Here is a 129,091-nt window from a genome sequence, read left to right as displayed (position 1 = left end):
TCCATTATTGGGGTTTCGTGTGAATCAAAAAAGGCGGGGAGCCGAGATTTTGACAGTTACATGGAGGTAAGCTATTTAGGCCTGAATCAATGAATGGTTAGTGTAGAGTACGCAGGAGATGGAGACAGACGCATGGTGACAAGAACCTCAAGGGGTGTAAACCTGTCTGCCTCACCTTTGTCCATGATGAAATGGTCTATTTAAGCAATTTTGTGTACATTGTATTTTCAGTTATTACTATTTGATATTTTTACAATTTATTGTACTGGCCTTTAAGTATTTAAATTTGTGTAACTGTATTTCTAAACATTTGTTTGATTACATAATTGTTATACAGTATTCTACTTTAAAATTGTTGCATGCAGTATTTATAAATATATTGCCAGTACTATTCATTTGCATTTAGCAGTAAATATAAAACCACAGGTGCAATGCAATTCTAAATTTAATTTTGTATGTTTTTGCATCATGCATCCAGACCAAGGGCAAGCTTCTCCTGCGTGCAAGCAATGGGGGGTACTTCTCGCTATATCAACCTGTCATCTAGAAATGATAGTACCCTTCGTTACAATGGCTGGAAGTACAAAATTTGGACCGTTTCACACAGAAAAGTTCACATTTTGTACTTCAGTTTTGTATTGTGCCTGATAAAGAAACCCAATCCTAATGTTTCCTGGCTCAAGTATAGTGCATATATATACTAAGGGTGCACAAGTTTGACCTAGGACAGGGTAGGTCAAGTTTATAGTTATTGGTTTATACTCGATAGTTCGGTCGATAGAGCTTTGGCCTGACATGCGTGGGGACTGCGGTTCGAGTCTCCTAAACCCCAGGTGAATGGAATATAGTTACTGTGTTTACATTTATTATGACATTTAGAATTCAAATAGTACAAAGCATGACTTTTTTGGGGGTACAACAGTCTATGGTTGATCAGTTCTATCCATAATAACTAAAGGTTCAATTTTTCGGGGAAAATGGGTTGCATTATTCATGGATTTTCATGCATTTTTCATTATTTGTGAACAGGCAAAAATATCTGCAGGCAGTAGTAGTGAGGCTAGATCAGTTAGGAAGAAGTTGAAGAGTTAATATGGACAAAATAGCTAAATTGGCCTAGAAAAGTGATAAAGGGTGAGAAGCAAGGAGGCCAGCACAGGAGTGTGGTACAGTACTGTTTATTAAGTCAAACATATATTTAGAGGTTTTAGAGTTCTTTACCAGGAGAGAGCGAGAGAGAGTTCTGGTGGTAAGAAATGCTGTGTACGAGGAAAATGTTCAGAGGCTGAAACTTCAGTCAGTTACATTACGTGGATAAATCAGTTCTAATAGAAGTTACTGCAAGTACAATATTTAAATTTTTATTATACAGTATTTTGTATACAGTAATTTTGCATTTGAAAAATCCTTGTTTATATATCATTTTGAGTGTACACATGCAAAAATATGTGTTATCTTTTTTAGTAAAGAAAACAACAACAACAACAAATACAGCAAAGTTTTTAAATGTTCCGAATTTCTGAGAGTCAGATGCAAAATGGTCAGTGTTTTTGAGGACGCTACAGTATTGGTGCACCTCCAGGTCTATGGTTTTTCAAAGTGCTCAGATACATATATTTGTTTTTATTGGATTGTAGAATATGTAATTGGACAAAGTAATTATGAAAGTAAAATTATCTATAATTTCATCATTAAAGCACCCTGTACTTTATGAATAATTGATGGTTAGTGCTTCTGCATGTTAAAGCATTACACATGAACATATTTTAATATAAAATTTAAACAAATTTAGTTAAAAATAGCCTCTCTGATATTGAAATTTTCCTGCCGCCACCTTCTTGGGCCCCGGCACCACCACCTGGCGAACATTTTTACTTGAACTGTAATGAAAAAAAATAAAACTGACATTTCATTACTGACTTTGAGGTTGATGGCACGCTTTAACAGCCAGCCAATCAGCGAGTCTTCCTCTTGTTGGAAGTCTGACTGCTGAGGCTGCAAAGCTAATGGTGCTGTTTGCTCAAGTTTATAATTTTCAATATCATGATTTTTGTATCTGATTGGCTCTCCTCTGTTTTGTGAGCTGACAATGATGTTCTTTAGCTCTGCTGTTATCTCTCCTTTATGTCTGGGTGTATGGGGGAGTATGTGGTTGGGGTAAATGCTGCTGGTGTCCAAGTCACGTCATATAAACAATTTATATGATATGGGCGTGGATCACTAATTCCTCTGGGCTTCAGTAATAATCAGTGAAAGTCAAAAATTGAAGTTTGGCAGCAGGATGCTGCTTCAGGAAACTTTCCTTATTAAGACTACTCAGTAGCTTGGTTGATAAGAGCTTCGGCCTCACACGCATGGGGTCGACGGTTCGATTCTCCTAGAGCCCAGGTGGACGGAATGTTTATTTCCACGGAAGTGTGGATGACATTTTTTTTTGTGATTGTCATAATATTTATCAACTTTGTGTTTTTTGTATTGTGGAAAATTCAATACTGGGAATTCCTCATAGTTGTGGAGAATTTTTCGGCTATCGTGCAAAGACCTGGCCTACCTTTTCCACGACCTCCACATGTGGTATCACGAACGCGTTTTGCGTGGGCATCCAAATCGTCCTAACTGCGTGTATATTTGTTTGGTCAACAACCATAACTCCTTCTCCGACGAGCTCTTGGAGGACCATCTTCATTACGTATTTCATAGCCATGTATAACAGTTAACTCATCCTGGGGCTTGGGAGATTGGTCAGATTTGTTAAACTTGTCATCGTTCCACTTATCATTTTTTTCAAACTTTCTTCTTGCCAACTTCCTTTTTAGCTACCTGTACAGGTTCTTTAACCGGTTTCTCTACACCGTCTTCAGCAACAGTCTGGTCATCGTGCTCATAGAAAGTACTTTTCATGGGGATATACTAAAGGTTTTCCCAAATCTTCATCGCCATTTTGTTGTCAGTACGGGGCTTCCGTGGTCCTGTCTCCTCATCCTCGAACTCATCAGAATCCTCATCTAAAGCCCTATATTTAAAGAACAGTTAAAATATCCAGGGATAATGCTGTAAATTTTTTTATGACACCATCTTTGGAATAGATGTGATATTAAGTGGCCTTGACTGCAATTCAGAACCAAATTAAAGTTTTTGTATAAATACAAGGGAATGACATGTTTGAAAGGAGTCTCCTTTCTTTATTAATGGTTTGTTCTTCATCAAGTAACACGAGTCATTGATATTTTCAGCTGAAGCTCATCTCTGTATTTTCTTTCAAGGACTTCATTTTTATATACATTGTTATATTTTTGTTTCCCTGTATGAATTTGTATTTTCTCTCTGGTGAAGAATGAAAATGTTGCTCATCAGTTTTATCCATTATTGTGATAGCTGCTGGCTTTTGTTTATCGTAATTGAACACGGACCTGCGCCTTACTGCCAGAACTGCACGGTTCTCTCTCTCTAGTCACTCACTCCAAGGTGGACTCTCCTGAGTTTCAGGATGAATGGCAATTTTGCTTTCCCACTGTGCCTACATTGTATTTGTCTCTAGATGAAATCTTCGCTGAATCTGGCTCCTTAGATATCATCTTGCATCTTTCTACTCTAGTATCGGCATCCTGAATGATATCTAGAAACTTTAATTTTCTGTAACAGTACTGTACTGTAATTACTGGGCTTAGCATTTGCTGTTGATAATTACTTCCCAGCAATTGGTATAGTTTCCATACCGTTTATCACCTTAAGGTTTGAACGTAATTTCAAGTGAAATACACAAGACCTAAATATGCAAATTTTTTCAGATAATTGTAGTGATTGTATAATACAACGCAATGCCGATGTTGCTGTTGTCATAATTCAGTAATTTGTGTTTCTTCCTTCATAGATTATATCACTATATATCTGTATATTTGTATGTATAGTCTATATAATCAATCTCCATAATAATCATTTCTTAAATATTCTCTGTTTGCATGTAGAAGGTATAAATATCTGGACACGTGTGAATGTCTAAACGCAATTAAATTATTATATTATACTGGTTATATTAATTAATACTGTAATTATTTGGCATAGTTTTACCCTGTTAGGAAGTATTAAGGAATTATCAGTAAGGGATATTTAGGTATGGTCTGGCTGCTTAGTTTTGGCTCAGATTAAAAAATGTGCATATTTATTAGAGGGGACATCTTAGCTTTAGGAGACAAAGTAAATATTTTGGCAAGTCTTGTTTTTCATGGCACAAAGTTTAGATCTTTAGCTAAATTTTAATCTTTATTTGAAATTGGAAATTATGCTTTTCCACAGTTTTTTATATTTTTTTATTGTTATGTCCCTTGATGAAATCCTCAGAGAATTGATTCCTTTGATGACCAAACCACATACTAGAAGATGAAGAAACGACGACGTTTCGGTCCGTCCTGGACCTGGATCAAGTCGATTTTGGGATTTCTTTGGTGTCGCTCATCTTATGTCTATGCTCTTGTTCTGGCATCCTGAGTGATGTGTAGAAACTTGTGACAGTTCCGTGACACAGACGGTGCTGTGAATTGTTCCATGTTTGACACCCTCATCTGGTAATTACTTAAAAAGAAATTCGATTTGTTAGGTAGCTATTTGGTAGACCATACGATATATACGTTTGTAGTCTGAGCGTGATTTTATATGTACAGGTACATGAATTTTCAAGATAAAATAGGCAATTCAATAAATGGTTTTATTTAATGTATGTATGTATTGGAATGACCTCGAGTCATTTCTACATTGCATATTATAGTTCTCTTTCTCAAACTAAAAATTTGTTTATGGGAAATGTTTAATATATTTTGAATTGCAAAACAAGTCTCCAGAAAATGTGCCAATAGTTCAGTCAGTTAAATAATAAATTTTAAATAGATGTCAATCAAAATTCATTGCTGCAAAAAGATTCAAATTGATCAACTTCAATAAAATTAGATTTGCAAAAAATGAGTTAATGATTGTGATATTAGCACTGAATTTCAAGGAAAGTTAAGAGACTTGTTGGAGTACTGTGCATGAACTGAGACAATGGTGCTTGAAGAGAAGCAGTGAGAAGTCACAAGGTGTGTGCGTGTGTGTAACAAGACTCCACCCGGTCCTTGGTTGCTTAACCCAATATTATCCTTCACAAAGTGAAGTAGATGCTGAATACTGGTTTGTGCAAAATAGATGCAAATTTTCTGTGCACATCACACGTTATATAAAGTGTTTAAATCGTTCATATTATTTAAGGCTTATCACAAAAAAAAATTGAATTTCTATAACAAAAATGTGCAACTTAAACATTATCCAGTGTGTATTTGAAAAAAAAAACATGCAGATGGATCATATATATGCATTTCTGTAAATTCCTACTTACATATAGGGTGATGACATTGTGTCTGCATTTACAATATGAAACGGCTCTGCAATGTATGCTGGATGGAATCATTAGTGATTTCTCAATAATCAGTAACTATAATTAAGTTTAATTACTACAATTAAGATTTGTTACATTGAAAACATAGTCATTATTTTTTGTACATTATTGCCTTAAGATTGTGATTTAATGTATTGCAAGATGCTTTGTACAATATAACACATATATCTTTGAATATTTATACTGTATATGCCCTGTACATAAATTTAACATCAAAGGCTCGAATTTCAAGATGACATAATTAGTTATTCTGAGCCCAATTGTGCTTCTGTATGGACTGTTAATCCTTTTCTGGTAGCTTAATGCTGGTAAGATGCCTGAAAGGAAGCCGCAGAAGGCTCACAATTACTATTGATGTTGCAGTAAATGTGTATCCTAGATATCTCTCAAGTGTGAACTACTCTGGTATATGATAGTTAAAGAGCAAGTTCATTCATAAACATTGTGTATTGTGCTCACTCGTTTAGCATTCAGTAGTTTAACCCTTTTGCTGTAACGGTAAATTGCTCGAAGATATTAATTATAAAACCAGGATTTTGTTAGCTCTGAGAATTTGTTCTAAATTTATTTAGCAGATTGTGGGAAAAAGAAAGAAAGGGTTTCAGTAATTCAGGAATATCTCCAAAGCAATATCTTCTCACATGTACTGTTATTCATCCCAGAATAGAGCACCCTGCTATTTTTTGTTCTACAGCCCTTGTATAGAGCAAAGTGACATCCTTTGTCTTTCCCTACACCTTCCACCTTCATTCTTTTACAAAGACCTTTTGAGACATCCTTTAAGGATCACCTGTCGAGATATTCTTTACAGAGCCCCTGTTGATATATATATATATATTATGGAGCATTTGTGAAGATATCTTTTGTATAGCATGTGTGGCTTAGATTTCTTATAAAGCATTTTTGTTAACCTATATTGTTCTATATTTTCTTCTGTTCTTGTAACACATTCTGTAAACAGTAGTTACACTAATTAAGATATTAATATAAGTGGATAGTCTATTTACTAACAAAGTTTTCAGTGATGTTTATTTTTGACCTGAAGGAAATTGTATATTAAATAGAATCTCATAAAAGTTTAGAAACTTTGAAAGTAAGAGCAGCACGGTGGTAATTTCGTTGTTGAACATTTTATCTCTTTGATAATTCACTTATTTAATAAATGATTACTGTATTACTGACTGGTGTTTGTGTCACTAGCTGCTAGGACAAGTATTACCAACAGTCTCTAAAGATCAACAATGACCACTTTTGTTTGATTTCAGATCGAGTATGTTGAAGTCTCATAATACAGTACTGTACACGATCAACCATTTATGATTTTTTGTCTGTGGGAAGATAGAGCATTGTATGCAAATTTCAGAATGAAAGTAGAGCCCTTAATAGAAATCCTGCTGTACTGCACTGTAATTTATTCACATTGTTTATGTAGGGTGCGTGATAAACATACTCGTGCCGATTTATTATTAAATATTTAACAGTAAAAGGGTTAAATATTTGAAAGCACATGTCCCCCCTGTATCAATATTCCTTTCAGGTTGCTTTAATTATGGTGATATAATGCTAGTATCTTTTTTATGATAGTAATTAAGATACAGCTTTTGTTCATTTGCCAGGTCTTCATGAACTTTTGAGTTAGTCATGTGTGTCTTCTGTGTTACTCTGCTGTACTTGGATATTACATGAAAGATACTGTATTCCTCAATATTTGCTAGTTTAGATTCCTGTATATATTCCATCCATCATCTTAATTTAATTTATTACATTACTTCTAAGTGGAAGTGTGTGTGCATATATATATATATATTATTTACCTCATATCCAGAATCTATTTACTGTATGCAACTTGTGTGGATGAAGTTGCCTTAAGCTTATAGCTGCTCTTGGGATCATTAACACCATGGTAAATATTAAAAAATGCCATGCAGTGAACCATCACTTGAATAGACTAATTGGGAGGGACCCATTCAAATCACCAAGGACCTTGCATTTTATTCCATTCCAAATGACACAACACGGCTTTGCACATACATACACAACAAAATAATATGTATGTATATAAACAATATATTTTAATGATAAAACAGGAAGGAAGAAAAACAAGTTTAAATATTTTTTTTTTTTTTTTTTAATGCCTAGATTGCCTTGTTACCATTTCTAGGTTTGGTGCCTTCTTTTGATAATTACTTGCTTACTTGCCTGTCCATGTGTCAGTAAGGGTTTATGGTGTTCCTTGTCTGCAGTTACTGCTGTCATTCTATTTGTGTTGATGTAGGTCAGTCTTCTTCCCACCTGTATTATTTGGACTGCTCAACAAGCTATGACTCCCTTGTTTGTGTTATCCAGGCATTCTGGTCCTTGCCTGCTGAAGGAAGTTGGCTTTTGCATATGTAGTCTGCTGGTGCTACTACTTTGGCTGCTGTTTAGCATTCTTCTCCAGCTTCCTGGCTTTATCCCATCGGTTGGAGCTCCATACAGTTTCAGTTAATGTGCCCTTGAGTGTGGGTAGTGTCAGCATCAGTTGGGACCGTTTTCTTTAGGGTTTTTACAACAGCTGCATGGTTTCGAGGTGTGTTTTCAGGAGATTGCTCGCTTTTGGAACAGTGAGTTTAGGGTCTAGCTATGGCCCCCCCCTTCTCTTGCAGCAGGATTGAGTTTTAGGTTTTTGTATGGGGAGATTCAGAGTTTGCCCTACCTCTTTACAGCCTTGTTATAAGTTGATGGGTTGTTTCTCTCATGAGGCTTCTTTTGTCTTCCCTCCCTGTAAGTTTTTTGTACTACCCCTTGTGCGTGCATTTCCAAGTTATGAGTTCGTCTTGCCGCATTTTGCTTCATAGATAAAAAGAGTATAATTTGCTGTTTCACTACATTCAACACTCATTCTGGGTTTTCCCAGTTGTACTACTATCACTCAGTCACATCAATCTACAATACTGTACAGTACTAAGACAGCTTGGTGAAGCAGACACCTTATTCCAATCCACCAAGGTTTTGTTCACGGGAAAATTTTGATCGGTGGTCTATCAGTAAGAGTAGGCTGGCTAGAAAAGGAGCAAGGAGAGAGGCATCATTACAGTAAGTACAGGACTATATTTGAGAGCGAAAGTTATAACATGGGCAAAATTGTTAATCATGGCATAGTGGTGGAGCTGATAGCTGACAATGACTTTGGTTTTGACATGAAAACGTAATTGGATCATAGTGATGTTAGCAAAGATGCTGTATAGATTAAAAAAAAAAATCTCTGGCTCAATTATTAACAAGTTTTGATCACACTATTGAGATCTACTGTACTAGTGTTAACCAGAAGATTGATGTACCTTCATTCAGGTAAGTAAAAACAACCAATAATTTTCTTGAGTAAACCATTGAATATATTGTTTATGCACAAGGACCTATTATGTCATTTGATATATACAAAAATTTAAAATTTAGATACATTATGTGGCACAATGTATTTATCTTGGAATGTACCTTTTATCTTTAGTTTTAAGATTTTTGGATATCAGGTAAGTAAATTTGTGTGTATATTATGTATATAATACATAATACACTAATTACTACAATGTAATATCACATACATACATACACTACTATACAGACACAGTTATCCCCTTGTACAATAGTTTTTGTGTAACTAAATATTTTAATTGTGTGCTACTGTATTACACTACTCAGGCTCTAAGAGACCATGATTTTGGACATGACCTGTATATCACAACCACCCTTTCATTATGCCATATTCTTTACATAAAACAATAGAAAACAATTTATAAGCCAGTACAGTATACTCATTGCAGGTTACGGGTAGACCCCAGCAGGGTCTGACACCCATACAATTTACTACCATCCAAGGGGTTGGAAGTCAATAAATGAAAACCATTTGTTTGGAAGGGTACGAACACTCACAATATGCTATCAAGGGATAAGCATTTAAACAGGATCTCTAACTATATCTCATGCACACACATACATGTATGTTAGAAGGAATGTTTTTCATTGTCATAGTTAAGAAATGGAATGCATTAGGAAGTGATGTTGTGGTGAAAGACAACAGTTTCAAATGCAGATATGAAAGAGCCCAATAGGCTGAGAAATCTGTACACGAAGAAATATAAGAAAATTCACTTTCACAAACAGTGGTAGACGGAACAAGTTAGGTGAGAAGGTGGAGGAGGCCAAAACTGTCAGTAATGTCAAAACGTTATATGACAAAGAGTGCTGGGTAGACGGGACACCACGAGCGTAGCTCTCATCCTGTAACTACACTTAAGTAATTACCAGTTGAGCCAAAACTCAACCCCTGCAAGCACACTTAGGTGAGTACACATTCCTGCCCTTAACACAAGTACTGTTCTGTTTTAAATCAGGGTTTGCCCATACAAATGATGTATAACTTTTATCATCTAGCCCAATTTTTCTATTGTTCAGTTTAATGAATTTCCAATTTACCAAGAGTGTTGATTGTAAAATCAGTTGAAATTAAAGAAATAACTGAAGCATTTTGGTGGAACAAATCACTTATTTTCTTGACCAAAATGTGTTGCCAAACAAATTAAAAAACAAAATGCATACAGGACACTACTTTTTCTGTATGATTTTGGTATTGAAAAATTCTTTAAAATAAGAATATTTTTTTTATAAGTGGCGAAAAAGAGCAATGATAAGGATGCAAGTGATTCAATTTGGGTGGATTTCTACTGTGTACACATAATATATATTATATATATATATATACAGTATATATACACATACACAGTACGTATATTATAAATTAGCTTGAGTTTAAGATGTATACAACCTTAGTTCTTATTCATTTGTTACTGTAATATTTATATAAATTTCTGTAATATAAGTGAAGGTAGAAGTCATTACTGTAGTAATATCTCATCGTTTATGGAGTAGGCTGGATGACACCTGCATTGGTCATAATGTCAAGATATATATATAAAACAGCTTCATTCCAGACACAGTAATGTATAATAATAGAGACCTTAATGCAAGACAAATGATGTAAAAAACAAAAAAAAACAAAAAAAAAAACTTGAGAGCTTGGTTAGTGTACAGTTAAAAAAACAAAAATAAAAAAAAAAGTTCTCATGTACATCATCTTTTGAGATGACAAATCATTGATATTGTATCCAGGCAATACAGTTTGCCCTTTCAATACTCTGTGAATTTAGTTTTGATGGCTATAAATGCGTCAAGCATGAGTACTTGAATGAGGTTCTCTAGACTTTTCATACTTATTGTGGTATTTTATCTTGTCAGCCATTTTTGACAAGGGTTGAAACACTGTAAAGTACATTTCACTTCTAACACTTCTGTACATTTTGTGTTGATCATACGAGCAACATCGTAAAACTTTGCTATTGTCTGAACCATCAATATTAAATTAGTCAGATGTGGAACCTCATGTGAAACTCGACACTTTGCGACATTATATTGTCATGTTATAGATGACAGCATATTTACTGCTCTGTAGGTTCATAGCAGTTAAAATTGTCTGTCAAGCATTTTTTCCCACATCACATTTGACTTCAAGATGGCCATGAAATATAGGTTAGGGATGAGGTCAATAAAAGTTGTCTAACCAGTAAAGTAAAAGACTTATGTACTGTTAGCTTGTAATCCTGGAAATATACCCAAGACTGTTGCCTTGTTTTAAATATTGTGTTAAGCTTAATTCCTGATACCAATGTTTAATGGTAGTAACTATTATAGTCAATGTTGCATTCAGGGTTTTGGTTATGGCAAGTTGTGAATGGGTATATTTTCAGCTTGATTATGCTGCTTACTACTATAATCAATACCAGTTTTATGTTAGTGATTATGGCTCTGCCAACATTATGTACTGTGTACACAAAAACATTATTTATACCAAATGATCAACATGGAGCAAATTTATGTAAACACAATTAGAGTATAATACAATACTGTACTACCAGAATAATATGATTTATCAATATGAAATTTTGTTTTAAATACTTAATACCAGAAACTGAGACACTTAAAATATATATCTGTACTGGATTGTATTGTTAAAACAGACAAACCATTATTCAAAATGTTACTTATAGGTCTTTGATGTTTGACACCTCCAGTCATCATGTAACGTGTGTGCTTAAAGTATGCTTGCTTAAAGCCCATTATTAAATGAGGTAAGAGTAAAGATCCAAACACTTGACATAACACATGTACTCAGAGTAATAAGAATTTGATAAAGGGAGTGAATATTGTTATTCTTATAATTAAAGTAGGACAGTACGAAGTTAGAAACTTGTCTCTTGAAAGATAAGAATGAGCGATATTTGTGCCTTTAATTTTTTAAGGCCAGCAAGTCAACTAATAGTTAATGCAAAGTTTAAAACATTTTAGTTATCACATAAGATTAACAATGTTTAAAAGTAAAACATTCCAGTACAGTAGCCAACAGTAAAATGAAAAATAAAATTGGCAGGGGGGGGGGGGCAGTTTTGCAAATGGAAATACAGTACTTACTGTACTGTATATATACACCTTTCTACCGGGATGTCCAAAAAGGATCATAAAAGTGATTCAGGTTTCTCGTTTAGTATAACCTTTTAATCTGAAATCCTATTTGGGTTAAAAAGTCAAGAACTCGAACATTAATTCATTTGGATTACCGGAATTTAAATTATCAAGCTCTTGCAGTACCTTGAAAATCTGGTTCAGATGGTATGAATTACTAGTACCAAGGCAGCCTCAATAGATTAGACTTGAATTAATAAAAATATATAAATATACAGTACTGTACAGTACCAGTTACAGTATATATATTTTTAGAACTACAGTATATGCACATAAAAAGAGAGTTTATATTGAGTATAGTGTTTAAAAATGTGTGCCTCTATTGTTTGCAGTAAGACAACTCTCCAAAATTTAGTGGTAGAATAAGTAGAAAAACTAAATTAAAAATTAAAATTTGAGCAAAATTCATTCACAATTACCAATACAGGAGAGCAGATTATCAAGGTTCCATTTTATTTTCATTTGCTTTTGTTTCCATTCAATACTTGAAACATTATTTAGCTGAAGTTAAAGTATTAGAGCTTTAGAGGTTTCAGCCTACACACAATTTACATTATGTATGTATGTATATTTGTGTGCATATATAAATATATATATATATACGTATATATATAACTGCATGTACAGTATATGTAAATCACACATTAATGTGTGATGTACATATACATTACTGCAGACAAACACATGATTCCAGTTGTATAGAACATGTGTATATATTGATATACTGTATATATATATATATATTTATAAAAAGAATGCATTAAATACTATAAGTACTGTACTAATATTTGAATCTTTCCTTCAGTGCATTTATTGCATAAATTGGCAATAAACTGTTTCCAGTTTCATATACATCCCAGGCAAATACAAGGTAAAATAACATGTCAGAAAATGCTGAGTCAATACAGTACTGTACAGTAAGTAATGCATTGAGGTGGAAGCCAGTGTTTTAAAAGCATACTCTGTGATCCTTATTAAATGAGGTTAAATAGCATCATAATACCCAAGTGGCTTATTTTGTGATTGTAATGCATTGTGTATTATTCAGAATTATCTTGAAATGTTACTCTACTGACATTTGTTTTTAAAATTTAATAGCAAATGTAAAATCTTGCTCACTCAAGTAGTGTGGGTATACCTTATCAGGGATAGATGATTGTGGCATCAAAAATGAGTAGATGTTTGTGGTTAAGAGATTGGTAATAGAAAACGTAAGTTGAAACTATAGAAACATAAAAAAGTAATGTTGGTAAAGGACAGTGTTGAGTTATTGGCTGCAATACTGTAAGGAATTTTTTTCTATTGACCATTATAAAATAGTGTGAATTAAATCAAACTAATAATGCTAGATAACTATAATTAAGCCATGTTCAGTTCCTATTTTGTTAAAATTGAATGCATATTTAAAACTAAATTACATCTTTAATACTTTGTATTGGTGCATTTGAGGAATGCTTTCTTGTGTACTGGTGCATTACCATTATTGCAAATGAAATACTCATTGGTTCTGAATCTGTTAAACAGTGTGACAAATTTTAACATTTTACAAATTTGTGACCAGTTTAACAAGTTGACACACTGTCAAATTTTAACAAAGTTTTAAAATTAATTTTCTGGAAATTGTCGTTCATGAATTTTTGTAATGTCTTAAGAAAAAATGCAAGGAATCTTGTATAAACAAAATATTTTTAAGCACCATACATGTGCACAAAACCATTTCTCATAAAATTGATAAATTACTGTACTAGAGTAGCCCCAGATTTGGATATGTAAGGACATCCATGATTTACTGTTTGAAGTGAACAGTCAAAAAGAGCCTGTATATTAAGACTATTGATCTTAAATTTGCTGTGTTTCATTACACCTGGTTTATTATTACTGTACGGTACGTGTTTTGATATCCCATAATCAACACCACCCCACCCAGTACAAGTAAGTAATTATCAAAAGAAAGCACCAAACCGGGAAGGCTATGTAGCACCATCAAATGTGTGGAATAATCAAAGGGCGCTAAATATCGCCAAGGATGCCAATACGAGAACAGAAACGCGTAAGGCGAATGATATCAAAAGTATCCTATTCACCAAGAACTCTATCAAGGGACAAGTGACCGCAAGGGACGGTCGGAAAGCAAGACACACATGCTTGTCCTGGAAGTCAGGACATTCAACAAGGATATGCACGACTGTAAGAGGGACAATGCAATTTGGACAATACGGAGCAGGGCGGCGCTCCTATACCGAAGTGACCGTGAGTTAAGCGAGTATGGCCAATACGCAGCCTTGCCAGAGCTGTTTCGCACCACTGGTTACGGTGGCAGGAGGAAGGCCACTGGGACACTACGCTTAAGAGTATGCAGTTTGTTACCAATAACAGAAGACCAACAACCCTGCCAACGGGCAAGGATGGAGGAATGAATAACTGGGTAAAAGTCGGAATAAGGAATACCTTTATGGGAGATGGGACAAGTGTGGATAGCTTCCTTAGTGGCAGCATCCGCATGCTCATTTAAAAAGAGACACCAACCTTGCTGGGAACCCAGCAAAACTACCGACTTAAATTTACTGGAGTTAAGAAACGGCCAATGTTGAATCTTGATGACCACCGAGTGGATCGAATTAAAGGGACCCCAAATTCATGAGGGCACTAGGAGAGTCGACTACCACCACAAAGGAGGATTGACAACGAGAAAGCAGGAGACGAAGAGCATAGAGAATAGCATAAAGTTCTGCTGTGAAGATGCTAGCCTCTGGAGGAAGGCGACAAATATAAGTGCGGGTCAGGAAAAACAACAAAGTAGCCCACACTATCAGCAGACTTAGATCCATCGGTGAAGATGGAAACGGAGTGGAAGTGTGAAGAAAAGTGCTCAAGGAGAAGGCGTTTCAGAACTGTAGGAGGGGTTTAGTAATGTGGGTCAAGGAAGTACAAAATTTGGGAAGGGGGACCTTCCATGGGGGCAAGGATGGAACAATATGAGGAGAAACATTGGTAATACGAACTGAAAGAGAATCTTGTAAGCGAGACAAACGGACAGATTGGGGAAGGTGGTGAAGAGGAACAGGAACTACAGGAGGGGTAAAAGTCAAAGTACGACAGAGGCGAGAGTGAGGATGTTGTAAGGACCGTGCAAGATAGCAATCACGGCAGTCCTGGAGAGATAGGAAGCCAGTGTCAGCGTACAAGCTGAGGGTAGGATTTGAATGAAAGGCACCGGAGCTGAGGCGCAACCCAGTATGGTGCAAAGAATCAAGATGAAGAGTAGAAGGAGAAGCAGTATGAAGGGCAACCATAATCGAGTTTAGACAGGACGAGAGAGGAGTGCAACTAGAGGAGCGTAATAGAAGGTAATAATTTCATCCACAAATAAGCACCAATACCCATCATGACTGCCACAATTAGAGGATAGGACACCCACCAAGACGGTGCCTCGCAGGGGTACATCATGGGTATATGCTCAAGAATTGCCACCTTAAAACCAGTCAGTCCATCGAGATCGAAGTTCAGCAATGATGTCGAGGATTGACAATAAAAGTGTTCCCTCGCTTGAAACGTCGATTACCCCAGTTATATGGGTAAGAGAATGTGCCTCTCCAAACAGAAGATATCTGAAAGAATAATCAAGAATGGCAAAAACTTCAGCAGGAAATGACTTATCACAAAGAAGAATGGGGGGAAGGGGGGTTTAGAGAAATGAAACATAAGGAAGAGGAAAAGGCTTCCCAGCACAATTTGTGAAGATAGCAGCAGGAGCATAAGGCTCCAAAAGGACAGAGGACTGTCCCATGGAGTATCACACCCCAGCATCTGTCCATCAAGCAAACCCCCTCCCCCCCTCACGACGATGGGCTGGAAAGGGGGGGGGGGGGTTGGACACTGCAAATTTAAGAATAGAAAATAAATATTTTCACAAAACATAAGTTACCCCTTAATGGTGATACATAATTAGTGTTCAATTATTCAAACTTTATTTACAATCAAAAATACAATAATAATCACAATGAGCAGAAATCCTACAATGTTAGTTAACTACATAGGACTACACTCCACATTTACTATTTTACAAGATTTTTTTTTGCTATTTTTAATGATTAAGGCATTAATACATGCATAGCTTATAAAAAACTTTAATATATACATACTGTATATATTAAAAATATATGTGTGTGTGTGTGTGTGTGTGCTCATCTAATTGTGTCTGCAGGATCGAGCATTGACTCTTGGATCCCACCTTTCGAAGCATCTGTTGTTTACAGCAATGACTATGGTCCTATTTCCCTATCATACCTAGTTTTAAAATTATGAATAGTATTCGCTTCCACAAGCCTGTTCCTTAAGTGCATTCCATTTTCCCACTACTCTCACGCTAAAAGAAAACTTCCTAACATCCCTGTGACTCATCTGAGTTTCCAGCTTCCACCCATGTCCCCTCGTTCTGTTACTATTCCATGTGAACATTTCGTCTATGTCCACTCTGTCAATCCCCCTGAGTATTTTATACGTTCCTATTATGTCCCCCCCTCTCCCTTCTTCTTTCTAGTGTCGTAAGGCATAGTTCCCTCAGGCGCTCCTCATACCCCATCCCTTCGTAACTCTGGGTGTGTGTGTGTGTGTATGTGTGACAGTGTCAGACCATGGAGGAAGAATTGAAACAGGAATTTCCTTAAGTACTTTCGTATATTAATACATCTTCAGAAGGAATGAATGCCATTCATTCCTTCTGAAGATGTATTAATATACGAAAATATATTAATACTTGTTAATATATTATTAATATAATTAATATATTAACAAGTATATTAATAAAGTAATTATACATGCATACGTACATACATACAGTATATAAAATTATTTTCTTTTGATAAGCTCTGTGTGTATTAATGCCTTAATGATTATCTCACAAAATAGTACAGTATATTATATATATATATATATATATATATATATATATATATATATATATATATATATATATATATATATATATATATATATATATATATTTATATAATATATATTACATATACAATTATAATCAAATTCATAATGCAAAGTGATTTACTAATAGTCTATATAATCTTGAGCAAGTTCAACCACTAGTCTAGCCAAGATTATAATAATCTACATCAAGCATCATCTGCAAACTTAAAAAAAGGAAACCAAAACATGAATCTGATCCACTTCTAGACCAACTGAGGTCAGTAATTCTCAAACTGAATTACATCAAATATTTCAAGATGACCTTAATATATATTTTCCATTCTGCCAAATAATTGAAATTGAGCTCTTTAAACTAAAAAAAAATTAATTCACAGAGCTCGACATTAACATAAATACAATAGTTAAATTCAATACTGTACCAGTGACTTACTAATGAAATGACTCCATAAGCCATTATTACATTATTCTGTACACTTTGCAGATCTTTCCTTATCCAATGTAGGACAATGCATAAATAACCTTGTATAAACTATTTTTCTCATACAAACTGTACATTATGTAAACTTCCTTATCAGTCAAGAACAATAACACCAATGAATGGTATTATACATCACAATGGGCATTAAACAGGAGCAGTTGCCACTAGCTTGTAGTCATAGAACTTATGAAGAGCCAAATGTCTTGATCAATATCTTAGTTGTAATGCCATGTCCAAATAATTAAATGATTATTAAAGTTCCTTGCAAGGTTTTGTGTACCAGTTCCACCAACTATTAGTTCTAATGTACCAAAGGCTAAACATAAGGACTGCTTTACATATTTGTGCTCCATCTCAAATGCTACAGAAGCTTTTAACCAAACATCTTGAAAACACCTTTAATGGGTTATCGATTTTTACGAGAACTATGGTGGTCGTTGGACGGGACTATTGTGTAGCTTGAGATCAGTGCCATTAGCACCCCTACATTACAGCAGAAAAAAGAAATACCCTCCAACCATATGGGTACAAAGGCATTTACAGCATGAAACTCTAGTAAATAGGCTGGAACAAGCCACGCCAATTGAGCCAATACCCACAACACTGTGAGAAGTGCTGCTTTTTGCCAGGTTACCGTCAGATGGGGTACTATTAGTGGCAACAGAAGAAGATACCATAAGAAATATTGTGATGTTACTACTTTATTAAAGGTAACAAATACTACAGTCTGTGTAAACATTCCAAAATAAACATCTGTATGACTACTGAATTTATATCCAAGTGCAAGTATCAGCATCATTTGAGGTCCAAAAGTAGGCAACATTTAGCCCTGGAATATGAAAATCTGCACCAATGTACAAGAGAAAAAAATAAATTGAAAAATTGTGCCTGGTGTCTGTGCGGGAGAGATGATACAAGAAGGCTTCCTCAACATACTGTTCTCCATACATTGCAAATGCTAATCCTGTCAGACCACAAAATGAAACCATTGAACCTACCACTAGTTGAATTTTTGAAGAAGTTGGCATAAATTTACTCCAGACATGATGCTGATGTAAGTCACTGGTTAATGATAAGTACAAGTGGAAGGCAATAGATGACTGGATATAGTTTGACATGAACCGACATTCCTAGGAAAATTCCAGCAAGAAAGGTGAACCTTATTCTCATCATATAGAGTGTAAGCAATACCAAAACTGCCATAATGGCTTCTGCACTTCCTCGTGTGGACACCCCAATTACTAGTGGGTTGTATAACCATATGAAGCAACACTTTTAGAGCAGTTAATTTGCTTTGTCCACCCCGAATAAGTAACTCATAGATTAGTCTTGAAGCAATGCAATCTAAAACTGAGAAAAGCAATTTCCCAAAGGCAAAATGAATATATACATTAGGCAAGAGCACCCAAGCAAGGAACGGGGTGTACCGGTAGGTGTGTCGATCAAAAGGAGACCTTCCTGCAACTATTTCACGTGAAGCATCAGTAAAAACATGGTAATCAACATCTGTGTACTTGAGTGTGTTTGTTTTATCACGATGCTCACCATATGCAATAAATAATAGTCTAATAATAAACCCAAGGAAGAGATGAATCTGAATTACCTCTGCTGACCCAAATCGAGAACCTCTTGTACCTAGACCCATTGTCATAACCACTTCGTACCAATAAACAGTAAATGAACTTTCTCAGGACAAAATGTGTACAAATAAGCACCAAAATCACCAACTTTGAGAAAATACTTCAGATTTTTGTTTTCATCTTTCTAGCAGCTTCCATGATGCATTTCTTGAACAATGAAAATTCTGCAGCACAATCACCTTTAAGAACATTTTCCTTCAGTGCTACACAGCGAGCATATTCTACTGCAGTAGACCTACACTCGGCAACTAGCTTAGGGTACATTTGAAGACGACCTTGTGATTTTCTCACAGATTCCATTATTGAGGTCTTATATTTCAACCTCTATACCCTCGTTCTCCTTTTACTCGAGGTCCTTCTTTTCCTTCATTCAGGAAAAAGTCATATATGGGCTTGTTGAAAAACAGTAAAAGCCCTAAGCCTACTGCAGTAAAATGGAATTTATATGGGTTGAGCTGCGTCCAACGCTGAAAACGACCAATCTTCCTTAATTTTTGTGCCTGTAACCAAGAATAATCCAACATTACTTATATGGAAATAAGGTTAGATAATTATGAGGAGCAAATGCTTATAAAATATGAATAGTATAGCACTTGAAACTTGAAAGAGGGTATAACAACTGAGATAAGAGGACACACTGAGGAAACTGAGCCTAACCACAAGGAACATTGGTACCAAATGCTGACTTGCAAGAAGCTGAGACCATTACCATACAAACCCATCCAAGTGGATGGGGCAGAAGTAATGTAAGCAAAAACAATTTCTGTAATAAAAGGTTCGTGTAGCCTGACAACTCAAAGCTTTACTCCTGTCACTCAGCAAGAGATAAATGGGACGTTACTACCCACACTGATGCATGAAACAAGGTACAGTTCAGTACAGTATTTGTACTGTAATGTATTACAAACATGCTGCCTACACTTTACTGCAAAAAGATCTTATTGTGGCAATTTTATGTGAAACAGATACAAATAGGAATGCTGAATGTAATAAAATGCCTCTTATTAGCCCACACCTCTGCATCTTCCTAATGATTTCCTCTGATCATTACTGGACAGACATTCCCATGCTTGGCCTGCCTGGCAAGGCACCTCAAACACTTTCTGCCAGATACAAGGGCCTTGCCCATTCCCTGAGGTCAAGGAGCACATAGTGATCATACCATGTGCTCCAATTTCTCATTGTTTGTCGCTTGTCTCAGAGAAAGGCAAGGCCTCTAGTTCGTCTTCAAGACAGTAGGGTCGGAAACCTATACCTCTTATGAAACTATGATGTACACATCGTAGTTTCTATGATGTACACATCGTAGTTTCTATGATGTACACATCGTAATAACTGTATATTACCACTAAGCTGGTATGGTGAGTCCAGACAATAACAGGCAGAGGTCGTCACACAGAGTCAGCTGACACTCCCTCACTCGCTTGTTCAAGGCCAGACGTACTAACATTCCTCCCTCAACCATACTGTTTGTGGTGTTATTACACTATATACACACACACACATTATATATATAAATATCTACATGTTTTATTCACCATAACTGTACAACTAAGCTGGTATGGTGCCCAAAAAACAGTGACCACCCTACACAGCATGACAAGTCATGCAGACGACACTACCTCTCTCACTAAAATGGCTTCTCCCAACATACTCCTTTTGCTGTTATTACATTATATATGCACGTTATATACAGGTATCTACATTTGTGTTCGCCATAATGAGCCACTAAGTTGGTATGGTGAGTCAAAATAACAAGCAGTGGCCACCACACACCAGCCAGCAAACGCCACCACCTTCCCTCCTTCACCAAGTTTACTCCTCCCACCATACTATGCACAGCATTAATTATCACCACAATCCTGCTATTATCAGAATTGTGTTTATTTTTATCAGTCAGGGGTCTTTTGTAATACTATTATCGTTAAATAATAGCAGGTACATTTATATTTTGACATTTTTAGGCGATGCTGTGGCCACAAGTTGAACAGCAGTGCTGTTAGCTCATGCAGTGCGCGCCAGCCTTGGTTGCTCACTCAGTACTGAGGCTCTCAAACCCGGGAATGTATTTGTATTTGATACTTTCAGTTCATTCATATACTTTTTGTGAAGTGTCCTTTATTTATTTATGCATTTCTACCACATCTACCAGGCGCCTGACAGCTGAGTGGACAATGCTTCGGATTCGTAGTCCTGATGTTCCGGGTTCGATCCCCGGTAGAGGTGGAGACAAATGGGCAAAAAGTTTCTTTCACCCTGATGCCCCTGTTACCTAGCAGTAACTAGTAAGCAGTACCTGGGAGTTAGACAGCTGTTACAGGCTGCTTCCTGGGGATGTGTAGCAAAAAGGAGGCCTGGTCGAGAACCGGGCCGCGGGGACGCTAGGCCCCGAAATCATCTTAAGATGACCTCAAGATAGATCTTCTCTGTCTCAATGGAATGCAACCTCCATGCACTTTTGACTATTTAAGGAATGTTAATCATTCCTTAAATAGTCAAGAATGCATGACCCTCCCAAGACTGCAACCCCACAAGCTAAGTGCTGGGTACCTATTTATTGCTAGGTGAACATGGCATTAAGTGATTAGAAAACATGTTCAACCATTTCCTAATTCTAATTACGAATCAAGAACGAATCAAAATGTACTACGTAAAAAGGTACCATGACAAACCCAGGTAATCTACTCTTTACCATCTTCCAACTTACTTTAACCATATTTTTGTTAATTCTCTTCTTACTTATGAACTAAGTCCTAATCCAATTTAGTTTTTCACCTCTAATGCTGTGTGCCTCAACCTCTTACATGGAACTGTCTGCAACCTTGCAACAGAATGATCACATTGATCTCTACATCAATCTACTTCAATTAAGCTTAACTGTAATGATGGCGAATTTGTGTGGTGGGTCTCTTATTCAAATATGCCAAGATGATGATAAACTTAATTTATATCACAGTCTGATGTACCTTCTCCGCAATTATTGTTAAAGTAATTGGGTACTAATTAAGGGTTAGGGGCCCCCTTTTTTAAAATCAATGCCATTTAACCTTTTTTATTTATTAAACACGCTTCATTTCTAAAATTAACTATGATCATATTGTATCCTGCAGACTTGCACACTTATTATTTCCCTTCTTTCCTATGAGCTGTTGCTGCCACATCACGGGAAAATTGTAAACGGGGTATTTATTATAATTATTTTATCAAGCATTCTTCTCATAACACTGAAACCAGTCATGTCAATATTTACTTTACTTTCAGCAATTTTATCCACTGGGTGTAAATTGAATCTTTTGTGCAATCGCCAAGCTAATGTTTATATAATTTTTAAATCTAAATTTGTGTTAATTTGAATCCATTACATTCTATCTATCTACATTATATATATATAAAAAAGAGAAACATGTCTTAGCATTAAAGGGAAGAAATAACGGGCCGATGGGTTCACAGCTAAATCACACACGTGCATATGCAGGGAATATAAAGCCAATTGCACCGAATATTAATGGGCAGTGTGCTCACCTCACTTTGTTAATACAATATTCATGGGGTTGCTGCAACATTTCAAGCTTACATTATACATGTACCTGCACGGTGTGTTGGGTATAAACAATAGCTACTTCACAAGGGCCAATACTACACTTGCAATTTCCTATATCCTTATGAGTGTGTAAAGAATTTAGAATAGTTTAAACTCAGTGCACAAGAAGTGATAAGAAAAAAATGTTAGAATTAATTAGTTTGAGAGTGACTAGTTGAAATTTGTTGAATGACAACTCAAGAGGAAGTACGGTACTCAAGTCACAATCGACTTGAGAATGGTCCAGGATGGACCGAAACGTCGTCGTCCTTTCACCTTCTAGTGTGTGGTTTGGTCAACGTACTCTAAACTTTGTTGTGGGAAAGTGATGATAGATTATTTATACAAATGGCACACCCTTACCCTAAAAGAGTCCCTGCCACATCCCACTTACCTGATGGGTACCTGATGACAACCCATCTAGTCTGGAATCTGGCCTTCCACTTTGGTTTAATTTGTATTTTTGAACATCTTGGAATACCGGGCCTGCTGGACCTGACCGGTAGTTTCCAGGAAATACAGGTTTTGGTGCCCTGATTTGAGGACTGCCTGGTTTAGACATTCCTTCTGTAAATATCAAATGAACTGTATTATTGATTTTCACACATTTTTAAATTAGGAAATATACAATAATAAAAGTAATGATGCCAGTAACTGGCCACCAATGTCTATAACAGTAAAGTATATACATAATCTCAATGGGGGGGGGGGGAGGACAGCCACTAATATTAATTTGTGTGTTTATAATAAAGTTTGTCAGAGAACTGCTCACTTTCAGTACATTGTTATACAACTTTTCAAGGGCTCTCATAATAGTCTTCAGAGACTTACTTCCTGCAGCAGCTGTTCATCTTCTCTCTGATCGCCACACACAACTAAACCTTTGCCACTGGCTCGGAAAGCAGCCTCTAGTTTAGTTCTTGGTAATATTTTATACCCAGCTGTCACAAGCACCATCGAGGATGCTTACCGAAACACCTGACACTGTTAATTATAAGTACTATACTGCAATAATTCTGGTCCAAGAGCCTTAAATCATTTCTCTCATTAACATTTTTGTATTCAGATTTGTTACTACATCAGTACATGCAGTACAACAACTTCTCCCCCGAATCAACCTACCCTGGCTTTGTGCCCTGGTGAGGCCACTCCAGACCAGGCCGACGCCAGTGCGCAACTCCATCGTCTCCGGAGACTGATGGATGCCTACTACTACTACATGCAGATAAATACATGTAAAAGAGAACCACTTAAAATGCACCAACTGAAATCAGGCAATGCCTTTTACTTCTTCACTTTTATTACTCAAATCACACTTTTTTAGGCAGAAAATTAAAATACTGAAAATATTGATTTTCCACTCCAAGATGGACCAGAACACTATCCATCCCTTTATCTTTAGATGTGTGGGTTGGGTGTCTACATTCCTTATAATTCTGTAAGATGACCTATATGTTCTACTATATATTTTGACCTAATAAAAAAACAAAAATCAGTCACACTAGCCTCAACAAAATACATACGACTTATTAATGAGTGTAGTCAATATTTACATATACAGGTGATGGACCTACTAGTTCATTTTTTAGGTTCATTTCCTAAAATTTTCCTATATCTTAGGAAAATCCAAATAAAACACAAATTCGTATGGGTTCAGACTGATATGATCTGGAGTTTGGAGGTGTCCCTGTATTTTCAGTTTCAAATCAATATGAAAATGTGTTTTTTTAAGACATGCCAAGAAATTTTGTCAGAAGATGTATAAGGCAAAAGCAATAAAATACACCTTCCAAAAATACCTTATAAGACAGAGTAAGCACAGCTGCCATACAATGTGCATAACCTTGTGATAAATAGAAATACCCAAACTGTATCAACATTTATATACAGTTTAGTACATGTAACAAATAGAGGACATGTTCAAATATAGTCCTGAGACATACAGTTAGCCAAGTCAATATTTTACAATTTTACAGATTTAAGAATGTGATATGAAGAAATTATGAACACCTCTATTATTTAAATAGAACACATCTATTTAGGCCTAACATTGTGCAAATACTGTACTGATTATATTAGGAAAAAGATGTTAGGTTGGAATCAGAACACATTTGGCTCAGCCCAAAAAGGTGGTTCTAATTTTCTTGTCAATTTTTACTTTACAATTGTCATTAGCACAAGATATGAAATGCAACATCTACGCAAAACTATATTTTCTATAATGTTTCCCAGTCACTCTTTTGTATTGTCATTTTGGAGGAAGGCATAGATATATTATACAAAACAGAAAGCATTTAAACTGATAGCTTACTTAGGCATCAGAACCAGGAGTAAAGTCAGGTGTCTTGTTGTTGTTCTCGTTGGTACTTTGATTATTTAGTTTCACGCCGGCACAGCAGCCGGACTCCTTGCCCCACTTCTTGCAACACTCTTGCAGTGCGGCTATTTGTGCTTGACAAGCAGCTTCTTTGTAGTTATAAACTATGGATAGCAATATTACAACAGCTTAATTAATGTTATATAACCATTCAGTTATTTTTTATGTTTAGGCTGACTGTATATTGAAATGTACAGTAATGTTTATGTACATACAGTACAATACTGTATGCTCAATATATGTTAGTACATGCTACACGTGGATTTAGAAAGTACTGTACAGTACTTATATAATGTACAGTATCACTAAGTATAGTATGTAATAATTATTAAGATACTGTACTTCCTATTATTCTTTGTTATACAGTATATTGATAGTGTACAGTCTATATGTCCATATTAGGAATAATGTATCATTTACTTAGTATGATACAGCAGAGTATTTAGCCTACCATTAACAGGAAGCCCATACTCAGGCTTTCTAGGATCCCCTAGAGCAACATCTGACCTTTGCCATGATGCAATAGACACATCAGGAAGTGTACTAAACCATCCCTATCCTGGCTGAAGATGCCCAACCACTTGGAGCTGGACGGTAGAGCGACGGTCTCGTTTCATGCAGATCGTCATTCAATCCCCTACCGTCCAAGTGGTTGGGTACCATTCTTTTCCCCCCGTCCCATCCGAAACCCTTATCCTGACCCCTTCCCAGTGCTATACAGTTGTAATGGCTTGGCATTTTCCCTCAATAATTCCCGCCCTCCCTGGTTGAAGATGGAACACACAACGCTAAATTTTGTTCCTGTTTAAGCTCCAACTCTTTCAATCTTACATGCATGTTCACTGTACTGTATTTTAATTCATACTTTTATCATAGTTACAGATATCTAGTGTGCTGTTCTTTGCCAGTTAACCTTTTGTGTATTCACTACAGTACTAAAAATATATAAGAAAAAGTGTTTCTTCTTTCCTAATAGGATACAAGTCACATCATACACAAGACAATGCGCCAGCCGATTTTGAAGCCTACCTCAACCTAACCTAACCCAACAAAGTGAAATACAGTCGAACTTAAGCTAATGCACCCTAGCATAGCAATATACACGGTCAAACAGAAAACAAGTTTCGTTGAATCATCTCATGTTCGAAATGACCATACCCCTCTAAATAGCAGTTCAAAATATGGAATACTGTAGTGAATACGGACAATTATACTAATAAAAACTTCATATTTATTTTATTCTGATATTGATATCAGCTTCTTAAATTTGGAGAGATTTGACCCTTAATTTTTACATATTATTTTCATTTAATTATTTAAGTGGGTACATTAATAAATATAGATGACACTAAAAATACTTTATCCGAAATGGTCTAAAACTTCTTATTTTACTTAAATATTTTTGGGTGTGATATCAAATTCTTCAAAATTAATAACTTTATATGTACAGTATAATAACAAGGTTTATCTTTTTATTAGGTAATACAGTAATAGTCAAATTTCAAATTTTAGCAATTATATCCATTCACAGAGTTTGTCAATACAGTAAAGTTTTTTATCGAGTACACAACCTGAACAATCACACAAGCTTGTATTTAATTTAATCATTGTACTTAAGAATATAAAGAGGAGAAATGAGCATCAGTGTCAAACTCTAGACAAAAGAGACATCTTCATTCCGGACTTAATTAAAACTAAATTCTTGCCCTTACTTGGGCAACCAAGTAAGGAGCTATAAAAGTAAGGCGCCTCTCAACAGTAATAAAAGCAGCTCAACCACCATCCTTGCCTCCACAGAGTCAATAAAGCTTATGCACGACCATCCATACAACTGAACATCATTCGTATCCTGATCAAATGATTATTCTGATCCCTTCTAAGTTCTAGTCATAATGGCTTGGCACTTTCCCGATATTTTTCTCCCCCTTGTCCTGCTACAAGTTCTTCAGATCTATCAAGTTCCTTTTTATTTGGATACAGGCCTATAAGGGTGCTAGGCCAGAAAATACCACGGTAACTTTTCTTTTATTGAAGGTGACATTCCTAATAAGAGCATGGTCAAATAATAAGATGGTTCGACAAGGTTCATTTTTCCGACTGTCAAAGCTATACAAATCATCAGGTAGGACCTATTAGCCTAGATTAAGCACAGTTAGTTTAGTTTGGTTTATGCTAGGTTGGGCAACAATGCTCATTTTGGGCGCATCCGATCCCACGATCGTTGTCGCCCCTAAATCAACACAACAATGCTCATTTACCAATGATCAAAACTGTATACATCACCAGGGTAAGCTAGCATAGCCTAGGATAGGCTGTGTTGGGTAATACTGGCCTAGGCTGGGTTGGTGGGTGCTAAAATGTTGTGAATAACCTTGTGTAGGTTGTGACTTGTATCCCACTATAACCACAAGTGTTTCACCAACATGAAGCGTCTGATAAAGCCATAATAGTGCTTTTACAAGAATGTAAATACCATGCTATGTATCCTCACAAACCTAATGTACCTTCTTGAATATAAATAAATAAATAACATACCCCGGTTCATATCTCTTTACCAGAGTGAGCTCACCTCACCAAGCTAACATGCCCGTAGAGCAACCAAGATAACGTCAGATACGTGTATAATGTATATACAACAAGCATACAATATGTTGTATGAGTACAATTATAGTATTTAAGTGAGGACTAGAGGGAGTTAGTGAGGCACAAGCCGGCTGGCTGGCTGCTGATGGCTGCCTCCCTCCACCACACACACTATACACTCCTCCATTATACACCCCCACAACACCTGCTGGATGACACACTCACCCTTCAAGCAGTGCTGGATGGCACAGGCTTGCTTCTGGCAAGGGTCGCCCTTCATCACCCGCCTCTCACCCGCCTCCACACTCACCCGCACCCATAACTAATAACAACAACAATAATAACAATAACTAATAATAAATAATAATAATAATAATAATAATAATAATAATAATAATAATAATAATAATAATAATAATAATATTTATATCTGGGTAAATGGGGGGGGGGGGACATGTGACAAGCTGCCGGCTTCCTGTCCTGATCGAGGCCACTAGTGTTGGTGACCCTCGGGTCAAATTCTTGTTCTTACAAGAGTTCTTACATATTTGTAAAGCCTATTTTATGCGTATTATTAGGTATGTGTAGGTATTATTGCTCCTTAATTCTAATTTTCCGCTGGAATACGACCCGCCAAATAGTTTAACAACCAGCGTACCCAATCACTGCTGGGTGAACAGAGGCTACAGTTAACGATTGGTGCCCAGTCAATCCTCCCGGCCAGGATACGAACCCAGGCCAAAGCCCTCGCGATGCGCCGGGCGAGTGTTTTACCACTGAGCCACGGGGACAGGATTGTAAATGTTAGCCAAAATACCGAAAAATAACAAATATTAATTCATTCGTTATGTCAGCGGACAGGCAGCCAGTTTATATATATATATGTCTCAGACCCTGTTGGAATATAACCAGTCTGTCAATCGGGTCAACCCAAGTGTTGCGTTTCCATGCGTTTCCAAAAGGGTCGCCCATGTTGGAATCGGTGAACGCCCTAGTAATATTGTTGAAAACATCTTAATAACTTATTAAACTAAAGGTATTTTTATGTCAGAAGAACGGCAGAAACTGGATCTATATATGAAAACTCTTTCAGGACAAAATTTAAAGTAAAACTAGATTAAAGTAAATTTATGTTTCTATCTTTCTTGAGACGTGTAAAAATCTTACGTTTATTAACGATTCTGCGTGAAATAAGCATTGTTCTGAGATGAATATTGCGGATTTCCGGCTCTACGACCGATGAAAAATGCAACTTTTATACAACTACAAATATCTTTAGTTTTACTTTAAATTTTGTCCTGAAAGAGTTTTCATATATAGATCCAGTTTCTGCCGTTCTTCTGACATAAAAAGACCTTTGGTTTAATAAGTTATCAAGATGTTTTCAACAATATTACTAGGGCGTTCACAGATTCTAACATGGGCGACCCTTTTGGAAACGCAACACATGGGTTGACCTGATTGATATATGGGTCAGATTCCATTAAGGTTCGGGACCTGCCCGAAACACTACTCGTACTAGTGGCTGTACAAGAATGTAACAACTCTTGTATATTTCTCAAAAAAAAAAAAAATATGGAAAAGCTGATGGAGCAAAGGATCCCAGAGTATGTACCGAGGTGGGTTTGGGCGTGTTGAATGAATGGATAATAGTAGCAAGTAAAAAAATAAATACAGTAGTAGATAATAGATAAGCAAGTGTGTGTTGGTGTGAATTTGAGGTCTTGAGATGTTGGGATATCTTGAGGTCATCTTGAGATGATTTCGGGGCTTATCATCCCCGCGGCCCGGTCCTCGACCAGGCCTCCTTTTTGTTACACACCCCCAGGAAGCAGCCCGTAGCAGCTGTCTAACTCCCAGGTACCTATTTACTGCTAGGTAACAGGGGCATCAGGGTGAAAGAAACATTTTTCCCATTTGTGTCCATCTCCACCGGGGATAGAACCCGGAGCCTGAGGACTACGAATCGGAAGCGCTGTCCACCCAGCTGTCAGGAGCCCTGACAGGATAGGAGAATAGGACCAAGATGATAGTGGGGCAAACTTAGTGAGGAAGCAGGAAATGAGTGTGAATAGCAAATGGGTTATGGAAATAGTGGCTGGGTGGAAGCAGTTTGTAAGGATGGAGTGCATGTACAGTATTTAATTATGGTGGACAATTCATGAGATAGCACTGTATACAGGTCTTAAAAAGCAGTTGGATACTGCTTAGAGTGAGAGATGAGTGCATGTCTTTTTTTATATTTACATAGTTTGAATGATGCAATGAATGGAATATTGTAGTGGTTTTATTTTTTTTATACCTATAACCTGCTAGAACAATACAATAGTTTTGCATTTTTTCTTCTGGGCTAATGCTGCCCCCTCCTCATAAGTCTAAAACAAGATAATTAAAAGTTTTGTTACTAACCAATTACTTTGGCTTATGAAATTTATATAATATTCATTTTTCAGAAATGGGTGAACATAAGAACATAAGAACAAAGGTAACTGCAGAAGGCCTATTGGCCCATACGAGGCAGCTCCTATTCTATAACCACCCAATCCCACTCATATACTTGTCCAACCCGTGCTTGAAACAATCGAGGGACCCCACCTCCACAATGTTACGCGGCAATTGGTTCCACAAATCAACAACCCTGTTACTGAACCAGTATTTACCCAAGTCTTTCCTAAATCTAAACTTATCCAATTTATATCCATTGTTTCGTGTTCTGTCCTGTGTTGATACTTTTAATACCCTATTAATATCCCCCCGGTTATGTCCATTCATCCACTTGTAAACCTCTATCATGTCACCCCTAACTCTTCGCCTTTCCAGTGAATGCAACTTAAGCTTTGTTAATCTTTCTTCATATGAAAGATTTCTAATTTGGGGAATTAACTTAGTCATCCTACGCTGGACACGTTCAAGTGAATTTATATCCATTCTATAATATGGCGACCAAAACTGAACTGCATAATCTAAATGGGGCCTAACTAGAGCAAGATATAGCTTGAGAACCACACCAGGTGTTTTGTTACTAACGCTGCGATTAATAAATCCAAGTGTCCGATTTGCCTTATTACGAACATTTATGCATTGATCCTTTTGTTTTAAATTCTTACTAATCATAACTCCCAGATCCCTTTCGCAATCCGACTTCGCAATCACAACACCATCTAGCTCGTATCTTGTAACTCTATCATCATTACCTAACCTCAGAACTTTACATTTATCAGCATTAAACTGCATCTGCCAATCCTTTGACCATTTCAAAACCCTATCTAGATCAACTTGAAGTGATAGTGAGTCCTCCTCCGAATTAATTTCCCTACCGATTTTCGTATCATCGGCAAATTTGCAAATGTTGCTACTCAAACCTGAATCTAAATCATTTATATATATTATAAACAACAGAGGTCCCAGGACAGAGCCTTGAGGCACTCCACTTACAACATTTTCCCACTCTGATTTGATTCCATTTATACTAACTCTCTGTTTCCTTTGGTATAGCCATGCCCTAATCCAGCTTAATATAGCACCCCCAATACCATGAGACTCTATTTTTTTAATCAGTCTTTCATGTGGCACTGTATCAAAAGCTTTGCTAAAGTCAAGGTATACAACATCGCAATCCTTACCACTATCAACTGCCTCAACAATGCTAGAATAAAAAGATAACAAATTTGTTAAACATGAACGGCCATTTATAAAACCATGTTGCGACTCAATTATTAATTTATGTTTTTCAAGATGAAGACGAATTTTATTTGCTATTATAGATTCGAGTAACTTTCCCACAATAGACGTTAGGCTAATTGGTCGATAGTTAGACGCAAGTGATCTATCTCCTTTCTTAAAAACTGGTATCACATTAGCAACTTTCCAAAACTCTGGCACTCTGCCTGACTCTATTGATTTATTAAATATGGTTGACAGTGGGTCACAAAGCTCCTCTTTGCATTCTTTAAGCACCCTAGCAAACACTTCATCCGGCCCTGGGGATTTGTTTGGTTTGAGTTTTACTATTTGTTTAAGATCATCCTCCCTGGTAACTGCTAAACTCGTCAACCTGTCCTCGTCCCCACCCACATAGACTTGTTCGGCTGAAGGCATATTGTTAAGTTCCTCTTTAGTAAATACAGATACAAAATATTTATTAAAAATACCACTCATCTCTTCATCACTATCTGTTATTTGACCTGTCTCAGTTTTTACTCCCTGGGTGTACTGGGTGTACTCCCAGAAATAGCTAAGGCTGTAGAAGAGATGGATTGGATGTAAGTTTGCTGATTCTCTTGTACATTATGTAACGCTGTACTCAATAAAGTGTTTCAAATACTGTACTGGAGTAAATATAGTTGGTAAATAATAATTGAAATGGACTAGTAGTTTTATTTGCTCTTCATTGGGTATGGTATGATATGATTATGCACTGTATATTCCCTGTAAATACTATAGAGAGATTTAAAGTAAATTGTATTGCATGGAAAACTAGTATGGTTGCAATATTAACTTTGTTTTAATGTTTTCATTTGTGAATACTTGCCCTAAACATACTTGTATTATACATACTTGTCTAAGAAATGAGCCCATGTACTGTGCAGCTGTTTAATATGATACTTCATGGTGCACAACAAAAATTATACCCAATTTTTTTTAATGTTGTTAAAATTGCCTCCCTGATCATGTAAATGGAAAAACAATTACAAAATCTAATTTGTCACAATGTCATCACAAGATGTTGAGCACATGTGCAGGAGTGACTCGAAGCTGATCTCTTGGGTGATTCAAGACCCGCGAGTTGCCACAGATACTTTTCTTGTGATTTTTATCGAATAATACTATTATTTATGTTTTCGTGTACACAGTAGAACATGTGTAATGTTTTAATAATGATAATAAGTGTCACTAATATGTCCACAAAAAAATGGTCAATATTACATGTTAAATTTTCACTAATATTTACTGTCTGACATACTCTGAAATAATGTGAGACAATGTACAATGTACTTACACCATAATACTCTCTCAGTACTTCATGAGTAAATTCATTGAAGCACTCAATACAGTAGTACACATGGTAACTTTTGCATTCTGTGCACCAGGTACATGCTGACTTTCACTAATCGTCTTTTTGCATGCTTGTGAACATGGTACTTGGGTATAAATTTTGCAAGTCTTCCTGTACCCGCTATGTAACCAAACTTGTGTAGTGTACAGTAGTCTATGCAGCTCAATCTGTCGGTAGCAATGTGTACATCTTCTGGCACAAAACTTGGAGAAGTTTAATACTGGAGTTCCCACTTGTGCAACTTTCAATGATCAGTGGGCTCTGACTCTGTCATTTTCTTCATCAATCTGCTGCAAAATAATGTTGATTTTGTAGTTGTGATGTGCATTATGCCTCGCATGCAAGTCTTGCATTTTTCAATATTAAAAAGTATTTGACAGTCTTCCAACCACTTTTGGATTTCATTTAATCTTTTTCTTTTCTCCATTTAATTCAATTATAATTTTTACTTCCCACTTCACCATAGATCTTGGTCATGTGCAAATTTGATAATGTGGTTTGTAATACTGTATTCTCATTTGTCATAGATGTATTTGACAAAAAGGGTTGGCCCCAATATGGAACCCTGCAGTACAGTGTACTCAAGATTTCTCCAGTTGAAATCATATCTATTAAGGATGACCCTTAACTGTGTTTTAACCAATGTTTTATTCGTCCTAGTACAGTATTCTACTATTTATTGCATGTGCTTGTAATTTCCTCGCCAGTCTGTCGTGTGGTACTTTATTCTGCTCATTACTTCGCTAATTTCTGAGCAGGAGGTTGCTGGTAGATCAACCGCATCTTCACTGAACTGAATGATTTTTGGTCTGATTCGCTTTTCGTCATAATTCAAGCCGGATTATAAGTTTTTGGATTTTAAATGTTTGCAAATTTTTAAGGGTAAATTATAGACTCTTCAGGTATATCTAGAACTAACACAAACATTTAATTACATTCATTAATTAATTAGTAATTTTAGAAATCATTAAGTATAAAAGATTGTAATCATCTAGGTGGACACAGGAAATGTTAGCCCAAAGCTTGCAAAATAGTAAACTCATTATCTATTGTAACATTCATTCTTAGGTTGCCAACGGATGTCCAGAATGAGGCAGTCCCACTTATTTTGGGAGGTGGGGATGTGCTCATGGCAGCTGAAACAGGCAGTGGCAAGACTGGTGCTTTCTGTCTTCCCATCCTACAAATTGTCTGGGAATCACTTAAGGATATTCAGCTTGGCAAGACTTCAAAAGTTACTAAAGAAATATGCAAGTGTCCATTGCTCTTTTGTGCCTGTTTATTGCAGTACTGTACTTGATATCTGAAAATTATTATTATAAATGCTTTTAGTATACATAAATATAAATATGCATATACTAGTACTATACATAAATTTTAATATAAATAGTATTAATATAAATAGTATTATTATAAATGTTGTTACTCTAATATTATACTGTTATTATTCTTTTCTTTTTTCTTTTTGCAAAATAGCTCCTCTCTGGTTGATGAGCTTCTTTGACCGTGACGCAGGAATGGCTGTGACACCTGATGGCTTGCGGTGCCAGTCACAGGATCCTAAAACATGGCAGGGTGCCCGTTGCACCAAGGGTGTCACTGGCAAGGGAAAATATTACTATGAAGCCGTTGTGTCGGATGAAGGGTTGTGTCGTGTCGGGTGGGCAACTCCTCAGGTAGGCAGTATTGCTGGCACCTTTGTTCCTTCAATTTCTTTTAGCTGCTGCTGAACATTTTATAGTTCAGTAGAAATGGTAATACTGTACTATAATGTATTCCCAGTGTGAATACCTAGTTATGACTTTTACTGGATTATATTATATATTTTTAAATGGTTTCTGTTCCATATCCAACCCATCCTGTTTAGATAGTAGTTTCTGGGGGGAGCCCCGGAAGCTCCGGGGAGCCTCCGGGTCTCACCCAGAAAATGGCGTTTCATTACATTCAACGCTGGTTTTTTGTGACTGTGCACCATAGTACAAATTTTTGCTGTAAGGCATTGACATAATAAGCAATTAGATAGTAGAACTTTGTACTATTCACTTTATAGATAAAAAATTTAGCTAAAAAACAAACTTAAATATTCCTAGGCCTAGTATAGCGAGCATATATACTATATTATGCCTTGAATAACGGATTTGTCCTAGGAAGGTTAGGTTAGGATAGTTTGTCTTTGCAGCACAAGTAGAAAATGGTGTTCGGTTTGTGAAAATTCAATAGTATTTATCATAAATATTATTAGAAAATAGAAAACATATCAATTTCTACTTTCTAATTGTGTTGTACATCGGTATATAAGAATGAAGGTAACTGCAGAAAGCCTATTGGCCCATATGTACATGTATAATCATCCTCATCCTTCCTATAAGTACTATTAAAAAAGGTGAATGGGCTGAATATCTTATTAATGCCATTACCTATCAACTTGATATTACACAAGTTACTATGGTGTAAAGAGTTTAAATTTAAATGGGGCAGTGTAGTTCTCTAGCGACTTCTTGGATCAAATCTTGTGCATATTTTCCCAAAAACATAACCTAAGGGCCAGTTTTCTGCATTAATCTTTCAAAATGGTATTCATAGAATTGCTTCAGAACTGGTACTATGGTAGGTATGATTTTGTAGTGAAGTTTTCACAAGTAGTCATATCATAATCAACCTTATTTACTTATATGCAACTCCTTTTGTTCTAGAGATTGCATTTTTTCATGTGAATTTTCATCTTCATGTAATAATAATAATAATAATAATACAGTAAGCCCTTGCTTTACATAAGCAAATTTCATGAAAACAAATTTAAGATTGTAAACTGTTATAATAGCTGCAAGCCTCTCCATACAAAACTTCCAGGCAGCATTTGCCCCAAACTCTCCATATTAACCAACAAATTCAATCCTTGAAATCAACACAACTGCCAGGAAAGTCGGCACCATATTTGAATGCATCGACTAGCACATCCATTGATGATGATGTACAAATATTTGATGAAGTCAGACGAATCGAGGCATAGTTGAGGGAAATGCAGCTGCACTCTGCATATCAGAAAATGACTTGTAATTACGAAGCAATAAGATGCTTATCTTAACATACTAAGAAGGTTAGGTAAGGTAGGTGTTTTCTATGAAGCTTTTCAAGGTAAACTAAAATATTCACAATAAATTAGTATGTGACATATGCACGTATTTAATAAGTCAATATTGACTTAAGGAAGTGCGAGAACGGGTTGGAAAATGACTTGATTTTGGTCTATTGAATATCATTTATTAAACATGGTTACACGCCAAAGAGAACACTGGTAAAGTTAAACCCAACTGTTTGACACCTCCATCCTGGAAACAGCCATTGTTTCCAAAATGGTAATGAAAGTGAGTAAATATTTTATTTTTATTTTTTTGAAGGGGGGGGTGGAAGGAACAGGCATTGAAGTCCATTTGGAAAAGATAATTATGCAAGAATTTAGTGCAGAAAGTTGGTAATACAAATTAACACTTTCGCACCCCCTTCGATGGTAAAAAAAAAAGCGGTATGTGCGCGGTTCGTTTTTGCTGCGTAAGCGTAAAAACAAAAATGTGTATACTCTTTTTACTTTCCTTACCTTAGTTCTCGAGCTACGTATTTCATTTTGGTACCAACGTGTTCGCAATAAAATTCTCTAGAAGAACATCAGTAAAAAAAGTCACGAAACGTATAGGGATACCAGCACCAAATAAATAACTACGAAGATGACTCGCCGTGAGCGCCCAACAGCAACAAAATGTTTTTACTCTTGGGATTGTTATCACCTCCACACTTGTCCTACAGCGTTAATTTTGGTATCAATGGACTCGCAATGAAATTTCCAACACGGTGATATGAATATAAGCGTAGAATAATGATTGCGGCCCTCCCGCAAGAGTGTGGGAAGTGGTGAAATTGTTACCCGGTATCGGTGACGGGACGACGCACGGCGCTTTGAAAGTTTATACTTATTTCACTCTCATGACATTAATGTTCTATGTGCGTCATTCATTTTTGTGTCAATGTGTACGCAATAGAATGTTCTATGAGCCCATAGGTAAAAAAGATCAACAAAGCGTAAGATAGAATAGCGCCAAATATAAAACAACGCTGGAACATATCAGTGAGCGTCAAACACACACAAAATGTTTTTACTTTTGTTATGTTTGTCAAGTTTATACTTGTTGCACACAGTTATTTTTGGTTGTACATTGATCGGAATAAAATTCCCTAAACAGACATATGCATATAATACATGATATGGGGGAAGCATTACCAGTATAAACGGCTAAAGTCACCCACCTGCAACCCGTTTGGGACATAATACCATTTGATCGAAGTGGTCCACACCTTTCATGAACTTATTGTACCATGCAGCCTAGTGGTGAGAAAGAGAGCCTCATGGCGCGCAGTTTGAAACAAACCCAAAGTAAATCGGATAAAAATTGAATTTTATACAAATATTTTAAAAGAGGACATAACTTTATGTCCACTATGCGCGAGCGGTTAGGGAAACAGGACTCCTCGGTGAGTCCGGTTAGCGCGAAAGTGTTAATTAATAATAGCTTGAATTTATTATGATCATGAATATATAGGATTATGAATACTGTATAGCATTATTGAATATCGAATCATGTCCAAACAAATTCCGTGACTGGTGTGATCCACTTGCACGGAGCAATTTCGGTGAGATAGCTTCAGGAGGGCCACTGGACATCTACCGGAAAGAGGCATTTCTTTACATTCATTGCTGTTTTGTTTTTTCTCCTTTCAGAGACATTAAGTGAGGCGGTGAAGCTGCTGAAAGGAGAGTACTGCATTAAGGCTATTGACACACACAAAATGGATCAAGCACTAATATTCTGCCGCACTAAGTTGGATTGTGACAATTTAGAGCGCTATTTTAATCAAATTGGTAGGTGGCTTGAATTTGTAAATCTTTAAATAGATTAAACCCCTACACTGTGTGCCTGTTACTTATACTAGTAACAACTCCATGGTGTGAAAAAAAAGTTCTTTAATGTTAAAATAATCACTGAAAAATAATAATTAACATTTAGTTTACTTTGGCTGTGGTCGAAAGAAGAAATATCTCGGGCACAATTTGGAGACATTGGTGGATGAGATTACCAGGCATAAAGGTTCCCTGGGTGACATGAGTTGCCAAAAATACATTTACATTATTTTAGTGTTACTGATTTTATTCACTGGTATTTTGCAGCTATATTTTGCAACAGTGTTTAACTTAAGAAATTTCTATAATAAAACATGCAGAATATAAATACACATTTGTATCACTAATATACACACACAGTATTATATTCTATGAACAATAAATTGTGCTGGTTTTTGCTATTATCGCATTGCATACACATTCTATGTACAGTATATCTACATACACTAATATGATCCACTAATCAGTTCTGGTAGGTTATCTTAGAGATGATTTCGGGGCTTTTTAGTGTCCACACGGCCCGGTCCTCGACCAGGCCTCCACCCCCAGGAAGCAGCCCGTGATAGCTGACTAACACCCAGGTACCTATTTTACTGCTAGGTAACAGGGGCATAGGGTGAAAGAAACACTGCCCATTGTTTCTCGCCGGCGCCCGGGATTGAACCCGGGACCACGGGATCACAAGTCCAGCGTGCTGTCCGCTCGGCCAATCGGCTCCCTTTCCGGGCGTGGTAATCTAGTAACCAGTGATCCAAATTCAGCTTAGTCCTGCATATTTTACATGAAGTTGTAACAGCACGCATTGAACATAATACATTTTATTCATATTTTGAATGCTTTTACCATAGTTTTTCAAGGGCAATGATGCATTGGGCTGTTAGTATTATTTTATTATTTATATACAGAGCACCACTTGGTTTCCGAACCCCTTGGGGACGAGACCCGTCGGTTAACATGTAAGTTCGTATACGAGAAATAGAGGGGAAAAAATAAACTAGAAATGTAAAAAGAAATTTTTCCGAAAAATTTATGAAAAAAAACTCTAGGGAAAAAAATCGTCAGGTTCATGGCGTAAATGCGACCGTGTTTTGTTTGTACTCATCAATAAGTGAAGTCCTGATCCGCTTTATAAAAGTCCTTAATTGTTCCTAACTGATTATTAAGACGTCTGGCAAACATCCTCTGGATGTTTCCTGCCAGCCTGCAGGCACATCCTGCCTAAAATATACGATGATGTACTGTACATTTAAGAAACAAATCTGAGTCACAGGTCTGTGGAGTGTGGTTAGGCTTACGGAGTCAGCTGGTCCCTCCCCCACCACCGACACACCTCCCCCTCTCCCCCGACACACCTCCCCCACCCCAAACCCATACACACACACACACACTCTCAAAGGTCACGTGGTTCACGGTTCACTTCAACACCCATACTGTATATCGCTTCCTGCCGGCCTGCTTCCTTCCCAGCCTGCCTCCTTCCCAGCCTGCCTCCTTCCCAGCCTGCCTCCTTCCCAGCCTGCCTCCTTCCCAGCCTGCCTCCTTCCCAGCCTGCCTCCTTCCCAGCCTGCCTCCTTCCCAGCCTGCCTCCTTCCCAGCCTGCCTCCTTCCCAGCCTGCCTCCTTCCCAGCCTGCCTCCTTCCCAGCCTGCCTCCTTCCCAGCCTGCCTCCTTCCCAGCCTGCCTCCTTCCCAGCCTGCCTGCCTGCTTCCTTCCCAGCCTTCCTCCTTCCCAGCCTGCCTCCTTCCCAGCCTGCCAGTCTGCTTCCTTCCCAGCCTGCCTCCTTCCCAGCCTGCCAGCCTGCTTCCTTCCCAGCCTGCCTCCTTCCCAGCCTGCCTCCTTCCCAGCCTGCCAGCCTGCCTCCTTCCCAGCCTGCCAGCCTGCCTCCTTCCCAGCCTGGCAGCCTGCTTCCTTTCCAGCCAGCCTGCCTCCCTCCCTGCCATCATGCTAACGGGTAGTGTGTGTTAGGCTTATCTTCGGGAATGAGCCGGTCTCACCCCCACCACCAACAAACCACCCGCCCCCCTACATCCCATCTCTCAAGGTCACGCGGTTCAACCGCGTGACTACCACTCACTCCCTGCCTGCAAGCTAGCCTGCCTGCCTGCCTGCCTGTGCCTGCCAGCCTGCCTTTCCCTCCCTAATTCTCACTACTTCCATCCCTTCCTGCCTACCTCCTAGCATCTCTCCCTACCTCCCCCTCCCTCTTAGCATCTCTCCCTACCTCCCCCTCCCTCTTAGCATCTCTCCCTACCTCCCCCTCCCTCCTAGCATCTCTCTCCCCCCCCTCTCTCACTGATTCTCCCCCCCCCTCATTCATACTGCCTCCCACCTAAGCTCCATCGTCCATCCACCCACCAGTCAGCCATCACTGATGCAATGCGTGCATTTGGAGCCAACATGGTGCACAGATGTTTCTTGATTGTGCAGATATGTAAAACAAAAGCACAGAATGAACATTCCAGCCTTATGGCAATTCAAAATAATAGGAATAATAGGCCGTGAATCTGTGAAGTCACAGTGGGCAAACTGGACCATTGCCCACCCACCACCACAAGCCGGCGTGACGCTTGGCGGACCCCTTCCTACCCGAACTTTGTTCGGGTAGCATGACTCCCCAACCCCAATCGGGAAACTGGAAGTTTCGGATAACTAAAGTTCGGAAACCAAGTGGTGCTCTGTACTGCAAACTACTACTGAATTATTGCTCAGAATGAATGTACGCAGAATGTACTATTGTGCATCTAGTATTGGGACCCCTGTGCAAGAGAGATGGAACTTTCACAGATGACATCAATGACATGAGTGAAATTAACCTCTGGACTTTGAAGTAGCCATAGACAGTTCGTGCACTCTGTGCCAGGCCATGATTTCTGGAATTCCATATTCATCAAGAATGGTAACACATTATGACCTCTTGTGGTATTCAAAAGAACACCATAAGAGGTCATAATGATAAACACTTCCAAAGGATACCTAATCAACCAGGTTGTGATTTGTATGTCAGGCTGCAAGCAGCTGCATCTAACAGTCTGGTTGATCACACCACCAACCAAGAGTCCTGTTCGGAGACCAAGCCCGCAAGGACTTTAATCCTGGGAACCAACACACGGTAGCCGTAAGGCAAGATACATGGGTATCTTGCACATACCCATGTATAATAAATACAAATACACATGTATTTGTTACTAATATGCACACTATTATATTCTTTGAACACTAATATGTATTATTTGTACAGTTATTATAATGTATATACACATTATGTGTGTATACCTACATTTTAATGCAATATTATGAACCACTAAGCAGTTCCAGTGGATGATATTCTTTTAATGTAGATTCAACCACAGCATAGTCCCACATGCTCATTTGCTGCTGGCACATGACGAAGCAAAGTGCCACCTGATGCACTACAGCACTAGCCAAAACAGTGCTCTTATGAGAAACCTGGTCAATAAATCCTGAATATGAATAATTTTTCACATGTTCTTTTTCTAAAGGAGCATGAGGTCCCATTACTGATGCATAGGTGCACTAACCTGTGGCTGTCTCTCTTACTGTAAATGTCATAGCCAGCATTGGATTCACTGATATCTGAACCTTGTACAAAGTCTTTAACACTGTCAGGATCATCTATATAACACGATCATTGTTAAATTAAGTTATTTCGATGTTATTAAGTGATGCTGTAGGCACAAGCTTCATGGTGGTGTTGTGAACTACCACTGTATGCACCATTCATGGTCTCTTTCACTACTGAGCTCCTCACAGCCAGGAGTGCCCATGATTTTTCCCCAAGATGGCATCTGGTTACTTGTGGTGTGAGGAAGCAGATGCAAGCCCCTCTACCTGCTGGAGTTTAAAATCTCAGGCTATACATAAAATTGGTCCTTGTTGATGTATACTGCTGATGAAATGACCTTGGTTGATTAGTGAGGTTAAATATTCCTCATAATACATAGTCTCATGAAATATAGTATAATTAAAATTGAGCCTATGGAGCCCATAGAGTGGTATGAGATTAGTGCTTCATTTAATTAAAATACTGTAGTTGATTTATAGGAACATTTGTCATCCTTTATCATTGTGCTAAACTAAACCCTGACTGCCCCAAAACTTTTAACAGGAGGAGGGGCCAATAACAGAGGCAATCCATATTCGTGTGTGTGTCTCCATGGTGACCGCAAGCCTAATGAACGCAAAGCGAATCTCCAAAAATTTAAGGATGGTGGAGTGAAGTTCCTTATATGCACTGATGTAGCTGCTCGAGGAATTGGTAAGTTCTTTTCGTTGCATGCATTGGTTTTCTCTTGGGGAAATTCCCTATATTTTAAAAGATGCCTGAGGATATGAGGATATTGTTAAAACATCCAAATGTTTGCTGCAGATGTTGGAGGACTGCCATTTATAGTCAATGTGACACTGCCAGATGAGAAGAGCAACTATGTTCATCGTATTGGGCGTGTGGGTAGAGGTCTAGCTATCTCCCTTGTTGCTGCTGTGCCAGAGAAGGTTAGAGTTTTAAACCAATATTTGCATTCTTTATTAACTGGTAATAGCCCCTGACTTGACATTATTTTACATTGGCTTTCGCTGTCCTTATTTTCACTATTGTAAAGATGAATTCCTTAAACCTAAGTAACCTGTGTAAAGTCTCACATGTAGACTTTTGTTGTAGCTTGGTTAATATTTAAAGAGGAAAGAATGATAATGTAATTTATGGTATGTTGCAGCTTTTTGCAACATTGAATACTTTTCCATTGGATACTCTCCTATGTGCACACTCCAAAAAACTCCTTCATATGTGACAGTTGTATGAAAGGAACAGGAAAATCTGAAGTCTCCTTACAATAGTGTCAGTCTAGAAATTACCTAAGTTTAATTGCAGGATGAGAGCTATGCTCATGGTGTCCAGTCATCCTAGTACTTTGAAGCTCTGAAACTACTGATGGTTTTGGCATCCACCACCACCTAACATGTTCCAACCATCTACCACAGTTTGCAAAAGAAAACTTCTAATATTTTTTCCATCACCTTTGTTTTCTTAGCTTAAGTCTGTGAGCTCGTGTTCTTGAAGTTGTATGGCAGGTTTCAAGAATTCCTCTGTCAATTTTATTGATTCCTGTTACAATTTTGTAGGTAGTGACCATATCATCTCTTTTCTGTCTTCTAGCTTTGGTATATTTAACCTATACCCTGATGTAAATCAATGGGCCACAGAAAATATGGTATTTAATGAAGATAAGTTCCAACTTTTTCGCTATGGAAAATAAAAAATATCAAAACGGAAACCATGTACAAAATGCAGTCAAATCATACCATAGAACATAAAAGGAATATAAAGAATTGGGGAGTAATCATGTCAGAAGATCTTACTTATAAAGAACACAATAAAGTAGCAGTCACAATTGCAAGAAAAATGACAGAACCTTTCAAACAAGAGATGCTGTACCAATGATGATACTTTTCTAGGTGCTAGTGCTTTCTAGAGTGGAATACTGTTGCACAATAACAGCCCCGTTTAAAGCTGGAAAATTGCTGACCTGGAGAGCATGCAGAGATCCTTCACTGCCAGAATTCTCTCGATAAACCATCTAAATTACAGAGACTGACTAAAAATGCCTAAATCTGTATTCTCTAGGGCACAGGCAGAAAAGATACATACTAATTTATACATGGAAAATATTAGAGCTGATTCCAGATCTGCACACAGAAATATCACACGAAACCAGAAGGCATGGCTGGATGTGCAGAATACCCCCATTGAAAAGCAGATGTGCAATAAGTATTCTGAGAGAGAACTCTATCAACATCAGAGGCCCGAGACTGTTCAACACTCTTCCACTACACATAAGGGGTTTAATGGGCCTACCCCTCGCAGTGTTCAAGAAAGAACTAGATAAACACCCCCAAAGGATCCCTGATCAACCAGGCTTTGATTCGTATGTCAGGCTGCGAGCAGCCGTATCCAACAGCTGGGACACGGACTGGTTGACCAGTCCAGCAACCAGGAGGCCTGGTTGGGGACCGGGCCATGGGGAACCTTGAACCCCAGTAGCCAATTAATTGGTAGCCTCTCCTAGTAGTTCTTGGTTCTCAGTTCTGGAAGCCATTTAGCTGCATGTCTTTACATTTTTTCCAGTTAATTGCTGTACTTTTCAAGATGAGCTCAATGCTACTGCATAATTCAATTTGGTCTCCCGAAGGTCGTGAACAAGTTCTTTAATATTTGTCATGCATGTATTTATAAGTGAATCTGAAATTGGAAATTGCAGAACATGTTCCTCACACAATGTTCTTTGTGATCCTGTTGTCTTATAACCAATCCCTAATCAGACTTCGGAAGAACATCCTTGAAATAACACGTTCCTTGACATTCCTGATAAGTCTTTCACGAGGTTCAGTATTAAAGGCCAAGGGATAAATTTAAAAATAGAGTATCAATTTTGTATATTCTTCTCTTGTTTCAGGTGTGGTACCATGGAGAGTGGTGTTCAACTCGTGGGCGTAACTGTTTTAACACGCGGTTGACAACGGAAGGTGGTTGTTGCGTTTGGTACAACGAACCACAGGTTAGTCCTCAAGAGATTTTTTTGTCGTATTTATCTTTCACATTTGATATATATAGAACATCATTGCCTACTTAAAGATTTGAAAGGCTCTAGTCTAAAACTGATACAGTATTAAAAAAAATATTAGAGCCTAAAAGTGATAAATTCTGATTAGGAAGTCAAGTACTTGTATGTCTCTGGCGCTTCCCCTTAGTGATGCAAGTGCACCAGGTGATTAACAGCTTTTGTAATTTGAATGTGTTTTTTCCTCCTATTTTGAATCTCTTCTTTTTTTTCTTCTTTTTTCCTCACTTTAACTCCCAGTGTATGTGTCCCCCTATTCCTAAAATATGTATTAACAGTAAATAACTTCTTCGTGGCACAAATTCTTCAATCTACATACTTCTGCAGCACCAATAATGCCAATTACATTATCTCAGAGGCCTCTTTACTGTATTTCAAATCACTCCTTACAGATATTCTGTAGCTTCTGGGTGTCATACTGATCTTATTCTTCAAGCTATCTGAATAAACTTTGGCTTCTCTCTCTGCAGTGTAAACGGCACCCTTTACCCTTTCAAACATAAATTTAATTACATGTGCCTAGGACGCAAAATTACTGTAGGTGTGAATCGGTAATAAAATGCCATATCTTAGATTTTGGAACCATTTATTGCTTTGAAATTGAAATAAGTTTATTGAGGTAAAATACACACAAAGGGATGAGGTAGCTCAAGCTATTCTCACCCCGCTCAGTACATCGTGTTAATACATACATACACACATCACAAGCAATAAACGTATTACCGAACATTCTGAGAGATAAACATATACATTTCCTCCTCTACACAAGTAATTTATTGCTTTAGAAAAGCCAGAATAAAGAATTAATGATTGGAAGGAATTGGCAAGATTAGGCAGTGTTTGTTCATATGAGTATAGTAGGGTAGTGACAGATGTATACAATGGAAAAATACCAGTATAATATTACCTTTCAAGAGCCTCGGTCCATCACTACATTGAGAATCACATTTTACACTGAAGTGCATTCAAAATATTTTGTTTATAATGTGAATTAAATGTTAGGCTGTGACTGATACCCTTGTTATTTCACTAGTGATCTTTTTCTTATCTGGACCACTAGTACCTAGCTGATATTGAAGAGCACTTGGGAGTGACCATCCAGCAGGTCGATCAAGAAATGAAAGTTCCAGTTGATGAATTTGATGGCAAAGTGATTTATGGTGAAAAGAGAGCCAATGTTGGTAAGTTTTCTTAATAGTGTTTAAAATTTATGTGCAGTACACTATTTGTTCTTATTCTGTATGGGGAATGTTGTCACGACACACTATACTCCCAGTTGTTCCATGTTCTTTTCTGCATGCACTTTTGTAGCTCTTGCTGCTCGTTTTTCACACTGATGTGCTTACTGTCACAGTGCTCAACCATTCCTGTCATTGGTGTTTGTTATTACAAGCATGCTTTTAATTACTGTGGCTACAGAAGTGGCACAATTTTGTGCCAAAGTTTAAAGTGCTCAAGTTATTAATGCTTGAAAATGCCTTCTTGTGATAAGGTTCTACATGATGCTGCTCCCTAGGTGTTAGTTCTTTAGTAGAACAAGGGATGAAATTAGCAAATAAATGATTATGCATTTCTATCTTTATTGGAACTAGAAGGTTTATTCAAGGGTAAACATCACTAAAGCAGTACAGCTACATGCTATTTATTTGGAAGGAAAATATGTACCTATATTTAAGTATTATTGCTACACATACTAACTGTAAAACAGAACCAGGCCTTTTTTATAAATTTATTAAGAGCAAGCTGCATTTAAAAGATTAAATCCAGAGATTGAAAATAGGGAACAAATACAGAGGGAATGAAAAAAAAGTATGAAACATTAAATGAACAGTTCCAATATGTGTGTTCTCGCCTAGTTGTGCTTGTGGGGGGGGTTGAGCTCTGGCTCTTTGGTCCCGCCTGTCAGTCAACTGGTGTACAGATTCCTGAGCCTACTGGGCTCTATCATATCTACATTTGAACCTGTGTATGGAGTCTGCCTCCACCACATCACTGCCTAATGCATTACATCTGTTAACTACTGACGCATGGTGATCGCACCTCAGTTTACCAGTATCTCTTGCCTAGTAACTATTGCGCCTGAATTCTTTAAAAAGCATTACATTTGTTTTGGGATTTTTGGCTATTTAACATAAAATTTGTTATTATATATCTTGCCATGAGTCCCAAGAAAGCCAGTGGTAAGGTTCAAGCCAAGAAAACACATGTGAGAATGACCATAGAGGAAAACAAGAGAGCATTCATAAACGTCAAAATGGTGCACAGATTGTTGAACTAGCTAGGCAGTACAACAAATCTATGTCAACAATATGCACTGTACTTGCTAAGAAAAAGGACATTATGAGCGTTAAAGTGGCAAAAGGCATATCAACAATCCCGAAACAAAGAACACAAACACTTGAGGATGTTGAAAAGTTTTTATTAATTTGGATACACAACAAAGAGTTAGCAGGTGATAGCATTTCAGAAGCCATCATTTGTGAGAAACCAAGGCATTTGCATGAAGACCTTTTAAAGAAAACCCCTGGAACGAGGGGGAAAAAGATGAATCAAGTTTGAAAATGTGAAAAGTTTGTGTGACAATAGAGCCTCGTGGAAAACTTTTGCTGTGGTCATTACCTGGTGGAATGCACCCAGGATGGAGTATCAGGGCTATACATCTTTTAAATCATAAAAGTAATAAACATTTCCCATCAACCTTACAAACCATATTAACCTATTTTCATGTATTTCCCCCATGTGCATTTTAACAAAGTTACTAAATTGCCTTTATCATTCTGTAAAATTTCAATTACAGTATACTGTATATAATTTTGTTAGTATAAATGGACTGAATATTCTGAAATCACTATTAATTTTACAATTTCAGATTCAAAGGTGGTCTGGACACCCAATTTGGTCAGACAGGTGAAGAGAGCATTTAGGATAGTTCGAAGAGATGAAGATGGTCACAATTGTGTTTGAAGAGGCAAACACCCCCCTTTGCTCCTGACATTATGTTCAGCCTATTGACCCCTGCACACCTAACACAAGGTAGGTTGAAAACTCCTTCATGTCATTGGTTCATTAGCCAGAAACTTAGGGCCCATGCAGGAATATCCCTAAAAAAAAAAAGTGGCCCCAACAATGCATCCTCCAAGTCTGGAGGATGAGCAGGAGCATTGTCGAGAAGCAGGCCCTTTAGTGTCAAACTTTTCTCTTGCAGATATTTTTTGATGGCAGGGCAAACCACTCTACATCACAGTTTTTCTGCACGTTATATATTTTTTAAAACTCTTGGATTTTCGGAATGATACACGTGCAAGGGTTTAATTTTCAAATCGCCACCCAGCACAAGAGTTAGCCTATCCTGACACAAGTTAGCCCAAGTTAGCTTGTGTCCAGGCAGTGACGTCTCCTCTTGGGTAATGTATGTCCTCTTCGGCAATTTTTTCCAGAATAGCCATGTCTCCTCACAATTAAACACTTGTTGTGGAATATATCCATCAATACAGTATCTACAAAATCTTTAAAATCACGAACAAATCTTTCTGCCCCTACTTTGTCTGAGCTGGCACCCTCACCATGCCTCACAACACTATGAATACCACGTCTTTTTTCAAAATTTCTCAAACCATCCCCTACTCACCTTAAACTCTTTCGTATCTGCAAAACTCGTTCTAGGGGTTTTCTTTATAAGATCTTGCATGAAGATTTCATTGTTGACCAAACCACACACTGGAAATTGAATAGACGACAACATTTCGATCCGTCCTGGACCATTATAAAGTCGATTGTGATGAGATGAGGGAAGCAAGAGCATTAAGTAGGCAAGAGAGAGAGGTGAGGAGATGGCAAGTATGTATGTATGTACATGAATAAAACATGTACATACTTATACATAACGTGTGTAAATAGTGTAATAAACACAATAACAGTATTTTGGGAGGAGGAATGTTGGCGAGTAATGTGTTGGAGGAGGGAGGGAGGACTGGCAGGGTGTGGCAGCTCACTCATGTTTTTTGGGCTCACCATACCAACATAGTGGATCGTTATGGTGAATACATACGTAGATGTGTATATACAATGTGTGTATATAGTGTGATAACAGCAAAAACACTGTTTGATTGTAGAATATGTCGCATATATGAGGCCCATAATTTTGAGCTTAGCGATGTTCTATACTTTGAATTATATAAATTCCACAAATTACACACTTTTAAATAATATTACAGTAAAAAAAGGAAGAAATGAATTGAGAAACTTCAAAATAATTGCGCAACATTTTATTCGCAGCAACTGCCGTCGCACGGGGTGGCGGGGCCGACAGACCCCCATCGCTCCAACGCTCAGCGCCCATAATTTGCTCAACTTCCCAGCTCCATCGCAGCTAAAGTAAGTCGCATACAATATTTTTTGTTTAGTTTCCCCGTGATCAGACTCTGCATTTTAACAATATAAGAAGAGAAAAATTTTTTTTGGAAAGAATTTATTTCTTGTGCACCAGGGTGTTATTTGGAGACAGAGCAGTTCAGTGGTTAACTACTAAATTTTTTTTTCTCCCACACACGCACCCCCCTAGGAAGCAGCCTGTAACAGCTAACTCCCAGATACCTATTTACTGTTAGGTAACAGGGGTCATCACCTTTTGTACAAAGAATCTGCTAAAGCTTTTAGGGCTAATCTTTGACACTCGTTTGTCTTTGTCGCCCCATATTTTTTACGTCCGAGTTGAATGCTCTAAGGCCCTTAACTAACTTTAGGTCATGTCCCATACTTCTTGGGGAGCTAATCGACACTGCTCCTCTCTTTACATTCCTCTCTCGTTCTGTCTAAACTCGATTATGGCCCTGTTTACTCGTCTGCTTCTCCTTCTACCCTTAACCATCTGGACACACTGCATCATACTGGGTTACGGCTCAGCTCTGGTACCTTTCCTTCGACACCTACCCTAAGCCTGTATGTTGAAACTGGCGTCCTGTTTCTACAGGATCGCCATGATCGCTACTGTCTTCTCCACCTTGCACGGTCCTTACAGCACCCTCACTCTTGCTTATGTCATGCCTTGACCTTTACCCATCCTGTGGTTCCTGTTCCCCTTCACCACCTATCTCTTTCTGTACGGTTGTCTCTCTTACAAAATGCTCTTTCAGTTTGTGTTACCAATATTTCCCCTCGTGTCATTCCGTCTTTGCCCCTATGGAGGGGTCCCCGTTCCTAAATTCTGTAAGCCTTGACCCACATGACTAAAACTTTTACCACTCCTACAGTTCTAAATCACCTTTTCCTTGAATACTTTTCTTCACACTTCCACTCTATTTCCGTCTTCACCAATGGGTCTTAAGTCTGCAGACGGTGTAGGCTACTCTGTTGTTTTTCCTGACTGCACCTTTGTGTCTCCTGCCTCCGGAGACTAGCATCTTCATGGCAGAACTTTATGCTATTCTCTATGCTCTTCATCAACTCTTTTCTCGCTGTCAATCCTCCTCTGTGTTTGTAGTTGACACTTGCAGTGCCCTCATGGCTCTAGAATCCTTTAATCCAGTCCATCCTTTGGTAGTTGAAATTCAGCATTGGCTGTTTCTTATCTCCAGTAGATTTAAGACAGTGGAATTTCGCTGGATTCCCACCCATATTGGTGTGTTCTTAAATGAGCGTGCGGACACTGCCGCTAAGGAAGCTATCCGCACCTGTCCCATCTCCCGTAAAGGTATTCCTTATTATGACTTTTACCCAGTTATTCATTTCCCCATTCTTGCCCGTTGTCAGGGTTGTTGGTCTTCTGTTACTGGTAACAAACTGCGTGCTCTTAAGAGTAGTGTGTTCCCGTGGCCTTCCTCCTACCACCGTAATCGGTGGTGGGAAACGGCTCTGGCGAGGTTGTATATTGGTCATACACGTTTAACTCACAGGCACTTAATGGAGCGCTGCCCTGCTTCTTATTGTCCAAACCTTTGTCTCTACATGTCCTGACTTCCAGGACTTACGTGTCTTGCTTCCCGACCATCCCTCACTGTCAATTGTCCCTCGATAAAATTCTTGGTAAATTCAATCCCTTTGATATTGTTCGCCGTATGCGTTTTTGTTCTTGTATTGGCGACGTTAGTGATATTTAGCGCACTATGATTATCCCACACATTTGATGGTTTGATAATTACTGTACTGTACAGTACTTTGGTTTGGAATGTATCAAATAAAGTTGTTTCATGTATTCAAATGTGTGAGAAAATCCACTGGGGCTGTGAGATGAAGCGAACCTGTAACAAAGGCATTGCCAGTTGCATACTCTACCACCACTGATGGTAAAAGTCTTACAACTGGATGTTGACCAGACCACACACTAGAAATTGAAGGGACGACGACGTTTCGGTCCGTCCTGGACCATTCTCAAGTCGATTGTGATGAGGAGGTAGGGACAGGCAATAAATAGGCAAGAGAGAGCTGAGGAGGAAAGTCAGGTGTAGGGGATAGTAGTAATGAGAACTGCGAGGCAGCTCCTATTATAACCACCGAAGGAGATAGTAATAGGAAAAAGAAGAGGATAGCAAGGGAGCGTAGAAGACAATGAACAGAAAAAGGGTGAAGAGAGAAAGAAAAGGAAAGAGAAAGAAAGAAATGGAAGGGGGAAAGCTTATGTTAAGTCACGTTTGTTAGAAAGATTAGAGCATTTGAGTATATACTGTGAAAGGGAAGAGTCCACAGCAACAAAGCCAGGACTCAAGTTCATGTTGGGTACATTGTTTATAAGAGCCGATTCTACAAGACGGCGTCTGTGTAGAGTAGAGGCAGGAAAGATTATTTTGGAGGAAGACCAATCAATGGGATGATTAGAATCCCTCACATGGCAGAAGAGAGCATTGTTAGTGTCTGCAGACTTAACACTTCTCTTGTGTTCTTTAAGTCTGTCATTCAGTGTACGGCCAGTTTCGCCAAAGTATTGGAGAGGACAAGATGAACAGGAAATAGAGTAGACACCAGCAGCATTAGAAGCAGGAGGAGCAGTGTGAACTAGATTGCTACGAAGTGTGTTAGTTTGTCGAAAGGCGAGTTTAATGTCAAGAGGACGAAAGGTATTGGTAAAAGTTTTGAGTTCAGATATGAAGGGAAGGCATAGTACAGTGCTACTAGTGTTGGAAGCAGGTTTAGGATGAAAGAAATTTCGTTTAGCTTGAGAGTGGGCACAGTTCATGAAATGCAAAGGATAACCAAGGCGAGAGAATGATTTGTAGATAAAGGCAATTTCAGAATCAAGAAACTGAGGGTCGCTGATGCGTAGAGCGCGGAGGAAGAGAGAGACGAGGACACTTTTCTTAACAGAAGGAGGATGATAGGAAAAGAAGTGAATGTACATGCCACTATGCATGGGTTTACGGTAGACAGAGAAAGAGAACCCAGACACAGAGCTGTGAACATGAACATCAAGAAAAGGAAGGAGGGAATTAGATTCCCACTCAACTTTGAAATGGATAGAAGGAGCCAGATTGTTAAGAGAGGCGAGGAAAGGCTGGAAAAGATTAAGGTCATGAGGCCATAAAGCAAAAATGTCATCAACATATCGAAGCCAGAGAGAGGGACGAGAATTTCTAGTGTGTGGTCTGGTCAACATACTTCAGCCACGTTATTGTGACTCATCGCCTGCATACAACTGGATATCTTGTGTGACGGGTTATGGTATCACAGCTATACTGAACCAAGATGGTATGGCTCTCCCTCACATAAATGAAAGAAATGCTGCTATTGGCCTTGCAGTGTGTAAGTTGCAGGTGGAAACAAATGAAAATTATGAAATAAATAATTAAACAATTTACTGAAATAGTAATGAACAAAAATAACACATGACAATACTTGACTATCATGTAATGCAAAGGTGAACAAGTTAGTATGACCTTAAATGCAAAAAATAAACTATAAGCAATGAATAAAAGTATGAAGATATACTGGTGTTCTGAAGACAGCTACCATACCACCATGGCATCAGTCACATGACGTTGGCTGGAAGCGGACGACGGGTTAGAGACACGAAGGTGATCCTAGAGCACTAAGGGAGAGATTGCCTCTCCAGGGAGGCAGCGCTCTTTATATAGTCCGGCGGTGATGACTCATCCAGTGTCAACACGAGGTGGACATCTGGTCAACTAGCAAACTGCTCGTTGTGGCTGGCGGTGCCTTTGTGTTGAGCTGTACCACTGTCAGTTGAAGGCGGCTAACTGCTTGTTTGTGGGGACAAACTGCCAGTTAGCAGTGGCGCCCGGCTTGCCTCTGAGTCGTACCAGGCCGTGCCAGGCCCTGGGGGGTATGGAGAGGTGGCAGGACTGATGACTCTTCTGGGCTGGTGTAGATGTATAATACTTCCAGTGCAGAGGCATTGAAGGTGAAGGGAAAAGGCAGTTCCACTGCTATGCAGAGGATTCACGTGACACTTGTGAAGCCACAGAAAGTCTGGAGGTCCTACTGAAGCCAGTCCAAGTATTAAATAAAACCCCTGAAGTACGCCGGTGAAGGGTAAAGTGAAGGGTGAAGCAAGACCGTATGCCCCAACTTCAGGCACACACAGAAAATCACGTTTTGGTCCCGCCTCTCAACTGTGTATTTGAAGTTGGGGCGTATGGTGTTGAACTGCTTCACTGCGAATATGAACTGCGAATACGTGCAGAGAGCCAGAATTTGGCTCCAAAATATGGCTCAGGCCTCGAAATTGGGATGTTTGAGATATTTTGAAAACTGCAGGGGGGTTTGGGCAAAATATGACCCACTGCCGCTTTCAGTACTTGGCATATGTTCGGTAAAAAAAAGTCGTAATTTCAAACTGCGAATACGTGCAGAGAGCCAGAATTTGGCTCCAAAATATGGCTCAGGCCTCGAAATTGGGATGTTTGAGATATTTTGAAAACTGCAGGGGGGTTTGGGCAAAATATGACCCACCTCCGCTTTCAGTAATTGGCATGTGTTCGGTAAAAAATTTCGTAATTTCAAACTGCGAATACGTGCAGAGAACCAGAATTTGGCTCAAAAATATCGCTCAGGCCTCGAAATTGGGATGTTTGAGATATTTTGAAAACTGCAGGGGGGTTTGGGCAAAATATGACCCACCGCCGCTTTCAGTAATTGGTATGTGTTCGGTAAAAAATTTCGTAATTTCAAACTGCGAATACGTGCAGAGAGCCAGAATTTAGCTCAAAAATATGGCTCAGGCCTCGAAATTGGGATATTTGAGATATTTTGAAAACTGCAGGGGGGTTTGGGCAAAATATGACCCACCGCCACTTTCAGTAATTGGCGTGTGTTCGGTAAAAAAATTCTTAATTTCAAACTGCGAATACGTGCAGAGAGCCAGAATTTGGCTCAAAAATATCGCTCAGGCCTCGAAATTGAGATGTTTGAGATATTTTGAAAACTGCAGGGGGGTTTGGGCAAAGTATGACCCACCGCCGCTTTCAGTAATTGGTATGTGTTCGGTAAAAAATTTCGTAATTTCAAACTGCGAATACGTGCAGAGAGCCAGAATTTGGCTCAATAATATGGCTCAGGCCTCGAAATTGGGATGTTTGAGATATTTTGAAAAATGCAGGGGGGTTTGGGCAAAATATGTCCCACTGCCGTTTTCAGTACTTGGCAGATGTTCTGTAAAAAAGTTGTATTTTCAAACTGCGAATACGTGCAGAGAGCCAGAATTTGGCTCCAAATTATGGCTCAGGCCTCGAAATTTGGATGTTTGAGATATTTTGAAAACTGCAGGGGGGTTTGGGCAAAGTATGACCCACCGCCGCTTTCAGTAATTGGCATGTGTTCGGTAAAAAATTTCGTAATTTCAAACTGCGAATACGTGCAGAGAGCCAGAATTTGGCTCAAAAATATCGCTCAGGCCTCGAAATTGGGATGTTTGAGATATTTTGAAAACTGCAGGGGGGTTTGGGCAAAGTATGACCCACCGCAGCTTTCAGTAATTGGTATGTGTTCGGTAAAAAATTTCGTAATTTCAAACTGCGAATACGTGCAGAGAGCCAGAATTTGGCTCAAAAATATGGCTCAGGCCTCGAAATTGGGATGTTTGAGATATTTTGAAAACTGCAGGGGGATTTGGGCAAAATATGACCCACTGCCGCTTTCAGTACTTGGCATGTGTTCGGTAAAAAAAAGTCGTAATTTCAAACTGCGAATACGTGCAGAGAGCCAGAATTTGGCTCCAAAATATGGCTCAGGCCCCGAAATTGGGATGTTTGAGATATTTTGAAAACTGCAGGAGGGTTTGGGCAAAAAATGTCCCATTGCCGCTTTCAGTACTTGGCAGATGTTCGGTAAAAAAAGTTGTATTTTCAAACTGCGAATACGTGCAGAGAGCCAGAATTTGGCTCCAAAATATGGCTCAGGCCTCGAAATTGGGATGTTTGAGATATTTTGAAAACTGCTGGGGGGTTTGGGCAAAATATGACCCACTGCCGCTTTCAGTACTTGGCATATGTTCGGTAAAAAAAAGTCGTAATTTCAAACTGCGAATACGTGCAGAGAGCCAAAATTTGTCTCAAAAATATGGCTCAGGCCTCGAAATTAGGATGTTTGGGATATTTTGAAAACTGCTGGGGGGTTTGGGCAAAATATGACCCACCGCCACATTCAGTACTTGGCATATGTTCGGTAAAAATATTCGTAATTTCAAACTTCGAATACGTGCAGAGAGCCAGAATTTGGCTCCAAAATATGGCTCAGGCCTCGAAATTGGAATGTTTGAGATATTTTGAAAACTGCAGGGGGGTTTGGGCAAAATATGACCCACCGCCTCTTTCAGTAATTGGCATGTGTTCGGTAAAAAATTGCGTAATTTCAAACTTCGAATACGTGCAGAGAGCCAGAATTTGGCTCCAAAATATGGCTCAGGCCTCGAAATTGGGATGTTTGAGATATTTTGAAAACTGCAGGGGGGTTTGGGCAAAATATGACCCACCGCCGCTTTCTGTAATTGGCATGTGTTCGGTAAAAAATGTTGTAATTTCAAACTGCGAATACATGCAGAGAGCCAGAATTTGGCTAAAAAATATGGCTCAGGCCTCGAAATTGGGATGTTTCAGATATTTTGAAATCTGCAGGGGGGTTTGGGCAAAATATGTCCCACTGCCGCTTTCAGTACTTGGCATATGTTCGGTAAAAAAGGTCGTATTTTCAAACTGCGAATACGTGCAGAGAGCCAGAATTTGGCTCCAAAATATGGCTCAGGCCTCGAAATTGAGATGTTTAGGATATTTTGAAAACTGCTGGGGGGTTTGGGCAAAATATGACCCACCGCCGCTTTCAGTACTTGGCATATGTTCAGTATAAAAAAGTCGTAATTTCAAACTGCGAATACGTGCAGAGAGCCAGAATTTAGCTCAAAAATATGGCTCAGGCCTCGAAATTGGGATATATGAGATATTTTGAAAACTGCAGGGGGGTTTGGGCAAAATATGACCCACCGCCACTTTCAGTAATTGGCATGTGTTCGGTAAAAATTTTCGTAATTTCAAACTGCGAATACGTGCAGAGAGCCAGAATTTGGCTCAAAAATATCGCTCAGGCCTCGAAATTGAGATGCTTGAGATATTTTGAAAACTGCAGGGGGGTTTGGGCAAAGTATGACCCACCGCCGCTTTCAGTAATTGGCATGTGTTCAGTAAAAAATTTCATAATTTCAAACTGCGAATACATGCAGAGAGCAAGAATTTGGCTAAAAAATATCGCTTAGGCCTCGAAATTGGGATGTTTGAGATATTTTAAAAACTGCAGGGGGGTTTGGGCAAAATATGTCCCACTGCCGCTTTCAGTACTTGGCAGATGTTCGGTAAAAAAAAGTCGTAATTTCAAACTGCGAATACGTGCAGAGAGCCAGAATTTGGCTCCAAAATATGGCTCAGGCCTCGAAATTTGGAGGTTTGAGATATTTTGAAAACTGCAGGGGGGTTTGGGCAAAATATGACCCACTGCCGCTTTCAGTAATTGGCATGTGTTCGGTAAAAAAATTTCGTAATTTCAAACTGCGAATACATGCAGAGAGCCAGAATTTGGCTCAAAAATATTGCTCAGGCCTCGAAATTGGGATGTTTGGGATATTTTGAAAACTGCTGGGGGGTTTGGGCAAAATATGACCCACCGCCACATTCAGTACTTGGCATATGTTCGGTAAAAAAATTTGTAATTTCAAACTTCGAATACGTGCAGAGAGCCAGAATTTGGCTCCAAAATATGACTCAGGCCTTGAAATTAGGATGTTTGAGATATTATTAAAACTGCAGGGGGGTTTGGGCAAAATATGACCCACCGCCGCTTTCAGTAATTGGCATGTGTTCGGTAAAAAATTTCGTAATTTCAAACTGCGAATACGTGCAGAGAGCCAGAATTTGGCTCCAAAATATGGCTCAGGCCTCGAAATTGGGATGTTTGAGATATTTTGAAAACTGCTGGGGGTTTTGGGCAAAATATGACCCACCGCCGCTCTCAGTACTTGGCATATGTTCAGTATAAAAAAGTCATAATTTCAAACTGCGAATACGTGCAGAGAGCCAGAATTTGGCTCCAAAATATGGCTCAGGCCTCGAAATTTGGATGTTTGAGATATTTTGAAAACTGCAGGGGGGTTTGGGCAAAATATGACCCACTGCCGCTTTCAGTAATTGGCATGTGTTCGGTAAAAAAATTTCGTAATTTCAAACTGCGAATACATGCAGAGAGCCAGAATTTGGCTCAAAAATATGGCTCAGGCCTCGAAATTGGGATGTTTGGGATATTTTAAAAACTGCTGGGGGGTTTGGGCAAAATATGACCCACCGCCACATTCAGTACTTGGCATATGTTCGGTAAAAAAAATTGTAATTTCAAACTTCGAATACGTGCAGAGAGCCAGAATTTGGCTCCAAAATATGACTCAGGCCTTGAAATTAGGATGTTTGAGATATTATTAAAACTGCAGGGGGGTTTGGGCAAAATATGACCCACCGCCGCTTTCAGTAATTGGCATGTGTTCGGTAAAAAATTTCGTAATTTCAAACTGCGAATACGTGCAGAGAGCCAGAATTTGGCTCAAAAATATCGCTCAGGCCTCGAAATTGGGATGTTTGAGATATTTTGAAAACTGCAGGGGGGTTTGGGCAAAATATGACCCACCGCCGCTTTCAGTAATTGGTATGTGTTCGGTAAAAAATTTCGTAATTTCAAACTGCGAATATGTGCAGAAAGCCAGAATTTAGCTCAAAAATATGGCTCAGGACTCGAAATTGGGATGTTTGAGATATTTTGAAAACTTCAGGGGGGTTTGGGCAAAATATGACCCACCGCCGCTTTCAGTTATTGGCATGTGTTCGGTAAAAAATTTCGTAATTTCAAACTGCGAATACGTGCAGAGAGCCAGAATTTGGCTCCAAGATATGGCTCAGGCCTCGAAATTGTGATGTTTGGGATATTTTGAAAACTGCTGGGGGGTTTGGGCAAAATATGACCCACCGCCGCTCTCAGTACTTGGCATATGTTCAGTATAAAAAAGTCATAATTTCAAACTGCGAATACGTGCAGAGAGCCAGAATTTGGCTCCAAAATATGGCTCAGGCCTCGAAATTTGGATGTTTGAGATATTTTGAAAACTGCAGGGGGGTTTGGGCAAAATATGACCCACTGCCGCTTTCAGTAATTGGTATGTGTTTGGTAAAAAAATTCCGTAATTTCAAACTGCGAATACATGCAGAGAGCCAGAATTTGGCTCAAAAATATGGCTCAGGCCTCGAAATTGGGATGTTTGGGATATTTTGAAAACTGCTGGGGGGTTTGGGCAAAATATGACCCACCGCCACATTCAGTACTTGGCATATGTTCGGTAAAAAAATTTGTAATTTCAAACTTCGAATACGTGAAGAGAGCCAGAATTTGGCTCCAAAATATGACTCAGGCCTTGAAATTAGGATGTTTGAGATATTATTAAAACTGCAGGGGGGTTTGGGCAAAATATGACCCACCGCCGCTTTCAGTAATTGGCATGTGTTCGGTAAAAAATTTCGTAATTTCAAACTGCGAATACGTGCAGAGAGCCAGAATTTGGCTCAAAAATATCGCTCAGGCCTCGAAATTGGGATGTTTGAGATATGTTGAAAACTGCAGGGGGGTTTGGGCAAAATATGACCCACCGCCGCTTTCAGTAATTGGTATGTGTTCGGTAAAAAATTTCGTAATTTCAAACTGCGAATACGTGCAGAGAGCCAGAATTTAGCTCAAAAATATGGCTCAGGACTCGAAATTGGGATGTTTGAGATATTTTGAAAACTTCAGGGGGGTTTCGGCAAAATATGACCCACCGCCGCTTTCAGTAATTGGCATGTGTTCGGTAAAAAATTTCGTAATTTCAAACTGCGAATACGTGCATAGAGCCAGAGTTTGGCTCCAAAATATGGCTCAGGCCTCGAAATTGGGATGTTTGAGATATTTTGAAAACTGCTGGGGGTTTTGGGCAAAATATGACCCACCGCCGCATTAAGTACTTGGCATATGTTCGGTAAAAAAAGTCGTAATTTCAAACTGCGAATACGTGCAGAGAGCCAGAGTTTGGCTCCAAAATATGGCTCAGGCCTCGAAATTGCGATGTTTGGGATATTTTGAAAACTGCTGGGGGGTTTGGGCAAAATATGACCCACCGCCGCTCTCAGTACTTGGCATATGTTCAGTATAAAAAAGTCGTAATTTTAAACTGCGAATACGTGCAGAGAGCCAGAATTTGGCTCCAAAATATGGCTCAGGCCTCGAAATTTGGATGTTTGAGATATTTTGAAAACTGCAGGGGGGTTTGGGCAAAATATGACCCACCACCGCTTTCAGTAATTGGCATGTGTTCGGTAAAAAAATTCGTAATTTCAAACTGCGAATACGTGCAGAGAGCCAGAATTTGGCTCAAAAATATGGCTCAGGCCTCGAAATTGGGATTTTGGGATATTTTGAAAACTGCTGGGGGGTTTGGGCAAAATATGACCCACCGCCACATTCAGTACTTGGCATATGTTCGGTAAAAAAATTTGTAATTTCAAACTTCGAATACGTGCAGAGAGCCAGAATTTGGCTCCAAAATATGACTCAGGCCTTGAAATTGGGATGTTTGAGATATTTTTAAAACTGCAGGGGGGTTTGGGCAAAATATGTCCCACTGCTGCTTTCAGTACTTCGCAGATGTTCGGTAAAAAAAGCTGTATTTTCAAACTGCGAATACGTGCAGAGAGCCAGAATTTGGCTCCAAAATATGGCTCAGGCCTCGAAATTGGGATGTTTGAGATATTTTGAAAACTGCAGGGGGGTTTGGCAAAATATGACCCACTGCCGCTTTCAGTACTTGGCATATGTTCGGTAAAAAAAAAATCGTAATTTCAAACTTCGAATACGTGCAGAGAGCCAGAATTTGGCTCCAAAATATGGCTCAGGCCTCGAAATTGGGATGTTTGAGATATTTTGAAAACTGCAGGGGGGTTTGGGTAAAATACATGTATGACCCACTGCCGCTTTCAGTACTTGGCATATGTTCGGTAAAAAAAAATCGTAATTTCAAACTGCGAATACGTGCAGAGAGCCAGAATTTGGCTCCAAAATATGGCTCAGGCCTCGAAATTGGGATGTTTGAGATATTTTGAAAACTGCAGGGGGTTTTGGGCAAAGTATAACCTACCGCCGCTTTCAGTAATTGGCATGTGTTCGGTAAAAAATTTCGTAATTTCAAACTGCGAATACGTGCAGAGAGGCAGAATTTGGCTCCAAAATATGGCTCAGGCCTCGAAATTGGGATGTTTGAGATATTTTGAAAATTTGCAGGAGGGTTTGGGCAAAAAATGTCCCACTGCCGCTTTCAGTACTTGGCATATGTTCGGTAAAAAAAAAATCGAAATTTCAAACTTCGAATACGTGCAGAGAGCCAGAATTTGGCTCCAAAATATGGCTCAGGCCTCGAAATTGGGATGTTTGAGATATTTTGAAAACTGCAGGGGGGTTTGGGTAAAATACATGTATGACCCACTGCCGCTTTCAGTACTTGGCATATGTTCGGTAAAAAAAAATCGTAATTTCAAACTGCGAATACGTGCAGAGAGCCAGAATTTGGCTCCAAAATATGGCTCAGGCCTCGAAATTGGGATGTTTGAGATATTTTGAAAACTGCAGGGGGGTTTGGGTAAAATACATGTATGACCCACTGCCGCTTTCAGTACTTGGCATATGTTCGGTAAAAAAAAATCGTAATTTCAAACTGCGAATACGTGCAGAGAGCCAGAATTTGGCTCCAAAATATGGCTCAGGCCTCGAAATTGGGATGTTTGAGATATTTTGAAAACTGCAGGGGGGTTTGGGCAAAATATGACCCACCGCCGCTCTCAGTAATTGGTATGTGTTCGGTAAAAAATTTCATAATTTCAAACTGCGAATACGTGCAGAGAGCCAGAATTTGGCTCCAAAATATGGCTCAGGCCTCGAAATTGGGATGTTTGAGATATTTTGAAAATTTGCAGGAGGGTTTGGGCAAAAAATGTCCCACTGCCGCTTTCAGTACTTGGCATATGTTCGGTAAAAAAAAAATCGTAATTTCAAACTTCGAATACGTGCAGAGAGCCAGAATTTGGCTCCAAAATATGGCTCAGGCCTCGAAATTGGGATGTTTGAGATATTTTGAAAACTGCAGGGGGGTTTGGGTAAAATACATGTATGACCCACTGCCACTTTCAGTACTTGGCATATGTTCGGTAAAAAAAAATCGTAATTTCAAACTGCGAATACGTGCAGAGAGCCAGAATTTGGCTCCAAAATATGGCTCAGGCCTCGAAATTGGGATGTTTGAGATATTTTGAAAACTGCAGGGGGTTTTGGGCAAAGTATAACCTACCGCCGCTTTCAGTAATTGGCATGTGTTCGGTAAAAAATTTCGTAATTTCAAACTGCGAATACGTGCAGAGAGGCAGAATTTGGCTCCAAAATATGGCTCAGGCCTCGAAATTGGGATGTTTGAGATATTTTGAAAACTGCAGGGGGGTTTGGGCAAAATATGACCCACCGCCGCTCTCAGTAATTGGTATGTGTTCGGTAAAAAATTTCATAATTTCAAACTGCGAATACGTGCAGAGAGCCAGAATTTGGCTCCAAAATATGGCTCAGGCCTCGAAATTGGGATGTTTGAGATATTTTGAAAATTTGCAGGAGGGTTTGGGCAAAAAATGTCCCACTGCCGCTTTCAGTACTTGGCAGATGTTCGGTAAAAAATTTCGTAATTTCAAACTGCGAATACATGCAGAGAGCCAGAATTTGGCTCAAAAATATGGCTCAGGCCTCGAAATTGGGATGTTTGGGATATTTTAAAAACTGCTGGTGGGTTTGGGCAAAATATGACCCACCGCCACATTCAGTACTTGGCATATGTTCGGTAAAAAAATTTGTAATTTCAAACTTCGAATACGTGCAGAGAGCCAGAATTTGGCTCCAAAATATGACTCAGGCCTTGAAATTAGGATGTTTGAGATATTATTAAAACTGCAGGGGGGTTTGGGCAAAATATGACCCACCGCCGCTTTCAGTAATTGGCATGTGTTCGGTAAAAAATTTCGTAATTTCAAACTGCGAATACGTGCAGAGAGCCAAAATTTGGCTCAAAAATATCGCTCAGGCCTCGAAATTGGGATGTTTGAGATATTTTGAAAACTGCAGGGGGGTTTGGGCAAAATATGACCCACCGCCGCTTTCAGTAATTGGTATGTGTTCGGTAAAAAATTTCGTAATTTCAAACTGCGAATATGTGCAGAGAGCCAGAATTTAGCTCAAAAATATGGCTCAGGACTCGAAATTGGGATGTTTGAGATATTTTGAAAACTTCAGGGGGGTTTGGGCAAAATATGACCCACCGCCGCTTTCAGTAATTGGCATGTGTTCGGTAAAAAATTTCGTAATTTCAAACTGCGAATACGTGCAGAGAGCCAGAATTTGGCTCCAAGATATGGCTCAGGCCTCGAAATTGCGATGTTTGGGATATTTTGAAAACTGCTGGGGGGTTTGGGCAAAATATGACCCACCGCCGCTCTCAGTACTTGGCATATGTTCAGTATAAAAAAGTCATAATTTCAAACTGCGAATACGTGCAGAGAGCCAGAATTTGGCTCCAAAATATGGCTCAGGCCTCGAAATTTGGATGTTTGAGATATTTTGAAAACTGCAGGGGGGTTTGGGCAAAATATGACCCACTGCCGCTTTCAGTAATTGGTATGTGTTCGGTAAAAAAATTTCGTAATTTCAAACTGCGAATACATGCAGAGAGCCAGAATTTGGCTCAAAAATATGGCTCAGGCCTTGAAATTGGGATGTTTGGGATATTTTGAAAACTGCTGGGGGGTTTGGGCAAAATATGACCCACCGCCACATTCAGTACTTGGCATATGTTCGGTAAAAAAATTTGTAATTTCAAACTTCGAATACGTGAAGAGAGCCAGAATTTGGCTCCAAAATATGACTCAGGCCTTGAAATTAGGATGTTTGAGATATTATTAAAACTGCAGGGGGGTTTGGGCAAAATATGACCCACCGCCGCTTTCAGTAATTGGCATGTGTTCGGTAAAAAATTTCGTAATTTCAAACTGCGAATACGTGCAGAGAGCCAGAATTTGGCTCAAAAATATCGCTCAGGCCTCGAAATTGGGATGTTTGAGATATGTTGAAAACTGCAGGGGGGTTTGGGCAAAATATGACCCACCGCCGCTTTCAGTAATTGGTATGTGTTCGGTAAAAAATTTCGTAATTTCAAACTGCGAATACGTGCAGAGAGCCAGAATTTAGCTCAAAAATATGGCTCAGGACTCGAAATTGGGATGTTTGAGATATTTTGAAAACTTCAGGGGGGTTTGGGCAAAATATGACCCACCGCCGCTTTCAGTAATTGGCATGTGTTCGGTAAAAAATTTCGTAATTTCAAACTGCGAATACGTGCAGAGAGCCAGAGTTTGGCTCCAAAATATGGCTCAGGCCTCGAAATTGGGATGTTTGAGATATTTTGAAAACTGCTGGGGGTTTTGGGCAAAATATGACCCACCGCCGCATTAAGTACTTGGCATATGTTCGGTAAAAAAAGTCGTAATTTCAAACTGCGAATACGTGCAGAGAGCCAGAGTTTGGCTCCAAAATATGGCTCAGGCCTCGAAATTGCGATGTTTGGGATATTTTGAAAACTGCTGGGGGGTTTGGGTAAAATATGACCCACCGCCGCTTTCAGTACTTGGCATATGTTCAGTATAAAAAAGTCGTAATTTCAAACTGCGAATACGTGCAGAGAGCCAGAATTTGGCTCCAAAATATGGCTCAGGCCTCGAAATTTGGATGTTTGAGATATTTTGAAAACTGCAGGGGGGTTTGGGCAAAATATGACCCACCACCGCTTTCAGTAATTGGCATGTGTTCGGTAAAAAATTTCGTAATTTCAAGCTGCGAATACGTGCAGAGAGCCAGAATTTGGCTCAAAAATATGGCTCAGGCCTCGAAATTGGGATGTTTGGGATATTTTGAAAACTGCTGGGGGGTTTGGGCAAAATATGACCCACCGCCACATTCAGTACTTGGCATATGTTCGGTAAAAAAATTTGTAATTTCAAACTTCGAATACGTGCAGAGAGCCAGAATTTGGCTCCAAAATATGACTCAGGCCTTGAAATTGGGATGTTTGAGATATTTTTAAAACTGCAGGGGGGTTTGGGCAAAATATGACCCACCGCCGCTTTCAGTAATTGGCATGTGTTCGGTAAAAAATTTCGTAATTTCAAACTGCGAATATGTGCAGAGAGCCAGAATTTGGCTCAAAAATATCGCTCAGGCCTCGAAATTGGGATGTTTGAGGTATTTTGAAAACTGCAGTGGGGTTTGGGCAAAATATGTCCCACTGCTGCTTTCAGTACTTCGCAGATGTTCGGTAAAAAAAGCTGTATTTTCAAACTGCGAATACGTGCAGAGAGCCAGAATTTGGCTCCAAAATATGGCTCAGGCCTCGAAATTGGGATGTTTGAGATATTTTGAAAACTGCAGGGGGGTTTGGCAAAATATGACCCACTGCCGCTTTCAGTACTTGGCATATGTTCGGTAAAAAAAAGTCGTAATTTCAAACTTCGAATACGTGCAGAGAGCCAGAATTTGGCTCCAAAATATGGCTCAGGCCTCGAAATTGGGATGTTTGAGATATTATGAAAACTGCAGGGGGGTTTGGGCAAAATACATGTATGACCCACTGCCGCTTTCAGTACTTGGCATATGTTCGGTAAAAAAAAATCGTAATTTCAAACTGCGAATACGTGCAGAGAGCCAGAATTTGGCTCCAAAATATGGCTCAGGCCTCGAAATTGGGATGTTTGAGATATTTTGAAAACTACAGGGGGTTTTGGGCAAAGTATAACCTACCGCCGCTTTCAGTAATTGGCATGTGTTCGGTAAAAAATTTCGTAATTTCAAACTGCGAATACGTGCAGAGAGGCAGAATTTGGCTCCAAAATATGGCTCAGGCCTCGAAATTGGGATGTTTGAGATATTTTGAAAACTGCAGGGGGGTTTGGGCAAAATATGACCCACCGCCGCTCTCAGTAATTGGTATGTGTTCTGTAAAAAATGTCATAATTTCAAACTGCGAATACGTGCAGAGAGCCAGAATTTGGCTCCAAAATATGGCTCAGGCCTCGAAATTGGGATGTTTGAGATATTTTAAAAATTTGCAGGAGGGTTTGGGCAAAAAATGTCCCACTGCCGCTTTCAGTACTTGGCAGATGTTCGGTAAAAAAAGTTGTATTTTCAAACTGCGAATACGTGCAGAGAGCCAGAATTTGGCTCCAAAATATGGCTCAGGCCTCGAAATTGGGATGTTTGAGATATTTTGAAAACTGCAGGGGGGTTTGGGCAAAGTATGACCCACCGCCGCTTTCAGTAATTGGCATGTGTTCGGTAAAAAAAATTGTAATTTCAAACTGCGAATACGTGCAGAGAGCCAGAATTTGGCTCAAAAATATGGCTCAGGCCTCGAAATTGGGATGTTTGGGATATTTTGAAAACTGCTGGGGGGTTTGGGCAAAATATGACCCACCGCTGCATTTAGTACTTGGCATATGTTCGGTAAAAAAAAAGTCGTAATTTCAAACTGCGAATACGTGCAGAGAGCCAGAATTTGGCTCAAAAATATCTCTCAGGCCTCGAAATTGGGATGTTTGAGATATTTTGAAAACTGCAGGGGGGTTTGGGCAAAATATGACCCACCGCCGCTCTCAGTAATTGGTATGTGTTCGGTTAAAAATTTCGTAATTTCAAACTGCGAATACGTGCAGAGAGCCAGAATTTGGCTCAAAAATATGGCTCAGGCCTCGAAATTGGGATGTTTGAGATATTTTGAAATCTGCAGGGGGGTTTGAGCAAAATATGTCCCACTGCCGCTTTCAGTACTTGGCATATGTTCGGTAAAAAAGGTCGTATTTTCAAACTGCGAATACGTGCAGAGAGCCAGAATTTGGCTCCAAAATATGGCTCAGGCCTCGAAATTTGGATGTTTGAGATATTTTTAAAACTGCAGGGGGGTTTGGGCAAAATATGACCCACCGCCGCTTTCAGTAATTGGCATGTGTTCGGTAAAAAATTTCGTAATTTCAAACTGCGAATACGTTCAGAGAGCCAGAATTTGGCTCCAAAATATGGCTCAGGCCTCGAAATTGGCATGTTTGGGATATTTTGAAAACTGGTGGGGGTTTTGGGCAAAATATGACCCACCGACGCATAAAGTACTTGGCATATGTTCGGTAAAAAAAGTCGTAATTTCAAACTGCGAATACGTGCAGAGAGCCAGAATTTGGCTCCAAAATATGGCTCAGGCCTCGAAATTGGGATGTTTGGGATATTTTGAAAACTGCTGGGGGGTTTGGGCAAAATATGACCCACCGCCACATTCAGTACTTGGCATATGTTCGGTAAAAAATTTCGTAATTTCAAACTGCGAATACGTGCAGAGAGCCAGAATTTGGCTCAAAAAAATGGCTCAAGCCTCGAAATTGGGATGTTTGGGATATTTTGAAAACCGCTGGGGGGTTTAGGGAAAATATGACCCACTGCCGCTTTCAATACTTTGCATATGTTCGGTAAAAAAAAGTCGTAATTTCAAACTGCGAATACGTGCAGAGAGCCAGAATTTGGCTCAGGCCTCGAAATTGGGATGTTTGAGATATTTTGAAAACTGCTGGGTGTTTTGGGCAAAATATGACCCACTGCCGCTTTCAGTAATTGGCATATTATTGGTATAAAAAGTCGGAATTTCAAACTGCGAATACGTGCAGAGAGCCAAAATTTGGGTGAAAAATCTTGTTCAGGTCTCAGATTTGCGATATTTCCGATATTCATACTCCCCCACTTTTCCCTTCACTCCCCCATACTACCCCATTTTCCCCCATATTCCCCCACTTTCCCCCCATACTCTATGTATGAGGAGTGTGGGGAAAAGTGGAGGAGTATGGGGGAAGTGAGGGGGGAAGAGGAGTGAGGGGGGAGGAGGAGTTAGGGGGTAGTAGTGAGGGGTGCGAGTGAAGCGGAGGAGGAGTGCGGGCGTAGGGTGTAGAAGGGAAGAGTGAAGAGGCAGGAGGAAGGGGGAGGAGTGAGAGGGTAATAGGGAGGAATGAGGGGGTAGCAGGGAGGAATGAGAGGGCAGGAGGGAGGAATGAAGGGGTAGGAGGGAAGGCAGGAGTGAGGGAGTAGAAGGGAGTTAGGGGGTATGTAGGAGGGGTAGGTATGACCTGGCTATATTGGTCATGTCATGTCAGAGTTTTGCACGCTGAATGCACAAAGACCGTTTCTTTATTTATTGTTATCACATACCTCATGGGGAAGTGGATAGGCAAACACTCATCCAGTTAAACTTGCCTCGTAGTACTTTCATAGCTCGGTAATTTGTATTCTGGTAAGCAGAATCTCCAAATAAATGGACGTTTAAAGCGCATCCCTATTTGGTTTTAAAAGTTTGTACCGATTGAGAAACTCGGCTTAAATAGTCTAACACCAGAAATGTTATTATTCAGTTTAGTCGCCTAATGGACATACAAGGACTAGACATTACCAGGCATTCCTGTATACCTTACCTTATGCTGTATAACATTGCCACAACCCTGGGTTTTATTGATTTAAATGGCCACAGGGAGTGGTAGAAAATTGCGGGTTATAATGTTATTAGTTTATCTACTGTGGTGACAAGTGGGCTGACTGATGTCCGTTGACACCTGTATCGTGCTTCAGTTTACTCGCCAGATCGTCCTGTCACGGGACTCGTCTGTAGGAAGTATATCAAAATTTCTTGGATCATTAATAGCATAAGACTTGGGGTAGGAGAGGGCTGCAGTGTTTGTCGTGGCCCTCAGTTGTTCCTGGTATTAGTCGACTTAGTTTTAGAAATATTTTTGTTGGCCAGTGTTGAAGTTGTTTGAAAATAGATGTGTTTTTCTAAAGAGAGTGGGGGTGTCCATGCTTGGATACAGTTATCTAAGTGATAATAGATATCTGGTGTATAAGTGTGTTAACAGTAGAATAACTACCTTCTTTTCCTTAAAGTCAAAATGTCGCTAAATTATTTCAAAAGTTTTGTTAGTGATTGTGATGTTAGTGCAGCAACTTTTGGTTAATGATGGATTCTTGCTCAAAGGTCCTTTATTTCATTGTTCTGCTTCATTTTAATGTTAATGTGGTAGTTGTGATATGGATTGTTCTGGCTCACCTCTAAGGTTTTGCAATGTTAAACGTATATTAAGAAGAATTTGCCAGTCTTTGAACCATTTTTAGAGTTCGTGTAGATCTTTGTAAAGACTCGATATAATAGTTTCATGTTCTTTATACCATAAATCTTGGCGTCATCTGCAAATTTGATGTGGTTTTTAATATTTTGATTTGTTATTGATGTATATAAGGTATAGACCCTTGTGGTATGCCTCCAGTCAAATCTGTTTCGGAGGAACCTTTAATTTCTTTGGTTTAATTAAGCCTTTGTTTTTATCCTTTCTACCATTTATTCTATGTGCCTGGTATTTTATTCCTAGTGTTTCATATGTTGCTTTAGCAAACAAAGTACTTGTGTACCAATAGTCTTGTGCGAATAGCTGGTTATCTTTAAAAAAAAGTTCATTTTTTAACAAACCGTTTTGTTGATTTTACAAGACTGAATGAATCTCCCCTTCAGGACCTTGCAGATGTGAGGTTAAAGTAATCAGAATTTTTCTGCTTGGCAGTTTAAAAAATTTAAGTGACATTTGAAATCCAGATAAAGTTGAGAATAGCTTTGAACCTATATAGTGAGTTTAAGTGGCAATAAGTTTGAATGGAAAGTTCATTTAAGAGCTTAGATTGAATTCTAGGTATCTGAAGTTTTTATAATTTTAGTTTGAAAAGCTCTTCCCATTTATGGTGCTTGTTACAGGCAGTGTATGTATACACTATCTTTAAATAGTTATATTCAGCAGCTTGAAACATTTGTGGTAATGGATTGTCTGACGTGTGAATTTAGTGTTGATTCCAAATGTTTGGTAGACATTTCATAGTGCAGCAAATATTAACACAGATTGAACATTTCTAAAGTTTTTTCTTTTCTTAGACTAGTAGAAAATTGTAGTGTTTGGTCTCATTTGATATTGTCCAGCATTAGACAATATTGTTAGCAAGTATGAAAGTAGTAGTTTCCTGTAGAGTTTTAATACATAATCAATGTGATTACTATAATGGGCTAAGGTGTGACATTTAGTAAGGCACATTAAACTAAATTTAGTTTTTTTTCAATCTTGCCATTGACTTAAATTTTTACATAAGCTATGCAACATCATTGATAAGTGGAAGTTTAGCCCATACATTTGTTTTAGAAGTGAAATTTGGTAGTTATATTATAAATTATTTTAAATTTTGTTATCAGGTTAATTCAGTTTGGAATGCAAAGTTTTAAAAAGTGGTCAAAATGATTTCATTTTTGTATGCTTAAGATGCTCATGTGTAAGTTTATAATAGCTTTATGAAGTTTAAGTTCTCATAAACTACATTAGCTTTATGAAAACTTATAACTCTTATACATGCAGGTTTAAATTAATGCATTATATCAGTTTTCTTTAGATGTCATTGTTAGGAAGACTGCATTGGTAATAAATTTCAAGCATAGTTGAATTATAGCTACTTTCAGGATAAAGTACATATAGTTTTATTAAATAGTATACAATATAACTACCTGAAACAAAATTAGACTTCAAAGGCAAAGAAAATGTCCAGAGTACCAAAGACATCATCCACCTGTAAAAGAAAAATAATGAGTGTCCCTGTTCAATATACTAACACCTACCAATTAGCCAATAATTTTCACTTTAGTAAGTTATTTAAATTTCAGAAGTTCTTCAGATGTTAGACTTTGCATCAGGAATAATCAGTAATTTCCAGCATGATAGAATCATTGATAATTTCAGGATAAAGTACAGTATAAAGTAGTTTCATTAGAATATTTATTGCATAGTATACAGTGTAACATCTAATATTGACTATTGTCCATTTCAGGTTGTGGGAAGCTGCTCCTCCTAGATGCAATCCACTGAAGACTCCAAAAGATCATCAAGGCCCAGGAAAACTCCAGAGTACCAAGGACATCATCCACCTGTAAAAGAAAAATAAAGTATATCAAACAGGGACACATTTTATTAACAAACACCTATCTATAAGCACCAAAACCCCTAAGTCCCAATCTTTTAACATTGGCTCAGCCAGGCCTACCCCTTACCTGTATTTTGAGGCAGGACTTGTTGGCTGAAAGAGTGCATCACATCTTTTGGTTTAGTGCCCTCAACATGATGTACATAGGCTAAGCCTATGTACATCATGTTCCAGGCACTAAACCTCTGGATGTATCCACTCTTTCAGTGAACAAGCCCTGTAGTTATTAACAATGTTTGCACATTGTTAAGGGTCCCTACACCTATGCAATTCTAGTCCATCTATTGGATGGGTAGTAGAGCCAGGCTCTGAAAAAGCCAAGCCAGGGAAATCTGCAAGACTGCCTGGTCCCCTTCTATGAAATGGGGTAGGATCAGTACAAACTGCATCAATCCCTGCAGGTGGTAACAGTAGGACTTTGGTACACATCTATAAATGGACTAGATGAAAAAGAAAGTGAATTAATTATTTGATATAGCTAAAACATGTAATTCAACATACCAGCTTATTGGATTTGTAGAGTAGAATAGCCTCACTGCTTTGGTACCATTGTAATCTTCATTAGCACCTGAAACACATTTAACCAAATTACCTTATAAATTCTGTATTGGGCTAATTTTACTTAAGTCTCTTTGAAAATTCACAATGGATAATGTTCATTTAATCTTGCAATATTAACATTTTAGTGGATTTTGTCACTAATGCTTATCAAGCAAAAAACAGACATTAAACTTAGTTTGAGTAGCCAAATACATCAGTGGAGAACAATACTTTAGACTTTAATGGCAATTTTTAATTTACATTATCTACATGCAACCATTTCAAATTATCTTTACCTATAATGCTAGATTGTTTAACTTTACTGTTTAAAATAATGTTTACCACACCTTATTCTGAATGTCAAGCATTCAACACTTTCAAACTCCAGGATGTAGTTCTGCACTTCCCAATCCATATTCTGAAAGAAAAAGTCTATTTAAACTTCAATTATATTAAAAACATGACATACAGTTACCAGTTAATTTTTTACTTGCAGTTATGAACATATCCTTTTAAGTTAAACATTTTGATGAACAAATCCATGAGGATTCAAACCTATATCCAACTGCAGGAGCCATGAGCAAATAATTATCAAAAGGCACCAAACCAGGAATGCTAGAGCCATGAGGTCAGTAGGCCTCCCAGTCTTTCTTTTACCTTGTCATGGTACATGTGCAATCTTCACACATTTCAACCATCACAGCCCTTTTAGATTTTTTCATTTGAGATATCTGTGCAATTTATAGATTGCAGACTTTTAGCCAAATAATTAAAAACCAAACTAACCAAACACATTAAGCAAACCAATTACATTTTAAATATTTATATACCTTCGGATTTTATTCCATTTAAGAATTAACACTTTACATTTTAAATTTTCTTTATGCTATTCAAAGCAATTCCTGCAAGGACTAAACTGATATTGTACCCCATTTGTCAAGGCCTAGAACTAGTTTATTTTCCCATGTCAAGGCCCCTTCACAATCACAATTTTTTACCTAAATATTTAAACACTAATTAAACTAATTATATCAGTAAACTTACTTTTGCCAACTAATTCTCACACACAACTATTTTCTGTAGCATAACTTTCACCAATTGTTCTGTACACCATCCCTGAAATTATGTTGGAAGGTCCCTCCACAACCTGTCAATGAAACATTAAATATGGTTAAAAAATTGCTGTGCAAAGAAAAGAATTATCTTTAAACTTCAATATTTGCCTTTTTAAAACTACACTAATAAATTAGCTACTTCCCCCACCATCTTTCATTTATAAATTCTAGAATAAAGCCCTTTTAAGTAAAAATTAAAGGCATGCTACCGAAATTTTATTTTCAAACAAATTTATAGTTAGGATCCCCCATATTGCTACGGCAATTGATATAGCTAAAACTAATTCAACATACCAGCTTCATAGATGTGCAGAGTAGAACAGCCACACTTCAAGTCAGTCAATGCTTTGATACCATTGTAATCTATAAAAGCATTAGAAACATTTAACCAAATTAGCTTATAAATTCTGTATTGGGCTTATTTTACTTTTGCAAGTTTACACAAATTCACAATAGATAATGTTCCTTTCAAATCTACCAAAATGTTAATATTGTCAGCTTCTCACTAATGCTAATCAAGCAACAAAAATTAGTTTGAGTAGCCATTATCTAAGTTTGAGTACATTAAACTTGAGAAAGATACTTCAGACTATGGCAATTTTTTCTTTACATTATATGCAATCATTCAGATTATCTTTAGCCATAATGATAGATTTTAACTTTACTATTTAATATAATGCAAATCTGTTTAAAATACTACCACACACCTGATTCTGAATGTCAATCGACACCTTCAAACTCCAGGAATGTAGTTTAGGACTTTCCAATCCATGTTCTGAAAGAAAAAGCCTATTTAAACTTCAGTTATATTATTAAAAGATCAAGTACAGGTACCAGTTAATTTGTATTCTGTAACTTTACTTTCATTTATGAAATTATCTTTAACTTTTTTAAATTTAGATAAACAAATCCATGAGGTCAGTAGACCTCCCAGTTGCAATTCTTTTACCATGTCATGGCACAGTCAATTAAGGTGCATCTGCAAACTGACATTTGAACACAGCCCATTTAGATTGTTCATTTGATGCATCACGCTTGTTAAATTTATATACGATAAAAACTTCTAGCCAAACAATTAACTGAACTGAAGATTAAGCAGACAAATTTACATTTAAATAAATTTAATTATAAATAAACTCGACTTGAGATTTTATTCAATTTAAGAGTTAACACCCCACTTCACAAGTGAAAATTCTTTGCGCTATTCAAAGCAATTCCTCCGACTAAACTGATATTGTACGCCACCTCAAGAACCGTCAGTGTTACGAGTGTTCAGCGACGAAAGGAAGAGCGATAAAAGGGGTCCCCCCTCACTCTAGACAGGCGAGTATGCCTCCCGAAACACCCATGCATCAAAAGAGAAAAAAAATAATCAAGACTGGCAAAAGGTCAGTAGGAAATTAGTTGGAAATGAGAAGAGGGGTTAGAAAATTGAAACTAAAAGTGAAAAAGTTAAAGTGTCTAGCAAAATTGGTGAAGACAGCAACAGGAGCACAAGGCCTCCAAATGACAGGACTGACCCCATGGAGCATCATTCTAGTAGCTGCCCACCAAGCCCCCCCCCCCCCCCCCTCCCTCCCTCATGACAAGCCAGAAAGGGTTTGGGACCTCATTTAGTAGACAACTTGCCATGACTAATATCTACAGGATGGGCAGTGACAATCTATACAACATTAATGTTCTATTAACATTTTCAACTTTTAGCTTTCATACACCTACATTAAGTACCCCAATATACCTTTACTTTGGTAAAGACTTCCTACAATGCCTTCAATACTTTAAAATCGACGTTGCCGACTATTAGAAATGGGCAATTTACAAGAATTACATTTCAACTACCTTCAAAACGAACATTTGCTATAACAAAGTACTTCTAAAATTAATATAACCACCCTTTCACCAATCTATAATCCTTATTACTCATTAACAATATAAACTGGTATTTATCAATAAAAAAATTAACAGTATTATACGTATACAGTGTTTATAATAAGTACTGTATTACAAGTGTACAGTATTATAACTACAATATTTGCCAAAACATTTATTCAACTTGCAGGCTTCAATGCAACAGGAATCCATCTTATCACAATGTGGAGCGGTGATTATTTCTTCAATCCCACGCACCACACTATGGCTTAAACAATACATCAAAGTGTGGGAGGAAAAATTACCTTGCATCACCTTGTTGCTCATAAGGAAGGTCAACTGCCCATGACACCCATAAATTTATAATCTAGTAATGCAAGTCTATTAGTCTCAAGACAGATGGTGCCAAGAATATTAAGTATTCTAAAACGGCCAAAAAGCTTGTTTTAATAAACTTGGAGAACAGCTCTCATACCATGATTCATCACAATTTACAATAAGTGACAACATCAACACAAGAGGCCATAACCAAAGTTGTAAGCTACTACCAACAAATACATTTCAATACATTACAGGGGTCATTGCAGAAAATGCATCTCCACCTGTCAAGAGAAAATCTAAATTAATAAATGTATACTTTACTTTTAATTTCTATTAAACTTTAAAATTATGCACTTTAGCAGTTTATGAATATTAAAGTAACTATGTATAACAAATTACAAAACTTTAGAAATGTACAATAAAAACTAATTTGCACCAAATTTAACCAATAGGCAAGTATACAAATCTATAATTACCATATTAAATTACTGACCATGCAAGGAAAAGTTCCAAGAATCTAGTAACAATGCACTGATCAATATCATTTAACAGCTGGTGCCATTGTGTGCAATGAACATTTTACCACTATTTCTATTATGCAACATACTAGCTAAAAAATATACTAAACTATCATCAAGGACAAGTTATACATTCCCATTTTCCTCATCCAATGCATAACCTAAGACCCACCTATGTACTTTCTTGACAATAGCATATGGACTTCATAGTAGAGACTATTTAGCCTGTATATCGAGTAGAGAATTACAGTGGCCAGTCTCCCATAACAAGCAATACAAGTTTACCTGCTAACAAATTAGCACAGCATCCCAGAGCTTGGGTGTCACCTCATGACTTTCAAATTGCCCTTTTTATCTATTCCAATAGGTATGGCCACTGTTCATCAACTTTTTGGAAATATTCACTCACTCAAATTAACATCCAACAAGATTCTGGACCATAATTATTAAACTGCAGTACCACACATTTTACACAAATGGTGTTAATTATTGATAATTAACTTACTAAAATTAATACTAAATTTTATAAACACGTTTGCTATCTATGCCAAGATACTAGATTATAAACCTAACTGTCATGGCCTTTAAGACTGGACAATATGTTAATGCTAAATTACAATAAGCACAACCTACAGCCTTTAAAATATTCCAACAAAGAAATAAATACATTTATACATTTCATTATCTATTTACAACTTTTCCTGAAGCTGGAATATGCACCTAATGATGCCAATCTTAGGAAACAAGTGCAAAGACTTCCAATATAAAAAGCTTTTTAGTATTGGCGTAATTAATAAAACTAGATTACACAACATGGTATCCGACTAAAATTATCTACTCTAAACTACCAAAGCAATTCTAATTATCCAAATTTAAAGAAACTAATAATTACCTACTTTTGTAATTACTTTCAGGGAAATGTTATAGAATATATTCACCATCTAGAAAGTCTGGACAATTTCTCACTACCCTCAGACAAGGAACAATAACGGCAAGTTTGAAACACCTTTGATTCAATAGATACAATATTTAAGTATTATGGGAATAATAGCTTTCCCAAGTATCATTCGCACCTATAATAAACTACATTATGTAGATTGTACAGGTATTGCAACCTAGTAACGAAGCAAAGCCTCCTGGAACATGTTCAGCATATAAAAATCTGAACCTACTGAAGATTCAAATTCTGCAAGAAACTCAAAAATATCCCAAAGTAAAGCCAGATAGGATGCTATCCATTTCTTCACAGAAAATTGATCAATTAGCAAAACGATGTCAAGATAAAGTTGAATGCAACATGGAATCAATGGTTTAAAGAGAAACACTAATGCAGAACAAAAGACGCTTTTCCCCACCCACTATTATCCAATGGAACAGTCCCACTAAAGCCATAAATGCCAAGTTAAGCTGCTGTTTAAGATAAAGCTTTACAAGCTAATTAAGTGGAAAAGGGGGGGACCTGTGACAAACTGCCAATGGGGGGGAGGGGGGAGAGGGTCAGATTATCTACCTTTTACATGTTAGTGTAGACCTTCCTCCCCACGGGATCTGGGCCTCGTCCACTCCGACGTTGTCCAGAGCTGGTGCCGGCTGCTGGTTATAAAGTATGCCATTCATTACTTCAGGAAACTACTTCCTCAATCTTCGCCATAGGGTACATCAGCTCAGGACCCTGAGCTGATGTACGAACAGCACCCTGGCAAACCACTTCGTTCTATTCAATTTTTTTATTTAATCACTGTCCGGCTAGAATTTTTAGATTAGATTAAAGGAACACCCTCCCTGGTAACGGCTGAACTAGTTAACCAAATACAAATATTTAGGTAAAATACTTACATAAAACCCGTCTACTTCCCCCACCAGTAGACTTGTTCAGCTAAAGGCATAATGTAATGTTCCACTTTAGTAAATAAAGACTTTAAAAAAACACTACCCCATCTGTGTAGTTACAGGTTACCTGACATTCTACGCTTAAAATAACCCATCTATTCCCCATAATTGTTAGATATAGCTTACCTCTCACCCGCTGGTCGAGTACACAGCAGTATATATCCTCCTCCATCACTCACCGCGTGGATACTATTTCACTCTGGCCGCAAATTGCCTCAAATCACCTACGTTGTCCATAAACATATATAGAAGAGCAACTGACCGTAACACCCAGTATAGCGATCATCACATAACGTGGGAACATTAGTAGTACTGCTGTCAAAACATAGATGGCGCCAGGACAAACGGTAATTCCTATGGACTCGCCTAGTTATGCGTACGGAATTGAGCTTCAGCTGTTTGGTCCCGCCCCTCAGCTGTATTCATCTTGTTGTACTCACCTAATTTGTGCTTGCAGGGGTTGAGCTTTGGTTCTTTGGTCCCGACTCTCAACCGTCAATCAACAGGTGTACAGGTTCCTGAGCCTATTGGGCTCTATCACATCTACATTTGAAATTGTGTATGGAGTCAGCCTCCACCACGTCACTGCTTAATACATTCCATTTGTTAAGTACTCTGACACTGAAAAAATTCTTTCTAATATCTCTGTGGCTCATTTGGGTACTAAGTTCCCCTTGTTCGTGTTCCACCCGTGTTAAAGAGCTGTCTTTGTAACTATCAAAATGCATATATCTTTGCTTCCACTTCAGTTATATTTATGACAAGGGATTTAAAATATGCCTATATTTCTGCTTCTCTGATGACATTAAAAACTTTCGTTTATTACAGTATCTACATAAAATTAACATTTATCTTCATTAGGTTGTAGTTCTCATCAATAGGGAGAGCGTCGGTAAAAAAAAAAAAATTGTTGAATTGGAAACTAGTCTGTAGCGAAGTGAGGTAACTATCAAACCGAGCAGAGCTTTAGCGGGAAAAAACCCTGACAAGTAAAAAAGGGTGGGGAACCAGTTACCGTATCTGGGTCAAGGGCAGAAGTTTATCCAGGGGGAGGGATCTAGCAAGTAGTAATTCATTTCAAAATAATCCAATAGAATAGTATAGAACGATAGAACAGCCCAACAATCAATAATTGTTGAAGTCGGTTAAAAAAAAAAAAAAAAAGTTGCGCAGTGCGCCCCTCGCAGATGCGCGGGAAGTCTGGGGCCATATAAATTCCGAGGCAGAGAGGGGCTCTCCGTCACTTTCACCCGACCGCCGCAGTACTCGAAACTCCCACCCGCCTCCCCTTCATGCAAGTGGCAGTTCCCAGTCATGCTTTGTGCCGTGTCCCCGTGTCCCTCCCCACCGCAAGTGGGGAGGGGGTGCAGCGCCGGTCCCCAAGTGTTCCGCTGTCCGCAGCTAATCCTTTGCCCAGTCTAGGTGCTAGTAAGAGTCGGGAAACGCTTCTTATTCCTTGGCGGCCGGCCTCACGCCCTGGGAAAAACTTCTCCCATTTGTCATATCAGTTTTCCCCAGTCACTAGGTATTTTCTGCCGGCTGTTAATTCTAGGATTTCCCATTGTGTTGGTAGGGCTCCGTTAAGTGTTGTCTATACACTTTATTTCCCCTTTGTGTCCTGACTGTTATACCTAGTTCTAATTATATTTCATCTGCCATTAGGTTTCTGCAGAACGTGTTGTGTTGATTTAGGGACGACGATCGTGGGATCGGATGCGCCCCGGCTGCCCGGTACCGGGAAATAGCAGAGAGGATGGGGTCCCTATAGTCTCTTCAGGCCATAGACCCTACAATCTCCTCAGGCGACAAATTTTAGTCTCTTCAGGCCGCGGACATGACGGATGAAGCGGAAGGTATGGCGAAAGATGTCATGACGGACGTCTTCGTCTCTCGCACCTGCCCCGTCAAGGAGAACGGGAACTGAGGCGGGGAATATTCAGCCTACGAACGGAACTCTGTAGTCTGACGCGAGCGCTATGAAATAGAGGGCAGTGAAGTAGGTGCTCCACTGTATCCTCCTGGGTCGGACACCACTGGCAATATGGGGAATCTACCAGCCGTAGACGACGGAGATGTGTTGATTTAGGGGCAACGACGATCGTGGGATCGGATGCGCCCACGACGGAGATGTGCGGCCAGGCAAGTGTGCCGTGTTTGCCATGTCTAGGCTATGCTTACTACAACGGGGGTACATTAAGTTAATTAGTCCTCAGACATGGACATGTTAAATTTGTTAATTCCTACTTATATTATTTACATGTTCTGCAGAATTTAATTTACTAATAAAAAATTTAAGCCCATTCGGCCTGTCTTTTTTCCCCCTGGTCAGAAAAAATGAACTTTACTTTACTAATATCTAATCTGTGACTAAAACGTAAGAACTTTATCTATGCCTTTTTGATAACTATATACAATTATAAGCTTTATTAGTGAATCTCTATTAATTAAACAATATATCAGAGTGTAAGGTTCGGTGTTCCATGTGCGAAGAGACATGGGAGATTTTACATCAGTACAGTAAATGTTTTAAGTAGCGAACGCATACTAACGAATAACGATTAGTATAGACAAACACTATTGTTCTATGAAGTCGATTTAACTTCCAGACATGTATTTTTCAAAAAGTCTTAAATATTTTCTGGCTTCTAATGTTAGATATTATTAGAAATACGTATTCTACTTGTTAATATAATAAACTAAATTTGCGATCATTTAAGGAGAGAAGTGACGACTGGATCACTGTGTACAGAAGGTTGATATGCCAACAAACACTTTCCAGACAACAATATATCTTGGATAAGTCGCTCCACAACATTGACACCTGGACCGTTGACTTCCTATGAGGCCACATATTTACTTATTTCATAATGGAAGTATACTATTTTATAGTAAATGTTTTCTCGTGTTCTGCATTAAGCACCAACATTATAGTGAATAAATATACCATATTTCTTCATTATTTAAGTAATGCTAGGAGGCTTTGAGTAGCTTTGGGTCATTAGGTGAACAGAATCTCCAATAGATGGGGCGAGAGTCGAAACTTATTTTAGAATTGATATATCTTTGTCCTCCAAGATGTATTTCCTTTGGTGCACTCACAATAACGAGCATATGTCTTTCTGAAGGCATATAATATTTTAGGCTTTATAAGCGTATCTTTGTTCATTACACACTATATTGGCAAGTGCGTAGGCTTCTGCATTCCATGACCGACAAGCTACTGAATGCCACTATAAAAACGTATGTATCTTCACTTGAGCTTTATATATGTCTATGTTAAAGTATTTAAAATGAAGCGTATATTTCTCTTTCTTGAGACCTATAAAACATAGGTGTTTAACGAATTTACGTGAAATGAGCATTGTTCTGCGAGAGTTACTCCGTTGCTCGATCTGTGTGGGATCGGAGCTCGCCGATTAGAAAAATACACGTATCTTCGCTTTAAATACAAATATGCCCATGGTAAGGCATTTAAAATGAAGATTGTTTCTATCTTTCTTGAGACGTATAAAAATCTTATTTTAACGTTTATTAACGATTCTGCGTGAAATAAGCATTGTTCTGAGATGAATATTGCGGATTTCCGGCTCTACGACCGATGAAAAATGCAACTTTTATACAACTACAAATATCTTTAGTTTTACTTTAAATTTTGTCCTGAAAGAGTTTTCATATATAGATCCAGTTTCTGCCGTTCTTCTGACATAAAAAGACCTTTGGTTTAATAAGTTATTAAGATGTTTTCAACAATATTACTAGGGCGTTCACCGATTCTAACATGGGCGACCCTTTTGGAAACGCAACACATGGGTTGACCTGATTGATATATGGGTCAGATTCCATTAAGGTTCGGAACATTGATAGAGTTCTCTCTCAGAGTACCTGTTGCACAGAGCATTTACCAATTCAACAAGGTGTTTATGGAGAGAGAAATCATCAGGTGGTGTAGAATCCAGATGAAGGAGATCTAAGTATTCACCCCACGAAGCAGAACCAAACAAGGCATGGTACATATTAGTATGGGAAGGGATCGTGCGAGTGCAGCCTAGGTGGGACAGCGTTGAGAACCCCCAGAGAGAGAGAGGGTTAAAAAGGCACAGTAGTCACATTAAGAGACCAAGCTGTGCCAGGGGACGAGGTGGTCACCACTGGGGGCTAGGGGCGTGACCCAACCACAGTAGGGAGGGAGGGGAGCCGAGGGGAGTAATTAGGAGGGTCAGAAGAGCAGCTAGGTCTGGGCCCAACATAGCGGGGGTTGCAGAGCCCGTTCTTCCAACACATTCCGACTTGGGGACTTGGTCGTCCACCCCACGAGCCCGAGAAGTTATAAGAGGAACAGTATTCACTGACATGAAAACGAGAGGTAATACTTTCATTCGCAAATATGTCCCCATACTCGCCACGGAGCCACAATTAGAGAATAGGACACCCAACAAGCGACAGGTCTTGCTGGGGCCCCCTCTCCCCTAGGGGTGCGTCGTGAGTATACTCCCAACAATCACCGTCTTAAGAACCATCAGTCCGTCGAGATTGGGTTCAGTGACGAAAGGAGGATTGACAAGAAAAGTGTCCCCTCGCTTGCGACGTTGGGTGAGTTGGGTGAAGTGACACAGTTCTATGGATGAGAGTGTGCCTCCCCAACTGCCCGGTTGTCAAAGCATAAGATGTCCAAAAGGAAAATCAAGACGGGCAAAAGGTTGGCGGGAAATGACAATTAAAAAGGAGAAGAGGGGGGGGGGGGGGGGGAGAAAAATGAAACAAGAAAAAGGTAAAGACAACTGCCAAAATTGGTGAAGACAGCAGCAGGAGCATAAGGCAGGAGAGAGGACCTGTCCCATGGAGCATCACACTTTGACAGCCATCCACCAAGCCCCCTCACAACAAACGGGCCAGGACAATCTATGAAAAGACGCCATTAAATTCAGTTGCAGGTGTATAACCCTCCTTGGAGATTTTTATCTGGCTATGTAAATGTTGTTTAGCTACTAGGATGTTAGAGATGGCTCGCCATGTGCTTTTCATGTTGCCTTTTGCTTCCTTGAAGCAATTTTCATAAGAAAGTTTTGCATTTGTTATTATACTGGTAAGCACTAATAAGTACCTCTTTACTACTTCCTTTGCAACTAGGCCAATCCTAAGTTTTTTCATATTCATGTTAAAAGTCGATTACTTCGAGTATGCCACTTGAGCTAGGAATTATTTAACCGTTTGCCAGTTGCTTGGTGAGGAGAGGACAACGAGTATTGTAAAGGCTTAGAATTTTGGAAACGAAGAGATTAGTTAATGAATTTATATCCTGTGTATTATAAAATTAAGATTCCCAGTTTATATTGTGGAGTGGATTTATGAGATTGCCCATTGCTGCTTCACTGTGTAACCTAAAGGTAAGTTTCTTGTTAGCTGGTGGTGTTATGTTCATGTTTGCTGTGAGGAAGGTAGGATAGTGGTCAGTTGTTCCGTCAGTGATTATACCAGATGTAAGGGAAGCTGTTATGTTAGTCCATAAATAATCCAAGGTAGTAGTGGATGTTTGAGTGAATTGGGTGGGCCTGGTGATTGGGCCACTACTTATGGTTGCTGTCCTAGCACCAAGCCCAACACTTGGGAGGAGCACACATTTGTTTTCCCCCCCAAGATGGGATCTGTTTACTAGATGCCTGAATACGAGCTCTGTATCCATAGGAGTGTTAAGTTCTTTGCTAGACCTAAAGTCGACTGGTTCGACATACACCCAACCAATAAAATGACCCTAGTTCATATGTGTAGTTGAATGAGCCAAGCATAATATTTTTAACTAAAGGCAGGTAATAAGAAATTATCATGCGAGTACATATTTATTTGATCATTGCACAGGGTATGGTTTCTGCAAGTAATGGAATGATCACCCTGGGTGCAGAAGTCTGCTTTTAACATACTATGTCACAGTATAATACAATCATTACATTAAAAACTTAAAATACCACATATTCCAAGATACGTGGATTTCAGTAAATCTCTAATACAGTACATTGTAATAAATATAAACCTAATTTTAAGAAAGGTTACAAGAACCAAGCAGTCGCTACAAAATGCCTACATTTTATGTTTGTATGATTACACTGTTTTGTGAACCCATTTTGCTACGAGTTTTAACAAGTATTTCCTTAAAGTTTTTTTCCTTTAGATAAAATACAGTACATGAAATAAAGGTAAAATAATTTGGCAATAAAATTAGCAACACATCACAACTAGCAGACTATGAATGAGAGTAAATCCGACAAATAGGGTACTGTACCAAATAATCACTCCCAGTGCGCTCTTCAAGCATCAATGCCAACCTATTCAAGAGAAAGGAGGAGACACCACAGGGTGTCAATGTATCTACAATTGACATATATACACATTTGCAGATAAACCTTTTTTTCAAGGGAGCTAAGATGATAATACAGTACTGGAATATAAAATTATCAATGTCTTGTATGATTAAAAGAAAAAAATACATAATTTGCAAAATGAAAGCTATCACCCCTCGATAAATGCATGTGGTATTTCACCTGTATGTGTGAAACATAGCAAAAACCCTTATCTTGTAACAGTTCAGTAATAACTGTTGCAGCTTTTTAATCGACATTCTAAGAACAATTTCAACTCGTCCTGTTATAACAATATAACAATAGGTTATGCACAAAATATGAACTACTTCACATCAAAAAGGCCACAACCTCTTATTTTGTACAGAAAAACTATTTAGTTTTCACCACAAAATCAGGAATAGTCTAATTGGGCAATGTATAGCACACTCACTTGTGTATTTATGCTCATGCACATTGTGTGTATACATACACCTAGGCCAGGCTGTTTTAGTTTTCTTGTTACTGTACATGTATTTTTTTTCTTTCCATGACTATCCCCATAGGATAAATTGTACACAGTTTGTGTGAAAAAAGCTATTATTTTGTACATAAACTAGCACATGTATTGTATAACATTGTTACTGTACATGTATGATATAATCATTATATGTAGTCTCAATAGGAGGATGGGCTTTAAAGATGTTTCCTTTTAAACTGTTTAAAAATTAAAAAAATACAAATAAAACAATGTTGCATGTAAAAGATGTTAACAGTTCAGCAGAGGGGTTTACATGGGGATTCACTGATTTTATAAGATTTTAACACTGATAACTACAGTATATATACACAAGTTATTTCATTAATTTTCCAGAGTTCTCACGGATTTTACCTCTTGCAAAACAGAACCACGACCCCCACCATATCCCCCTTTGAGGCAGCCCAGGCAATGGAGCTTCCTAGTGAAGCTCTCACTTGATATGAGCAGCAGCTTTGAAGCTTAACGAATCTTCATAAGCCCTAGTAACAATGAAACTCTGGTTGCCTACTGCTATCCAAGGGAAATTCAATGAATCTTTTTAACAATGGACAAATTATTTGTATAGAAGTTTAGACAATTTAAAACAATGAACAAATGATACTGGATACATTCTAAATATGAACAAAATATTGTACAAACATCTTGTAAGGTCTTCTTCACCCTTGTGTGCCATTCATACAATTACCAAATCTGACTAGATAATGTTCACCGAGAGGTCTGCATCAGTGCTTTGATTCCCAAAACCAACGTATCAAAATGGATTAATAACAATGCAATTTTTGCTTGTAAACATTATGACCAAATAATACATCATAAATTGTGAGAAATTACAACGTAGAAATTAATTTAATTTTAACACAAACTGAGAAAATTGGTTCATGCAAAATTAAAATGTGCAATTGGATAACTATGTTGCAATATTATAGTTTGTGCCACTAAGTAGTTATACTATAGTTACACTACAGCCTCTCGTTATTACTACAGTTGCATAGCACTGTACACATCTTTTTCAATACAAAATGGCGAAGAAAATTTCTTATATGAAAAAGCAGAAATGTAATACTGACAATGATATAGGAAGCATATGAACTATCAAATTACTTTAATGCTTCTACAGTTTTAAGCATTTACTGTATTATTCTAATAATTATATGCAAAGCAGATAATCATAGTCATCTTCTCCTTCATATTAAAAGGCAACTACTCAAGGTTGTGCTGAACAAAAGCTATTTAAATGCTTTTCTAAACCTATAGAGGCCTCCTGAGCAACAAAAGCCTTATAAATGATAGCAACAACAAAGCTTATCTATTAACATATCTGCTCTAAATCTATACTATCCGAATTGTCATGGCAGACAAATTATTCACTTCACTTCTACACTTAAAATTAAAACAAATTAAAAAATCTCAAATAAAATATAACAATCTTTACTTGCCATCACCAAGTTTTACCTGTTAAAAAAGTTATGTCATTAATAAAAGTGCAGTATTCCTCCTGCACCATTGTCAATACTAAAACCCTGTCTTCCTCCTCTTCCACGATGGCTGACACTGCAAGATGTTATGACTGAAGTCATGGTACCACTGTCAAATCGAGGATATGATGGTCTTGATAAATGCCTCTCGCTCTTTGTCCCAAGTAGAGATGCTACTGCCAATGCTCATACTGTGGGGTTTTGCAGGGGATTTTCTGTAATTCGGATATCCTTCACGCATGTTGCAGATCCATTGACTGAAGCGAGAGACGCTTGTCGGGAACCAATGCCACGATTGTGCACCGCTGCAGTGGAGGAAAGTCAAGCTTAGAGCATGGAGAGATAATTAACATTTAAACTTATATAGTACAGTTTGTTTTGTTACTCATTACATTTAGCATAAAGTGATATCCAATATTTTTTCCCCCTGCAGGTTCAACTTTAGGGTACATTTATTAAAATTAAATTAAATTAAATTAAAGTTGAAAGAAAACTACAACTTTTGCCAATATATATCCAGTAAAAATGTGAATGTACTATTGCTTTGAGAGAAAGGAGTGCTGAGGGCATAGGTGGGTGGGGGTGCTGAGGGTGTTTGTTGTGTATAGAGGAAAAGGGGAAGTAGGTGTGTGTAATTACTCAAGTGTAGTTGGAGGAGGCCTGGTCGAGGACTGGGCTGCTGGGACATTGAGCCCCGAAATCATCACAATGTAGATAGTTAAAGGATGAGAGTTACGCACGTGGTGTCCTGTCTTCCCAGCACCGTCACATAACGCTTTGAAATTACCAACAGTTTTGGCCTCTTACTACTTTTTCACTTGGCATACCGTTAAAATTGAACCTTCTGATGTTTTTTCAACAGCTTTGTTTTTTGTGTTTGTAACCATGTTCTTTTGTTCTAGAAGTTGCTGTTTTTTGTAATTTTTTATAAATTTTGTTGATCCCTGTTATTTTGCATGTAGTACAATTGCTGGGTACCTGTAATCACCTGTGTAGTTACAGAGTGAGAGCTACACTTGTGGTGTCCCACCTTCCCAATAATCTGTCATATGAGGCTCAAACTTCAGTACTGAATATTTTGGCATCCACCACCACTTGCTACTTTTTCCAATCTTTTCCAACTGTTCATGAAAGAGAACGTTTAACATCTTTGTGGGCATCTGTTTCCATAGCTTCAATCTATGATCTCTTGAAGTTTCAGATCACAAAAATTTCTCCTTGCCTATATTTTGTCAATTCTTGCTCCTATTTTGTATAAAGTGATCATGTGATTTTTTTTCCTTCCTATCTTCCAGCCTAGGCACATTTAATGATTCTAGCCTCTCCTTATAGATCATATTCAAGTTCTGGGAACTTCTTATTAGCATGTTTTTGCACCCTTTTTAATTAGTTCATTTAGTTTTGAGATACAGGCACCATATAATTGCTGCATATTCTAATTTTGATCACAAATTGCATAAACAGATTAATTTCTCCATCAATGTATTTAAATCTAATTCTGAAATTTGCTTGAATAGCATAGGCTACACTCAATGCCCTTTATATGATCCTCTGGTGATTGCTTACTCTCCACAACCACAGATTTTGCCTGTCACAGATTTCTGGTACCTTTACACATCTTTCCATTAAGCAACATTTATTCAATTCCTCATCTAGTTCGTTTCATTCAAGTCGTCATTCTGCCTTGTAGCACTGGCATAAGATCAAATCGTGTGTATTGTCAAGTCATTGTCTTTTTTCAGAAGTGAGAAACTGCCTTCATCATTCTGTACTGTATTTAAGGTCATCTTGCTCCAATTCTCACTCAACCTTGCACTTGTCAGGGTTAAAGTCTAGTAGATATTTCTCTTACCATCTCACCAGACTGTCTTTATGCATTGTTTATCTTTCAATGTATTGCAATCCTTTTCAGTTCCAATTCATCTCATCTGATTAGCTTATCACCAAACATTGATATGAATGGGCTTGTGTTAAATTTGAGGTACTGTACTTCCTTCGTTATGTCTCCCATCTAATATCTCTTCTATGACTACCTTCTTCCTGAAAAGCACACTCCTTCACCCACTTTAAAATCCTTCAAGACACCAGCCCATTTTTCAAGTTTACCTAGAAATGTAGCTTGCGTGGAAGTGTCAAAAGCTTTCTGGCAATGTAGGAAAATGCAATTTGCCCAGCTCCCCCTCTCCCATTTGATCGTATTCACTGTCATAGAACAAAGTTGGTCATGCAGAATTTTTCTTTGCTGAATCCACACTTATGCTTTCAAACAATTCAAATGATCCAGGCATTATATGAGCCTTATTTTAAGGTCTAATATCTTACCGATCAGTAGTTTAACACTTCCGCTGGGCCAGCAGGTGACCTGCCACACACCCCAAGGTTGGCCAAGCATTTACAGTGAGCTCGCACCTGCACTAAAATGTGTAGACTCTCTCACTTTTCCCCACCTCAATTTTCAATGCAATGTTGTTCGTTTTGGTATCAAATAGTAAAATAAAATTATCCAAGAGAATACCTGCATAAGCTTTTAAGGTCAAAAGACCCGGCAAGCCACTCTCATCAAACCTGAAAATTGGCCGAGAGTTACACATGAGCGCTCACCCACACTAAAATGCTTATACGCTTTTCACTTTTCCCACAATCTTCGTGCTAAGCTGTTCATTTTGGTATCAAATTGTTCTAAATAGAATACTCTCAAGAGATATATGCATACAAGGTCGAAAGGCCCAGCACACCATCCAGAGCAAACCTGAAAATCGGCCGAGCATTACCTGTGAGCGAGCACCCATCCTCACACAACACCGGCATTCAAATGTTTGTACTCTTTTTTTTTTTTTTTTTTTTTTTTTTTTTTTTCCACTTTTCTCACCTCAATTTTCATGCTACATCGTTCAACTTCATATAAAATTGTTCGCAATAGAATGCTGTAAAGATATATTTGCATATAAGAACATACAGTAAGTTTACCTTTTCTATACCTTCAACGAACACTCGAATAACTTGTCCCTCAACTGTGTTTGTCACTGCTTTCATCATGGATTGGCTCTGTTCTTAATCAGTATCCATCCTGGAAGTCTATTTGCAGTGTTTATAAAGCTGATAACAAGAATCTCGGGTATTAATTTATAATACCCGAGATAAATAAATTGAATGGGAAAACTTTGACTCGAGGGGAAAGCCGCAGCTGTCACGAGCGAGATCACGAGAACAGCTGAGCCTCCAGCGTGGGTGGGTGCCCACACGGTGGGGTTGGGATGCCACGTGGGGTATACAGAGAATGGGCAGAAGTTGGTGCACATTTTAAAACAAGGTCCATTATATTTGGACATTAAATGGAATTTCTGCAAATTTTTTAATGTAATGACACCGTTTGCAGTTATCAGGCACTCTGAATTTTCATTTCCATGACGGAATATGTGGCATCAGGCAGCGAAAGTGTTAAAATTGGAGTCGTCCTCTTATATACTGGTTCCACATTAGCCCCTTTCCAAAATTATTTTGTCCAGGTCATCATGAAGGGCATGACAGTTGCTGAAGTTGTATTTTCCTTAATAGCTAAGCATTAGCAAACATTCATATAATTTTGTATCCCCTCTGGTAGATCATTTTACTGGTGCTGGTAATGAGCCTTGTGGTACTCTTGCTAGTAATTTTTCTTCAGTTAGATACATTGCCTCTAGTTTCTACTCATTTTTCTGTAAAGTTTTTCCATCCATAACAGAAGTCTCGTTGTTCCATGTTCTAACTCCCAGAACAGTTTTGCGTAGGGAACTTGTCAAAAACCTTTAGGTGCAGATAGATGCAGTCAACCCAACCCTCTTTCCTATAAGGTTTCTGTGGCTACTTACCTTGTGTAGATTCAAGGGATCAACGCGGCCCGGTCTCTGACCAGGCCTTCCGTCATAATCCTGGCTATCATAAAAGCTCAGCAGGATCATGTGTGTATGTATGAATATGTATTTATTGTAAGCCCATGTTTGAGTTCACGTGAACACCCCCATCCCCAAAGAAAAACAATTATAATAATATTGGCTTGAGAAAAATGATAAAACAATGGCCAATGTTGTAACAATTTGGCATTATGCTAAAGTAAAATATGATTCATTAGCTATTAGCAAATTTAACATGCACAGCTGAAATGAACCTAGGTTGACAAACAATTTTTTGACATGGTCATGCACTCTCCAGAATGTACCAGGTGCCAGTACATTACACAATTTATATGTATGCATCAAAGTTTATACAGTACAGTATATAAAACCGTGATTTTGTTTGCACCTATACACAAGAAAATAAGCTTGCATAAGAATGTACTGTATCAATATGTCGGAAAACGGGCTGCGTGTTGTTGCACCATCAAATATTGACATTACATTCCGCAATGCCATACAAATTAAATTTTACTCCACTGCATTTACCTCAAAGATTTATCAATTGATCCCCTTTGCACTGAACACAATTAAATGGTTAAGCAATACAGACAATGCCAAGTATACACAAGGCCCTGTTCATCCAACAGCATTGTCAAGAACCAACAAATATTTTGTTATAAGGCATGTTATGGCAAGATTTTAAGTACAGTACAGTACTATGTTTGGTGCAAAATGACAGTAGTTTGGGTGATCCAAAAAGCTGGACCCAATTCTTTAATGCAAGTTATTTCCCCACATGTTTTATTACTGTACTGCAATATCATAAATAAAGACATTTAGCAAAATAGGTTTAGCAAGATGCATATTTAAATAACCTATAGCAATAAAATTTGCTCCAAGGACAAGTTTATTTATGCACGCCTTTGTAAATTGATAAAGATGCAGAAAAGTGTGTCCTGAATGCCACAATAATGTCAAGATTCCATTTGCTTTAATTATGTTTTTTACCAGTCGTTATATCATGGCTATCAAGTTTGGAGTCTTTAATATTGTTTTGACTAACTGTGTTATAATACAAATTCTTTAAATTTACTTTAAAATATTGGTAATATTATCTTATTAACAAGACTAGCTGTCAAATCCAAAGACCTACTGCCATGACAAATGGAATTGTTGCTGTGTTAGTGTTTGTCAGCATGTGTGTGTGTATTTACAATAGGTTTACACAGTATTAACAAGCACACACATCTTACACTAATATAAATGGATGTACCCTTCCATTGCATGATCAAAACTGAATGCTGACAAGTTACTACTGTATAATCAAATACAGTATTAGTTGATAATTCTATTGGATACTTCTAAACATTCTATTGGATAATTCTATTGGATAATCTAAACAATCTAAACACTGATAAAATTTTACATGCACACAGTTTTACAAGGTTATAAAGTGGCACCAGTCATTGAATAAGAACCACAAATTACATAATTTTCTGCCATTCTATTATCACTAATTTATTCAATCCAAAGATTTCTGGCAGCATGCTTGCCTAAGCTCTATTACTGTGCATGCAAACAAATTTGAAAACCAGAACTCCAATATTTGTTCACAAAGATGTTCCTCATGCAGCAGCAGATTCCCAAAGATGGAGAACGGGAAGAAGACCTACAAGGTAACACCCACAGCATAATGCGCATTGCTTCGAGAACACATCTGGCAACTGAACGTCTAGCATCACTGCTGGTATCAATAACCTCATTACAAGTGCTAATGACATTACTAAAACATCTAATTTTTGCCTTTCATTTAACTGGTCATAAGGGCAATGGCTTTAATAATAAGAATAGAAAAGTGGGAAACTCTCACCTATGATCTTACTACACAAGATGTGTAAGAATAACTAGCCTATTACTGTATTGATTCTTATCACTTGCCACATAGCATTACTACAGCTGTAGAACTAGACAGATGTGGAGAACAGGAAAGGAAAAGTGAGAACACAGCAGAGAAATTAACAGAATCAAAAGGGAACAAATATAAATGATAAATATATTCAAGAGAGATCAAAGTCAGGGAAGCTGAGAGGTGGCAATAAAACACATACTATAAGAAGTGAAATGACCAATGGCTACTATAATAAAGCAAACACTTGAAGGTGGCTGTGGAAGCCATAGTTCACATTTATCACAAAATATAACGAGGGGGAGCACGAACTGAAGCATTATTTTCAAACACTTAAATCTGAACAATGAAAAACAGGAAATTTAAAAAAGAAGCTCAATACCTAAACATTTAAAATAATATCTTTTACAAAGAAGTGCATACTCTTTGTCGATAGCAAGATCGGAGGGCCCCAGTCGCCCACTGAGGCACTACTGTGGAAGAAGTAAAGGGTTGTCAACATTGCAGAACTTTACCTAGTGACAACACTTTTTTTTTTTACGGTTCACTAGTTACAGTTTCTGTGTGTCCTGTTGCTCATGTATGACTACCAAGTATTTCCTTTGTTCTTCCTATGAAATTTAGGCAGAATTGCGAACATTTTGCCGTGTGGTTGCAGGTGACAAGGAAGCAACATTCACACCACAAAGACTTTTTGTCAAGACCCGTTCAAATTCTACCTTGCATATCAGAGTCCAGTCTTGTATAATACTATCTGATAACCAAGAGGTGTTGCTTAAATATCTACTTGAAAACTTGTATTTTAACCTTATGCAAATCTTACCAATTAGGAAGAAATACTGTACATTAGTTAATAGTAAAGGCTATTCTTGCATATTAAACTTTTAGCAAGCTAGAAAGATTAGCATTGTATAATTTACACATTCCATTGGTCAAAGTTAGAAGTCAGCCTCTCCAAAAGAACCAAGCTTTAATTCCTAGGCAGAGCCGATAGATGCAAAATGTAAAATCCTACCAGTGGGAAAGGCATTATTAATATCCAAGTTATGCACACGATAGTGTCATCCTGCAGCAAGTCCCTAACAAATCACACACACACACTTGGGCCCAACCACTTGGGCTGGACGGTAACAAAACGGTCTCACTTCATGCAGGTTGACGTTCAATCCCCGATCGTCCAAGTGGTTGGACACCATTCCTTCACCTCGTCCTGTCCCAAATTCTTTAACCAACATTAGAAAGGTGGGGTCCAAGTGCTAATAGCTCGATCCTGCAGACAGAAATAGTAAACACACACACACTCAAACCATCACATTCAATACTAACTTAAAAGAGGCTGAAGTTAATGAATACAATTTCAATGTCTTTGCTGTAAATAATAAAGCAAGTTACTGTTGTACTAAATTAAGCCTGTGAACTTAATATGCAAATAATTTTTTATGCGCAAATTGATAACAGCCTACACATACTGTATACAAAGTGTGTAAATCCCGAAAATTAACACTTGATGAAAAATGTTACAATGTCAGACCACGGAGGAAGAATTGAAACGGGAATTTCCTTAAGTACTCTCTCATATTAATACATCTTCAGAAGGAATGAATGATCATTCCTTCTGAAACTTCATCTTCATTCATTCCTTCTGAAGATGTGTACGAATGTACTTAAGGAAATTCCTGTTTCAATTCTTCCTCCGTGGTCTGATATTGTCACACTATACAATGTAATTCACTTTGAAATGTACTACTGTCGTCAGGGTTAGCAACTCTGGTGAAAAATTGCACTAAAAATTAATGTCAGCTATATTAAAATATTTTACCTGCAAAATTTATAAAAAATTACTTTGTATCAAGGATTTATTCCTTTGCGAGTTTAAACCTACTTTGCCAATAAAAAGAATCGATTCATTTTAATATTAAAAACCAATTATATATACAAGAATTTTTATACCATGGCTGCTGGACTGTATCAGTCCAGAATGTACATTAGTGTCAGGAAAAGTGAGCGAGATATAATTACTGTATTAACAACAGCTGTACCCAAGGCATTGCTCAATCTGATGTACAGATTGATAGCTGATTGTACAGCTACACATTACTGTGCTTTATTTCACACCTAAATGCACACATTCTCAGACAATGAACTACAGCTGAGCATCATTACAGTACACCTAATAGTTAAATTAAAATATGAAGTAGTGTAAATGCTGCCATTGTAATTATTTGTAAACAAGTCATTGGAGTAAGGCATTCTTCAGATTATTATTAATTTTTTTTTTTTTTTTTTGTAACTTTACACATATTCCTCAAACTATTGCAAAGAAATTCCTTTGTGACTTAGAACAATATATAATCTAACATGTGTGACTGCAGTTGCAAAGAATAATTTAAAATCGGTATGCAAAATTAATGTAAAGTGTCTATGCATTAACTTTACATTAATTTCTTAATGTAAACGGAATGGACGTCTTTCTCACGCGCTCCCTTTAAACCCGATGGATGAGGCACTAAATCTTTCCATGCTTTCTATGGTAATGTCTCACAGAGGCACCTCAAATGTCCGCTAAAAATATTCCCATGTTGGTTTACACGTAGGTGGAACAATGCCACTCTCCTGTACTACAAAACCGAGTAGAAAAGTAGGTAAACTGAAAAGGAAGAATTGCATAATGGGGTAAATATAATTTTTTTTTTAAGCAAATGGGCAATGTGGAGATGGAGGCCATTTTTGAGACCAACAACAGTTTATTCCAGACAGAAGTACCACCAAGAATCAATGTCTGCTAACATTTTTAGTTTTCTAGGTGGATATGAAAGTGTAATTCCATCTACTTCAACCAACTTCTCCATAACTAAATATGCACAACAGTCATTTTAAGCATAAAATATAAGTGTGAAAATTTGTTTCCCTAGTAAATAAATTACTCAACTTAACACTTTTGATCAAATTTTTAAGTGCCTTGATGATCAAACTCTCACATCAGAAAACGAAGAAAGGACAACATTCCGGTCCATCCTGAACCATTATGAAGTCATGTAATAGAAATTGGAAGAGACAAATAAGTAAGGCAAGAAAATTGGTTATTTTGAGATTTCCCGTCATCCAATTGCATTCCCCATTTTATAGAATGGAAAGAAAATACATAATAATCCAGAGGAATACCGAGCTGTGGATAAACCATTAAATTTATGTATCCATATCCATTCAACTGACCAGCACATGCTCTCTAAAATATAAAATAATGAGCTAACAAGACTATCTAATTAGCAAATTTATAAATAAAAACAATATAGCCAATCCTGCAAGTATTCCATCAAGTTTAAAACTTGTTAAAATTTCTCTCATTGACCACTGCACTATTTTCCAAGCAAAACATAATAGCTAGAATATAATTTAACTATGAAATGTTATGCAACTTCATCGATAATGTAAATATACCAGGCAGCATTCAAGCAGTGTAATAATAGTAATGATTCCCCACCATGCAAAGATAAATTATTACCTTGTATCCTGTTAAGTCAAGCAAGATATAATTAAGTCAAGCAAATTCTGTGCTCTTCACTTCTATGTCAAGCACAGTATTAGTGCCCCCAACAAGCTCTGCTGTAATTTAGTGCCGAGCAATAGTTCACTAGCTATGTGTGCAATGGCTAAGATGTTACACTAAGCTTTAAATGGTCATGATGAGTCGATGAAGTGCAATTTGCCAGAAATTAGTCAACATCAAAAAAATAATAATCCTGAATGATTGGGGGGGGGGGGGGGGGGGAATGGAGAGGCCAAGATAAAAGATAAGTGATAATGAACACAAGATTACCAAGGAGCAACAGAAAATGAAACCCAACCTCTCATCAATTCCTGGGTGCTAAGGAAAAGACCAAGCTCAACTGCCAGTTTGAATTGGTTTGAGATCTTTAAACCATGCTATAATTTGTTTTTCCTTTACTACTGAAATAGCATGTACTTCAGGAATATAAATAGAATTCCCTAATTCTCAAAACTTTTCTTTTTTACAGGTTATAGAGCAGCATATTAAATTTTGATCTGTTGAATGTTCAACAACTGGCAACAAAGCTTCACGTGTCAGAGTTCCAACTGAAAAAAATAACAAATGCTAAAAAACAAATGCCCAAGACACTCCACTGGAGGGATAGGGGAGGAGGGGGGGGGGGTATAAACCATGTACCAAACGGCTGAGTTAACAATTCTGAATGTGGCAGCATGACAAGTATGGTTAGTTCATATGCTGCCAGAAATAAACTTAAACTTACACAAAGCTTGTTTTTTTGATGATGGGTGATGCGTTCAACACGATTTACCTTCTCCAATCGACACAGCTGAGGATCGCCGGGACCCACTCACCGCTTGAGGTCGAGGGAAAGCTTTGTTTACCATTATGGGACTTTATAATTGTTAAAAAAAATGCTGTAATAATGTAAACTATTGAACTAATTTTTTTTCTAACCAAATACTCCTGAAGAGATTATCAAATTCTGTGTATAACTCCATTCTATAAACAAAAATTATACACACAGTATCTAACTAATTAATTACTCTTGTACAGTAATTTCCATCCCCCTCTCTTTGAACCTTTGATCACAGTAGCCACTGCACTGTGCATAGCAATTTAAGGCACTACGAGTGGTGTTAAATTTTCAGTTAATGATAATTCCTCAACATCTGCCCCCATGAAGTTGTCACATGAAGTAGGTGCGCAGTGCAGGGGCTAAGCAATGTTATAATCCCTCATTAAAAAAAAAATACTATTTTATGTTTCATTAAATCAACTTTCATACTATACTGTGTTCAATACAGTGGAAACCCCCCCCCATTATCCAGATCCCCATTACTCAAAATATCCAGACATAGAAATTCCTGGTTCTCTACCCACATTAGCCAGAGCATGTCCAATTAATGGGGGTTAATCCACATTATCAATAAAGTAGTGTTGTGATTTGCAGTAGAGGTTACTTAATTATATCAACAAATGTCATTAATGTTTTATATGTACAATACATACTGCATTTCTTTTAAAATACCATTACAGGTATTTTTAATATGTTTCAAAATAAATGCCAAATAATGCTGAATATAATTACATCCATTTATTACTGTACTGTATTTGGTTATTGTAGCTGGATTTTCAGTCATGTATCTGGATAACTGAGGTTATGCCATACCCAAGTGAATACCATTGCCAACCACTAGGCCTTCCAGTACAGTTTCAATAGCCTGGTCTAATTTAAACCATTACAATCCAGAAATCTAGAATTTGGTATTACTGTAAATGCATGTCAAAGTACTGTAGCTTCATTTATTCTTTTTATTTAATCGGCGAATTTTGCAGATAAAAATTATTGCCATTTGTATAAAGTTTGTAATTTTTATTACCTTTTTGGTTTTCCATTGTGTGATCCAACAAGTGTTCAAAGGACATTTATAGCCAAGTATGGTAGTTCCATCAATGTGAAATTAAATACGTACAAACCCTGTGACAATATTCTTACAGGCATTAAATAAGGTGCAATTCAATACTTATGGTGTAACTATAATGTATATTAAAAAAAAAAAAAATTACAATAGGAAATATTTAAAGATTTTATACCAACACCGAAGCAAATAAGGACACCGCCTGCTACAAAAAGCACAGGGCTACACTGGCCAACCTTGATAAAAGACTCTGCAAGTGAATTTATTAGGAAATGTCAAGTGAAGATTCTCCATTTCTAGCCAATTTTAGCAGAAAGATTTTTAATAAATAGCTTCAAATTACCAAGCTCTTAAAATTTCCATTTGATGGTTGTAAAGATTCAAGTTACATCACAGCACCTGCTCTACTAAAGGGCAGCGAGCTACTCTGCACACGAGACCACTGAAAAATACACTAGTTTTCTCGTTGAACTTCCTCTCAACAATCCCTAAACACTACTAGGCAAAATGTCATCAAGTATTTAATGTATTACTAAGTAAGTAATCTATTAATATAGTAAACAATAAATATTTAGGTTGAAATCTGTAATGAGATAAGTAAGTAATTATCGAAAGAAGGCACCAAACTAGAGGAGACCATGTAATAATGGGACAATGTTTATAACTTAAAGATTCATTTATCAACACAGAAGGAAAAATCAAGAACTGTTTTAATAATGTCTTCCACCAGGTTAGTAATCTAATGTTTAGAGTTAGGATAGAAGTTTATATTTCCAACCGTGTTTATTCTGAACAGCTATTCAAATATTTCTTAAATTATTGTTCACCACTAAATATTTTTATAGGTTATTTTGTCAACCAAGACCTGATCAGGTTTACTGTATATTTGTTTGTTTTCCAAGCTTCCTTGGCTTCTTGTGACCTGTTTGAATTTTCCTTATCAAATCATCACATTTGTTATATTTTTTTAATTTGCATAAACCTTCAAACTCATCAAGTCCTCACAACAGCATTTTGTTGTTCAGTCAAACCCTTGTGAAGCTGAAGATGCATTAATTTCATTAGCAGTGTTCTCTACTTGATCGATGTCAAGAGTGGGGGGTGGAGGGGAGCAGTATCAGGCTTGAAATTTCAGATGTGTTCATTCATATATTTGGCAAGTATTTATCCACTCGCTTGGTTCTTGGGCTGGACGGTAGAGTGACGGTCTTGCTTCATGCAGGTCGGTGTTCAATTCCTGACCGTCCAAGTGGTTGGGCACCATTCTTCCTCCCCCCCCCATTGCATCCCAAACCCTTATCCTGCCCCCTTCCCCATGCTAGTCATAATGGCTTGGCACTTTACCCTGATAATTCCCTCCCTCATTTGGTTTTGTATTTCTACTAGATGTTTCCTTAACCCTGAAATCTGAAAGACTTCAACTTTCTATGAAGGGTGTGTTGTTTTCCTGTATTGTCTCACTTCCCACTGACCCTATCTGATGTAATTATGAAAGTTAAAGCCCAGATTTGTTCCATTTCTGATCAGCAGCTGATTGAGGTAAAAGCCTATCGGGTTCTCTCTCCCATGATCGAAGGCTCTGACTTTTAGCGTTCAGATCTCCCAGAAAATAGGCAGGTCAATTCCTTCTAATCTATTCCTAGATGTCTGCCAAGGTAGATATGGCCTTCTTGGTGGATGGTATTGAATGCTGATGGTATCAAACATGTCCCAAGAGCCCCACTCAGATTCCTCTCGATTCCCAAAGGGAGTTTAACTACTGGCAAATCATCTGCAGAGTTGCTTACTCCATTGTTTACTTCCTGTGAACTATGCAGTTGTCAATTCTGCTTCACTTCCTTTCTGGGTGTTAGTTTCTTCAATGAATGATCATGGTTTCCCTGCTCGTTGTGTCTCTATGAAGGTGCCAAGTTTTTGGCTCTTGTCTCTAGTAAGCTATTAAAGACTCCTAGGGCCAATGTGACACGTGTGTGGAGCTATTTCAGTGTGGTTAGGAACAGAGCCAACAAGCCCTTTTCCCGAAAGAGGCATTTAATTTCATTCAATGCCCCCCTCTTTTTTTTATATACATTTTTAAAATCAGCAACAGTATGTCTTGGGCACTTCAAAATATTCCTGTGTATGCAAATCAAGTTTTTAAGAGCTAGATTTTCTGTTGTTCCATGAGCCACTATCCAACTCAACTTTTCCTGGGACAGCCCAATTTCTGCCTGATGAGTGACCTATTATTATTAAAGGCATCAAGAATATCTAAGCCACCCCAACCAGACCATTAATGGGGAAAAGGAGGTACGATAACTTTCACTCCGGCCCTGGAAGTCGAAATACTCTCTAATAAACAGAACGCCTCCTCCAAGTACATTTGGCTACTTGACTGCCACTAGATGTCACCACCAGCACAGGAGAGAAAAAAATAATTAGGAACTATTATATTTCAACAACTCTTACCATACAGACAGGGTATGTTGGGAGAAAAAAGGAAAACACAGCAACAGTAAAGTGGCTAGTTGGAAAAACTTCATCTACACTGGAAACATAATTTTCAAGCTTAAATCTACAGTGCTTCCTTTAGCAATAACCATAACCATAAGCCCAACATGGCCAAAGGATGCATACCGAACCACAAGACTTTGCATACTTCAGGGCATAGCAGGAATGGATATGTGGCAAGCAAATGAGCCCATATTTAGAGTTCAGAACAGCACTAATCCCCTCAGTACAGGAGTAAACCAAGGAATTTCAGAAAGTAAGGTTTACTCAAGAGGAAACTACTAACGCTACAAACCAGCACTGAAGACAACAGTGGCTGATAAATAACTGAAGCACAAGCATGAGTGTGTCTACACACTCATGCTTGAATTTACTCAGTTTCTATGATCGAGCCACAGAGATTTTACAGGAGAGATGGTTGGGTTGACTGCATCTCTCTCTTCCTTAAAAAGGCTTTAGACAGATCCACAAGGGCCGTGACGAGGATTCGAACCCATGTCCGAGATCTTCCCAGATGCTGCCTTAATCGAGTGAGCTACGACATGGTCAAAGAGTTGAAACCAGAAGTTCTACTGGACTTGCTTAGATCTTGCAGCCTCTACACGACACAAACCAGGTTTTTACACAATTCCCCCATGCACTCGAGCTATGTCAATAAGCCGTTCTACCTCTTCGCCCTTATTTCATTACACACAAATCACAATAGTGATGAAATCATGCTATTGTGATCACGCTCGGCCCAGTTCCTTGACTGGGCCGAGAATTCAGACTAGTGCCACAGCACCAATACTCTTCAGCTCCCTTCACCCATTAATGACTTGCAGGAGCAGCCTGAAAATATTCCTGCTGAAAATTGGCCATGTCCAGGGGAGAGCCGGACATCTAACCGAGTGGCTGAGTGGTCTATATTCAGCAAAGGGAGTGTACAACACATGGTGAATATACTGCTTGCAAAGAAATTGAGAAAATCTGCATACAGAGGCCATTTTTTGTTTTTTTGACAAGGAATTACAATGCAGATTAATGAAAATACAGCCTATGTTTAGCATTGTATTAATATTAAATATTAATTAGAATTAGTAAGTTAATTAATAATTAATATGATTACTATAAAGTATTATTATTATTATTAGCCCTCAGAGTGCAGCTACCATTATGAAATTCATTTCTATTCAGAAGTATGGAAAAAAAATCTATTATTTTGGCCTAGGTAGTGTGGTCAACAATGAGAAAACAGTATAATCACTGCACAACAGTGTCGTGTAGTGGTCAATATTCTTTTGGAAATTTTAGATTTACAGAATGTTGTGATGGATGCCAGGACCAAACAATTTTTTTTTTACATATGAAATACAGTACTATACTGTACTGTATATTCAAAAGTAATCTGTGTGCAAAAGTAAAATGAATACCAAAATTGTATACAGTACTGTGAAGATCTTTATGTTGGCTTAGATAATTGAGCTCAAGAGACCAGGAGCTGAACCAAGTCTGACTAAGTTAGTTTGCAGTCTCCCATGACTGCTGGGAGACACTGCCGAGCTTTTGGAACTGTACTGTATAGGAATCGCTGGTATTCTAACTGACAAAAGCTAAATACATGTTGTCATATGATGATTGTTTTACTAGATCTACCCATGACTACTGCATTTTGAGGGCTATCATCTTTATTACTGGAAGAATTTTGGGCAACATCATGCATCCTCACTGTCCAACTGACCATTCATTCATAACATCGAGCTACACACAACTTTGAAAATTCTCTACACTTCACCACTCGTCAACCCTTTCTTCCACTGACGAGATATTTATGAATTTGAACCGTAATGTTTAGGATGCTGAAGTCTAATACAATATCTAATCAGGTGAGGTTTACAATATTGGCTCTAGAATCAATATTTAAAGAAAAGAGCTCTTTTGCCTAACAGGATATGCAATAATCTATAGGGGGATTAGAACATACTTTTGAGGTTAATCTGGTCAATAGTGTCATTAAGAACATCCAATTCCTTTCCCCTCCCCACCTCGGGAAGGAAGTTTTAAAAAATAAAATGCGCTCTACATTACGGTACAACTGATTAGGCTGCTTCACTTGTTCCACTTTCAATGGACAAAATTTCTTGACAAGTACTGTACATAAATTTCACAGAACTCAGCACACAAGATACGATATGTACACAGTACATACATATGTCGCTAATCTGAGCAACAACAATGTCTGTTGCCATTGAAGGCAATTCCCACTTTGGCCCAAATATTTTGTTTATTAGTGCAAATTATGGAGTGTGTGTTACCATATTACCCAGTTCACTTGAATGATAAGACACCGGAGCCTGTCGCTTGGTTATCAGTGTTCAAAATTAAATAAAGTATCATTACCATATTAACTTTTTCCAACACCCTAAAGTATGAATTGAAAGGTGATGTTGATAAATTAAATACTACTTACTTTGGAAGCTTAGATAATGTAGTTATGTAAATTTATCTTTTTTAACATTATGCTTTTGTAGGAATGTGTACTTTGAACCTACTAGTTCAAAATCCAAATACAATTATTTTCTTGTATTGTGGGAATTGCCAAATATTATACGATCGAATGATATAAGCAACTTCCACGTTCAGTGGCTTTTATTGGGATCCCTTAAGCATGATATAATACAATTGGTCAAAAGATTTGTGGTAATGTTTTGGTCATGTTAACCAACTTTGAGATACAGTACAAACAGTATTGTAGTTGACAAGTCATGAGTGGCAAGAGCAGTATGGGCACACCAAATGAGTAAGACGAGCTTCCTTGCCATAGCTAAGAAGGGCCAGTTACTTAAGAAATGTGATTATGACTGGGAAAGCAAGTGCCTGGCAGAGGAGTGACTAATGGTACTAGTTTAGACTTGAGAAAACTAAAATTCAAAAATACATTTTCTAGTTTGTGAACATAATGAACAGGGGTGGAAAGAAGTGACAAAGCCACTGAAACCCTCCAAGCCTGTTGCTGACTGCAGTTGATACAGTTACAGTCTGTAGCCATCATCATCATATACAAGCCTTCACATATTGAGAAATGTAAATGTTGCGAGCTCTTGCTGCATTCAGTTTCTCGGAGCTTAAAATCACAGTACATTACAGTTTGTCACAACATAAGTATTCTACCGAACTTTTTTGTAATAAACTTTAAACAATAAAATTCTTTGTAATAACCAAGTATATTTTTTAGACTGGCACTGTATATGCCAAGTCTTCAGTAGTAATAAAACACTTTTGGCCATATGGGGTAGGGTAAGGGGGGGGGGCTAACTGACACACAAACAAACCTTTACTGCAAAGTAACAAATCTGCAGTAAAGGAGAACTTTTTTTAATTGCACTCTATTGTTTTCACATCTGTATATTTAATACAGTGTAATTCATTTTATCGGGGTACAGGCATCCTGGGTATGTAATATATGATGGGCTTGTATCAAGGATCACCACCAAGTTCGAACTACTGACCTTCCTTAGGATGGGTGGGTCAACTGTTGGTCAACAGCTGGCCAACTTTTGGGTACAGTACCTATTTACTGTGCTAGATAAACAGGCACCAGGTGAAAGAAAACGTGCCCAAGTATTTCTGTCCTTCCCAGGATTCGTACCTGGGATTCTAAACTGGAGGCAAGAAAGAACCCAACCATACTCATGACCCCATGATCAGTATACCTGGGTATCCCCATCTGGTGTGCAAACCATGCAAAACAAGAAAGACTCTTATAAACTGGCACGTGACCAATGTATGGTACAGACTAACATCATTCATCAGATACTGCAAGACCATCCTTATTAACTCTAGCATCCAATGCTTCTTCAGAAACCTCCTTTCCCAGAGGGAACAACTTCATGTAGACGGATTCAAATAATTTAAGCTACCTTCAAGTATATGCAACTATTGCAGTAGATGCTCCCAATGTTTGTTAATAAATTTACTGGTTCAACAACTGTTGAGCAATTGTTAATTCAACTGTTAATTTAGCCTTGCTCAACAGTCACTAATCATTAATTTCATGCAGAGACCTACCACCTCAGTTTTAGTTAAACAAGATAAAATTAGTACTTTAAGTTTTAGTAGTATAAAATTGTTTTCCTCTCTGAACTTTATGTACATAGCATCTTTGAATAGCTTAATGTTAATAAGACACTGGTGTAACCAATTCTAAAAATATAACTACCGGAAAATAATAAAATGGGCAACAGGATGTGCCATGAGCCTTTTAAAACGATCTTTCATCCGAGCACCAAGACACTGCCCCCCCCCCCTCCCACCCACCCACAACATTTTGAAATCTAAAACAATTTAAATCCAGTACATTAGTGATTAAGATTTGAGGTTGGATAGTCAGGCTGAGCTGACAAGTACGTGCTCAAGTTTGCGTTCGTCATTTAGTTTTAAATACTGTACCAACAATTACTCGACTAATGTAGTCTACTCAAGTTCGTGTTTCTTACAAACAATAAAATTTTAAGTTTTACATAAATATAACATTTGCTATGTAGTGTTGTTGTGTACAACAGCCACTAGGAACAGTAGTCAACAACAGGTAAACATAGAACATGTCAAGCTTAGCCTTGATATACAATTTGTAGAATTACCGATTTATACCATTTAAAGTCTCTTTATTTTCCGGCTTGCATAGTTCCTTTTAAGCCAAAACATTTCTCCCTTTGAATAAAAATAAATTAATGTCTCCATGATCCACAATAACAAAATACATGATGCCATATGTTATGTACACAATAGCCTCGTTTGACTTACCATAGCCCTGCCCTTGGAGGAAGAGACGGAAGGCTTCAACTACCTTGCCTGGAGCTTCGTCTATGACTAATCCACAATCCTGGATCTGAAGAGATAAAATGATTTATTTCAGCTGAACCTTAAACCATTTTGAAATGTGAAGGTCTGCATTTTAAACACGTTTTCATTAGGCCTATACTGTACAGTACTGGCACTGTATTTCACAGTGTACAGGGCTGGGGACCCGTTTCATATGAGAAAGATTTCCATTTTATACTTTAGAACAAGTCAAGTCTTTATACTAAATTACATGCAGCTATTATGTAGGCTTAGGTATTTGTGGCAAACAATGGTTAGGCAAGATATAATTATTACTTGTATACAATATACTGTATATTAAATTAATTACAGGAGGTTGGCAAAATAAGAACAAAAATTATCTGGGCACTTATAGATTTAGGTTTTTTGGAAGAATGACGACAAATGCTGTATTTCGATCAACTACAGAGTATCAGTGCCGAAACATGTGAACTCCAGTTGACTTTTTTAAACTTAACCTAAAACTAAAACTAACCTAAAACTTATTTAGGTTTTGCCCCTAAAAGCAAACCACTTATTTTCAAATGCACAGACTTCAAAGAAATTTGAGAGTTGTTGGTAATCTGGGATATTATTGAGAAATTGGATATTGGCCAAAGTCCAGATGGCCATCAGAAAATGCATTTTTGTGATAACTTCTGACCGCTGGAAAACGTTATGGAGTCTTATTATGGTTCTTTGAGACCCATGACACATCTAGTTGGACAAAATTTATAATCCCTTTATTAATGAGACTGTAGCAGAGGCATGATATTTCCAGAAAACATTGAAAATAACTTAGTTTGGCAACATACATTTTTATATACCACAATTTATACGTCAAACTATGATAATGGAACCGATATGACTAAACTAACGCCATCACAAGTTAATCTTCATTCAAACAATCTCAATATCTTGTTCTTATCCCTTTTTATAAGCTGCAATATCCGATTGATGAATTGGCAGAGTTAAGAATACAGTATCTAGCTTCATAGATTCTGTGCATACATTGCCTTTACTAGCATACTGTACCTCACATTGTGACTGCCAAGGTTGAGTGTTGTTACCTCGTAAATAAATTATTGTAATTATTAAAATGTCCAATGGGTTTGCCTCTAACATGCATAGCGTCTCGAGCAGGCTCCCTAAGTTCTTGGACCAATCTCTCAACCTTCAGTCAACCAGAGTACAATTTCCCAAGAATATTGGGCTGTCACCTACATTTGAAGCTGTGTATGGAGTCTCCATCCCACCCGCCCCTCCACGGGAAAAGTACTATACCCAAAATTATATGAATGGAGTTGTTAAAAAATATTAATGTAAACACCAAGCCTTATAAGCAAACTTGCCTTCATCCATGTGGACAGCGTAGGATCAAGTCTACCATTGAAGGTGACTGTGTCCTCAATATGAGGAGAATGGTTGGCAGTAATATTCAGCACCTGGCACCGGATCATGCGAACATCCTGGAAAAAGCTTCTTTTAGTTATACAGTACAAGAAAAAGTAAAAACAGCTTAAGCTGCAGCCTTCAGACAAATACTGTCCTTTTCAGGATTTTAACTTTAAATAAAAACAGTCCTACTGTGTAATAATATAAAAGGAATTGAAAGACACAATAAGAATTTCAGTGCACTTCTGTTATACCAATCACTCGTGTAAGGTAAGCTTTCCATATATTTATATACAGTACAGTACTGAATATATATATATATCCTATATTCAAACATTCACTTATTATGATCATGAACTAAGATATTAGAGAAGGGTGTGAAATGAATAAATTAAATGTTTTCTACTAGGACTACCCTTACACTGAACAACAATATTCCCTTTGATACCAGTCATCATATTAGTTTGATGCCATCATATTAATTCTTATTATGTCAAATAATTTTTAAGACCAGTAAACCGATACTAATGCTCTTCAGTTTTTCCTTACCTTCTTTTTGTTGGGGTCAAGCTCTCGTACAATACCAAGATCGGTGCGTCTAATGTAGGAGTCGACAAGAAGGCCAAGGTTGGTGGCATTAAGTGCCTTTTCAAAGTGCTGCCGGTAAACAGTTACCAGGTCCTGGTTGCATTCCTCTCTCTTGCCTAAAACAAAATTACAGGAACATTTTTATTAGCATGAAACAATAAAAATCATCCTGTTTATAACATGTCATGGGAACACAATGGTTTTGGAATTTTTCCTTCACAATTTGCTTCCTAGACAGGCAGAGAGAAAAAAAAAAAAAAAATTGTATTTTGGCCACATTGACCCTCTGAATAGAGAGGGAGAAAAAAAATTATTGCAAAGGATTATCATTTGTATAAAATGGACATTAATGGAAATTCTTAAGCAAGGACTATATTAATGCAAGTGTTTGGTTAACTTTAAAATGGCACTAGTGCAACCCAGAGGGTACCCATGAACAAGAGAAGAATACAGTATCAAGCAAGGAGCTTGGGGCAGATTCTTGTTGCTATGGTTTAAACCATGTACACTTTTTCTTCATCCCTGCTATTGTATGGTAAATATAATTGTTCCTTATTGTCTGTCCAAATTTTGGACACCAGATAAACATAACTTCTCCATTTGCCAGCAAGTTTAGTTTAGTTCATTTATTATGCACCCCATACCCATCTTGTGGGCGGTAATGGAAAGGGTTACAGAGATACATAATGGGCTCAGGGACTGAACCCCACAATTCATTTAGCTAAGCAAGTTATAATCTTGAGCTAGTTACAAAATTCAATACAAGTCGTCACATCAACAATGGGTTCGAGATTGACCACAAGTACAGTTTCTAAATTAAGCAAGACAGACAATTTTCTGTTGCCTTCTTTATAGCATTCTGAAGAAGAAACTCCTTCTGAAGGAGAGTTACCTTCTTGTCAATTACTTGTGTATGACAATTTGTTGATGTTGAGAATGCTCGCAAGAATGGGCTGGGTGCATGGGCAACCATCTTTCAGGTGAGCTTTCTTTCAGGCAGGGGTCAGAGTGCATGGCTATCTCCTCTGGGAACAGTTCTCGCCCTGTGGGTCTCTCCCCTCCCCCCCCCCTTACCTTCTAGCTCTACTCTGCAGCTGGGGGGAGGGGGGGGGGGAATCCCGTATTTACAATAATCTTCCATTTTTTTTTTTTTTGTGGCTGTTCTTGACTAAAGAATCAAGTCAGTAGTATAGCTCAAAAATAATGTTTCAAGTGCAAATGAAAGTCTTTAAGAGCAGGTCAAACTTTACATAATGCTCAAGAAACTAAGCAAGAGCAAAGCAGTTGGTCCACGTCCACCTTGGGTTACGAGAGAATGAACTTCCTAGCCAAGCATTCCATTTTAATTGATTTTCAAGCATCTTTATGTACAGGAATCATAGTAGATATATGGGAAAAAGGCTAACATAATTCTAATCTACAAAGATGATAGCAGAAAAGACCCACTTAAGTATACTGTATACCTGTATTAAAACACACAAATTATATAGTAACAGACAGTATTGTTTTCAAATCGGGAAGATCCTGCGTGACAAATCTACTTAGTTTCCAAGGTCAGATTTTACAGGAAAGATGGTTGGGTTGACTACACTTATCTGGACCTAAAAGAGGCTTTCGACAGACTCTCACATAAGAGGATGGTCTGGAAAACAACATGTTGTAGCAGTAACAAGAAGACTTCCGACAAGATGAAAAATTTTCCGACAAAAATGAGGGTGGTAATTGGAGGTAGTGTATCGGACACGGAAAGTGTTACCAGTGAAGCATTGTCTATATATAAACAATCTACCAGAAGGAACACAGTTGTATGAACACGTTTGCTCATGATGCCAAGCTACTAGGGAAGATAAGAAACTTGGACAATTGCCATGCCCTTCAAAAAGGCCTGTATAAAATAAGTATGGAACAACACTTGGCAAATTGCATTTACTGTAATTTGAATAAATGTCATGTTATGGAATGTGGAAGAGAAAATAGGCCCCATAACCTACAAATTGTGAAAAAGTTTAAAAGATTTTCAATACAGAAAAGAAGAGATATAGAGGTGGTTCTGGATAAAAACTTTCACCCAAGGGCCACAAAGAACATTGTGCGAGGAGTATGCTATACTTGGCAACTTCCCTATCTCTTAAATACATGAATGATGAAATATTAAAGGAATTGTTAATGGCCTTTTTCAGACGAGAGTACGAATATGCAGCATTTGTATGGCACCCATCTCAAGAGGCACATCATTAAACTTGAAAAGGTGCATAGATATGCAACTAGACAGCTTCTGGAACTGAAAAGCCCGGGCTACGAAGAAAGCTCAGAGGCATTAAATGTACCAAAGCTAGAAGATAGAAGAAAATAAGGCAATATGATCACTACATATAAAATAGTAACAGGAATCTGCAAAATTGCTAAAAGACTTAAAACTACAAATTAAAGAACAAGAGGACACAAGTTCAAACTAAGAAAACAATGCTGCTGAAAAACATTAGAATATTCACTTTTGCAAAGTGGTAAGCGGTTAGACCAAGTGAGGTGGTGGTGGCGGCCAAAGAGTCGGTCTCAAAGCATTATATAACAATACGGGGAAGACGGGACACAACGAGGATAGATCTCATCCTGTAGCTACACATGGGTAATTACACCTAGGTAATTACTAATTTGGCTATGCTCGTGTCATTCTTTACTAAGCACTGCTGTCATACATCTCAATGGTTCAATTTTCCATTTATATTACAGAGTACATATATACAGTACTGTATACACAGTATCGCAACTTTATAATTTTTAACTATATATATATATATATATATATATATATATATATATATATATATATATACATATATATATATATATATATATATATATATATATATATATATATATATATATATACTGTATTGTACAACTTACCAAAGTGATGCCAGAGGAGGTAGTCAACTGTGCCTGTCGTCATAGTGCCAGCACGTAAGTGGCGGATGTTAAGTTTCTGGTAACCCCATTCAATCCATCCAGCTTGAGTGGATGAGCAATTAACTAGGACCAGAGCATCCACCTGTTTAAATCCACAGTTACAGTACAGTTATAATCTTCCGAAAATGTTTAAAAAAGGGAGGGGCCAATAAAAATGCAGTTATATACGCATCCACTAATAAGTAAAATGTTACTACTGTACAGACAATTGGTAAAGCGAGATGAAGCTTGCTCATACCTAACACTAATCAAATTGGCTTTAATTATTTTCTTGACTTCATTTATGCCATAAACATGAAATGTGCATGGACACTAATTATTCAATTCCCTGCCAAGATCACCAGCAGTGTTTAGTCGGCTTCTTTTCCATCCCAAATAGCGATGCTAGCTGGTAGGAACTACAGAAACAGTATCCAAGGAGGCTCTTGGACCAGTACCCAGAGAACCAAAATTGTCAACACGTAAAACTATACAATGAGACGTGTGCATGTATACAAATGTAAGGCCAAATACACTATTTAAACAAAAAATTTATCCAAATTTATCCAATTTTAAAATTACTAGAATTGAAAAAAAAGAATTGAATTGCTAATTCAAAGAGAGACTATCACCATTTATCAAGTGTTTAACACCAAAGTCTTTATCTTAAAAAAAAAGAAAAAAAAAAAAAAAGAAAGTCAATATTACTCGAGCAAATTTTTAAATACATTGTACATAAAGAGCTTACATCACAAGGGTACTTAGTGGCATATCGTGCTAGGATATTAGCCCCTAGACCCACACCGAATCCTATGAAACTGCGAAGATGGAAGTGATTCTTGACACATGTAACAGTTTCCGAGAGTTCTTCCATCGTTGGATACACATATCTGCAATAAAAGGAGGCTTTACAAAATCATGAAACTAAAATTAACCGGTGAAACTCTTTCAATAATGTACAAGAAATACCTTATGAAAAAAAGTAAATCTTTACAGCAATTTTCTTTTAATATTTGGGAAACAAAAAGAGTCTCATATTTAAATAATGATTATAACATTACAGTACTGTAATATTATACAAATGCTTCACATGCTATATACTGGGAAGTACCCCACACACAGTAGTGGAAGGATTGTCCCAATTATGCCCACTAAAGCAATGTCATGGAAAGAGTTCAAGATTGTTGACCAATCCACACACAAGAAAATGAAGGGACGACGACGTTTCGGTCCGTCCTGGACCATTCTCAAGTCTCGCAATCGACTTGAGAATGGTCCAGGACGGACTGAAACGTCGTCGTCCCATCATTTTCTAGTGTGGATTGGTCAACATACTTCAGCCATGTTATTGTGACTTATCGCCTTGCAAGAGTTCAAGATCTCAAAGCTTAAATGCTGCTGCTTTGGTAGTGCTCATAACAGATTTAATTTGGAAATCAAAATCTATCCTACAATCAGATTCCATATAAATTTGATCAAAAGTAGTCCTAAAAAATATTGGTATACAAATTTAAGATACTAATATTGTACTGAATATCAATTGTACAACATGTAAGGCGACATACAAGGACTAGAGGAAGCAATAAATGTGATATTTTATTTTATTAATAAAGCCAACATTAACTAAAGAACATGTAAGGGATCACTGACCTCTTATATTATAGAGGTTAAGAGTGGGAGAACAATAGGGTGAATAGCCAGGGTGAAAATGTACACTTTAGAATTACTTGGGGAAATGGCGAGTGATTTAAATGGAATCACAAAATTACAAACTGGAATTTCAGAATTACAAAATGGGCAGAAAACTGTATGGCTAAACATTTTATTTGACCCCGAGAATAAACCAATTGTAAAGAAAAGCTAGAATTATCTAGTGTAAATATACCTAAACATTAAAATGTTTAACATTGAAATTTGGATGCAGTCAGGCTTGAGCCCACACATCTATACCTGATCTAAAATAGGAACATAGTCCAGGAATATAACCCAAATAGGTTACTTTGGTTGCATAACACAGTCAAGACTTGCAATAGTTTCAGTTCGTCAGTTTTGACCGCAAACAAAAAAATTAGGCAAGGAAGTGCTTCTGGCTGGTCAGAAACGTTTAATAAAACTGGGATACATGATAAGCATGACAAATGCTTAATTCCTAATGTATGTATTAGTATAATTGCAAGCATGTTTTGCCACTCACCCTTCTGGAAGTGTTGGAGCTCCCTCCTCTTGACCTGGGGCATTAACATGAACAATGCAGAAATTGCTAAGAATATTCCTCATCTCTGGGTACAAGAAAAATGCCTGGAGGAAAAAAAAGTAAAAGTTATAACCTGAAAATTACAAAATTGTCATTTGAACGTGGTACTTATTTGGTACTCTCTGCCCCTCTTCATTTATTCCTTCAAATCTGTTTACAAAACAATTAAAGTACAGAATATAATTTTTCCAACTTTTATTATGAAAACACAGTATTCAATATTCTTATTTGGCTGCAGATTTAAATAAATGACTTCCAAAATCATCGATTTGTTAATTTTATATATATTATGTCAACCTATTAACCAGCAGATCCCCACTGTGCAAATTAAAGTTTTGAAATTTGAATATTAAAACCAATTTCCTAGTACTGTACGTGTATAATACATGTATTCTATTTTTACAGAAGCCCTAATAATCTACATGATTTTTAAGATTAAAAAAATCCAACTGCTCTAAGTGCATTGATCACTTTCAATGCTGATGGAGGGAGAAAGGGAGAAACTGATTGAGGCTGAAGACAACTAAGCCTTAACCCAATATTAACATGGTCATTAGTTAGATGCACAACAAGGAAAACATCACCAAACCACCAATCATAATTTATCTGAATGTACAAAATCTAGAGGGTATAATACTGCTTAGAAAAGTTGTTCTACTGAGATTTGTATATTGCACATTGTTTTAAATGTCATACTGTACGTATCTGAATATATCATGGGACAAACTGGCGTGATGGAAGAATGGCTGAGGAAACTGATCCGAGTTTTTTGTACAAATTCATAAATACGACAATTTTAAAAAGCTTTTATAATACTGTAAATGGAAAATGAATAATCAAGATTTAGTGCCAAATTTCTCTATCAAAACTTCCATTCTATCAAGGGCCTGCAACATTGCCTTCTCATTAGATTAGGTGAATAGCACATCAGTTTTGTCCAACAATGATTGACTGTCGAGTTAATTAAAAAACGTGTAGCTTAACTTAAACACAGCTTCAATATATTGTGAAGGAAGACCGTAAAAACTCCAGACCTCAAGAACAAAGTTACAACAAAACTCAAATGTAGTGAATGCATCTATGAGGCAAATTAAGGAAGGGAGATAGGGAGATAAATATAAAAAGCACCCGTACCTGGAAGTTAGTAACATGGTTGAGGCCCAGATCATGGTAGGTGAGGATGACAGGCTTGGAGGTATCCCCAGACACTGCCACAGTGATGGGGCCATGCTGGGTCTCTATGGTCTCCTTCGAGCCCGTTGAGCCGTCTTCACTCAACGAGCGTGAATTGGAGACGGACAATTGTACGTGTCTTAGTTCTATGTCATCCAGTGCATCACTTGGCATGGTCCTGAAATAAAATGGTTCTCAGTGTTTCATAGATTGACTGGTGAGCAACAGATTAACACTTACAAAATACACACCTATCCACCGCTGCCCACTGGATGGGGGACGGTATGCAGGACAAACAAATTATATATATATTATATATATATATATATATATATATATATATATATATATTATATATATATTATATATATATTATATATATATATATATATATATATATATATATATATATATTATATATATATATTATATATATATTATATATATATTATATATATATATTATATATATATTATATATATATATTATATATATATTATATATATATATTATATATATATATTTATATATATATTTATATATATATTTATATATATATTTATATATATATTTATATATATATTTATATATATATTTATATATATATTTATATATATATTTATATATATATTTATATATATATTTATATATATATATATTTATATATATATATATATATATATATATATATATATATATATATATATATATATATATATATATATATATATATATATATATATATATATATATATATATATATATATATATATATATATATATATATATATATATATATATATATATATATATATATATATATATATATATATATATATATATATATATATATATATATATATATATATATATATATATATATATATATATATATATATATATATATATATATATATATATATATATATATATATATATATATATATATATATATATATATAAGCAACTGACATGTGGAGAACAGTGATTACATTCTTGTAAAGTCACTAGTACGTGCGGCGTTTTGGGACAGTCCTTAATCTAACAGAAAATTTTAAGTAGGTAAATACTAGCAAAATTTATAAAAATGAGAACAGGTACATGGCAAGAAAAAAAAATTATGACACTAGTTCTCCACATGTCAGTTGCTTAATTTAGAAACTGTACTTTTGGCCGCTCTCGAACCCATTGTTGATGTGACAACGTATATTGAATTTTGTAACTAGCTCATCAAGATTGTAACTTGCTTAGCTAAATGAATTGTGGGGTTCAGTCCCTGAGCCCATTATGTGCCTCTGTAACCCTTTCCACTACCCTCCTACAAAATGGGTATGGGGTGCATAATAAATGAACATAGCGAGTAAACCTTATACTCACTCCATTATCTCATCATCTTAATGACGTAACTAATTAGCACTAATTGCAGAAGCTATAATCTCATCCCTAATTACACGTAACAGTTCTTCCATCATCCTATCCTAGTGGAGGAAGGTGAGTAGTCACCAAATATAAGCAAGCTTGAAGTGAATAGCCAAAGGCACCGCTCCTGTGCCAGGTAAGTTCACTACGGGCTCACCATAGCCCGTGCTACTTGGAACTTGTTCCGAGTCGCTGAATCTATAACAACAACGAATAGCCAGCAGTACAATTTTCACAGTCAAGAATGTAGTACTCGGCGTATGCAGTTCCAATCGTCTAAAAGACGCTACAGCTTCGACACAGAACAGACAGCAGACCAATTTCAACTTGTGATTTGCCGATTATTCACACAATATACATGACTTTTGGAAACTTCATCTTCAGAAAGACACAGCTGCTCTGGAGAACGTGCAACACCAGGCAACAAAAGTCATTCCAGAGCCAAGACATTTCTCATATCAGCAACGGTTGAAGGTCACAGTGCTAACACTGCAAACCTGGCATATGATAGGGCGGTTCTCTTTGAAACTTTTAATACTGAACAATTTGACTGAACAATTTGGAGGATGTTGATCCTGACAATTTCTTCAAATGGTCAGAATGAACGAACACGAACGAGGAACCACGACAATTTTATGTATTTTCAAGCTATCGACAAACTTTCATTATATTTTGTACAATTTTGAGATCAACTTTACGCACTTCAATATTTATAAAGTTGCTCAGTAAGTGATTTATGACGATCAAACGAACCAATTTAAGAATGGTTGGCCGTGTTCCGTTCATCATACCACAACCATGAACATGGGTTTGACCCCACGTTCATGATTGATTGATGAAGATTAAGCCACCCAAAAGGTGGCACGGGCATGAATAGCCCGTAAGTGGTGGCCCTTTGGAGCCATTACCAGTATCATTAGCTGATACTGGAGATCTGCGGAGGTGCGACTGCACCCTGCATGACGGGAGATGTTCCACGTTCAAAATTCATACAGAAGTCATATCAATGCAGCGGCGCAGTGCCATACCTGCCGCGAAACAGTCATGTGTGAATAAGCATTTAAATGGACTCCTGACTCCATTTACATCAACAGTAGTCGCAGTATATTAAAAATATAAATTGTAGTGTTACATTCTTGACGCAAAGAGTGTGAACCTACTAACAATTTTCTATGTCTTACCATTACGCCACGGGGACTTGTGACGCGTTATTGCTGGCCAACTGCAAAAAGATATCTCTACTTTTCTGTATATTTTCTTGGATCAATAGAGTCCTTGTCTCAGTGTCTCTTACAGTCATTTGACATTACATGGACACAAATTTCTCCGTGGCGCTCTCCACTATTTCAGCAACAGCTTCATTTAACAATATTCCACATGTGAAGGGATCCACATATAAATCTTACCTTACAGCCATTGTTATACGCTTCATGTTCTCTCTGCACTCGACCACAATATGGTGGTATACTGGTCATCTATTAAACAACTCCAATTCTCCTCTATTGTCAATAAACAGCGGGCATATTTTCTACTCTTAACCACTTCCTTTAAGCCTGTTAATACAGCTTGAACTTCAGCCCGCGTTTAACACTGTCCGTTAAGAGGTGTCCAATTATAATTAAGAGGTGTCCAATATTACTATCTACGGCGCCGATGTCAATGTACTCCCTAATCAAGACCATATCCCGTCCTTACCTACTGAATCATAACAATACAGTTTTTAATTTGGCTCTCTACCTGGACGCATGTTGAGAGAGGAGAGGAAAGGGGCGCCGTGTGTTTAGAGAGACAGAGAGAGAGATGGAGTAGGGAAGAAGGTGGACACGAGAGATTCTGGAATAATGGAGAGAATGGCTGGGTCTGGCCGGTAGGTGTTACCTGATCAGGAAGCCGTACAAGGTATAATCTCTCTCCACCTCGCCTACTGTTCTCCACATTCAACCTCCTCCCCCACTTCAACCACCAATATGTCCTACGGGCTCACCATAGCCCATGCTACATGGACACTTCGTTCTGAGTAGCTAAATCTGAAACAACCACCACCAATATGTCTGTTTAACCAGCCAACCTGTATCTACCCACACTCGCGCTGTGCGCACAAAACTATTACTGTACTATTAATGGCGCAACAACAGGGTATGAAAACCTACCTGCCTAGATTTGATCCTTGTATGGGAGGCGTTTGAACACAAAAATGAAGACTGGGCAACAAGACTGTACCAATGGATTAACAAGGGGTTATGGGCTCGCCATAGCCCGTGCTACTTGGAACTTTTTGTTCCAGGTAGCGAATCTAGAACAACAACGATTAACAAGAAACTCCACACAACCGCACAGGAAAACAACTGCAAATACAGGAATTACAAGAGAAGGGGGGGGGGGGGAAGTGACACACAGATAGGCCTTGGTTAATAATCAGGTTAAATGTGAAATTACAGAATGTGACAGGTCAAGGGATATATTTACCTGTATTTACTGTACCTGTAATAAATTTGTATTACAAAATAAATATAAAATATGAAAAAAAATAAAAATAAAATATGTATTACAGTACTTTAAATGTATATATATTTATTGCCTGTATATATATGTAAATAAATATTTACTGTACCTGTAAGATGGGACAGGAAAAGGTGGGGAAGGGTGAGAGAAGGTAGATAGGTCATGGAAGGGTGGATGGGAAGGACAATGTGTGTGTGAGGGAGAAACATGAGTGGTTAAACGAGTTACCGAGTAAACCAAGGTCGATACTCCCTCGATACCACTCAATAGTCACAAGAGGGGAGAGTGGTTTAGACAACGGCAGCGGGTGAGGGGAGGCGAGGGTCGAGAGAGAGAGAGGAGAGGGGAGACATACCCTAACAAAGACTAAATACATTACGCCTGTGTTCAGTACCAAAATTTGTTCTGCTTAAATGAAACATTATTATCTCTAATTTTATGCTGGACAAGATTATGTGGACAGGTTATTTGTCTAGCAGGACAATTGTCTTACTAATACCAGTTATTACCTTAATAGGACGCACTCGAGTCTATCTAGAAGCCCCGTAGCTGGTAGGTATTTGAAGTGAATGTCATCTTTGGTCCTGGATCTCAACGTCACTAAACTGATGTACTAAATTGTCCCAGCCTAACCTAACCGAGGAACTACCAGCCAGTTCTCAGAGCAAATCCATTACCATGACCAAGCCCCCTCCTCCCCCTCTCTCAAACCACCTGGATAATTATCTAGACATTTGTAATAATATGAAAGCATATTACCGTTCCAGTAATAGTCGACATGTAAACTGGCAAATGAACCTTTGTCCCAAACAGAATATGATGGTTAACTTTATTGCATTATAAATTGTTAGTTTAAAATATAAAATGTATATGCAGAACTCTTTCTTTGAAACGCTCTGAAAAAATGGAGTTTTCTGTAAACGAAAATCTAAGGTACACTCAAACAGTAGAGAGACAATAGCACTAATTATGTAGTGACTTTGAATTTATTACCCCCCAAAGGATTTCCTCCATGATGGCAGGTCGAAACTGGGACATCACGTCAATTTTGAGAGCCGTTATGATCTTTAATCCGTCCGATTTTGCTTTAAGGGATTTGTTCGTATCAATGCGATATGCAACAGGCATCATCCCGCTCTCTTGATGGGATTTTGGAGACATCTCCCGTCACGCAGGGTGCAGTCGCACCTCCACAGATCTCCAGTATCATCTATTGATACTGGTAATGGCTCAAAAGGGCTACCACTTACGGGCTATTCACGCCCGTGCCACCTTTTGGGTGGCTTAATCTTTATCAATCAATCATCGATGGGATTCTAGAGAACGGGATGATAGTACAAGGAAGGAGGGTAAGGAGGGTAGAAATAGCCTAAGCTACTCTATCCCTTTGAGATGTATTTCTTGCATATCTCAATAAACATACTTGAACTTGTACAAGGAAGCTATGGAGGGAAACACGAGGCGCAGCCTAATCATCATTATGTTAGTAAAGACGCAAAAGTGGATTAAGAAGGAAGTTATTAAAATTATTATTATTAAAAAAACGGAGTTCTTACATTCGAGATACAAAAGCTTGCAAGGTTAGGCTCCCCCACACACTCAGCCGAGGACAATTAGAGACGAGTGCAAAGGAGGAAGTGTATATGTTTATCTCTCAGAATGTTCGGCAATACGTTTATTGTTTGTGATGTGTGTCTATATATGTATGAACACGTTGTACTGAACGGGGTGAGAATAGCTTGAGCTATCTCATCCCTTTGTGTGTATTTTACCTCAATAAACTTATTTCAATTAGAGATGAGTTTACTCTAGCGCCAACTCACGTACTCAACCCTCCCCCTCCTCTCCCCCCCTTACATAAAAACCAGGCAGATGCAGCAAGATAAAAGAAAATCCATGTAATGAACATTCACATCACGGGCAGGATCTCGGGTGTGCGTACTCACCTATTTGTGCTTGCGGGGGTTGAGCTCTGGCTCTTTGGTCCCGCCTCTCAACTGTCAATGAACTGGTATGAAGGTCCCTGAGCCTACTGGACTGTCATATCTACACTTGAAACTGTTTATGGAGTCAGCCTCCACCACATCACTGCCTAATGCATTTCATAGTTGTTAACCACTCTGACACTAAAAAAAGTTTTTTCTAATGTTGACCAGACCACACACTAGAAGGTGTGGTCTGGTCAACAGACCACACCTTCTGTATATTAGATATTTTTTTCTAATATCTAATATCGAAAATATCTATTATATATTTTTTATAATATCTCTATGGCTCATTTGGGCACTCAATTTCCACCTGTGTCCCCTATAGTGCGTGTGCCCCTTGTGTTAAATAGCATGTCCTTATCTACCCGATCAATTCCTTTGAGAATCTTATGTGGTGATCATGTCCCCTCCTAACTCTTTTGTCTTCACAAAAGACAGTGTGCGCCTGTCGCGCGTGTGCGTGGGGGAGGCTGGGATGTCACTAGGGGGGCTTCAGCGCATTTCCCCCTCCACCATCACCCACTCCTAACACCTCGTACTCTATAGCGTTCCTGCAACAATAGACACCTTGATCAAACTAAGACAGGGTGACAGGGACGTACCAGGACACCCACTGTACCAGGACAACCAACCACTGTACCAAGCTCCCCTATGACTCTGTAATGTCTCTATTGGTCAAACTATTATGTTTTAGCGATGAGACCTACCATTAATGTATGATGACTTACAGTAAACATATAGCTCTTGAAATAGCACTTTCTCTGTAACTAGCTGACATCTGTAACTATAAGGTGTGAAGGATAGATGAAATTGTTTATGTAATAATCTAAGATGAGGTTTGATAAAGACCTTTTGTGCCCTCTGTAATGCTTTTTGCGCTACCGCTCACAGGATGAGTATGGGGTGCACAATAAACTAGCCGCGTCCGGAGGCAACAATCAAAATGTACCAGGACAACTCCTGTACCAGGACAACCAACCACTGTACCAGGACAACCAACCACGGTACCAAGACAACCAACCACTGTACCAGGACAACCAACCACGGTACCAGGACAACCAACCCCTGTACCAGGACAACCAACCACGGTACCAAGACAACCAACCACTGTACCAGGACAACCAACCACGGTACCAAGACAACCAACCACTGTACCAGGACAACCAACCCCCGTACCAGGACAACCAACCCCCGTACCAGGACAACCAACCCCTGTACCAGGACAACCAACCACGGTACCAGGACAACCAACCACGGTACCAGGACAACCAACCACGGTACCAGGACAACCAACCACGGTACCAGGACAACCAACCACTGTACCAGGACAACCAACCACTGTACAAGGACAACCACTGTACAAGGACAACCACTGTACAAGGACAACCAACCCCTGTACCAGGACAACCAACCACGGTACCAGGACAACCAACCACTGTACCAGGACAACCAACCACTGTACCAGGACAACCAACCACTGTACCAGGACAACCAACCACTGTACCAGGACAACCAACCACTGTACCAGGACAACCAACCACTGTACCAGGACAACCAACCACGGTACCAGGACAACCAACCACGGTACCAGGACAACCAACCACGGTACCAGGACAACCAACCACGGTACCAGAACAACCACTGTACCAGGACAACCAACCCCTGTACCAGGACAACCAACCACTGTACCAGGACAACCAACCACGGTACCAGGACAACCAACCACGGTACCAGAACAACCACTGTACCAGGACAACCAACCCCTGTACCAGGACAACCCCTGTACCAGGACAACCACTGTACCAGGACAACCACTGTACCAGGACAACCAACCCCTGTACCAGGACAACCAACCCCTGTACCAGGACAACAAACCACTGTACCAGGACAACCAACCACGGTACCAGAACAACCACTGTACCAGGACAACCAACCCCTGTACCAGGACAACCAACCACGGTACCAGGACAACCAACCACGGTACCAGGACAACCAACCACGGTACCAGAACAACCAACCACGGTACCAGGACAACCAACCCCTGTACCAGGACAACCAACCCCTGTACCAGGACAACCAACCCCTGTACCAGGACAACCACTGTACCAGGACAACCAACCACTGTACCAGGACAACCAACCACGGTACCAGGACAACCAACCACTGTACCAGGACAACCACTGTACCAGGACAAACAACCCCTGTACCAGGGCAACCAACCACTGTACCAGGACAACCCCTGTACCAGGGCAACCAACCACTGTACCAGGATAACCAACCCCTGTACCAGGACAACCAACCACTGTACCAGGACAACCAACCCCTGTACCAGGACAACCAACCCCTGTACCAGGACAACCAACCCCTGTACCAGGACAACCAACCACTGTACCAGGACAACCAACCACTGTACCAGGACAACCAACCCCTGTACCAGGACAACCAACCCCTGTACCAGGACAACCAACCCCTGTACCAGGACAACCAACCACTGTACCAGGACAACCAACCACTGTACCAGGACTGTAACGGGGGGTGGGGGAAATAGCTCTATCTTGTCCATTATTCCACCCCCCAGTTAACTAACGAGGCCGGGGGAAACAGCTCTCTCTAGTCCGTTATCCCGTCCCCAGTTAGCTAACTATTCTAGAGCACCTCCAGAGATCCTAAGGCAACCTCTCTCGTTCAACACCTTGTAACCTAGGTATTTGACTACCTAGGTGTTAAGACTACAAGGCGCCGTCACTTGATCAGTTACCCGAAACTCTAGAGAGAACTCTAGAATACAGAAATCAATTGCCACAAACGTATAAGAGAAAACGAAAGGAAAGAAATGAATAGTGAAGTAATTAGTGAGGGCTTGGGGGTGAGAGGGAGAGAGGTGGGAGGAGCGAGGAGGGTCATTAGCTGAAAGTGAGAGTTTAGAGAGGGGTGGAGGGAGAGGAATAGATAGGTAGTAGTAGAAGAGTAGAAAGTAGACGTAGAAGAGTAGATAGTAGAAGACGAAATGCTGCCACCATCCATTCATGATCATTACATACAAGACAAGGAATGGAACTTGCCTGTATCACAAAATTCTCCAAGGATGTTATCATGAGTTCATTATTAGTATGTTCCCTCTGTACCATGTATCAACTCCAAACAAGTACTCATTAATATCTTGAATCTAGTAACCACCGAGGCTTTCTCACCTCAACTCAAAGCTCTAGGGAACAAAGTTAAACACAATTTAAATAATAAATTCATAATTATATTTCACATGAAGTATCATAATGTAGCAATTCAATTAAAATGTTAAAGAGAGTCATTATCCAAGAATTCGAGAACCCTACAACTTGACTGCCCCTGATCATCACACAACATATGTAAACACGACCAAGTCACCTTAATGTTCACTCACCGAGGACTGAGTCTAAGTTGAATAGAGAGGGGGGGGGGGGTCTGTAGTTGACAGAGACTCCCGCCCTGCCGGCCGACAGCCTCCCTGCTAGGGACGTCGTCTCTGCTCTCGTCTGCTCTTCTCTTGATGCTGTTCTGTCTGTCAATGCTCCATGCTGGATAGCTCTCCGAGTTTATATTGGGGAACCTAGTAGCTAACTCCGCCCACAAGTAGATAGCCTCCGGCACTACCAAGCCACTCCTTAAACGTCGGCATGTTTGAAGGCTACCCGGCTCCAATTATACGCTTAGCGGAAGCAAGGTGAAATTATCATGATCTGACCTCAGGTCACTTGGGGTCATTAACGGTTAGAGGTGTGAGATCTCAGGCAGACAACTGGCGCCTCTCAGATCCTTGTCTGTGACTCGTGTACTCTATATATATTTTAAATAAACTAACCCAAACACTTTTACAGTGTTACATCTCCCCTTCTCCCCGAAATAAAGTTTTTGCAACACTGCTAAAGCAAGCTAGCTGTGTGCAACAACTTTATTAACGAAAAAAAAATACATCCTAGCTAAACAAATATACATCATCCTACTCTAAAAAAATGAAATATGTAGACAGACGTCCATTGTCTCTGGCTGGGCGACGTCACTGCTTGGTCTTGTAGATAATCCTGTACCACATTTCTTCAACACAACTGCCTCCGTCGCTTCTCCGTCGTTAACGCACAACAACACTTGGTCAACCCGAAAGCCGTTACTACTTGAACTGCGCACAGGACCGTGGAATTCGGTTGTCCCAGCTGATCTGTAATTGGCCCTACGTCAGTCACCATGAGAGACGTATATTGGGGTTCTTCACAGCTATAGGGACTACAAGTTTCGAGACCTTCATATAGTTGCCAACAGTAGAAATCCCATCCTACTCTTCTTCCTCCCTGTTGCTCCAGCACGCCTCCTTCAGAGAGCTACTTCTGACAGCCACATCAAGTCTGCATGACACAGGAAGAATCACTCAACAGAGCTACCTGCTTGCAGGAGGGGCGGCCAGTCAAGGCAAACGATCCTGTCTTGCAATTACGCTCCATGCAATGATGCTGACACCAGCAAGGGACACTAGGTATCATGTCTCACTCAGCTTGTCTTATCTTCTCTTCTTTCTTCTCTCTATTTCTTCTCTCTTCTTTCTTCTTTCTTCTTTCTTCTCTCTTCTTTCTTCTCTCTTCCTCCTCCCATGGGTCTTAGACAAGCGACCTGGGGTCCATTGGGGGTCTGTCCGTCCTGGGGTCCATCCTGGGTAGACCGATGTTGGTGGGACAGACTGGAGTCGTTGTTGCTCCTCTTCCATCATTACTGGGTCGTCTGGGGTCGTCTGCAGAACGACCTGGGGTCCACTGGGTAGACCAATGTTGACTGACCGAGAGGGCTGCATCTTGGGGTCCCCTGGGGTGGTGATGGTGGTGGAGCCGTGACCTCCAGGTAGTGGGCTGGTCGTGGTGGTGGTGATTAACGCCCGTGAGTGTGGTACACAGCAGCCGTCTCCCTCTTTTGTATGTGCGTCTCTCCTCTCTTCTGGCTCCCACCTGTGGGTGAACAGAAAGGCGACAATATCGTGCTCCCAAGATATGTTATGTGACCCTGTAGTTTGTATAGGGTTACACAGTCCAGTCATACCGCTCTCCTCCTGGCAACAACTACACTTAAATTTTTAAAATAATCCAATTAACACTGAATGATATTGACTTGGTGGAACATAAGACAGTAACAGAGGAAAGTTAGAGAAGAGAGAATAAGGTCATCACTACCTTTAACTTGTCACAAAAAAAATCAACACTAATAGACAAAACACTAGCCTAAACTTAACTGTACCGTTCCTAATCTTAAGTACATAATTAACCATTACTCCCACCCTTAACCTACAGCCACCTACGTGACCCAGAGTGTTTCCCTAGCATCTCCGCCGGTAAACAACTCCAAACTGTTGCCACCCCTGTGACCAGACTTCAAACGCCAGGCGTCCCTAGACGTGAGTCAACTGACACACTAAGGCTCCCCCTAGCATGCTGTACAAGACCAGTACACCTCGGGTTATTGCGTTCAAATGGAGTAAAACAGTCGATCGCAATAATCTGAGCAGAACCACTAAAAACTACTTAAAATCTATTTAAGAACTACACCTGCCACTCCCCACTGACCTGGAGACCAGCGGTGGCTGGGTGTCCCCGTGGGACATGCGAGGTCACCTGTCACACTCAGCTGACCTGCACTACCAACACCGCTAAGTTCCCAAATCGCCAAATCTTATTACTAACATAAATCACTACACACGCAAGTTCTGGTGAACATTCCCTGAACACCACAAAACTCACAAAATCACTAAACCACAACACCAGAGAATCACAATCTCCTAACCTGAAAACTCGCAAAATCGCGAAAGTAAAACACCTGTCAAGATCTCCCTGATAGCGCCTGAGCGGAAAAAGACACGTGGGACTGAACAATGTTAAAAGAACACCAACTACCTACAACATTGTTCAACACCGCTGCCATCATTGTAACGGGGGGTGGGGGAAATAGCTCTATCTTGTCCATTATTCCACCCCCCAGTTAACTAACGAGGCCGGGGGAAACAGCTCTCTCTAGTCCGTTATCCCGTCCCCAGTTAGCTAACTATTCTAGAGCACCTCCAGAGTTCCTAAGGCAACCTCTCTCGTTCAACACCTTGTAACCTAGGTATTTGACTACCTAGGTGCTAAGACTACAAGGCGCCGTCACTTGATCAGTTACCCGAAACTCTAGAGAGAACTCTAGAATACAGAATCATTTTGCCACAAACGTATAAGAGAAAACGAAAGGAAAGAAATGAATAGTGAAGTAATTAGTGAGGGCTTGGGGTGAGAGGGAGAGAGGTGGGAGGAGCGAGGAGGGTCATTAGCTGAAAGTGAGAGTTTAGAGAGGGGTGGAGGGAGAGGAATAGATAGGTAGTAGTAGAAGAGTAGAAAGTAGACGTAGAAGAGTAGATAGTAGAAGACGAAATGCTGCCACCATCCATTCATGATCATTACATACAAGACAAGGAATGGAACTTGCCTGTATCACAAAATTCTCCAAGGATGTTATCATGAGTTCATTATTAGTATGTTCCCTCTGTACCATGTATCAACTCCAAACAAGTACTCATTAATATCTTGAATCTAGTAACCACCGAGGCTTTCTCACCTCAACTCAAAGCTCTAGGGAACAAAGTTAAACACAATTTAAATAATAAATTCATAATTATATTTCACATGAAGTATCATAATGTAGCAATTCAATTAAAATGTTAAAGAGAGTCATTATCCAAGAATTCGAGAACCCTACAACTTGACTGCCCCTGATCATCACACAACATATGTAAACACGACCAAGTCACCTTAATGTTCACTCACCGAGGACTGAGTCTAAGTTGAATAGAGAGGGGGGGGGGGGGGGGGTCTGTAGTTGACAGAGACTCCCGCCCTGCCGGCCGACAGCCTCCCTGCTAGGGACGTCGTCTCTGCTCTCGTCTGCTCTTCTCTTGATGCTGTTCTGTCTGTCAATGCTCCATGCTGGATAGCTCTCCGAGTTTATATTGGGGAACCTAGTAGCTAACTCCGCCCACAAGTAGATAGCCTCCGGCACTACCAAGCCACTCCTTAAACGTCGGCATGTTTGAAGGCTACCCGGCTCCAATTATACGCTTAGCGGAAGCAAGGTGAAATTATCATGATCTGACCTCAGGTCACTTGGGGTCATTAACGGTTAGAGGTGTGAGATCTCAGGCAGACAACTGGCGCCTCTCAGATCCTTGTCTGTGACTCGTGTACTCTATATATATTTTAAATAAACTAACCCAAACACTTTTACAGTGTTACAGGACAACCAACCCCTGTACCAGGACAACCAACCCCTGTACCAGGACAACCAACCCCTGTACCAGGACAACCAACCACGGTACCAGGACAACCAACCCCTGTACCAGGACAACCAACCCCTGTACCAGGACAACCCCTGTACCAGGGCAACCAACCACTGTACCAGGACAACCAACCACGGTACCAGGACAACCAACCACGGTACCAGAACAACCACTGTACCAGGACAACCAACCCCTGTACCAGGACAACCAACCCCTGTACCAGGACAACCAACCCCTGTACCAGGACAACCAACCACTGTACCAGGACAACCAACCCCTGTACCAGGGCAACCAACCACTGTACCAGGACAACCAACCACGGTACCAGGACAACCAACCACGGTACCAGGACAACCAACCACGGTACCAGGACAACCAACCACGGTACCAGGACAACCAACCACGGTACCAGGACAACCAACCCCTGTACCAGGACAACCCCTGTACCAGGACAACCAACCCCTGTACCAGGACAACCAACCCCTGTACCAGGACAACCAACCCCTGTACCAGGACAACCAACCACTGTACCAGGACAACCAACCACTGTACCAGGGCAACCAACCCCTGTACCAGGACAACCAACCACGGTACCAGGACAACCAACCACGGTACCAGGACAACCAACCACGGTACCAGGACAACCAACCACGGTACCAGGACAACCAACCACGGTACCAGGACAACCAACCACGGTACCAGGACAACCCCTGTACCAGGACAACCAACCCCTGTACCAGGACAACCAACCCCTGTACCAGGACAACCAACCCCTGTACCAGGACAACCAACCCCTGTACCAGGACAACCAACCACTGTACCAGGACAACCAACCACTGTACCAGGGCAACCAACCACTGTACCAGGACAACCAACCACGGTACCAGGACAACCAACCACGGTACCAGGACAACCAACCACGGTACCAGGACAACCCCTGTACCAGGACAACCAACCCCTGTACCAGGACAACCAACCACTGTACCAGGACAACCAACCACTGTACCAGGGCAACCAACCCCTGTACCAGGACAACCAACCACTGTACCAGGACAACCAACCACTGTACCAGGGCAACCAACCACTGTACCAGGACAACCAACCACTGTACCAGGACAACCAACCACGGTACCAAGACAACCAACCACGGTACCAGGACAACCAACCCCTGTACCAGGACAACCCCTGTACCAGGGCAACCAACCACTGTACCAGGACAACCAACCACGGTACCAGGACAACCAACCACGGTACCAGAACAACCACTGTACCAGGACAACCAACCCCTGTACCAGGACAACCAACCACTGTACCAGGACAACCAACCCCTGTACCAGGGCAACCAACCACTGTACCAGGACAACCAACCCCTGTACCAGGACAACCAACCACGGTACCAGGACAACCAACCACGGTACCAGGACAACCAACCACGGTACCAGGACAACCAACCACGGTACCAGGACAACCAACCCCTGTACCAGGACAACCAACCCCTGTACCAGGACAACCAACCCCTGTACCAGGACAACCAACCACTGTACCAGGACAACCAACCACTGTACCAGGACAACCAACCACTGTACCAGGGCAACCAACCACTGTACCAGGACAACCAACCCCTGTACCAGGACAACCAACCCCTGTACCAGGACAACCAACCACGGTACCAGGACAACCAACCACGGTACCAGGACAACCAACCACGGTACCAGGACAACCAACCCCGGTACCAGGACAACCAACCCCTGTACCAGGACAACCCCTGTACCAGGACAACCCCTGTACCAGGACAACCAACCCCTGTACCAGGACAACCAACCCCTGTACCAGGACAACCAACCCCTGTACCAGGACAACCAACCCCTGTACCAGAACAACCAACCACTGTACCAGGACAACCAACCACGGTACCAGGACAACCAACCACGGTACCAGAACAACCACTGTACCAGGACAACCAACCCCTGTACCAGGACAACCAACCCCTGTACCAGGACAACCAACTCCTGTACCAGGACAACCAACCCCTGTACCAGGACAACCAACCCCTGTACCAGGACAACCAACCACTGTACCAGGACAACCACTGTACCAGGACAACCAACCACGGTACCAGGACAACCAACCACTGTACCAGGACAACCAACCACAGTACCAGGGCAACCAACCACTGTACCAGGACAACCAACCCCTGTACCAGGACAACCAACCCCTGTACCAGGACAACCAACCACGGTACCAGGACAACCAACCACGGTACCAGGACAACCAACCACGGTACCAGGACAACCAACCCCGGTACCAGGACAACCAACCCCTGTACCAGGACAACCAACCCCTGTACCAGGACAACCCCTGTACCAGGACAACCAACCCCTGTACCAGGACAACCAACCCCTGTACCAGGACAACCAACCCCTGTACCAGGACAACCAACCCCTGTACCAGGACAACCAACCCCTGTACCAGGACAACCAACCCCTGTACCAGGACAACCAACCACTGTACCAGGACAACCAACCACGGTACCAGGACAACCAACCACGGTACCAGAACAACCACTGTACCAGGACAACCAACCCCTGTACCAGGACAACCAACCCCTGTACCAGGACAACCAACCCCTGTACCAGGACAACCAACCCCTGTACCAGGACAACCAACCACTGTACCAGGACAACCACTGTACCAGGACAACCAACCACGGTACCAGGACAACCAACCACTGTACCAGGACAAACAACCACTGTACCAGGACAAACAACCCCTGTACCAGGGCAACCAACCACTGTACCAGGACAACCCCTGTACCAGGGCAACCAACCACTGTACCAGGACAACCAACCCCTGTACCAGGACAACCAACCACTGTACCAGGACAACCAACCCCTGTACCAGGACAACCAACCCCTGTACCAGGACAACCAACCACTGTACCAGGACAACCAACCACTGTACCAGGACAACCAACCCCTGTACCAGGGCAACCAACCACTGTACCAGGACAACCAACCCCTGTACCAGGACAACCAACCCCTGTACCAGGACAACCAACCCCTGTACCAGGACAACCAACCACGGTACCAGGACAACCAACCACGGTACCAGGACAACCAACCACGGTACCAGGACAACCAACCACGGTACCAGGGCAACCAACCACTGTACCAGGACAACCAACCCCTGTACCAGGACAACCAACCCCTGTACCAGGACAACCAACCCCTGTACCAGGACAACCAACCACGGTACCAGGACAACCAACCACGGTACCAGGACAACCAACCACGGTACCAGGACAACCAACCACGGTACCAGGACAACCAACCACTGTACCAGGACAACCAACCACTGTACCAGGACAACCAACCACTGTACCAGGACAACCAACCACTGTACCAGGACAACCATTGTAACAGGACAACCAACCACTGTACCTGTGCTTCGGTCATAGCACATCAAACTTTACCATTAGCCAATTCTCGCTATACAAAGTTACGTTTTAAAGGTCTTTGGATTTTATAATTCACCAATGAATGTAGATAAAATTTAACAACCTCTTCTCATACACTCAGTATATTGTTATAACTAGGTCATTGTGATAATTTAATGTCGATTATGAATTATTTATAAAAAAATTAAGTCATTTTGTAGTGTAAATTACAAATGTGCAGTCATTTCTGAACAAGAGACGGCACTGAACAATGTTTCACCTTCGTTCTATCAACCAGCGAATTAAAGTGCCCCTTTAACTAGCCTTCTTCCCCCCCCCCCCTCCCCCTTTGTAATGTGAAAGGGAAAAGCAAGATTGAATAATTACACTGGCACCAAATGGAAGGGTGAGAGGGGAGAGAGAGACTTGATAAATTAACTTTGCATTTGCTAAACGCCACACAGGGGGGGGGGGAGGGGTGGAAGAGGGGAAAATTGACACGGGAACAAGTTTACGGGACACAGCAGCGCTCCTGTGCCAGGTAAGTCCACTACGGGCTCACGTAGCCCGTAGTTCCAAGTAGCTGAATCTATAACAACAAGTTTACGGACTCACTACAGCCCATGCAACGTGGGCATTTCGCTCCGACAGGCATCATCCATAGCTAAATCTTACAAAAAAAAACAAGGGAGAGGAGACGGGTGCATGTGAAAATTGAGAGAGAGCAGTGGCGGGAAGACGACAGAACTCCAATACAAACAAGAGGAAAGGTGAAGACATAGAAGGCGGTGGTAAAGCATGAGAAAAGGTCACAGAGCCGAGGCTGCCGGACACAAGAGGTCATAGTCTCAAGAATCTGTCCAAGTTAACTGAAGGTTGAGTGGATAGCTGAATCATAACGTACCTAAAAACACAATAAGGAGAACACTCAAGCGAGTAGAGCGCCTCCAACACCTACACCCTCACCAAAACCCATTACACACTGATTAACACCCATAAACACCCATAAACACCCATAAACACCCATAAACACCCATAAACACCCA

General features: G+C 38.9%; 4 protein-coding genes across 27 annotated transcripts in view; 1 reads left to right on the top strand and 3 right to left on the bottom strand.

Annotated features, from left to right (window-relative positions):
• Positions 1-17,725: 17,725 nt before the first annotated feature.
• Positions 17,726-19,143, bottom strand: PIG-M (Phosphatidylinositol glycan anchor biosynthesis class M). The gene is given in 4 exon segments (XM_045769750.2): positions 17,726-18,216; positions 18,218-18,478; positions 18,480-18,659; positions 18,661-19,143. Coding segments are annotated over 4 exon segments (1,242 nt in total). The 5' UTR covers positions 19,048-19,143; the 3' UTR covers positions 17,726-17,802.
• A 140-nt stretch (positions 19,144-19,283) lies between these two features.
• On the bottom strand, positions 19,284-27,915 carry LOC123775017 (uncharacterized). The gene is made up of 4 exons (XM_045769751.2): positions 27,802-27,915; positions 24,928-25,097; positions 23,011-23,183; positions 19,284-19,536 (listed from the first exon to the last, which is right to left on the bottom strand). The coding sequence occupies exons 3-4, from the start codon at positions 23,176-23,178 to the stop codon at positions 19,354-19,356; spliced, it is 351 nt and encodes a 116-aa protein (XP_045625707.1). The 5' UTR covers positions 23,179-23,183; positions 24,928-25,097; positions 27,802-27,915; the 3' UTR covers positions 19,284-19,353.
• Positions 27,916-29,654: 1,739 nt separating this feature from the next.
• LOC123774939 (ATP-dependent RNA helicase Ddx1-like) lies at positions 29,655-69,863 on the top strand. The gene is made up of 13 exons (XM_069319085.1): positions 29,655-29,691; positions 31,676-31,838; positions 33,701-33,882; positions 34,109-34,308; positions 36,031-36,100; positions 37,404-37,544; positions 41,709-41,858; positions 41,970-42,094; positions 44,053-44,154; positions 45,278-45,398; positions 47,087-47,250; positions 48,493-48,591; positions 69,736-69,863. The coding sequence occupies exons 1-11, from the start codon at positions 29,655-29,657 to the stop codon at positions 47,179-47,181; spliced, it is 1,386 nt and encodes a 461-aa protein (XP_069175186.1). The 3' UTR covers positions 47,182-47,250; positions 48,493-48,591; positions 69,736-69,863.
• Positions 69,864-81,962: 12,099 nt separating this feature from the next.
• MESK2 (misexpression suppressor of KSR 2) overlaps positions 81,963-129,091 on the bottom strand; it is a 233,823-nt gene continuing 186,694 nt past the window's right edge. For 10 of the 24 annotated variants that reach the window (XM_069318952.1, XM_069318940.1, XM_069318951.1 and 7 more), the window contains 10 exons: positions 111,341-111,557; positions 110,147-110,250; positions 108,701-108,842; positions 107,914-108,055; positions 104,968-105,122; positions 104,376-104,492; positions 102,967-103,051; positions 94,584-94,628; positions 90,688-90,737; positions 81,963-84,791 (listed from right to left, as the gene is read on the bottom strand). In XM_069318952.1, coding sequence (XP_069175053.1) covers positions 84,720-84,791; positions 90,688-90,737; positions 94,584-94,628; positions 102,967-103,051; positions 104,376-104,492; positions 104,968-105,122; positions 107,914-108,055; positions 108,701-108,842; positions 110,147-110,250; positions 111,341-111,557 — 1,129 coding nt within the window. In that variant the 3' untranslated portion in view covers positions 81,963-84,719. Of the gene's footprint in view, positions 84,792-90,646; positions 90,738-94,535; positions 94,629-102,966; positions 103,052-104,375; positions 104,493-104,967; positions 105,123-107,913; positions 108,056-108,700; positions 108,843-110,146; positions 110,251-111,340; positions 111,558-129,091 lie in introns of all 24 variants that reach the window. The other 14 variants (XM_069318957.1, XM_045769753.2, XM_069318956.1 and 11 more) reach the window with 7 other exon arrangements.

This window comes from Procambarus clarkii, chromosome 92 (assembly GCF_040958095.1).
Source record: "Procambarus clarkii isolate CNS0578487 chromosome 92, FALCON_Pclarkii_2.0, whole genome shotgun sequence".
NCBI classification, from domain to species: Eukaryota; Metazoa; Arthropoda; class Malacostraca; order Decapoda; family Cambaridae; genus Procambarus; species Procambarus clarkii.
This window is presented reverse-complemented; position numbering and strand designations above follow the sequence as displayed.

What these genes read in the sequence shown, in the direction of transcription:
- LOC123775017 (XM_045769751.2), bottom strand. Translation starts at nt 23,178, where the DNA reads ATGTCTAAACCAGGCAGTCCTCAAATCAGGGCACCAAAACCTGTATTT. An exon ending in TGTCATCAGGTACCCATCAG is followed by an intron (nt 19,537 to 23,010) that starts GTAAGTGGGATG and finishes TCTTGGTTACAG; the next exon opens with GCACAAAAATTAAGGAAGAT.
- LOC123774939 (XM_069319085.1), top strand. Translation starts at nt 29,655, where the DNA reads ATGGGTTATGGAAATAGTGGCTGGGTGGAAGCAGTTT. An exon ending in AAAAGTTACTAAAGAAATAT is followed by an intron (nt 33,883 to 34,108) that starts GCAAGTGTCCAT and finishes TTTGCAAAATAG; the next exon opens with CTCCTCTCTGGTTGATGAGC. An exon ending in TTGCTGCTGTGCCAGAGAAG is followed by an intron (nt 42,095 to 44,052) that starts GTTAGAGTTTTA and finishes CTCTTGTTTCAG; the next exon opens with GTGTGGTACCATGGAGAGTG.